Source organism: Maylandia zebra, linkage group LG7 (assembly GCF_041146795.1).
Source record: "Maylandia zebra isolate NMK-2024a linkage group LG7, Mzebra_GT3a, whole genome shotgun sequence".
NCBI classification, from domain to species: domain Eukaryota; kingdom Metazoa; phylum Chordata; class Actinopteri; order Cichliformes; family Cichlidae; genus Maylandia; species Maylandia zebra.
In genome coordinates, this window is record NC_135173.1 from 10060643 (window position 1) to 10201898 (window position 141256).

General features: G+C 39.6%; 12 protein-coding genes, 1 long non-coding RNA gene and 2 pseudogenes across 20 annotated transcripts in view; 5 read left to right on the top strand and 10 right to left on the bottom strand.

Annotated features, from left to right (window-relative positions):
• Positions 1 to 762: 762 nt before the first annotated feature.
• On the bottom strand, positions 763 to 7196 carry prpf18 (PRP18 pre-mRNA processing factor 18 homolog (yeast)). 2 transcript variants are annotated; one of them, XM_004553342.4, is made up of 11 exons: positions 7044 to 7196; positions 6621 to 6698; positions 6368 to 6394; positions 4695 to 4796; positions 4461 to 4574; positions 4129 to 4275; positions 3905 to 3973; positions 3223 to 3363; positions 3067 to 3138; positions 2841 to 2996; positions 763 to 1329 (listed from the first exon to the last, which is right to left on the bottom strand). In XM_004553342.4, the coding sequence occupies exons 1-11, from the start codon at positions 7107 to 7109 to the stop codon at positions 1249 to 1251; spliced, it is 1053 nt and encodes a 350-aa protein (XP_004553399.1). In that variant the 5' UTR covers positions 7110 to 7196; the 3' UTR covers positions 763 to 1248. The 2 variants fall into 2 exon arrangements, with proteins under 2 accessions (XP_004553399.1, XP_004553400.1); XM_004553343.4 differs by lacking the exon at positions 6368 to 6394.
• Positions 7197 to 8160: 964 nt separating this feature from the next.
• bend7 (BEN domain containing 7) lies at positions 8161 to 12818 on the top strand. The gene is made up of 10 exons (XM_004553341.2): positions 8161 to 8470; positions 9065 to 9142; positions 9228 to 9581; positions 9785 to 9901; positions 9977 to 10323; positions 10735 to 10842; positions 10961 to 11078; positions 11155 to 11268; positions 11421 to 11462; positions 12001 to 12818. Exons 1-10 carry the CDS (start codon positions 8407 to 8409, stop codon positions 12057 to 12059), a joined length of 1401 nt encoding a protein of 466 aa, XP_004553398.1. The 5' UTR covers positions 8161 to 8406; the 3' UTR covers positions 12060 to 12818.
• A 276-nt stretch (positions 12819 to 13094) lies between these two features.
• Positions 13095 to 19691, top strand: sephs1 (selenophosphate synthetase 1). Of its 3 annotated transcripts, none has more exons than XM_004553340.5 (11): positions 13095 to 13169; positions 13332 to 13420; positions 14678 to 14818; positions 14922 to 15018; positions 15174 to 15277; positions 15387 to 15494; positions 16428 to 16582; positions 16676 to 16766; positions 16872 to 16971; positions 17250 to 17462; positions 18579 to 19691. In XM_004553340.5, the coding sequence occupies exons 3-11, from the start codon at positions 14723 to 14725 to the stop codon at positions 18791 to 18793; spliced, it is 1179 nt and encodes a 392-aa protein (XP_004553397.1). In that variant the 5' UTR covers positions 13095 to 13169; positions 13332 to 13420; positions 14678 to 14722; the 3' UTR covers positions 18794 to 19691. The 3 variants fall into 3 exon arrangements, with proteins under 3 accessions (XP_004553397.1, XP_012775029.1, XP_004553396.1); XM_012919575.4 differs by having other exon boundaries at positions 13102 to 13212; positions 13332 to 13434; XM_004553339.5 differs by having other exon boundaries at positions 13102 to 13212.
• Positions 19692 to 21163: 1472 nt separating this feature from the next.
• Positions 21164 to 29355, bottom strand: cpt1b (carnitine palmitoyltransferase 1B (muscle)). 2 transcript variants are annotated; one of them, XM_004553336.4, is made up of 19 exons: positions 29212 to 29355; positions 27465 to 27614; positions 27236 to 27375; positions 26922 to 27093; positions 26695 to 26796; positions 25098 to 25235; positions 24936 to 25013; positions 24631 to 24738; positions 24457 to 24541; positions 24023 to 24218; positions 23739 to 23924; positions 23556 to 23661; positions 23355 to 23471; positions 23070 to 23234; positions 22848 to 22982; positions 22260 to 22412; positions 22051 to 22164; positions 21840 to 21932; positions 21164 to 21745 (listed from the first exon to the last, which is right to left on the bottom strand). In XM_004553336.4, exons 2-19 carry the CDS (start codon positions 27603 to 27605, stop codon positions 21614 to 21616), a joined length of 2361 nt encoding a protein of 786 aa, XP_004553393.3. In that variant the 5' UTR covers positions 27606 to 27614; positions 29212 to 29355; the 3' UTR covers positions 21164 to 21613. The 2 variants fall into 2 exon arrangements, with proteins under 2 accessions (XP_004553393.3, XP_004553394.3); XM_004553337.4 differs by having other exon boundaries at positions 27465 to 27617.
• A 460-nt stretch (positions 29356 to 29815) lies between these two features.
• Positions 29816 to 32778, bottom strand: LOC101481165 (kelch repeat and BTB domain-containing protein 11). The gene is made up of 8 exons (XM_004553335.4): positions 32221 to 32778; positions 31944 to 32132; positions 31667 to 31851; positions 31249 to 31600; positions 30962 to 31107; positions 30685 to 30839; positions 30333 to 30490; positions 29816 to 30203 (listed from the first exon to the last, which is right to left on the bottom strand). The coding sequence occupies exons 1-8, from the start codon at positions 32470 to 32472 to the stop codon at positions 30018 to 30020; spliced, it is 1623 nt and encodes a 540-aa protein (XP_004553392.2). The 5' UTR covers positions 32473 to 32778; the 3' UTR covers positions 29816 to 30017.
• A 207-nt stretch (positions 32779 to 32985) lies between these two features.
• chkb (choline kinase beta) lies at positions 32986 to 41189 on the bottom strand. The gene is made up of 11 exons (XM_004553334.4): positions 40595 to 41189; positions 39371 to 39479; positions 39087 to 39200; positions 38806 to 38939; positions 38617 to 38721; positions 36437 to 36495; positions 35676 to 35763; positions 35472 to 35580; positions 34726 to 34826; positions 34529 to 34610; positions 32986 to 34427 (listed from the first exon to the last, which is right to left on the bottom strand). Exons 1-11 carry the CDS (start codon positions 41098 to 41100, stop codon positions 34371 to 34373), a joined length of 1464 nt encoding a protein of 487 aa, XP_004553391.1. The 5' UTR covers positions 41101 to 41189; the 3' UTR covers positions 32986 to 34370.
• Positions 41190 to 43310: 2121 nt separating this feature from the next.
• Positions 43311 to 44875, bottom strand: LOC111500490 (uncharacterized; annotated as a pseudogene). The gene is made up of 3 exons (XR_013099652.1): positions 43908 to 44875; positions 43737 to 43806; positions 43311 to 43633 (listed from the first exon to the last, which is right to left on the bottom strand). The product of XR_013099652.1 is annotated as an uncharacterized LOC111500490 (transcript).
• A 3589-nt stretch (positions 44876 to 48464) lies between these two features.
• On the bottom strand, positions 48465 to 51360 carry LOC101478129 (zona pellucida sperm-binding protein 4-like; annotated as a pseudogene). The gene is made up of 8 exons (XR_013099759.1): positions 51024 to 51360; positions 50725 to 50909; positions 49872 to 49969; positions 49541 to 49698; positions 49260 to 49452; positions 48999 to 49176; positions 48817 to 48892; positions 48465 to 48604 (listed from the first exon to the last, which is right to left on the bottom strand). The product of XR_013099759.1 is annotated as a zona pellucida sperm-binding protein 4-like (transcript).
• A 4494-nt stretch (positions 51361 to 55854) lies between these two features.
• On the top strand, positions 55855 to 58309 carry LOC101480199 (zona pellucida sperm-binding protein 3-like). Its single transcript, XM_004553331.3, has 8 exons — positions 55855 to 56270; positions 56371 to 56489; positions 56687 to 56790; positions 56894 to 57068; positions 57182 to 57299; positions 57411 to 57493; positions 57574 to 57821; positions 57987 to 58309. Exons 1-8 carry the CDS (start codon positions 55869 to 55871, stop codon positions 58049 to 58051), a joined length of 1314 nt encoding a protein of 437 aa, XP_004553388.2. The 5' UTR covers positions 55855 to 55868; the 3' UTR covers positions 58052 to 58309.
• Positions 58310 to 59587: 1278 nt separating this feature from the next.
• mapk8ip2 (mitogen-activated protein kinase 8 interacting protein 2) lies at positions 59588 to 87368 on the top strand. 2 transcript variants are annotated; one of them, XM_004553329.3, is made up of 14 exons: positions 59588 to 60092; positions 70297 to 70402; positions 78054 to 78293; positions 78415 to 78493; positions 78790 to 78993; positions 79416 to 81612; positions 81793 to 82004; positions 82606 to 82681; positions 83305 to 83477; positions 83575 to 83684; positions 83767 to 83889; positions 84019 to 84089; positions 84181 to 84279; positions 84954 to 87368. In XM_004553329.3, the coding sequence occupies exons 1-14, from the start codon at positions 60028 to 60030 to the stop codon at positions 85024 to 85026; spliced, it is 3828 nt and encodes a 1275-aa protein (XP_004553386.1). In that variant the 5' UTR covers positions 59588 to 60027; the 3' UTR covers positions 85027 to 87368. The 2 variants fall into 2 exon arrangements, with proteins under 2 accessions (XP_004553386.1, XP_004553387.1); XM_004553330.3 differs by having other exon boundaries at positions 78790 to 78891.
• On the bottom strand, positions 66651 to 68486 carry LOC143419608 (gastricsin-like). Its single transcript, XM_076887018.1, is given in 9 exon segments — positions 66651 to 66818; positions 66940 to 67165; positions 67249 to 67305; positions 67506 to 67597; positions 67599 to 67700; positions 67803 to 67921; positions 68247 to 68331; positions 68333 to 68365; positions 68463 to 68486. Coding segments are annotated over 9 exon segments (906 nt in total).
• On the bottom strand, positions 87360 to 97073 carry LOC101479449 (arylsulfatase A-like). Its single transcript, XM_004553328.4, has 8 exons — positions 95083 to 97073; positions 90700 to 90940; positions 90350 to 90568; positions 89384 to 89553; positions 88857 to 88981; positions 88258 to 88385; positions 88070 to 88172; positions 87360 to 87990 (listed from the first exon to the last, which is right to left on the bottom strand). The coding sequence occupies exons 1-8, from the start codon at positions 95301 to 95303 to the stop codon at positions 87704 to 87706; spliced, it is 1494 nt and encodes a 497-aa protein (XP_004553385.2). The 5' UTR covers positions 95304 to 97073; the 3' UTR covers positions 87360 to 87703.
• Positions 97074 to 97220: 147 nt separating this feature from the next.
• arsa (arylsulfatase A) lies at positions 97221 to 108267 on the bottom strand. The gene is made up of 8 exons (XM_004553327.5): positions 107961 to 108267; positions 104535 to 104775; positions 104180 to 104398; positions 103668 to 103837; positions 103261 to 103385; positions 98120 to 98247; positions 97934 to 98036; positions 97221 to 97842 (listed from the first exon to the last, which is right to left on the bottom strand). Exons 1-8 carry the CDS (start codon positions 108179 to 108181, stop codon positions 97550 to 97552), a joined length of 1500 nt encoding a protein of 499 aa, XP_004553384.1. The 5' UTR covers positions 108182 to 108267; the 3' UTR covers positions 97221 to 97549.
• Positions 108268 to 116886: 8619 nt separating this feature from the next.
• shank3a (SH3 and multiple ankyrin repeat domains 3a) overlaps positions 116887 to 141256 on the top strand; it is a 245793-nt gene continuing 221423 nt past the window's right edge. The window contains exons 1-2 of the mRNA XM_024803193.2: positions 116887 to 117136; positions 122884 to 122958. The gene's annotated coding sequence lies outside the window, so the exon portion shown is untranslated. The remainder of the gene's footprint in view (positions 117137 to 122883; positions 122959 to 141256) is intronic.
• The window catches only part of LOC143419347 (uncharacterized), a 17398-nt gene continuing 4082 nt past the window's right edge, over positions 127941 to 141256 (bottom strand). Inside the window, exon 3 of the long non-coding RNA XR_013099302.1 lies at positions 127941 to 128101. This is a non-coding gene — a long non-coding RNA (uncharacterized LOC143419347). The remainder of the gene's footprint in view (positions 128102 to 141256) is intronic.

Genomic DNA, 141256 nt, shown 5'->3' on the forward strand with positions numbered 1-141256 from the left:
ACTAAAAGATAAAAGCCTCACAGGGTGGATTACTTCACATGATGTTATTTCTCGACTTCAAATGCTTCCCCACTGTAACTGCTGAAAGGAGACAGTCTTCTTTCCGCTGAATTAGACGTGGATCCTGGGAGAAAGTTCAGAGGAAAATCCAGCACTAGTTCACGGTATTTGCACTGCCAACTGTCAACCTGCCAGCTGGGTCTCCAGTGACGTGGTTGGATTTGACAGCCTGAAACTGTAGTGACGTGGGTTCAGGCAGCTGAGAACATGCTATCACAACAAGGAGCACATCATATCACCATGGTTACTCTGTTTAATAAGGTCAGAATTATGACGCTGGCTGTTAGCGTCTTAAAAAAAAAAAAAAAATAGCGGAGGGTTTTTAATCAGCAATCATTGTGCAAATCTAGTTTTCAACAAATGGATTGCAGTTTAGTCATTCACATAACAGGCCAATGATTTCTTAAATTATGTATTTATATCTTACAAGAATATTGCCAGTGAATTCTTAAAAACATGAGCAATAAAGAAGATACTGAAGCATGCTATGGTGAGAGTACTTCATTTGAGATCATCTTACTAATTTAAGAAATCATTGGCCTATTATGTGAATTTTGCAGCTAAGGTTATGAGAAAACAAATCTTGACTCATTTAATCTCATTTAAAAGGGGAAATTAATACTTAACACTTTATTTAAAAAACAGTTTCGATGTATGGTGTTCAAAAAAACAAAATACGAAAAAATATTTTAATGACAGTGATCACTTTTTTCTTTTTGTTTATTGTTTTCTTAAAGAAAGTGCACAGAAAACAGCATGAAAAGCATGAAACCTCAGGTGTAATTAAACTTACACTGTCATAGCATGAAAAGCATTTGTTGATGTTAAGAGTTAGAGTCTATATTAAAATTAAAAGCATCCAAATAAATTTATGCTCTCTGCCACAGTAACTTTCTAGATTTTCCCAGTATGTTTGCAACGAAGGACGTAAAGTCTACTGGGACAAAAGAGTTGAAATACAAAATGGTTTTTTTACTCTTACAAGTTGGCACAATATTGACTGTACATAAACAGGCTTACTGAACCCAGTCTTCTTTAATTTAGACATCTTTTCCAGAGTAATCCCTTACTAAAGAAGATTATGCCACAACCAAAATTCAAAAGGTACAAAAAAAAGAAAAAAGGAAGAAAAAAAAAAATCCAACGTTGAACTGCGATACAACGGATCAGGCAGGCTTAAATAACGAGTTAAAGAGCATTGTACTCCACGCACTTTGATGGATCAGTAGGGAAGTGTTTCTGGCAGATGGTCATTAGCCTCTTTAGTCCCTGTAGAGAAAGGGAAAAAAAATCAATCAAGAAAATTAAAGTTTGAGTGAAAAGCGTTTAAAAACGGAGACTTCAGGCTACAAGAAGACAAGAGTAAGGTTATATCATTATTACTGGGCATGCCAAGGAGCTCATTTCCTAAATTGCCTAGAAATATTGTTTTCCCTTTTAAACACTCAGGTGCCAAATAAACAATGTAAGCCTTAAAAAATATGAATATAACCTAGAATATTAAGTTTTTACAGAGTTTTTGGGGATGCACAACTATAACGAAAATGATAACATATTGTTAAAAATCTGTTTCTATTCAATTTTATTTACACAGTGCCAAATCACAACAACAGTTGCCTCAAGGAGCTTTATATTGTAAGGTAAGGACCCTACTTAAGGGTAAGTTTAAGTAGGGTCTTTACAATAATGTTACAATAATGTTTTCCTCATGGGGCAGAATTCTAATGCCAATTTGTTAATAACCACCAAATAATGTAAACACACTGCATAATTGCAAGGAGCATGTTCATAACGTCCACGAATACACACTGTCTTAAACATGCAGTGGTAATTCGATTGTATTAACTCTTATACACTTAAATGCGGGACGCTGTCCTGAAAACAAACGCCAACCTAATAATGATTTTAAAAGTCGCCTGAAGGACAGGAGTAAATTTTGTTTTCCATAGAAATATGTTTTGGTCACAGTTTTTTGGTTTACATAAAAACACCACCGAAATCAAGAGGACACACATGACTGCGTGTAAAACCATATGAACATTTTAAAAATCTTTTAAAACAATCTTTAAAAACTTTTAAAAATGTTTCAAGTTGTAATCTTTAAAGTCTAAGGTGTTTTCCCACCAGTACTATTTGGTTTGCTTGAATCAAATTATGATTCACTTTCTCACTGGGTGTGGTTCATTTGTGCAGATGTGAACACAACGATTGGACTCGGTTACAAAAAAAATATACCTGACCTAATTACAAGGCGTACAGTGCAAGTTTGAGCTAAATGCTTTTGCCGTAACCAGGTACGCTTTGTATTCTGGAATGTGGCATAGCACCATACATGGCCAGAGTGCATTAACTATAGCAACTAGCTGTAAAATCAACCACAGGCCAACTACTCCAGAACACAGCACCTTCTTCCTGTACTTTTGTTGCCCATGCCCCAGACGCAGCTAAAATCAAACCGTATGAAAAAATTCATCAACTGAATCAGATCAGACAAAACAAATTATAGATGTGAAAACACTCTGAAGCCTTGATTATATTTCCATATCTTTGAGCCTGCATGGGTCAGGGTAATGTCAATTTCCAAAGCGCTGACTCGTCAGTGAGGAATTTACATTTACAATATACTGCACCAATTACACACGCTGCACATGCACCCCAGGTGGAGGACTTCAAAAAGTAAAATAGGAATAACTACTCAGCCGTGATATCTAAAGCTGTTCGTGTCTGTCTCAGCAACAGGTTAGCATAAAAACACAAGTGTGTATAACTCTGGGTCTAACCTGAATGTATTTTCTCTGCGTCTCGTCATTAAGAACGTGGGCCACGTGCTTGGAGAAGATCTTTTCTCGTCCTGTACGGGCGTGGATTCCCACCATAGTCACACCAATTGGCCAAGGGGCATTACCAATGGCCATCTGTAGATATGCATCATTTGCCTAAAAGACATTTAGGAAAGTTTATAATGGATGCAAAAATAACAACAGGGGCTACATGATATTATCATACCTTGACGTATTCTCTCTCCAACATGAACTTTATGATGTCTGTGATTGACTCTTTGATGTCAGCTTGTAAATTCTGTAAAAGATAATGATGAAAAGTAAATCCACACATGAAAGAACCATGCACCATAGTTTGTTTTGCTCCAGCCACAAAAATTACCTTCTTCCTGAGCTTCCTGAAGAGAGGCTTGAGGTAAGACTCGGTCTGCGAGTGTGTCGCACTGGCCAGCTTGCCCTGAACGCTGCGCTTCACGTGGTCCTCTCGGCTGTTCAGATCTTTGGCCCAAACGCCAAGAAGAAACTAGAGTCCAACAACAGGAAAACATTTCCAAGAAATGCAGTGGTAACTAACACTAGACAAATGTCCATTATTTGACCCATTTGAAAAAGAACAAATAAAAGAAATAAATATAATAAAAATAACTCATAATGAATTCTCCTTTTGATAATGGTGCAAAAGGTTAAACTTTTTAAACTATGTAAACATATGAACAGCAGCAGGTATAGTAGTATATAATTTTTTAATTACTATTAATATTTACCCAAGAGCTCCCTGTAAACTAGGGGTGTCAAAAGTAAGGCCCAGGGGCCAGAATTGGCCCCAAAGAAGACACCAATTAGCCCCACTGGAAAGCTTCGGAAATTGCGGAGGGTGTAGATTTATGGAATTTTAACTTTAGTTTTACAACTTTTCCTATTTATATAGACCTCCCCTAGAGTTAAGTAATAGATACATAGTGAAATGAGAGAAAAGCTCCTGTTTTTCACCATCTAAAAAACCAAAACATTTTGTGTAAATTAATAAAAACTTTAGATCAAAAGGTCAAGCATGAAATTCTTACCCTCAAAAATTTAGCAATAACATCCTGGTCTCCATCATCGTCACCTGTTCCAAGAGTTTTTCCAAGAGCCTAGGGGGATATTTTCATTATTAACACAAAAACACCACCCACAAACATAAAATGATTGAAAACAAAACAAACTGTGTCCGAAAATTTATCTGACAAAAAGAGAAGCTATTTAATAACTGGAGATTCATTCTTTTTTCTTGGACATTGCACTGTACCTCAAGTTCTTCTATTGTGGTGTTTTCTTCGTGCACTTTTAGGTCATGCTGTGTGTCCAATTCTCCTGACTCTGTTCCTCCAACAATCTCATTCAGGTACTGCTGGTCAATCTTGTCCATGGCGGCTTTCAGATCATTCCTCAAGCCCTTGGCACAGTTAAAACAGCAAATATTATGAGTGTCAATCAGCATTCTGACACTAAAATAAATTCAATCTCTCCTAAATACAATCAAGAACATTTAAAGTGGCATGCAATTTTCCAGAGTAGATGGAATGAATGTGAATTTCAACTGCATGTTTTTTCCAAAATCCAGTTAACACTCAATCCTACCTTGTTTACTTCTGGGGCCAGAATCTCAATTTTCCGGAGCCTCTGGAAGGCATCATAATCGGACTCGCCAAACAATCGGATCGGTTCCCCTCGTTCTCTAAGTCGTCGAATAACCTACACAAAAACAGTGATGCAAATGAAACATTTATTCACTTGGTGGTAAGAAAATGAAATGTTATGATATTTAAAGGAAAATGAATGAAAAGAAAGTGTTGATGTTTTATACTGACTCACCTCCTGTCGTGAAAGTGTCATTGGGAGCTTCTCTTCTGTGAGCTCCAGTTCCAAGACTGGATTAGTTGAAGTGGATGGCTCATCTTCCTCTTTCTTCTCAATCTTATGGACAATATTGAGGGAACAGAAATACACCAGCATTACTGGAAGAACATGAAGGCAATTTGGAGGATCTCAATTTAATCTAATGTTTCTTGGCAAAATGACAAATAAAACTACTACAAAAGAAATGAGGGGGGAAAAGCATCTGCAATGTCTTCATGAGCTGAGACCTCATGACCAAAGAGACAAAAAGGCATCAACAAAATAAACAGAACTGCAAACATTCACACCACTCCCTTACCGGCAACTCTTCAAGAAAGACAAGTAACACAATAAGTTACCAAAAAAGAAAGCATATAACAAACACTACACCAACATGATAACTTTAGCGGCTGTAACATCTTATGTGTGATTTAGGCTTCTGCGGGAAATTTAAATCCTAACTTACAACGCAACCGAAAACCCTTGTTAACCCTAGCCGTTGTGGGCTGTGTTGACCTGCTGTGTAGTTACATCAGATTACATGCAAGGTTACAGCATAGGGTTAAAAAGTGTTTTTGGTTACAACGTAAGTAACAAGGTAGATTTCCCACAGAAGTCTAAATCACCCATCAGGCCTAAACACAGGAAAAAGATACTCTGTATTCTTTGCACAACAAAACTCAAAATATACCCAAATCATGCTTTAAAAGGCACATGCATGCCAGCACTCTTAGATTGTGGTTTAAAAAGCACAATCTAAAAGAACCAGCAAATGGTGACAAAAAGCCTTCTCAGTAAACAACAGCTCTTTCGCTTTAAATAAAACATAGTACGCTGCCCGTGTACAAAGAGAATGGCTTAATGAGCCAGGTTTTTAAGCTTTGCACAAAGTATAACATAAATACAATCTGCCACTGAGCAGCTGTTAAAATGTCACGGTAAACATGTTGCACACCATAATTTGCTTAAATATTAAAAGCTTATGTCACAAATTAACTGCAAAAATAAGAAGCAGAGCTTGATAACAAAAACACTTTTTCATTTCAGTACATTATCCCATGCTGAAATCAACACCGTGGCAGTGTCCCACTTTTGCTTTGAAGCTTCCTTTCCGTGTTCCTTTGCTTTCTGACAAGTGGCTGTAATACATAACTAGCCTGGCATAAGGCAAAGCTGTGATAATGACTGTGGCACATATAAATATTTCATTTATATGACATTTAAACTATGTTGATAATTTGGAAATGACACAGTTTAGCATCCACAGAATGCAGGTGAGTTTAAATCAAGCTTTCAAATGCTTTCATCTTATTGATAAAATTTTAAAATCACCTTGAAAAGTCTAAATCTATCCAGCAGAAGTGAGCTGGTGAATATTTCCATTTGTGTAAAGCTGATATCCAGTTATTATACAATAAGTTACTACTAGGTGAGTCCAGGCATCCTGTACCAAAATATCCAGTGCTCGTGTGGTTATTTGTAACAACCAGAAAATGTGCCCTCCGCTATATCTTTTAGGTTTTCATCCCAACAGATTTCAGTAAGAACTTCCAGAAAGGATGCCTAGGAAGCATGAGCGTTTAGGACACAGTGTGTTTTATCCTTTTATCATGCATCCTGTTGGCTACTTTCACTGTGCAATGCCATACCTGGCTCTCAGGAGTCTCTCTCTGAACCTACAGATGCAGGCAGCAGAGGCAAATTGGGGGAAAACACCACAGTAAACACAAATACAGACACTGTTGTACACCTGAGTATCAACACCTGTCCTTATCTTTTTGCTGGCAGAAGGTTTACTCGTTATTTTTGTGTCACACTAACCAAGCCAGACAGTGAATTAAATAAGTCTGAGTGTCTCAGGAAAATCGAGAGAGTGAGAAGCAGAGTGATGTTGACATGAACCTTGTATCCGCATCTTCTGAAGTAATCGTCTCTTTCCTTCTGTGAGAGCTCAGCTCTTTTAAAGAATTTTTTTGAGTCCTGGAAAGAAAAAGAAGCAGGTACTTATGTTTGCATTAAAAAAATTTAATGTTAGGATAAGTTTAAACGGTATAAATACCAGAATTTCTGCTTAAATCGTGATACTATAAAGTTAATGTTCTGTTACGTAGCAGCAATTACAATTCGTAAACTACAGCTCTGTGTTTAGCTTAATCCTAAAGTTAGCTTTATATTCTACTGCAGATGGAGTTCAGTACTTTATAGATAAAGCTATCGATATGGATGAAAAACGATCATTCTAAAAATACTTAACTAGCCTGGTTAAACGACGTGTTAGCAACGTAGCCAAGCTAACAATAACAAGCAACTTCGTCGGATACTTACGTCAACAAGATTCTTTTCTTCAAGGAGTTTCCTCTTTCTTTCGATCTCAGCTTTAAGTATATCCATCTGAAAGGTTTATTTTAACAAAAAAACAGCACATTAAGGTTAGTCTGCGTTAGTCTGAAACGCGCTTGCCTAAACCGGAAGGTAACATGGAGCTTTTTAGAATTTTCAAAATAGTTGTTTCAAAATAAAAGCATTAGAACACAATGTAATCTGTGTCAAATGAATCTGTTTTTCAGTGAATTTAAGAGGACACCAAAATAATAAGGTCAAATAGACAGTAAAAAAGAGATACTCCTTTATGTATTCTTTTCTGGATATGTATGCACAGTATTTAGCCAAATATTGGGATAACCCAACAATTAAACCACAACTATGAACACCATGTTCTGCTGTGAGGACAATGACGGGGCCCAGTGCATTGCTCCAAGCCTGCAAACCTCTAAACTCACCACTATGATCCCATTGTGTCAAGCATCAAAATGGACCGAAACAGGTTCAATCCAAACAGGGAAATTTAGAAAATGGGTCGACACTTGTTTGTTTTACGTATCTGACAATAATGCGCTATACTCCAAGAAGGGAAGATGAAAAATCCTGACTTAACTTTTTGAAATCCTCCAAAATCTTTTGTATTTTGGTGATAAAGGAAATTATAGCGAAAGAGACTAAATGGCCTTCACTTGTGATAAGTGACTCAATATTACTTCCTATATTTTCTGCTGATGACTTTAGAATTATACAGTTGTTATGAGTGGAGGAGGAAGCATGATCCCTTTAATGAACAAAAATAGATTTACAAAGATATCGACCACAGTAAACACCAAACATCTGGTAACTGAGTTGTTTCTCCTTTCAGTCAAACGACGTTTGGCTTTTGGCTCCTTTTTTCATCTACAGTAGCCTGTAAAATAAGTCCTTTTAAAAAAAAATCTCTAAAGTTTGTTTTTCTGTTTCAGTGCTGTTTGTGTTAATACCGGTCCACAGTTTGGACACCACTAGCAAATGTCTGACTCGACCTTTCAGTTGAGAACATACCATCAGGTGGCGCAAAGGGATATGTGACGATTTTTTAATATTAAAGTCATTAATTTATTTACATGACGGAAGCCAAGAAGCTGCATCATGCTGGCAAAGGGAATGGACTGTAGAATACAACTGAACGGGCCACTTTGAGCTTAACACTGCGAATATTTGCGAAGAGATAGGAGAATCTGTAGCGCAAGCAGGAAATAAATTTAACTGATTAATAAGGCAGACGGACAGTGATTCCGCTGAGTGTAACCTAGTCAGTGATTTCGTCCTCCCGAAGAGCGAATATTTTTTCCACTGCACGACTTACTGGATATTCCACCTGAAGATGGAGTTTGGAGAAAGGAAGAGGAGAAGGAAGTCGCAGAGCTTTAAACTGGTCACGGATGGAGGTAAGCTGCTGAATGAATGCAAGACCTTGCAAGACGCGCGTCTGTGTCTGGGTGTTTGTCTGGCGCTGTGCGCCAGCAGAGACGACTCTGTAAACAAAAGCGATAGCCACGACAATGCCCAGTCTGTGCCTCGGTTTTAACCAGCAGCTAACTATAGGGATTCACATCTTGCATGTAAAAGAAAATAAAAGAAACATCCTAGACATCAGTCTTAACGCGGCTCATTCCGGTTAGATTTTTAAGACTGAATTAAGTAAGCAAATTGAATAAAATGTGAAAATATGTTGCGCACTCTGAGCTCGTAACAAGGAGCTTCAACTGTGCACTTTTTGCTTAAGCTGTAAGGAACACACCACCTCTCTTGACTACACTACTTCATATCACCTACAGGTGGTGGTTTTTGCATGGGATGGGGTGGGGGTGAGGTGGAGGGTTCTGCTTTGGTAGGCATCACAGCTCATTAGCCCGCACAAGCTTCAACCTTACAAGGCAAAAGGCCGCAATATCATCCTGTGACATCTGTCACCAAGGTTTTGTTGCGTTTCTTTACAGCTGTGCTTCATAACGAAACTATTCAGTTTTTTTTCTTTGCAGATTTAGAGCCTTCATATGTGATTAACTCCAGCTCCAAAGATGCCAATGGGGAGCCAAAGGATGGTGCTATGCCTGATGGTATGTGCCATTCAGAGAATGAATTTTGATTATATATCATACAAAATATCAGTAATTACATGAGCACCATTCTCTCTTAATGTAGCTTGGCTGGAGGATGAGGGCATGGAGATCAAAAGGCAAATCACAGGAATGATGAGGCTTCTGAGCGATAAGACCAGCAGAGTATACCAGCGTGCTGGTACAGAGCAGGATAGCTTAACAAAGGAGCCCCAGGAAAAGCCTCTGAACTGGATAAATCAGCCTGAACTTTTATCTCTGGTGTCAGAGGACCACCAGAGCAACAGCTGGAACTCTGCAGAGGATCCAGGGCCTTCACCTTCATCCATATCCATCCCAGTCCCAAACAGCCCAGGCTGCGGCCAGTACAGCACACGCTCCAGAGCCCTCAGGATTCTCAACAGCACAAAGGGTTTAATCAAAGTGAATGAAACTAATGGTAGGATATCGGTGCATGTTTGAAAGGAGAAAACTACTAAACAAATTTTAAGTTATTTGAAGAATAGTGAATTTCATTAAATATTGAGTGATGAACACCAGCAATGGCTTACACCTTTGTTGTTACATTAAAGCATGTTTGCACTTGTGTGCATATGTTAGAGTGAACAAGCGCTAACAAATGCATCCCTCATTTCCCCGCAGATGTAGTTCCTCCTACTGTGCCAGAAACCCCCTGCTGTATGTGTAACTGTAAGGGCACCTTGCAGGCTATTCTGCAGGAACTACGTGGCATGAGGAGGTTGATGCAGAATCAAAAAGGTTAGTAAAGAACACCAATACACACTCTAAAATAAAGAGATAAACACAATATAATGTTTTTCTGCCTTTTAATAGCATCTTTAGAAAAGCAGGAAAGGGCAGCATCGCCGTCTCAACCTCGCCTAGGTGCAGGACCCAGTCCTCGCCACAGGCCTCGAAAGAGGAGACCAATCTATAGGATGGCTCCGCTATCTGTGTTTAGCACCAGAAGAGCTGGTCTTGCTCCTCTGGATGCATCACTGCTAAAAGCTGCACCTGTGGAATCTGTAAAGAAGCGAGAATGTGAGAAACAAGACTCATCTACAACCAACAATCATCCCATCTCCTCTGACATTCCTGTGCCACCACCTCAGACCAACCCAGTGACGGTCAACAACACATCTCCTCTCCTGAACCAACTACGGGAATCACAAGCATTAGAGGTAATCTTTACCTTAGTGTGGATGTACGTATGCAGCAACGTGTGCTTACCAAGCCTCATTTGCACGCTCAATTTGATTCAGGTGCACTGCACCTGTCTTATGAATTTGAACGTGTATGTGTATTTGCATGTAAAAATAATTTGCAGCCTAAACGTTGCTTCTTTTGTGAAGCTCCATATCTAAAAAAAAAGTTTAAGTACCTTGATTTTTCCTTGTTTTTTGCCTAATGAGACATAAACCTTTGTGCAAACATCCTTGCGGTTTATTTTACAGCACATCTATGATTTGAGCTAATGCTAGAAATGAAGATAACGTCTTCTCGCTTTTTCTTTCTAAAAACTCATATTTCAACTGGTGACATTTATTTAATGCTTTACAATTAACACTCTGTGTTGCTTGACTCCTTCACAGTCTGAGGTGCGTCTTGCAGAGGATTATGACGTGTTTATTTCTAAGGCCCAGCTAGACTCCATTCTGGTCAACTATACACGCTCAGGCAGCCTGCTGTTCCGGAAACTGGTGCACGTCTATGATTTTTAAAAGCGTTTTCTCTGTCGTTCTGATTATATTATAATCGTGTGAAATGTGAACAAAGAACAAAAATGCTGCTTGGTCAAGAGCTCTGCTGTGTGTTTAGGTGTGTGCCTTCTTTGATGACGCCACGCTGGCTAACTCCTTGCCAAATGGCAAAAGGAAGAGAGGGCTAAATGATAACCGTAAGGGCTTGGACCAGAACATTGTGGGTGCCATTAAAGGTAAGGCAGAGAAAGAAAAACTAAAGTGTAACTACATTTCTGAACAAATGTTAATGTAACTATGGTGTGTGTCCAGTTTTTACAGAGAAATACTGCACTGAACACAAAATAGAGAAGTTGCCTGGGCCACGAGACTGGGTTCAGATCCTTCAAGATCAGATCAAACTTGCAAGGAGGAGGCTGAAAAGAGGTTCTGCTGCTAAATCATTTAAACCATTTTAATATTTTTCCTTGATTAAGGTGGTAGAGGAAGCCCATTCCTTTTACAATACTTGTAAGGCAGCTCGTTTCAAGGCTAAAGAAAAGGCCGTCTGTCAATCTATGTTGTCTTTGGCTCTTCAGATGCCGTAGAAGCAGAAGACATCTCAAATGGACCATCCACAAGTATTAAACTCGTTATTATGATTTTTACACTTATGGGTGTCTGCCACACGTGGGCACACACACAGACCCATACATTAATTCAGTTGTCTGTTTTGACCATTTTCTGGTTACTGGTTCCCTTCATGTCAGCCCTCCATCTTACAAAATCTTTCCATCAGCCCCCCTCTGAGTACACAATGGCTTTACCTCTCCCCACATCATTGTCACAGCACACACACACACACACACACACACACACACACACACACACACACACACACACACACACACACACACACACAAGCTGGTGTTGCCAGCTCTCTCATTGGCTCATCGGTCTTTGTCATGCTGTCACAGTGACTTTTGACATTTTCATGCAGCTTTCCAAAATGTCAGCTAATTATCCTCACACCATGCCGCATATCCACTCTTTCACCTCTATATTTCACCCTCATTGTCACAATAGCATTTTATTTTGTTGCCATGTTCATTCATTAAGATATCTTTTTGGTGATAATATATATATCATTTTGACAATATTTTCTTCCTTCTTTTAAAGGCTGTGATAATAAACAGGCTGCAAGTGAAGAGAGGATAGCAGCGAACACAACTGGTTAATCCAATGGCTGCCACGATGGCCTTACAGTAGAGTCTTGTCTTCATTATTTCTCTGAATTGGTGCATTTTGCCACTATTTGCAGCTGTTAACTGCTATGTGCTATGAATGTAAAGAGACATAAAATAGGACCAAACAAGAATCCCAATGTAGCATTTGTGTTCCAAAAGGCTTTTCATTGGGGCCCCATTTAAATGCTGAGATTTGGAATTTTGTGAAAATAAACACTGAACTATATAGCGGTTAGGTAATAAAATCGGTCACTTACTGTTTACATAAAAGACAACAGCCTTAAAAGCTAACTTGTTTTATTTCCATGCAATGAAATAAAGATCAAACATCTCAAATGAGACTAAGTACTATAACACTATTGCGTTCATTTATTTAGCAAAAACTAAACTTCACGGGAAGCTGTTCATTGTGAATTGTGCCTTTCAAGTAACTTTAGTGGGTTTAATGTGCAGTGCAGCATCCACCTTATATCCAGACATTACATCCAAATGCAAACATCTTGTAAACATGGTCCGATGTATTTCTTTTTGGGGCAAATTTTAATTCATTAAAAAAATTTGCAAATTAACAATAGGTTTGCAGTCTACATTTGGTGAAAATATAAAAATATATCGCACACTATAAATGTTTTTTTTTTTCTTTATTAGATTTTTAGGCTATGCATACCACTGCAGTTGGTGTCAATATTGTGATGACATTATGTATTTTCCTTTCATTTTTGCTAACTGTACATATATTTAAAAAATAAGGTTGATCCCACCATTAAATCTACTTTATTCAAAGTTGCCGTTCGTGTGTTTTTTTTATATTGTGTAAAGTATAATTAACAAAACAAAGCACTCAAATATGTTAAAAGAAAAGTTTCAAATTTAGGCTAATTGTTATCAAAACACAAGCTAAAAATGATAAAATAAAAGTTATTTTATCTTTTATTAGGGTAACTTCGAGCCAGGCAATGTTGTGTTGCTGTAGTCGCACTTGGAGGGAAACAGTAAATTAAAGGTACACTCCATTGTTGAGATTTTGTTGCCAGACTTCACAGCTCATTAAAGGGGATGTTGAAGCCGCCAGTGTGCAGAAGGAGGACCCTTTGAGATCTGGTTAGTTTCCTTCTTGCATTCTAATTCACGCATTTTTATAAAGGTGAGCAGAGGTTGGATACATTTTTTTAAAACACAATATGCTTAATTACTCACGATACTTCTACAGTTTTATTCGCTTAGACCAATGTTAGAAGTCAAATATGTGTCACTTTTCGTCAGGCTTTCTCGCAGGACAGCCGTTTGTAGCCCCGGTGCATGCTGGTGCCTTCCCCGCTCTTCTGTCGGGATCCGCCGCTAACGTGAAGCTGGTAAGGATAAAATGGTCAGAGCAATTAAAGGGGAAATGTTGCAAGAATATACCTCCGCTTTGGTCCTAAAATCACATCTAGAGCAGTTGTAAACACTTCTATTGCACCGCAGCGTTACAAAGTTTGCACACGTAGCAGGTGCAGCGCGGTTTTATTCGTGTTGACGCTAATGTTGCACACATCGCATGGCGAGGGACAGGAAAGGGTTAATTTTTTCCGCCGCCGACATTTTTGTTCGGCGCTCTACGGCAACTTTTTAACGTACATGTGCTACGAGCTGACACTGCGACTCAACGCTACGCGTCACGTTTAGGTCGCAGTGTGCGTCTTATCTGTTTTTAGATGTGCAGCAGCTCTTGAAGTGGGTTGCTCATCGGCTCTTTGTTACACGGGGCTGTTCAACGGCTGCTGCATGGAGCAGCGTTTGCTAGCAAGAGCTAGCAGCAGTAGCCAAAACTGCATTTTCAGCAAAACAAACAGACGTAGAGGGTGTAGCTGTCATTATCAACGCACGTGTCTTAAAGCTGAGCTGCCGACAGCGTGTTATGCCGCTCACATCACACGGAATCACTCACACATCATTACTTTTATTGTTAGCCTGTGCCCAAGGGTTGAATGAACTTGGGATCATTGCTTGTCTTGAACACTACCCCACTATACCAGTAACGGCCCCTTCATCAGCTCACGGCGGTTTATGTTAAAATCCGAGATTATAAGGAACAACCAACTTGCACGGCGTTTCAGTTTTATCAACTTTGTGGAGCTTATTTTTGGGAACACAAAAGTTTATTATATTTTCAGTGATTGGAGAGTATGGGGGGGAGGGGGGGGCTTTTAGGTGATGCCACATTCATTATTGTGCATTTCAATTTAAAGGTATCCGACACCCCGTTGCCTTAAAAAAAGAATACAATAATTATCAAAACTAGTATTTAACAAATTAAAAACATTTAATAACAACTGTGCATTAAAATCGCCATGCAGTTTTTTATTATTTATTTGTAAACTTGTTTCAATCACAAAATACAACACGCCTGCATTAATAATATCACACTGATCTTTGAGTCGTGTTTATAGTAGTAACTTCTAATGTACTTAGGTGTTCCTAATATTTTGTCAACAGAGCTCTGGGACAAGATTTCTATCATTGCAGCAAAAGAGATGCCAACCAGCATCTCTTTTGCTCAACATTTGCATTTATTTTCTTGAGACACCCAGACACTGTCTCTAATCACCAGTTTTATTTATTTTTCATAGTCATTGATGTGGTTCTAGTGGTGCGGACCCAGAGCTTCTTCAGACATGTCTGTGAGGGAGTCTTTTAACCCTGAAAGCTATGAGCTGGACAAGAACTTCAGGCTCACACGGTTTGCTGAGCTCAAAGGCACAGGCTGCAAGGTTAGCTGTCTACAAAAAAATCTGCCTTGAATGTGTTATTTTCTTTGCACAGATTAGTGAGGAAATAATACATCAAAATTGTGGTCATTTTCTCTAATCACAGGTCCCCCAAGATGTGTTACAGAAGCTGCTAGAAACCCTGCAAGAGAACCACTATCAAGAGGATGAACAGTTCCTGGGGGCGGTTATGCCTCGATTAGGTAATTCTTAAAATCATATAGCACATTAATAGCAATGCTATCTCTCCCCCACCCCTTCTTTTTTTAAGCATAGCAGCAAATACATGGTCACAGTTCACAGGTCACAAGTGCAGACACTCTAAAATATTACATTAAGAGAGATATTCTTTATGAAGGCATTGGCATGGACACGTGTGTGATCCCCCTCCGGCATGGTGGCCTTTCTCTTGTCCAGACAACAGACTACATCTATCCCATTGTGGATGACCCTTACATGATGGTAAGGACCTTCCCTTCTTCATTAGCATTACTTTTCTGGTTTTCTTTCATTAAATTACTTTGCATACCAAACCTGTATGTGATGAATTTTCATGGTCTCTTTTCTATAGGGAAGAATTGCTTGTGCCAATGTTCTAAGTGACCTGTACGCCATGGGAGTTACTGAGTGTGACAACATGTTGATGCTTCTGGGAGTCAGCAACAAAATGTCAGAGAAAGTAAGACACATCTTGCTTAAGTAAAGGTACACTTGCTGGACACTTTACTAGTACCGGGTTAGACATCCTTTTGGCTTCGCAAATGTTTTAATTCTTTGAGATTCACCAAAGTGCTGAAATAATTTCTTTGGAGATTTTGGTCTATATTGACATGATGGCTTCACACAGTTGCTGCAGATTTGTTGGATGCACGTCCAAAAATCCATCCAAATTTTGACCTTTATCATCCAAGTGTGGCACCACAAATTGAGACTCATCAGACAAGGCAACATTTTTCCAGCCTTCTATTGCCCTGTTTTGGTGAATTTGTGTAACTGTAGCCTCAATTTCCTGTTCTTAGCTGACAGGAGTGGCATCCTGTGTGGTCTTCAGGTGCTCTGGTGTGTAGATGCCTTCAGGTTTGATGTGCTGTGTCTTCAGGGATGTGTCTGCAGACCTTGGTAGTAACAAGTGGTTATTAGAGTTACTGTTGTCTTCCTATCGGCTTGTAATGGTCTGGTGTTTCTTCTCCCATGTCTGACATCCAGTATTTGCTGGATAGTTTCTCTTTTTTGGACCATTTTCTGTACACCCTAGAGATGGTTACAAAGGAAAATCCCAGTAGATCAGTGGCTTCTGAAACGCTCAGACCACTAGCAGCCATGTTATGTTCAAAGTTACTTAAATCAGCTTTTATCTTAAATCAGCCCATTCTGATGTTCAGTTTGAACTTCAGCAGGTTGTCTTGACTGTGCCTCCATGCTTAAATGCATTGAGTTGCAATCATGCGATTTGCATCAATGAGCAGTGGAACAGGTGTACGTAATAAAGTGACGGGTAATTTCATGCAATAGCCCTAGTACTGGAATCATATTAGTTTGGGACATCTCTTATTATCATCAGTGCATTTAAAATGTCCCGAGCCTCGACTCTGACATTCTTCTGTGTTTACAGGAGAGAGACAAAGTCATGCCACTGATCATCCAGGGATTCAAAGATGCATCAGAGGAGGCAGGGACGTCTGTAACAGGAGGTCAGACGGTGCTCAACCCCTGGGTAGTGATGGGAGGAGTTGCAACAACAGTTTGCCAGCCCAATGAGTTTATCATGTAGGAATGAGTTCCTGCTGCATATTTTGCTGTTTTTTGCTTCCTTGGGTGCCTTAAAACAAGCTTGACGATGCTGTGTCTGACGTTTTTCAGGCCAGACAATGCAGTGCCAGGAGATGTGTTGGTGTTGACCAAACCACTTGGAACACAAGTGGCAGTTGCAGTGCATCAGTGGCTAGATATTGTAAGTCTGCCAACTCGTTTCTGAATAATTTTGTTAAAAACCTGTTGTTTAATAATAACCAGTAACATCACTGCCTATTTATGCTTTCTTTGTGTCTCTGAAAAGCCTGAAAAATGGAACAAGATCAAGCTGGTGGTGACGCAGGAGGACGTAGAGCTGGCCTACCATGAAGCCATGATGAATATGGCTCGGCTCAACAGGACAGGCAAGACCATTAAGAGCATGTGACCTTTTCTGCCTGCCTAAACTTTTGATTATTCTCGGTTACATTTTAACAATAGCATTACCGAGTATGTGGTTCTAATGACTTTGTTTTCTCTAGTAATTATTTGTTAGTAAGAATGTAATGAGTATTATTACCCATTAGATTCTATTATATTACTAGTTGACATTATTGCATTCAGATTACTTGAGTGTTTGCAGATTTTTGGCAATAAACAAATTGATCATCATGATGCCTTTCTTACTGTCTTTTGCTTGCAGCTGCGGGTCTCATGCACACGTTCAATGCTCACGCAGCGACCGATATCACAGGGTTTGGCATCCTCGGCCACGCTCAGACGTTGGCACGACAACAGCGAAGTGAGGTGTCTTTTGTCATCCACAACCTCCCGGTGCTCGCCAAGATGGCCGCCGTGTCTAAAGCCTGTGGGAACATGTTCGGGCTCATGCATGGCACCTGTCCTGAAACATCAGGTGTGTGCGTGTGTATTTTAATGTTTTCAAGACATTGAGATTTTACCAAGGAATGCATTGAGGAATGCAGTAAGTTCTGGAAAAAGATCTTAGAAAATGAAAAAGTGTAACTAGAGGCAGCTCAACTGAATTTTATGTGCCATCAGTAAGGTAAAGCCACTTCTCACTGTAACTGATTTTACAAAAGACTGTGGTTCTGTTATTATTAATCAGCTTCTTTCTCTTTCGGGAAAATTTGTTTGGGGATGTGAATTGAGAGTTTAATCTCCTAACAATTAGGTAGCTAAATAAGTAAAGCAGCAATAATAACAGACCATAATTGGTTGATGTTCGGGGAGAGAAGCAAGACATGTTATAAAAATTTTACATTTTGATGTTTTGTCTGATTGAAAGTCCTGAGATTGTAACTATTAAAGGTTGAAATTTGGCTGAGGTTCAGCTGTCCTTCTGATTTATCTTTTAAGCATATCAGACTTTATAGGCCATTAATTTCTTCAAGACAGTGTTGGAAGATGGCAAGCGTGTGTAATTGAGGCAGTTTGATGAAGGCGCGCATCTACAGTCACATAAGTGTCTTTGCTTAACTATGTGGAGATGTTACAGAAGCCGAAGAAGTTGTTAAATAATCTACAGGAACTTGAGCGCATCAGTTAAAAGATCTATCTTTGTGATTAGTTTATCTGCTTAATGTTTCATGCTGTGATCAACAATCTGCAGCAGAATTGATATCAAATCTGTTTTCACACATGCACTTTATGCATTAGAGCTGTGTTTTTTTGTTTTTTAAAAAAAGTCTGTTATATCCAGTTGGGCCCATGTGAGAGTGGTGCACATCATGGAGAATTTGCAGAAAGCCAGTGGATGTCATACTACCTGCAGGCAGTATTTCCAATAGTGAGAACACCTCAGGCACCGATAATCTCCAGCTGTGTGCTACATGCAAGAAATGGCAAATTTGGACCTTGTGAATTTGTTCATGTATAAAAATGCCTTTAGAGTTATCTGTAAGAAGGCCGAGTACTCCCTAACAGTGTCATATTCTAAAAATGAGTGATTTAATTAGACTTAAATCTTCATTTAAGTCACTTGTCTGACAACATCTCCTTTCATTTCTAGGAGGCCTGCTTATTTGTTTACCTCGAGAACAAGCTGCCCGCTTCTGTGCCGAGATCAAATCCCCAAAATACGGAGAAGGTCATCAAGCATGGATCATCGGGATTGTAGAGAAAGGAAACCGCACTGCTCGCATCATTGACAAACCACGAATCATAGAGGTGGCACCACAGGCGGCCACACAGAATGTCAATCCAACACCTGGTGCAACTTCTTAAACATCCTCTGTTGCATCACAGACCGGACCCCAAAAGCTCTGAGTGATTTTAGACACATAAACTACAGAACCATCCTAGAGTGTTGAAATATATACACAAATAGTATGTACACAGAAAAGACTGGGTTGGCGTGCCATCAACATGAAAACAGCTCCACACAGTGGCCCCGTGGGGGCACATCACTACCCAGTGGACTCCACCTGCAGTATCCCCGCGATAAAAATTGGTAAGAAATAGAGCATTCTTAAAATCCACTTGCTTTTGTTGTCTATTGTACTCTGTTATGTTCAGTGTGCTTGACTGGCAGGCAGCTTCTGATAGGAGATAATCTGATACTGCTGATTCATTTTGAATCATTAGGAAGTCTGGAGTCGGTTGCCTCTTTGGCTCTCTTAAAACTGCTCTCATCAAACCATGGTGGCGTTTTTGTTTATTGTTCATTTACTTTGTTGTACAGTTATACAGCTGAGTTTTAGTTCATTGTTGTAACTGATGCCTTGAAAGAAAATAAGTGCGACCAGAATGGCTTGTTTTTTATTACTTTGACTTTTTGTATTGTCCCTGCATAAACTAATAAACCTTGATCTATTTGAAATTTGGTCTCACTTGTGTGGATAAACTAAATCAAATTGGCCATGTAGTTACAGTGTAGTTACAATTTTGAACTAAAGTTTTATAAAAAACAGATACTTCTCTAAAGTGGTTTCTTATTGTTATACATCATCGTGTGGTCATAGATACATTAATATCTGCAGAACTCTCAGAAGATGAACTGTAAACCATCTGCATTTTCATTATGTCATGTTTAACATAATACAAAATCGGAATGTTATATGAAAAACTGCCTAAAACTTCTTTGTTAGTCCACAAGTACAGGATCTTTTTTTTTTTTTTTTTTTCCCTCATCATTGCCAGAGTATGTACGGCAAGAACGCTGATTTAAAGTGAAGCTTCCAGCTGGTCAAAGGTCAGATAGCAGGGATAAATCGGGAAGCTCTCTGTAAAACTTCAGGAACATGTCAAAATCCCCTTTGCCACCTCTTAAAATAAACTTCTCTAATAAAAAAAAAGTTTTTCTGTGTCTGTCGTCAATGTATTTAAAAGCACAAGTACTCATTTTATTCTGTAATGAATAGGAATACAAAACTGTGCAAAAATCTTGAGTCACTATTCATTTCTTCATATTTTGCAAAGAAATTGTGAAATGGCTGCAGCGAGTTATTGAAACGTTCAAGAATTAATCTGAATACAGTAAACGAGACAGAAATAGAGTTTATACAAATGTAACAAGTTTGAAAGTCAACATTTGGTATGATCACTTTTATTCTTCAACACAGCATGAACTCTCTTAAAGTTTGTTGTAATTCCTTTAAGTAGTCTTCAGGAATACTTTTCCAAGCTTCTTAAAGGACATTCAAATCTCTTCTTTAGATGTTGACTGCATTCTGTTCCTACACTGCTTCAATAATGCTGAGATCTGGACACTGGGGAGACCAATTCATGAGTGGTAGTGCCTGCCCACCAATTCTTTTATACAATAAAGACATGAATTTCAGATAAGCTTTATCTGCTTTGGATAGTTTTTATACTTTATTTCTGTCAAACTGTGTTTTCTTGGGCAATTTTTGTAGATTTACATACAGTAATGGGAAAAAATTGCATGTTTTTGCAACAAAATGTTAGTAACAAAATGCTTTAATATGATTTAATATTAGTTCTTTGCTAACTTTTCTGTTGTATGTTTACACAACACTGGTTCACGGCTCGACTTAGGCGTCTTCTTATGCTTGAATGAATCATACGTCAGTTTTATGTCGCTTAACACCCCCCCCCCCCCCAAAAAAAAACCAACAAAAAAACCCAAAACAAAGACTAGTCTGTACAGAAACAGTGAAAAAGCAGCCAGTGTCCACAGAAAAACTTTGAATGATCTTCAGAAATCTTTCGGAGCTCAAGACTACTTAAAGTAATTACAAATACACCTGGGTCCTTGGAAGCCAAATATAAAGAAATTAGGGCTGGTTTAAGACTTTTGCACAATACTGTACGTCATCCACAAATTTACCAGTATGATGAACTATTTTCTATTGATTTGTATTCATGGAGCAATGCTTGCACAAGAGTTTAAGGAGACAATTCACTCTCCTGAACACAATCTCCTAATTTTGATAGCAAATTTCCCACAGCTCTCACTAAGACCTGTCAGTGCATTGCTGCTCTGTCATGCCTCTTTCAGTCCCTACACTATGTCATATATCTGTCTATCTATACACACACACAGCTGATGTAATCATTTCAAACTGAATTTTCCAATCTTCCACAGCAGTGCCACAGAAATCACTGATGATGACTGCACTAGTTATGCATTAGTTGCATTTAGTGTGTTATATTTTTAATCACTAATGACAGCCGCCTTAAAATCAACAGCAAATTCTTAAATACAGGCACATAACAAATAATTTAGATCTGCAAATACAAGAACACATTGGCAGATATATTTACAGCTTTCATAAGATCATGAATAAATACATATTGTAGCTTTATTTACATTACATTGGATTTATATACAGTGAGGGTGGTATGTGTATGTGAGGAACTATTGTGTAAAAAGAAATACATTTCTTTATCCCCGAATATAAACAGGAAAAACATAGATGTGTAATAAATATTGTTTTTGTCTGAGAGGAATGCCAAGCTCCTGTGCTGTGACTCACCACAGCAGCCCAACCTGTCACCAGAGCCTTGTTTTATTTTTATGAATGAAGACTGAGTCACAGGTTGTATGTGCTCCAAATCCAACATACCCTGCCACACTCTCTGTTATATGTGCTTTTTCCCATTTTCCAGATGGACATACTTTGCATTCTGTACTGTCTTATCATTTTCAGGCTTGAAGAGAGCTTGGATGTCAAGCATGGCCTTTTGAATATGCTGACCAAACCGATATGAGTCCTGTAGGTCAGACAGAGAAGGAGCAATCAGAGCAAGAGATAAAAACAGGAAGAGTTGGATCTATAGTATGCAGTGCTCTTTTTTTCTGTCTTACTGTGTCAGGACTGGAGAACTTGCTGGAGATGTGGAATGTGATGAGGTTTTCCCCAACAATGATATAAGACACACCGTAACCATCGTCAGCTACCTAAGATAACAAAGAGATGCTGTTACATTTCACATAGCCCTCCTTGATCAGGCCAGCAGGTAAGAAAGCTATGACTGTAACTTTTTGCACATGTTCATATTGCATCAAATTAACTCACAGGGCCAAATCCACCCCCACCACACACATATTTCGGGAACTTGTTGATGTCAACTAAATTGAGCTGCTGCTGTGGAGTCTGACTGGTGGACAACTTCCAGGGCTCCGAAAGCACCTTTAAGCATTACGCAAAGACAGTGAATTTAGTTTGGAAAAGAGCATTATACAACAAAAACACATTAAAAACACATGATAGATAATAGTGCTAACCTTAGTAAGAAATGGTGAGTCAACACCAAGGTATTTAGATACTATATAGAGACAGAAAAGGTGACGATCGATCCCAGAACCAGTCATGGCCAGACGATACATGTTTTGGTGCTTTTCTGCTGCTTTCCGAAACAGGGCAAGTCTCTGGGCATTCTGACAACATAAACAACAGGCAATGTAGTTTCTAATATTTCTAAATAAATAAATAAAAACTGCATTAAAATAATTTTTAGATTTCTTTATCAATGAAGGAAAGTACCAGCTTGACCCTGTCAGAACATCCAAGAGCTTAAAGTCCAGGGCACTGACACACATTACCTCTAGGTCTTGGTCACCATGGTCTTAGTAGAACAACATGTTCTTTAACAATGTGACCCATCGGAAAATCTAAAACTGAGTACATGAACGTCCCGTGACTACAAGATAAACATTATAAACCACATTAAGTCCAAAGTTGTTGTCTATTTTTATTAAAAACTTCTCCATTAAAATGCCTTTGACCTGTGATTCTCTTTATACACACCTGTCGAGCAGCTGAATGATATGACCTTTTTATTTGTTGTGGACATGGTTATTTGTTTTGCCTACCGTCGCACCAGCGTCCTCCATGGCTCTGACGAATGCAACCGCCTCAGAAGTGCAGGAGCGCACTGTCTCTGTCCGCCCATCTCTGAACATACGTGTCATCGATGATTCGTACGTCAGACAGAACACACGCTGGTCCTATAAAGCAAAGAGTTATCTATTAGTTGATGGTTGTAGATACATTTAAAGAAATGTCAGTGATTCTATGAACTATGGCAGGCCTACCCTAAACTGGGCCAGCTGCAAGGCCAGCTGAATAAAGGCATCAGGGCTTGTTCTGCACTTCTTGATCAGGCCTTTTCCAAACTCAGCAAACAGATAGCCATGGAAGTCCACATCATCAGCTATCTGCTTGGCTGAGAGGTATGACGTTTCAATGACATTTTGGCACTTAGAGAGGGTAAAAGAATATCCTAATTAGTTTGTGTACAGATCTAAAACACCATTAAATTAAAAGAAAAAACTAAAAACAATACCGGATATAAGAAATAAATACAAATTTTTCTATACCTCATTTGGAATCTGCCATTGTAGTCGAGTGGGATGAGGCAGGTTTTTGTTCACATCCCCTTTACAATGTCCCTCCTCAGTGTATCCAAGATGGAAGCAGTCTGTTGATAGAATATACTAAAAAGAAAAAAAAATGCAGCTGAAGAAAATTTGCATTCTTTGAATCATTATTTTAGGATATTTTCAGAACACTTTTCCTACCTCCCACATGTGTCCTACAATTGGTGCATCAGCCCAAGAATGTTCAACATTTACACCCATTTTTCCATTTGGATAAGAGATCAATGTAAAAGATTTGTCAAACCACCTGCAAGAAAAACCCCAACTTCTTTTAGGGAATCAGTTTGGTCAAAGTCAATAAAAGGCTTGGTCTTCTTTGCCTACCTGTCATAACATTTTCCATGCAGCAGGGACTTGGCGTAGCTATCAAGTGAGTTGGTCTTTGCAGGATCGTAACCCTGCGGCTCATCATCCAATGTCAGGAAGAAGGCAGCTGACTCGATTGCATCCAGGGATACTTTGTTTATGCCCTGGCTAAAATATTTTATCCGAGCCTGAGCCCATGGAACCCTAAGGGTGAGAGTGAGACTGTTTCCCTTTTCTGCTGAAAGTGTTTGAACATTTAACCTGCTTACCTGCTTTTTTAAGGTGTTTTTGTTTGTATATACCTGTATCCTGCTGTCAGGGCAGCTAGTTTGAGCTCTCCTGGTTGAGGTTCTGATGTATCATTGAGAATCCTTTGAAACTGTGTTTCAAGTTCACTGGGCAAAAGGTGACGGCCTCCAGTGTAAAGCCACACCTGGAAGAACCGACCCTTGTGGAAGACAACCAGGTGTTTCCGATCAGTCAGGTGCTGCACAAAATCTGTAAAGATTGTTAAGCCAGTAAAAAATTCGATTTAATTTAAGTTACACACAGTGACTTACTGAAAGCACAGCATCAAAGATATGTCCCAGTAGCTTTACAGAGCGATGGAACCTATTTGCTGTGAAATCATTAATAGAGATGTACCCACTAGTGCTGCATACTGGACAATGGGAAGTATCTTATCTGTGACTGATGATTGAGCACTCATACAGTACAGATCTAAACATTTGCTCACCTGTTTCAATGCCAGGAATGCGAGTGGTGTTAAACATCCTCTCCATCTGAGTAGAACACATAGGAACAGTCCCCAAAGCCCTCAGCTGAGCAGAAAAAGTTAACTAGAAGTCAACACAGAGTTTAACCTTGCAATAAAACGAGAGAAAAGAGTAATTGTAATGGCAAGCTATACCGGTGCAAGTTCACCACGTTCCAGTTTGCGTCTGTATTGCAACATGGCATGTACCACATTTCCTGCTCTTGCAGCCTGACGGTGTGTTGGGGTCACGTACAAGAGGTCCTTCACACAATAAATGGAATGACCAAACACAACAAAGTGACAACACAAAACAGAGAACAAACACAGATAACAGACACATTTATTTGAAAAGTTAAAGATGACGTGTTTAAATTATTTAAAATAAATTATTACCTCATTCCCATTACTAACAGAAAAATGAAAAAACGCTCAACTGATGTACTGACAGTTTTACATACCATTATATAGAAGTTACTGTTGACCATGATAGGACTCCTGCCCCTGAGGTAAATGTACTCCTCCCACCAGTCACTTACCTGGAGAAAATTACAGGTTTTTATTGTCTATCATTACAATTCAAGACAATTTCAGTAGCATGTTAGACAGAAAACACTACTCACATAATTTGTTGCCCACCATGATTTTAAGATTAGGCATCTCTGCAGTTGAGCTGCTTTGTTTTCTTTAAAATCACTGGCCAAAAGCTCCATTTTATTGTACTGCTCATTGTCCAGCAGAGGTCGAACTGACTCAAGGTACTGTGAAAAGAATATCATACGCAGGGAGTAGTGTTACATAGAAGCAGACGTCACGTAATAAAATGACTTCTATTTGCCCAACATCTCTAAAATTAGAAATATCCTGTCTCAGAGTGATGCAGAAAAACTAGTACATGCATTTATTACTCCTAGGCTGGACTACTTTTTACTATCAGGAAGTCCTAAAAACTCCCTGAAAAGCCTTCAATTAATCCAAAATGCTGCAGCAAGACTGACAGGGACTAGAAAGAGAGAGCATATTTCTCCTGTTTTGGCTTCCCTTCATTGGCTTCCTGTTAAATCCAGAATTGAATTCAAAATCCTGCTCCTCACATAAAGGTCTTAAATAATCAGGCCCCATCTTATCTTAATGACCTTGTAGTACCATATCAACCCATTAGAGCACTTTGCTATCGGACTACTTGTTGTTCCTAAAGTGTTTAAAAGTAGAATGGGGGCCTTCAGTTTTCAGGCCCCTCCCTCTGTTGAACCAGCTTTCAGTTTGGATTCGGGAGACAGACACTACCTTTACTTTTAAGATTAAGCTTAAAACTTTCCTTTTTGCTAAAGCATATAGTTAGGGCTGGGTCGGGTGGTCCTGAATCCTCTCTTAGTTATGCTGCAATAGGTGTAGGCTGCTGGGGGATTCCCATGATGCACTGAGTATTTCTTCTTCAGTTACATTTGTCACTCACTATGTGTTAATAGACTTCTCTACATTGAATCATTAATTGTTATTAATCTCTATCTCTCTTCCACAGCATGTCTTTTATCCTGTCTTCCTTCTCTCTCCCCAACTGGTCGCAGCAGATGGCCGCCCCTCTATGGTTCTGCCGGAGGTTTCTTCCTGTTAAAACAGAGTTTTTCCTTCCCAATGTTGCCAAAGTGCTTGCTCAGGGGGTCATTTGATTGTTGGGGTTCTCTCTGTACGTATTATTGTAGGGCCCCACCTTATAATATAAAGTGCCTTGAGGCAACTGTTGGTGTGATTTGGTGCTGTATAAATAAAATTTAATTTAATTTAATTAACAAAACATTGACATATCAGTTGAAAGGTATAACCAGAAATTCTGGAAGACATCCAAGACAGCTTTTCTGCAAGAGGACGTGCCAAGTTCTTCCCAAAAACCTACTGAAAAACTGTACACAATTTGAGCAGGGTGCAGGAAGGCTGCTGGAGCAGCATAGGTAGTATTTTTATACCTGTGCTTGGTTAGTCTAATAGGTTTTTGTATATCAACTGAATTATTGACAAGAACTTCAGCTGGTATAGATTGAGTTCAGTGTGAGTTTAGATTCAGGAACTGATGGAACAACAATAACTAAAAGCTTCTATGCATAAAAATCTCAACTACTTGTAATGATGTCCAGACCACGTTTCTATGTTTTTAGAAAACTATGGGAGCACAAATAAGATATGTGTTTCTGATCATGCAAATCCATTACTGTAACTACATACCCTGTGAATTGTATCATCCACACTGGGCACAGGAAGCCTGGGTAAGGAGGCCTGGAAACTGTAGAGCAAGGGTCTGCGTCCAGAAAACATCTTTACCAGGCACTGGTAACAAAAAAACAAACAGAAAAAGAAAAAAATCAGTGAAGATCCCTTCTCTTTAATGACAGAACCAAAAAGTCCCAAATGAAATAAGAGTCATGCCATGAATGAAAGTGAGACGAACATACCAGCCACACTTTAGTTGATGTACTCATTTTTCCATGGGACTCAAAAATCCATCCATGATAGGACAGAAGAGCTTTAAGAGTGTATCTCAGGAGGTAGATGAGGAACAGCCACAGTCCTGTGGCAAACAGGATGGCACTCAGCACTGCTCGTGTCTGTACTGACATACAGTCTCTGCTCAGAAAATGCAAAACACCGCCTTTGTCAATAACGACATAAAAACAGATAAATGACTCAAAATAACCGCATCGCTTGTCCAGTAAAGTCTAAAGGTCAAGTGAAATACTTCAAAACTGGGCTTTGTGGGATTACTGACCGATATGGTAGGTTTTCCTTGATGGTATCCATCATTCCCATAGACAGGTCTATGTGGATATATAAAGAGCTCATCATGGCAATTACAACTATTAGCCAACTGGAGGGACTGGCAGGGTAGACTCCTGCCAATACACCATTCTGTGGATATAAAATACCACTATTGGTTAGTAACAAAAGGTCTCTCCTTTCAGTTTGGATATTACCATATTAAGTGCCAGTTTTTGTACCTTGAATTGAATGGCTTTCTTCTTCCATGCTGTCACTCCTGATAGGTAGATATTTTTGATGACTTCTTGGCTCAGTTTAAAGTCCACACCATCTGGGCGCACAGTGAACTGGAAGCCTACCGCCTGATGTGCCTCAGCCATCTCTGTATTCTGCTAACATGAACAGCATTGAGAACTTATTACATTTAAAAAAAAATAAAAAATACAGTGGTCTATAATATTTTATAATATCTCCTAATAAAAAATACACATAATAAATTAATGTTAATTCATTCAGGATTACAGAGACCAAAGTGGTGCCCAGAAAACAAATTTATTTACAATAAAATGTATCCATCCATTCATCCATCCATCCATTAAGTTTCTTACCCAGTATAACTGAAAATGAATATAAAAATTACTGTACTTAGAACTACGACCCTCAACTGTTTTGCTGGCCAGCTGTCCCTGTTTTTAAAAGGGGCTATTGGGGAGACGTTGGTAGGAAGTAAAACACTCCCAAACAATTAAAAAATAAAAATAAAAGAAGAAAAATAAAGAAGGAAAATTTAAAAAATAAATAAATAAATCAGCAAAAACCACACCATAAAATTATTTAAAAAATGTAAAATACTCCTACTGGTGATGTAATGCCTTAACTAATAGTTTATCCACTAAAATGTTTTTGTTTTTTTGGGTTTTTTTTTTTTAATGACAGCTACAAATGTTTGTCCTACCAAGATCTTAATGTCCAAAATGCATACCTTTTGTTGTTTAAAGTCCCACACAGGCCTAGAGGGTGTCGGCACCTGTCTTAACCACTGGATGCCAGGTAAAAAATGAAAATCTGAATAGTGGTTGTTAAAGGTTTCAGAGATTTACGACTTCATGGTGATAACACACTCTAAATTATTTTCCACAGAAAAAAGAAGCTATATCTGTAAAGATCCCAATTTTGAATCATGCCTACTTATTACTAGTCCATTGAAAGGTCGTCACTGAGAGACTTACAGACTGATTTTCAGCACTTGCCACTGAACTCCCTCATCATTTCCCTCATTTCTTTCCCCATTGGGCCATGCCCAGGTTTGACTAAACATTGGGTATTTCATTAACTGTTGTCATACCACAGTTAACCTCAAGAAAAAAAAAACAATCTTTCACAGATGTGACTGACGGCAGTTTTAAAGAAAGCGGCTCTATTTGTCCTGTTTGCTCATAATGTGATAAGGTGGGTCACTGGCAGAAGTTTAACAGGTGTCTAAATGCAAAATAAATACACTGAAGGTTGAAAGGGTTCAGTCTTTGTCTGAGAAATACGATGACCTTCCTTAATTCTTAACAAAAATATCAGGACTTCCCATAGCAGTCCATATAATGGTTGGGGGCAGCAGGTCTAGTATTTCTTTTTCCATGTCATATGACTGAACAGTCACCAAGTGGGACAAAGTTCAGTGGCCAGATATAGTGGTACACCGGCTGAGCATGTGTGCAATCCGCAGACGGGCATGGAAATATAAACACAGAATACAACACGCAAATGTGTGCAAACCTACTGGTATAATTTAAGATTTAGAAAAGCTCTGCAGCTTTGTTAATATAGAAAAATTTCAAAATCTCGCAGATATCTAAAGATTTTTGTCTGTTATTGAAAACCCTCTTATAATATTCCAATTTTAATGCCCAAGCAAAATTTTAGCATTACACTTAGAAGCAATCAGAAGAAAAAAAAAAGCAAACATGCAGAAATGAGCAAAAATAACTTTACCTTTTTAGGGCAGTGTGAGCCTAAACCAATGGAGCAAAGGAAAGCTATGACTTTGGTTTGTGTCAGTGAGGCAATGAATTTCTTCTGAGCTCAGGCTTATGTGCTCTGTGCCCTTGGAGTGGCTTTCGTCAGGTTGTGGTCAAGTTTGTCCTTTCCTGTGCTTTACACACCTCCCCACCACCATCCTCGGTTTCTCTCTCTCTCTCTCTCTCTCTCTCTCCCATGTCATTGTAACAAGACACCAAACAGAGACAGAGCCTAACTGGCTACGTAACTGAATCCGCTGTAGCGCTGTGTTGAGAAGTAACAGAGAGCCATGTGACATTTCACCTACTTAGAAGTACATCTCTGCTATGGCACCAATAAAAAAATAAATAAAACACTGTAATACCAGTTTTATATTTGACACCGATGAGAATGGTTAAAATGGTAAATGGTAAATGGCCTGTATTTATGTAGCGCCTTACTAGTCCCTAAGGACCCCAAAGCGCTTTACATATCCAGTCATCCACCCATTCACACACACATTCACACACTGGTGATGGCAAGGTGGTGATGGTTAGTAGGACTTGAAGGTGTTAATCAAGGCAAGAAAGGTATTGCATTGTATATACTGCATTATTTTAATGTAAACAAATCAAACATTCAACATAGCGGGGTAAACTGGTCTTACATTTTAGGAAATATGAACACTGGACAACATAAGGACTGGGAAGTGATCTAGAAGTACTTGGGCTATTGCAAACTACATTCAGCCCAAAAGAACCTGCACACAACATATGTGTGCAAAGATGCTAACCATAGCATTAGAAATGAAGATAAAAGGTAGCTTCATAGCGAGTGAAGATGGGTAGAGGAGGGAAAGCTTTGAGGGAGAGTGTTTGGAGGTCCATGCTAACAACAGTGTTGTGCTCAACACTTGGCATCATCAGGATCTGATCACCAGCCACTGTCCCCTGACCTGCAAATGCCACTTTCTCAGCGCTGTAAACCTGGGGGGAAAAAAGAGCATTATCAACAATTTAAATGGAGTGAAAAATTACTTTGAATGAATATGTTATTTAGGCATCCAGATAATCCAGTGCTCTTCTAATATGAGTGTGGGTTTGTTGATTGTTTACCGGCCCCCATTTCTGTGACTCCGCACAGAACGAGGTTACCACATTCTCTGAGTTGTTGCCACCAATCACAAGCAGCCTGTCCGTGGCCCCCAGGAAGTAAAGTGTAGGGAGATCTACGCTGGCTCTGGTAAGGGTGGGAAGCAGTTCAGCCCATACATCTAATAGAGAAAGAAAGAATTCAAAAGAACCATTTATGAATCAGTGTACAGCTTGTAAATGTAAATCTAGAGCCGGTGAACTATACCGAAGGCATTTTCCAGACAGCAGCACACATAAGAGTGAGCTTTCTGTGCTGGAAATAAAACCAGGTTTCTTTTGCTGAGCTTGGTTGCTTTTTTCCAGATGTATGCACCTTTCTTTGTGTTGTACTGCAGTAACAACTTCTCTCCAGTCCTCTGGATGCTCCCCAGCACATAGATACACTGTCCAAGGGTCGTAGCAAGAGGAACATCATGGGACAAAGACATGGTGAACTGGAAGTCAGTGAGTGGCAATGAGGACACAAACCTGAGGCAGAGATTATACCAATAACTAAAGGAAGCTTTTTTTTTTGGAAGAGAAAGAATTAGAAAGCATCAAGTGCTGCAGAAAGCTGTTAGCTGTTTTGAACTAACAAAGAGGAAACAAACCTCCACTTATCTTTCCATGGGTCATAGCACTCTACAGCTGTGTAGAGAGCTGTGCTGGAGTCTGGAGTTACTAGAGAGTCCAAGTACCAGCCTCCCACTGCGTAAATACAGCCTTCACAGGCCACTGCACTGAAGTGCCTTCTGTGCTGTGGATATGACAGATGGCGACACTTTTCATTAGTGTTATATAAACGATGGAAAAAGACAAGGCAAGAGGAATTCGCTGGGGCTAAGACAAACAGGCAGACTGGCCACCTGCTTGAGACTCAAACTGGGAGACTGCTTACTTTTATCAGAGGAGATGTGGTGACCCACGTATGAGTAAAGGGATTGTATCGAAAGGAAGCCATGCTAAACTCCCAGCCTCTCTTCATACGCTCCCTGTAACCACCTATGACATACAAGTAGTTGTAAAGCACCACTGTTGTAATACACCACTTATCAGCCCGAAAGGGAAGCTCTGTAAGTGGACACCAATCTCCACTGTCCTCTGATCCTTGCAGGGTGAATATGTGTCGTGCATGTTCTGTTTCTGGATCCTTCCAAGAACTCAGGTTCTCTTTCCGTAGGGTGCAGAGGTGTCGGTCTCCTCGAGTCCTCAAGTGGACAGCTTCTTCCCTCTCCTCTTCATTCAGGCACCTGAGGTATAAATCGATTTTAGTGAAAGACAAACATTTAAAATTGGGGAATTGAAACTTTGCTTACCTGATGATGTCTGGGAGCTCCAGCAGGTTTCTACTCAAGTAAGTCAGTACTGTCATCTTCAGTTCCACACAAAAGATCTCATGAGCAAGACTCAGGTATGACAAACAGTTAGATGGGCTGAGCTCATCTGTCAGGACTGACAGGCACTTTGAGAGGAAGGCATCTGCTAGAAGATAGTTGCTTACCTCCAGAGACAGAAAGAGAAATATAAGAAATCATGATGTCACTCCTAGGAATTTGAATTACTAGCCAAGGAGGTTTATATATGAAGCTGTACCTTTATATGTGCTCCCAACTCATTTTGGGGAACTTTGAAATTATTATTGAAGGAAAACTCAAGCAGATTGCGGAAGATGGAAGAGGACACGTGATCCATGTGGATGAGGCTCTCAGAGGTCTCTCTCATGCTGGACTGGGACAAAGCTCGGAAGTACTCACTGCACTCTGAAAGTCTTTGTAGGTTCACCTTTGAAATAAATTATTAAACCAAGTTTTTTAAACGGCCTTTTGTTAACCAGTATGACTGGAAATCTCACACGTTGCTTAATACTCACAAGAAATGCATGTGGGCTGGTTTGGACTGTAACCTTGGTTTCATCACCATCTCCAAGGAGATATGTGCGGAGCGCTTCATTAGTCTTCCATTCCTCTGAGTCTGTTTGGCATAATGCTCTGTCTGTGACAGCTGAGGACGCTATCCAGTTGTTGACTATTGGAAAAGCATCCAAAATCCTTCTAAGAATGCATTTCAGCCAAAAGCTTACCCACTCAAAAAGTATCATAACGTATTGCCTGAGATTATTCATCTGAATGACAGAGCGCTGTCTGGATCAAAGTTGCACCTCACTGTAATTCAGAAATGAAATGCAGGTCCTCCATATAAGGTAAGCCAGGCCCGCTGAAGAATTCCAACAACCTCTGCACAATGGAAAAATAGAAGCATTTTAGTCCATGTGCTGTCAGCTGCTCTCCATTTCCCTGCCGCAGCTCTCACAGTCACGTGACCTTTAACGACGTAAACGCCAAAACGTCAGGGTCCGATTTCGTACTGCTTGGCGCTCTAATAAGCACGGCGAATAAAATGCTAGAAAACGTTTCTTGCCCTGCAGCAGACCAGGTGGACTCAGAAGGGTCTCTTAATCTTAGAGCAGTGCAAGTCTTTCTGCCTGATCTATTCTTGGATCACAGAGGTGGGATAGTGTTCAGTCTGAACATCATCGGTCACTCAAATTACTTTGTAGTTAGCTTACCTTCACATCTCTGTAAAACTTATCTAGACATGAAATAAAGCTTTAGCAGCTGAAAGATGTAAGACGAGCTTTTAAGCACATGTGTTTATTCGCATTTAAACTGAATTTGTTTAACAGAATAAAATTACAGAAAAGATGTTCCTTAAAAACAAAAACAGTCACAGGTAGTTAATGAGTAAACTTTCAAGTTTCGTCTTTGTGTAAAACATTGTTTTGGAAACTTTGATGTCAAATTGATGTACATTTATTCAAATATAGAACAAAGTCAAAATAAATAAAAGCATGTCAAAAAAAGCACTTCACATTCAAATGGGCTACAGTAATTGACTGTAACACGTTTTTATTATTGGTGAAACGTGCACAAATATTCCAATTTTTTTAATATTTTCTAAAAGATTGGTATATTTGGTAAGAATGTCACATATTTGAAGCAGCAGGTATAGAAGCAATTTTAAAGAAGTGGAAACAAAACAGAGTCAAATGGGCAGGTAGTTAGTGCAGCAGAAATGCACTGTAATAACAGTTATCTTAATTAGTGACAAGGACAAAAAAAAAGAAAAAAAAAGACTGACATAAATGCTGTAAGCCATTTTTCATACATGAACTCTGCATGTTGCTTTAAGTTGCAAAATGCTGATGCGGTACATAAGAGAGCCTGTTTCAGATGTGTTCTCATTATGGGAAAAGCTTTGTGCAAGTAAGGAGAGGGTGCTGTCTGGATAAAGCATGCAGGAGTTGCTATACACCACTACCACTTGCGCAATTCTCACATCAGTGCGATAGGACACAAAGTAAACTTTCTGCTTTGAATGTCCAAAACAGATCAGCGCTCCAGTTCATGTGTAAAAACAGCTTTACACTTTCTAATAGTTAAACTGACAGTATTTTTTTTCTACAGTGATGAAAATTTATGCAAACTGTATATTTTTAAAAAAGTCCTTACATAATAATTTGCTAAATGTAGGCAAGTTTGTAATGTAACAGTTAAAGAATAACTGGTGTGGAATATTTTTAAATTGTTTAAGGAAAAGGTTATGAAGCATGGAGTGATTAGGTAATAAGGGTCTCAGTTATTCCCTCACTGAATAGTCAGAATCAGCCCTTTACGATGAAAACTATGCACCCTATGAACATCACAAGGGTGAGGTAGATCTTTTACACAAATACATCCCATGATAAAAGTGTCTAATAATGGTCCAAGGAAGTGAAGTGCATCTAACAAGTGTTTATATGAAAGAAAACCAGTTGTGAATCAACTGTGGCCCCCAAAATGATGACAACATTTCACAATAAGGGTATTCATGAGTAAAATAGAATGCCTGAGGTGCAGAGGCTCTTTTTTGTCATTTCAGCTTAAGCAGACAGGCATAGTTCCAACACAATGTAGGGGGCAAGCTTGAAGAATGATAACGACAAACAAATGAGACAGTACATTTTGATTAACAAGCTGGATCTCAGCTGAAGAGCTTCTTTTGCTTGAAGTAGGCATCAAAACGACACTGGGCGTAGTCCTGCAAGACAATGTGGTTTATTACAAAAAATATAAATGTGTGACTTGCGCTACACTAAAAGAGAATAATAACAACAGTAATAAGAATCAAACACTCCTTACCATGTATCCAAACTCAATCTTGGATATCTTAGCTTGTATGATGGACCAGACCCCCCAGAGGAAGTGTGATGCTAATGCATATCTACAATTAAAAAAAACAAACAAACAAACAGAAAATCCAGTGATCTGTTGATCTGCTGTAACTTGTTCTAATTGATCGTCAGCACTGCTGTAAAATCTATTTAAGGCTGTTTTACCTGTTTGCTTCAATTATTAAATCTTCTTCAATTTGTGTCTGGTCCACAGCAACGTTAGTGTCTTTGTGCTGTTCTGCCAAATAACTTCTAATAAAAAGAAGCTGAAATTTAAAAAAAAGTTACAAGTTAGTGAGTGTGGCTAAACTTCCAGCTGTTTCTGATTTAACTGATTTGATTTGACTGCATGTGCAGCATTTGATCTCGCTATTAAACATAAAAATGTATGAAGTTTCACCATTAGATGGCACTGCATAACCAGTCTATCCCATCAAGGGAGATGACTTCAAAGTTTTGGTTTGAACATCAGCCCAGTTTTATTTTTCCAAGGAAAGATTAGTAGAAAGTTTTCTAACTAGCTTTATATCAAAACAATAAATAAGGAATCAGATCCTAAATGTACTGAAGAGAAAGAAAAACAAATATAGTGAAGCTGTGCGAGTATTAAATCAAGACAAAACACAGCACAATATTTGTGTCATTAATTGAATGCATCTATTAAAAGTGAATCCAGGAGTTACTGCCAAAAATCAACCAGTGTGCGTATACATATCTCCAAGTAAATGTTTCAAATCCAAGTTTTCTGCACGGTTTTCCTTGACAGTACATCAACTTACCTTCTATATTATTACAACTTCTATATTCATAATTACAATGCAGCATGTCAGGAGTAACTAATTTAAGCAGTGTTAAAAATGCAGCTCAATTTGAATACTCTTTATTTGGCGCTAGTGTTTTTTCGGACTGACCTGCTGCTCTCTGGTTGGATAGTTCTCTGGTGTGGCTTTGTAGAAAGGCCACTCATTGTAGGTGTAGTCGTACATCCACTCACAGAAATGGTTGCCAAAGTCAAAACCCCTACAAAAAGGAACACATTGTGTTATTTACCTTCACGTACAGGTGGCACAATTATTTGATTGCTAAATCAAGACAACATTCCCCTTACACATTACCTGTAGTTGTAACTGCTGTATTCAAAGTCTATGAGCATGAGTTTTTCCGCTGAGGAATGCTTTCCGTCTTCCAGCATGAGGATGTTGCCTGCAGCAACAAAACAAGAAGTGAGGCTTTAGCTTAACAAAATGAAGTAGTAGCATTTACTACCAGACTGGTCTTCCAATATTACATTTCTTTTGACATTATAAAAAACTTTAATGTGAAATAACTTATAGTTTGAATCATAATTAAATGATAAATCTTCATTGTATAATGCAAAAAAAAAAAAAAAGAATCCAAATGTCCTTTTTGCCCTTAATTCTAATACTGAAAACATTAAAGCATACATTGATAATTTACAGTAAATTGTGCCTTTAGCATCTTGGCACAAGCTTTTTTTGTTGGCTTTGCAAAGACTGTCCTAAAGAGATGAACTGAAATTTTCACAGTTTGGTGTAGAAGAACTCAACTGGTCTGCACAGAGTGCCGATGTCACACCTTTAAGATGACATGGAACAGTTTTTCTGAAGCAAGTTTATCAGCTGTCAGCTTATGTGTATCAAACCCTGAAAATGCTTTTATAGCTGCAGAGCTATGACTATAGCTGAACATGAGCTGTCCCTATTAAAAACTACAACCCAGCTTGCTCTTGACTTATATAATGCACAGCTTTCGTAAGAATTGTGACAGTGAAACCAGAGGGTGGGATCTATCGGACCACACCAGAGGCGTAATGATAGGCGGAGCTATGACTGGATGGATGGATGGAAGATTTTACCTTCTTGGACGTCATTGTGGCAAAACACCACTGGTGAGGGAGTTGCTGCGAGCAAAGCACTGTTGTGGAGACATGGGGCAAGAAAAACCAAGTAGGTGATGAAAGAAAAAGAGAGAAACTTGAACACACAAATCTTAGTGATGGATATGCAGCTAGTGCATTTTATGCAATATAACACTACAATTTAGAACTTCCATGAGAAAAGTGTAGACATCCTAATCTACCAGAATTAAACTTAAGCAATAGCACACAATAAGTGAATAAACTGTGTCAATATTGCACTGTAAGATAAACTGAACTAATCAACAGTTATTACAGGTCCACTCTTATTTGTTGACAGCATGGATAGAGCACTGTACAAAAGTCAGGGGTTACTAATACTACGATTTAGCACAATTATTTCTGCTATTCAGCCAGGATATGTAAAGATATTAAATGTGATAAACACTAAGCCATTCAAACCAAGTAAAAATTTACAAATCAATACTCTTGTACAAAAGCGAAAACTCCAAAATAACGTCAGTGACAACAGCAGTCGATTATATAACTGACACTTTGATCACTAGTAATTCCTGACCATAGAGAGAAGGCCAAACTGCCTAGAACAAGCTAAGATAACAGTACCCTGTAGTCACATACGCAACATGCTGTGACAGATACGCTTTCAACTCAGATAAATCTGAAGGCTCAAGTTCCTTGCAGCAGACAGCAACTACATATGTGAAACCAGTACATATAAACAAGACAATAAACACTGGTCTGATTCTCTAGCTGTTCTAAGGTCAGACTACCCAGACAACTCAGCAAGTGAACTTGTGGAAGCACTGGGACAAAGGTCACCTATCAGATGGAAGAATGAATTCCAAAGATTACATTTATATAAGTAACATAAGCAGAGCTACAATCCTTCCAGCTTTGAATAATGCAGCAAACCTTTTCACATAAAGACTCATTTTAGTGTAGGGCTGTGCGATATGACCAAAATCTCATATCCCGATATAAGAATTCTATCGTTCCGATAACGATATAAATCACAAAAATGTAACATTTTCTGTAAATTCTGTGAATCTCGGGCAGCTCGACTTGCAGGAAGTGTTTCCAGCTGCGCATGTAGCTGGAGTCGAGTGTTTTAACCGATGCATGAAACTATACATTTTTAGACATAAGTTGTAACGGCCGCCGTTTTCTTTGTGAGTATTTATTACACGGCGTGCTGCGGGGAAAAGCCTGTTCTAACGTTTGAGTCTAAGGTTTATTTTTTCGCACCTGACGGCTCTTTTTTACTTCTCATCTGTAAACACTCTGCATCTTTCACGTGATTCAGGTTTTTTTTGAAAAGTCTCAACAGGATCTTGAGCTTTATTGTGAAAGGTTTATGTGGAAAATAAACAAGTGGACACACGATGCTGTTACCTTCGTTGTTGCTAACGACAACGCATGAAAACAGGCGCTTGTCTGTCCGTAGTGTGGTTATATTAAATATAAGAGAAAGAGAGAACTTTAACAAATTAATATAGCCACTACAGTGACCGTCAAAACGATGAAAAAATATTGCCGTAAAGAGTTTATTTTGCGACACCACGAAACAAACAATAGCGTAAAATGAAACGATAGACGTTTTTATATCATCATCTGATATATATCGTTATATCGAACAGCCCTATTTTAGTGGTAACCTTACTTGTCTGGTGGTGAGGATACATGACAGTTTTCTAAATGTCTCTAACAACACTGGCAATCATTGATTTATACAATGACCTAAAACTTTATTGATTTAACAAAACTCATTTTCAAAGTCTTGATGTTGGCATGGTTACCTTATGGCCTCACCAGCAAACAGAAAGTCAGCACAAACTGTTTAGCTGCTAAATCTCTCTCCAATGCGTGACTCATACCCACTTTGTGAAGTTTTTGTTTGCGTTCCTGTATGAAAATTCGAGCATGTAATATGAGACGGCTCTGATAAGAGATCTAGCAGTTGGCTAGAGCAATGCAAATTACATCATTGTTCACATAAACATATTAAAGCAGGAGCTTTGTACTGTTTGTACTCTCTTCCTGACACTAGTGTGAGAGTCAGGAGGGGACTCACTGATTTGTCTTCTTCTCAATCTAAAGCTTTGTTTAAACTGTGTCCAAAAAGACAGTATACAGAATCTAGAGCCTGCGTTCCAACTCACCGGAGGCTTCTCAGTTCAGCAGGAAGGTCCAGTTTCATCAGCTTGTTGTACTTCTTCACATGTGCCTCACGAACAAAACTAATATTCATCACTTGTTCCATGTATCTAAAAACACCACAGACAGAGTATCTTTAACTGTGACTAAGTTACAGTTTGAGCAGTAGAGAGATAACATTCACATGTACTTACTTATCGATGGTCCCAAACAGCCACTTAGGCTTTTTGTTAAAGGGCATAACCATGTTATGGAAACGGGCCAGCTTCGTGGCAATCTCAGCGGAGATGGCTGGGTCCGAAAGCTGACTGGTGCGCATGCGAGTATTCTTGGAAAACAGAAACACAGCAAAATCTCTTATCACATGGTTTAAAAGACAAACAAAACAAACTGATGGGAATGACTCCAGCAGAAAGCAGCATAAACTCACTGTGTGTATGAATATACTGTGTGTAAACACTGGGGTACATCATACCGGAAGGTACTGTTCCAAGCGTCCCTGGGGGAAGATGCCATAAAGTTTTGGGCCTAAAGCTCGTTCAGCCAGGATGGCAAACATCACACTCTCTAGCACCAAAGAGTCCACTCCCTATACCACAGAGACACATGTGATGGAAGACACACTTACATGAGAATTAATGGCATTTATAGCATATACTGACATCAATAAAGGGGTGCAATCTTCTCTTTAAAATACCCGAATGATACTCTCAGCCACAGACATTAGATGCAACTTCTTGACATACGCGACAGACTAACCTGTAAGATGGCACCATAAACCCTGAGGAGCACCTGGCGAGGTTCGTCTTCCACACATTGCACGTGGTCGGGCAAACTACACAGGTACAGCAGATTACTCAGTCCACCGCTGCAAACAAAAACAACAGTGTTATAACAGCTAGGCCAAGCTAGAAATATCTCTCTCTAATCGAGATTGGAAACCATAAAAAATGTAAGCCAAAAGACAAGGCCACTCAAAGATACTCTTAAGGGTAAATCGATGATTGTTGGGTGCAAATTTACGATGAAATCACTGTATGACTCGTTTTAAGTAGGCGTCTTTTTATTATATCTTAAGCCTTAAAAACAGTAAACAGCACAAGCTTCTTTAGATCAGCCGGAGAGACTCCCTACTGTAGTTGGTTGGTGTTTACATAATCTTCATCGGCCATCTTTTAACGCACATGACCCTTCAAATTTGGACTGTTTCAGTCAGTGTAAACCTCTCACACTGAGAATAGTCTTAATTTTTAAATAAAATCACATGAAAAGATGACCCAGGTTCATTTTCCTTTTGTTTCTTCTTCACTCACGATGAGCTTACACACCACTCCACATAGTTAAGTTACTGTGTCTAAAGTCCCATCTTTACCACCAACGGGTCGCAGCAAATGGCTGCTGGAGGTTTCTTCCTCTTAAAAGGGAGGTTTTCCTTCCCACTGTTGCCAAGTGCTTGCTCAAAGGGGATCGTTCTGATTATTGGGGTTTCTTCAGTATTATTGTAGTGTCTTGACCTTACAATATAAAGCACCTTGAGCCTGTATAAAAAAAAACTGAAGTGAATTACAGTAATGTTGATAATTTGGAGGTCAAGACTGTTGGATGAACGTAGAAAACACTGGGTATGCTATCATTTTGAACCTGCAAACCAGTGTGGGAGGAAAACAAACAAACAAATGTCAGCTCAGAATAAGCCCACAGCTGACCTGCCACTTTTCCAACACTCACAGCGTCATAAGTTGTCTGACAGCGAGATAAGTAAACACTAAGGAGAGGTGGGTGTCCCTGCAGCTGACCCAACGTAGCAGAAACCATCAAGGATCTTGGATCTTATCGTCGCTTTACTTGAAACCATGAACACAAACTGGTTCCTACAGATTAGTATGTTTTAAAAAACGACTAATAATAATACCCTATCATTTAAATGAAGACATTATTGTGTTTTATTATCCACCGTACTGCTATAACTTTTAAGAATTTTACCTGACAATGCTGATTTGAAAATCAGCATCTTCAATGGTCTTCCACGACCCCGACAGAAAGTCTCGGCACCAATTTATGGCCTTATCCCTGGTGTCCCGGTCGACCTCTTCGCTTCTCCCATCCCGGAAGGACTCTGCCTCCGAGTCGTCATCACAGTTGGCCCCTAATAGCGGACTATGAGTCCTTAGGTGTCTCTGGTTTAGAACAAGCGTGCTCTCCACTTGCTTCTTCACAACCGGAGTATCTGTTTCTTCTGTAGTGACTGTGGCAATGCTGGTGCTGTAATTCTCCGGCCCTGAACTATTTTCTTTGCCTAAACCCGCTTCGCCGCAACTGCTTGCTACACTTCGGCTGGGCTGCATGTTGAATTTCCGGGCGGACAGTGAAGGAATAGCAGGGTGAAATGTCGGTCTGAGGCGACAGGAGGGGCTCGCTGACACACGCAGTCCGCCTGTAAAGCTGCTTAACCGGAAGAGCCGACCATAACTGGATATTATGAACCGCATGGGAGGCGGCTGACAGCGTAACCGTAATATATTCAGATTGCTGTAAACTCATTACGCAGACAACGTACCAGTGGATTGATGAGCCGAGATGAAGAATTCGACGTCCAATCAAAATTCGAGAGCGAGTTCACACACAAATCTCATTGGTCGTTGCTGGCAGTAGCTTCCTACGTCACGTTCGCTGAAGGTTTCTGGGAAATGAAGTTTTTATTTGTAATTGACTGTGGCGCATATCTTTGAATTCATTGAGTGCAATGAATAATATGATTTCAGAGTGTATTCGCTGATATTATTTGGCAGGAATGTGGGAGAAAAAGGTCTAGTTACTCTTTGCTTGCGTCTTATTCAACATAAAACTGAGTTTTAAAACTTTTTCAAGTGTGGGTTGTTTTCAATTGCCCACAGTAGTACGATGAAGCTTATTCTTTCTTGCAATCCCTTAAAATGAATATACTCTGTCTATTGTGAGCAGGTAAGTTAAAGAGCCGGTATCTAACTTTTCATTTAGTTGAAAGCAAAATTTTTATTTGCAGACGCCCAAACAGAAAGGGCTATGCATTATTACTCTTACCTTATAATTAAAGTAGGAACATTTATGTTTACACTTTCTTAATTTTACTTGAAGTACTTTATATTGATTACACTAAAATGAGGAGGCTATTCTAACTAACTGACTATGCCACTGTTTATTTGTTTGTTGGATTTGAGAAAAACAAATTTTAACAGAGGTGCAGTGGGAGTTTGTGTTTTCTCTTTGCCAGTGAATTAGCCAAGTGCATAGAAATGAACACTTTCAGTGTCACTGAAAATCATTCATAGAAGCCATGTAATCGTACAGCAAGCATTAGGACATCTACTAAACTGAACAACTTTTTGTTGTTCCTTTATATCCTTCACTGTTAGACTTTTCATCGCCACTTTACGGTAACATACTGGCGTCACTGTTGCCAGCGTCATACCGTGACGCCGTGTTACGGTAGCTTACTGTTCTGCAGGATGATACCGTTTTTTGCTGGTGTGGTATAATACTCTTGGACAAATTATGGTAACGCACCGTAGCCTTTTTTACGGTATCTCACTGGCGCCAGTGAGATACCGTTATGTCGTTATGTCGTAAATTACGTCAACAAAGTAACATCATACTGTGATTAAAAAATTGGTATACTACCGTTTATTCCCGGTATGTCACTGTAAGCCCACTGCAAGGTAATAAACTGCAATATATTAACCAGTAACTTACCGTCATCACGCATCATCAGTACCAAAAATATTCATCTTTGCTAGAGGATACTGTGTCCCAACAGGTGGTCATACTGTTTAACAGGTCGTAATTTTACCGTAATTTCAGTTAACAGTAACATACTGTAAGAGACTGGAGGGTTCCAAAAAAATTGGATAGATAGATAGATAGATAGATACACACACACAAAATATAATTTATGTGCTTTACACCACTTTATTTATTATCACTGATTTTTCCCTGCTGAAATACACATTTCCAAAATCAAAAACTGAAAAGAACTGGAAACATTTTCATTGAGGAAGCACTTGTTTTTACTAAACCATGTAATACATTATTTTCTCAGATGGTTGTACAAACAATAACGATATTATGTCATATCCATATCATGGCAGACAACATATGCTCAAGTGATGAGTTTTCTTAGTTATATTTTGTAGGGTCTTAAACCTACAGTGTGAAGTGCCTTGGCAATCATTTTGTTGCCACCATACAAATAAACTGAATTGTAATGAATATAATATCAAGCCCCACACTTCTGCCTTTGTCCAAAATACTGGCTCACACCACCAAATCAATGTACAAAGCCAGGTCCACAAGGACATGGATGATCGTGTGTGGTGTGAATGAACTTGACTGACCTGCACTGAACCCTGATCTTGCTTTGTGGACTGAGTTCATTGATTTGTAGGGTGAGCCAATACGTGTGACAATAAAAGTGTAAGTAGCTGAAATAATTTTTAACAAACGGGTAAAAGAAGGAAAAAATATCAAAACTGTTGCACTCAAAAAACCTATTGGACAGAGACAGCGTCTTGCAAGATGGCAAGAGAGCTTGTCTTCATTGTTGTTCGTCTTGTGTAAATGTCCAGAAAGCATGGGCCATGGATCATCTGTGGAGACACGGGTAACAACACATTGGTCACTTAAATTATACAAGAAATTCACTAAAAATGGCAAAAACAGTTACCTAATTTGAAGTTCTCCACTCAAATTCCGTAAGCCGCTGGAGGAAAGTTCTGACATGAGGGTTAATGTGAACAACCTTTCGCTTCACAGTTGTCCCAGTCTTTCTGCTTGTCCCAACCTTGGAGGTACATTTTGTTCCCTCTTCAGGGTTTATCCTTACAAAAAACCTTGCACACGCTGACTCCTGGTATTCCAGGTTCAATACATAGAATGAACCAAAGAAGACTGACATTGCATCAGCAAAGGTGTTCTCTTTGTCCAGCTCAACAATTACACGCCCCTCTGCACTCACCATCCAGCAGGTGGCAATTACAGAAATTTGAGCTAGCAAAACAGAGACTGGATACCTGTGTCCACGAAAAGCTCCTGTGCCAAACAGAAATTGTAATATGGTCTAATCAGCTCTATTTCATAAATGACTTCTTACCAAGCATAATCAGCCTTGGAGTGCCTGGCAGGTTGCTCTCTGCTTCAAGGGACATCCTGGTAGATGTTTCCTGCCAGAAAAAGGACCAAGACATTTTATGTAACAAATAAAAAAATATAACAGGACAGCAAGCAACAGCATTAAACCTAGAGCTGTATGAAAAAAGCTTACATCTGCTAAGACAAAGAGGGAGTCTTCATCTTCCTTGTAATACTTCATCATGAGAAGTATGGCTGCTGTGCCAACCTTGTTGTTGGTCAAAACTCCCTCACTTTCTATCTGCTGGATGAGTGTCCTTATACCAAGGTTCAATCTGAGCTTCTGGGTGGAGAAATAGTTAACAATCCTTCTGCCTTTGGTTATGAGGGCCTGACCTAAGCGCTCACTGATATCGATGCCTGTGAGTTTGTGAAAGTGGTTTGAAAGACCTTTCTGAGTAAACAAGAATGGCCACTGCTCCTGAATTTCAGCTACTGAAAGTGAGGGACAACTGTTGATAAGCTGCCGCTGAGAAATATATGTGAGGCACATGAAGTCATCCACATCAGGTCTCTCCAAAGCTCCAGGTCCTTCTGAATTAAAAATTGTTAACAAGATGTCTTTCTTTTCCTCTAAAGAAGCTGACGTTTCCCCCTCAGGAAGTTCAACTGGCTGCCAATTTATACAGCCATAGCTATCCACAAGGCATCTAACTTTTTTTTGTGAGGTTGCATTACTGTTGGGACTGCAGTCTTCCTCATTCCTGGTTCTCTTTGTTTGACGAAGCCTATGTGTTGTATTATCTCGATTAACATGTTCAACTCTAGATTTGATGCTTCTTAGTAGTGAATAATGTCCACAACCCAGTCTTTCTCCCTTTTCAGTAAAATCTGCAAATGTTTGAGGGTATCTGTTTACAATGATCTTAGCAACCTCTTCACAAGATGCACGTTTAGGTGTTTCTGCAGTTAACTTGCATGGCCTCCACAACAATTCTAACCATACTTCTGTCCTCTGGATGACCTCTGTCTCCTCTTGTCATTGCATTCGACAGTTGGAGTGGAAATCATTCCCAAGCTCCAGAGTAATGGTGTCATTCAAATTCTTTGGTCTGCCATCTAAAAAAAAGAGAGATGGTGTTAGATTCAGTGTCTACTTTTGTTACAGCTGCAAAGATGCTGAAATTCCTCTATGATGCTCTGTATAGTGCTGGTTGGCAAGAGCATTTTAGCCTGCATTTTTAAATGACATAAAGTCAACTGTCTTCTAATAGATTAACTATGTCCTGTCCTTGCATTATGGCAAATCCCCCAATTTCTTGTTGCCTTGACTGCTGAAGTGTCTACTTATGTTTTTGAGAAATATGGCTGGAAAATGATGTTCGGACACTGAAGTATTTAGAGCAACCTTCAAATGGACATAATACTTCCCCCCCATCTTTGATATGAAATCTGAGAGAGGCACAAAGAGCTGTGAAGTTTTGTGCAGCATACCCACATCCAGGAACATGAACACAACAGTGAACTTATAAAACTCCTCCTTAGTCGTCTCCCTTCTTGTTCTGTGATTCCTAGGCATATGTGAATGAAGGCAGAAAATGTTCTGAAAGTGGCAGGACAGTTCTCAGCTCCACAAGAAAACCTATAGTTACCTACATGTTTGTGGCTTTTAACATGCAAACTGAACAATATATATTTGCGTGCACTGAAGCCACAAAATTTAGAAATACACATAGTTGCAAAAAGTTCAGTGACCAATTACCTTTCCTAAATGACATATGCAATGCAAATAGTAAGAGTATTGTCAATAGGGACCAATTCCCAGTTTTTACATGATCAAAATTATTCACAAAAGGCTTCAATAAACAGAAAATGTGTGCCGACAAGAGAGCAGTGCACAAAAATGAAAAGATATTTGAGCTCGACTCTTTAATGGGTTTAACATGACTTAGTCAGCACCCCGCACCGTACAGGTAGTACAAGCACACCTGAAAACACTGACCATCTAACAGCTTTAAACATTTGGGCGCAACCTCGGTAGTTCACCGATTCACCTGTTGCAAACATCCAAGTTTTTATCAAGTCTCATAAATCCATTGGCAACTATTACCTAACTAGTCTTTTGAGTCTCCACATTCATAGATATAGACATTTTGTCTTAGCATTTGAATGAAAATATCCTGGTAGGGTAGCTTGAAAGTCAAAACAAACAGTACTAAGAACGCATTTCTGACTTCTCTCGAATAAGTGAAAAAAAATCCAACTTTAATGTGTCCCATGTCAGTCCGTTTTAGGGAAAAAGTGTTAAGTGGTTTCATTTAATTTTGAGATACTCCCGCATGGACGAGCAATTTGGAGTCTAGCAGAGTTATCACTAATTGCATATGATCTTCAGATATAATCCAATCAACCTTGCATTTAACCCGATTGAACATCCAGTAACCTCTGACTACTTCTAAGTTGCACATGTTAACGGTCTATTCATCAATAGTTGATGGTCATGTTGTTCTCCTGCTTTGCAGCTTTGTTTGAGTCTGAATTGCGGCTTAAACGTGCAAAACTTGAGAAGCAGATCAATATTTTCTTCTTGTTGTTATTTAATGGTGGTTGGCAACCAGCGAAAGGAGCATTAACCACCTCGAGCAATATTTTCTATCCTCATTGTTGTTCTGAAAGTGAATACCCGACGTGTGTGTCATACATCACGTTGTGCGTCAGGTGAAGGTGTGGTGTCGGCTATCGCACCTGTCGCATTACAAAGCTTTAAAAACGTAACAATCGCTTTAAAAACACAACCCAACGCGCTAAACATGAACAAACATAAACACCCGTGTTACATTATCACGTATATCCAGGACATCTCTTCTGAACCAAGATGAAGTGGTGCTACAAAGGAATTATTTCTTTAGGAGAGTGCATTTAATAGCAGTCTGGCCTGCCACAAAAGGCACCGCTAAAAATACAGTTTCTGCTTGTCCCAGAATTGATCAATTTTGAGAGTGAAGTTGTAGGACTGATGCTGGTTAGTGGATGTGACACCTGAACTTGAGTAAAATGACGACCAGAGCATATTATTAGGTTAGTTCACTGTAGTTAGGCAGAGGTGTCTTAAAAAGTACCACCTTATACAAACCAAATGAAGGTCCAGTATAAGAAAGAATAAGAAGAGAAAAAAGGAACACCCTGCTAAATGAAGTCATTTTTAAACATTACTCTAAATGTAGCCATTAGTTTTTGTTGCTGGCCATACAAAAAATAAGTATACTTCAAGTATATTTCCCAAGTATACCTTACCTAGTACGTGTACTAATAATGCTTCTTGGCATATATTGGCCCCCGTTTTAGTACATAACAGTATTCTTGAAATGAACTTTTAGATGTACTTTTTGTTCACCATAATTGTACTAGCATAATGTCATAATGTCTACAAGAGTATAATTAAATATACTCGACTCTATCACAATACTAACCTTACAGTATTAATAATGTTTCACATTGTTTGAATAAACAAATACATTTATTAATATATGAGGTTCCATTCAGTTCAAGGAATTAAATTTTAGTGTGGCTGCAACTTACTCCTTAATTTAAAAATTATGCTGTATATTGTAGTTTATATTTTATACTACTTTCACAGTGAATCGCATTTTATAGTAATGACTCTGAATGAGGATTTAAGTAATTACTCTTAGATCTACAGTAGAAAACAACAGAAATCCAGATGGTGTAATAGTATAATCTCAGTAACATCACCAATTGTTACATTTGCTGTATTTTACAGCTGTTTCCATGAGTACGGTGAGTTATCGTAAAAATAATGTAATCTCATGGAATTTTCCCACAATTACATGCAAATTACAGTACTAAACTGCTAACATCCTTTAGAGTTTTTTACTGTTGATTTTGCAGTACTAAGCTATGGAAATTACTGCAAAGGCTAACAGTGTTGTGATAAAACTTTGCAGTGCCTGATTTTATGCACTGAAAGTCAATTGACTTCATACTAAAGCGTATTTGTATTTTGCCTTTTATTCTGACATTTTATCTCCAGACAGGACCATTATAAGAGTGTTGCCTCCCAAATTTGCTGTTTTGAGGTGTACTGCTCAACTGATTAACTTTCTCTAACCCTCCTCAGTAATGCTTTACTTTTCATATCATTTTAACAGGTTTTTTTTTACAGCAATCTTTACATCAAATAGAGACATTGTTGGTGGTTGCAACAAGAGCAATAACAATATAAAACATACAAACAAAAACTTTTCATATCATTACTGTAAATGGTCAATGAATTTGTAGTGAATAGTGAACAGCCATACAGGATATGAAAAGTTTTGGAGTTATCAGATAATTTAAAAAAAAGTGAAAGTTTGCCTTTGCTGTGAAAGTATGCATGAAACTTAATGATCCACTTCCATGCACTGAAGGAGTAGTTTCAAATAAGATGTGTTTAGATGTGTTTTTGATGCTGTTATTTTAAAGAAAGTTTTCTTCACAAGACTTTATTTGACTAAGTTTGTCTTTGTTCTGAGTTACTAACATACCTTTTGTTTACAATCGATACAAGCAATATTAAAATATGAGAACTGACATACAATATGTATAATAACTTAAAACTAAGCTAAATCCCACTGAAATGTCATATGGAAAATAATTTGAGGGCTGCATAAATAATAAACCTGAGTAATGCTTTGTGAGGGAATGAAAGGATCAGGCAATGCTTTTATAACACTGAATATTTATTTGAAACACAGTCAATTCAAAGATTTCATCATTACTATGATCTGTTAGGATATTCTGTACTTCTTTGCACAAAGATAAGCTCTGGGCTGCTAACCACAGTGGTTTCTTCTCTTGTGACTTTCTTGACAGAACCAGCAATTTCTCTCCCTGTGGACATGGCAAGTGTCAGTTTCTATCAGACTTGCACTAAGTAGATCATAAAATGATGGGAAATGTACTATTTCTTTTTCAGATGAACCTTTTCAGCGGAGACCTTTTATGGTATGGCCACTGTTTAGCTTCGTTAATCATCTTACTCAAAAACAAGGGGGATCAAACTCCAGGAAACACTGTACTGATGGTGTCAGTGTACAACTTACTTTTTCTGAAGCACCTGGGTTCACAGTTATTTCCAAGAGTAGGTTGGCAAATAGCTACATCACAGTGGATGTACAGCTGGTCAAAAACAGAAAAAAAGCACATCTTTGAAAATATGTTACAACAAAAAGTAAGCATGAAATGAAAATAAAGATATTTTTCGCTTAGTATTGGGATGCTATACCTTTTTCTGTAAAGGAGGCATAATGTTTGGCTTTGTAGCTGCTGACTGGGTTGAACTACCATCGCCTACAAAATGGAACATTTTGAAAACAAAGCGGTTGTGGTGGCTTGGAAACTTGAATCCAAATGAGGGTCTGGGAAGCAGGGTTGTTAGGTAGCGGTCATCACGATAGGGGCAGCTATGTTAAAAGCAAAGTGTGTACAGTAAACATCAAAAATATAATACAAATGCCTCCAAATTAAGAGCACCACCTACTCTTACCCATCAATCAGCAAGTCCCACTGAGGAAGACTATGAAGATAGGAATCAGAGGTTGCCCAACATCTTTCAAGAGTTAAGACAAAGTTGGGATCGGTCCTCTCCATCAGGTAGACCTCAACGTAAACAGGATCCCTCAAAACCTTTCTGACAGGGTATTCGACAGCGGTGTAAAAAGAGGTGTAGACTTCCTCTTCTGTCCAAAAAATGAGAATAGTTGTAGTTGTTGACACATTCCCTACTAAAAGAGACTATCTTTGCAGATTTAGCTCTCCAAGACTAACCTTCAACACAACCCTTGGCAACACATTGTCCATTGGCCAGCTTGAGTTCCACACGCACAGGTCCAGCAGCTGCAACTGAGTTTGGCGGAGGAACCGGACCAACATCAATAACCAAAGCCTCAACTGTGGTGCCAACATATCTGCACTGGAACAACAACCTGGCACAAGAAATACAGTTTATCTTAGTCACTCATGAAGTAATTTAGCTATAAACTTTGAATAACAATTTCTTTCTCACTGAACGTTTTCGATCTTCTAGTTTCTGCCCATGCGTGGTAACATTTTTGCCTATGCTGTATCTACTTTCTGATAAAGATATTAAAATATTTACTCATTGTAGGTGTCCCTGGTAATGGATCCATGGGGTCCAGTAATCACTTGGTATACGGAAGACATCCTGTTCTCGTAAATTAGAACACCAGGCTCCTCCTACAGTATAATGACAGGATTTCAGTCTTTAACATTGCCTGTAAAAACTTAAACTTAAAACTTAAATAACTTCAAATCATCTGCTAAAAACCTTGGTATTACTTGTGATCAGCACCTGAATTTTGAAACTCAAATCTCAAAGGTTACCCAATATTGTTTCCTTCATCTCAGAAATGTTGCGAAAATCAAACCTTAAATGTCAGTGAATCCTCTTGAACTTTTAGTACACACTTTAAGTTTCTGTCAGTCCTCAGATCGTCTCCAATTAGTTCCGAATGCAGCAGCAAGGCGGCTAATGAAAATTACAGTGGTCACATATTACACCTGTCCTTGCATCCCTTCACTGGCTTTCAGTGAAATTCAGAATCCACTTTAAAATTCTGTTATTGACATATAAGGCTCTACATGTACAGGCCCCTGGTTATTTAGCTGAGTTTCTAACACCTCAATGCAGCTGGCCTCTCCGATTGTCTGACCAGGGTCTTCTAACTGTCCCTAGCTCTGATTTTAAAACCAGAGGTGTTGTAGCACCCAAACTGTGGAACAGCTTTGCTCAGTCAATGAGGTTGGCTCACTCTTTTATTTGTTTTAAGCAACTACTGAAAATAAAATAACAGTTTGCGGCTTTTATGTGAACTGTGCAGTAAACTCTGTTTTGAAAAGTGCTATATAAATAAGTTTTTCATGATTACTATTAGTAGTAGGAGGAGGAGTATTAAAAGTATCATTATTATTAATTCAGTTACAACACTTACTTTTACAACTGTACCACAGGCAGTGACAGGGAACTCATAGATGGCAAAAGCTGAAGTGCTGCCAACTGGATTGCAGCTGTGACCATTCTCATAGAAAGAAATTGTCTCCAAGTCAGTGTTGGGCAGAGTTGCATCTCTGGCCACCACCACGATGAACAGGCCTTCCTTGGTGCACTGAAGTGTCACTGAGGCAACAATAATAATAAAGTACAACAAAAAGAAAGACAAATGCAAATGCTTTTACCCTTTCACCATAATGTATCAGTGGTGTAGTTTATCTATAAAGCAGAACTTCTTACCAGATTTGCCATATTAGCACATGAGTCCATCAAAACAACAGTTTATAGCGTCACATTCAGAAGCAGAGATTTCATTAGTGCCACACGGTATCCTGTAGTTTTCCGCAACTTCACAAGTGTGAAATGACTCTAAAGGCTTTTGAGGGTTCAGAGGTCTTTTGGGCTGCTGAGGCTGCTGAGGGTATTCAGGGTTATTGATTTGCTTCTGCCCCTGTGGAGATGGTGGGTATCTAGGATTCTGAGGGTTCTGAGACCCTTGCCCATAATTTTGGGCATTCGATCTATAGCCCAGCAGGGCAAATAATAAAAGACGACAACAAGTCAGCTTTAGTACCATTACGTCACATAAAAGAGCAGCAAATTCTGTGAAATGTATCCTGCAAATATGTTGACTTTTATAAGGTATGGTTAATGATGGCCTGTTAGGATCTCACATCTGAACAGTTTCATAACAAGAACCTTCACAGGGTCTGTCTGACCAACACTGTGCCTTCACAGTGTAAACAAAAACTTTTATTTATCTTTCATTTTGACATCGTTGCAAATCGTTGCAACAGGATGAAGTGTTCTTTGTCTGTGATTTAAAAAAAAAAAGAAGGTATAATTAGACGTAAGCAGGTCATCTGTGGACAGAAGGCAAGAGCTTTCAGTATTATGTATTTTGGCTGCATGAGCTATTCAGTCATTTTATTTGTGACAGGTTAAAATGTTAGTTTTAAAACTCCTGAGAGTCATTTTGTAAATCTATACTGTGCATGCATCTCAAACAAAATATACAGTTTCCTCCTCTTCGGTAACCTCTTCGGAGTCAAAGTCTTGTTTAGGATGAATTTTTATTTATTTAAGTCACTCCTCATAAAAATAAACGGTTTATTTTACGTGATAACCCAATAAAATCATGAATTTGTAATAATGTAATAGCATCTAGAGAGGTAATTCTGAGTAAATTAAAAAGTGATATAAACAAATTAAACCAGAGAAGAAGTATTGTGCAAATTGTACAGCTACTATTGTTTATCTGATGCACAAAAAAAACTTGTGTCTCCACAATTAAACTTTTTGTCACTGTTGTCTATATACCTGCACCCATTACTCACATGAAAACAGACTTTTTTTTTTTTAAATGTTCTTTTATATAATTTTTTCTTCTCTTGCAAAACTGTGTACTGCAAAGCTCTGAGTGAATGTCTTTATAGTTTTGGCCAAAGTGATAGCAAAAGTCTATGAATCTCTCTGGTGGGTGTGTCACTCCTATCACTATGGCTGTTTAGCAGCTGGTGGTGGACTTCAGAAGGGGTCAGCACAGAGACTACAAGCCCATTATCATCAATGGAGCTCCAGTGGAGAGGGTGCAGTCCTTCAAGTATCTTGGTGTTCACATCTCCTCAGACCCGACATGGGCTGCCCACATTCAGGTCCAGACCAAAAAGGCTAGGCAGCGCCTGTATCACCTACGACAACTGAGGAAGTTCAGGGTCTCTCCAAAGATCCTCAGGATTTTCTATACAGGCGCTGTGGAGAGCATCCTCACACAGAACATGACATCGTGGTTTGGGAACAGCTGTGTGAAGGACCAAAAAGATCTCCAGAGAGTGATCCGTACAGCAAAACGCTGCTGCAGGATTGCTCTCCCCCCGCTTCAGGACACCTACACCAGGAGATGCCGGACTACAGCAGCGCAGATACTGAAGGACCCGTCCCATCCTGGCAACAAACTGTTCCAACTTCTGCAATCTGGTAGAAGGTTCCGCATCTTCCGGGCAAGGATAGAGAGACTCAAGAGGAGCTTCTATCCCCAAGCCATCCGTGCCCTAAACACACACACCCGCCCTCTCACATCATCTATAATTGACTGAGACAGGACTCTCTTCCAGACACTCTAAACCAAGGCACAATGTACATTTCAATTCCTTTAATTTTAAATATGTTTATATTGTCTATCCTGTAAAAATAGTCAGATGTCTATTCATATTAATGTACAAAATTCACCTGCTTGCTGCTACTACTGCACATTCACCCAATGTATATATATATTTATATATATATATATATATATATATATATATATATATATATATATATATATATACTGCAAGACTGCAAGACCAGACTGACTAACCTGTGCACTGCCTGGATTGATTACAAGAAGGCCTATGACTCAATGCCCCACAGCTGGATACTGGAATGCCTAGAATTGTACAAGATCAATGGGACCCTAAGAGCCTTCATCAGGAACTCAATGGGGATGTGGCGTACAACACTAGAGGCCAACTCCAAGCCCATAGCACAAGTCACCATCAAGTGCGGGATCTACCAAGGAGATGCTCTGTCCCCACTGCTGTTCTGCATAGGCCTGAACCCCCTCAGTGAGATCATTAACAAGACTGGCTACGGATACCGACTACGGAACGGAGCAGTTGTCAGCCACCTCCTGTACATGGATGACATCAAGCTGTATGCCAAGAATGAACGAGACATCGATTCACTGATCCACACTACCAGGCTATACAGCAATGACATTGGAATGTCGTTCGGACTGGAGAAGTGTAGTCGGATGGTAACAAAGAGAGGGAAGGTAGTCAGAACTGAGGGGATTGAACTACCAGAAGGCAACATTGCAGACATAGAGGACAGTTACAAGTACTTGGGGATCCCGCAGGCGAATGGGAACCATGAAGAGGCCGCTAGAAAAGCTGCAACCACCAAGTACCTGCAGAGGGTCAGGCAAGTCCTGAGGAGTCAGCTGAATGGTAAGAACAAGATCCGGGCCATCAACACGTACGCCCTGCCCGTGATCAGGTACCCTGCTGGGGTAATAGGCTGGCCAAAGGAGGAGATAGAAGCCACTGACATAAAGACAAGAAAGCTCCTTACCATGCATGGAGGGTTTCACCCCAAGTCCAGCACCCTGAGGCTGTACGCTAAGCGGAAGGAAGGGGGCCGGGGACTGGTGAGTGTCAGCACCACAGTCCAGGATGAGACAACGAACATCCAAGAATACATTGGGAAGATGGCCCCAACTGACCGAGTGCTCAGTGAATACCTCAGGCAGCAGAAACCCAAGAAAGAGGAGGGAGACGAGGAACCATCATGGAAGGACAGGCCCCTGCACGGTATGTACCACCGGCAGATAGAGGAGGTGGCTGATATCCAGAAATCCTACCAGTGGCTGGACAAAGCTGGACTGAAAGACAGCACAGAGGCACTAATCATGGCAGCACAAGAACAAGCTCTGAGCACAAGATCCATAGAGGCTGGGGTCTATCACACCAGGCAAGACCCCAGGTGCAGGCTGTGTAAAGATGCCCCAGAGACAATCCAGCACATAACAGCAGGGTGCAAGATGCTAGCAGGCAAGGCATACATGGAACGCCATAACCAAGTGGCCGGCATAGTGTACAGGAACATCTGTGCCGAGTATAACCTGGAAGTCCCGAGGTCAAAATGGGAGATGCCCCCAAGGGTGGTGGAGAATGACCGAGCTAAGATCCTGTGGGACTTCCAGATACAGACGGACAAAATGGTGGTGGCTAACCAACCGGACATAGTGGTGGTAGACAAACAGAAGAAGATGGCCGTAGTGATCGATGTAGCGGTTCCGAATGACAGCAATATCAGGAAGAAGGAACACGAGAAGCTGGAGAAATACCAAGGGCTCAGAGAAGAGCTCGAGAGGATGTGGAGGGTGAAGGTAACGGTGGTCCCCGTGGTAATCGGAGCACTAGGTGCGGTGACTCCCAAGATAGGCGAGTGGCTCCAGCAGATCCCGGGAACAACATCGGAGATCTCTGTCCAGAAGAGCGCAGTCCTGGGAACAGCTAAGATACTGCGCAGGACCCTCAAGCTCCCAGGCCTCTGGTAGAGGACCCGAGCTTGAAGGATAAACCGCCCGCAGGGGCGTGCTGGGTGTTTTTTATATATATATATATATATATATATATATATATATATATATATATATATATATATATATATATATATAATGTTCCTCCTCTACCCCCCCCTCCCCCCCACAATTTTTGCACATGTCGAGGAGCGTGTCAGGCTACATTTCACTGTGTGTTATACTTGTATAACTATGCATGTGACAAATAAAGAACCTTGAACCTTGAACCTTGAACCAGATCTCAGTACTGACTTGAAAGTGCATGGACTGCATGGCAAAAATCCTTCTTCAATTTTTTTTCTCCAATGTCCCTTACTGGGATCCATACTTTCACATGTTCTTTAAAGGAAACTGGATTTAAATACAATAACAACAACAACTCCCACCCACCTGCCCACTGTTATTAAAAAATATATAAAGGCCTTTTGATTTTAGACTTCCCTTGTGTTAGAATGGCTCAATAACATTTTCTTTCTCATATCTCATATATCTTCTTTTATTTTGTGGTTGGTGGTTAATCTGTTATGAATTAGAGCCATATTGATCTGCAGACCTTTACATAAGGTGCTTTGGCAAAATATTGATTTTGATCTACTATGTTAAGGGCACCTAAACCAGGGTCAACATAACCTTTTGTGTCCTGTTTTTCTGCTGCATCTTTGTCACCTGTTTGAATATCTTTTCTCACTTGTTTGAAGAAACCATGATTGAAGAAGATTTGCCTGTGTGCTCCACAGTCACATTTTATGACTAAGAAACTGAAGAATCTGAATCCAGATGTATAAAAAAGTTGCTAGTTAGCAAGTGCAGTCATTTCAGTAGCTAAAATTGATGTTCATCAACCCTGAGGCCAGCTGAAGGGGAGGGAATGTAGTGGAAGTAAACAAGTTCACTGTGTTATAAAAGCAGATGGGCATTTCCAGCTCCCTTACAGCACCCAGTGAACTACCGTGGGCACCATGCTACTGAAGTGTGCCACTGTTTGCCTTGTGGCACTGGCCTTGCTTGGACTCTGTGATGCTCAGGGTGGTTTTGTGCCTGGGGTGTGGGCTCCAGACCACCAACAACAAAAACAAATATTTGAAAAACCACTCACATGGAAATACCCTGAAGATCCTAAGCCCAAGCCTAAGCCTGATGTGCCGTTCCAGCTGAGATATCCTGTTTCTGCTGCATCTGTTGCTGTTGAATGCAGGGAGGACATTGTTCGTGTGGAAGTCAAAAAGGATTTCTTTGGAGTTGGCCAGCTGATAAATTCGGCTGACCTTACCCTGGGTTCATGCGCTGTTGTCGGAGAGGATACGCCAGCTCAAGTGCTGATTTATCAAGCTCAGCTGCAGAATTGTGGGAGCACATTAAAAGTATGAAGAATAAATATTACATTATTTTGAAATTTAATTCAAGAGCTGGAAAACAGGTTTATGTATAATTTGACTTGTTTTGTATATATATTTTTGCTAGATGACTGGAGATTCCTTCATCTACACCTTCACACTGAACTACAACCCCCAGCCTGTGGGTGATTCTCCTGTGATTAGGACCGACAAAGCAGCTGTAATTGTTGAATGTCACTACCAAAGGTACGTAAACATTGGGAAGATTTGTTAAGATAAAGACATCAAAACAATAGAATTATATTAGTATTTAATGTGCTCTATAGTACGACCTAAATATTTTTAGTAATCTAGAATTTACCAAATGTAATCTGGATATTTCAGTGATATATTATTCTTGCTTTAGTTTTTTGCATTCTCGTAAAACATGTCCTGTCACTTAGAAAGCACAATGTAAGCAGTCTCGCTCTTGAACCCCTCTGGGTCCCATTATCTGTGGCTAAGATGGCACAAGAGTTTCTGTACTTCACCCTGACACTCATGACTGGTGCGTTTAAGATCAGTTTCTCAGTGTGTTTTATATTGTATGCGACCTTGATTCAAAATACATACTTGTTTGAATTATAGAATTGTCATGTCTTGTTTCACAGATGACTGGAAAAATGAGAGGCCAAGCAACCAGTATTTCCTGGGTGACGAGATTAATTTTGAGGTCTCTGTCATGCAGTACCACCATGTGCAGCTCCGTGTTTATGTGGACAAATGTGTAGCTACCCTTTCAGCTGATGCATCTTCTAGCCCCAGATATGCATTCATAGAGCAAGGGTAATGTAGTTTGATGAGATTGTTGAAGTTGTTTTGTATATTAAGACCTGATTATCACAGATGCCTATGCTACTGGTTACTATGGTCATTTCACATTGTTTTCTTGTGTGCAGGTGTATGATTGATGGTAGGCTCACTGGATCTGTTTCGAGGTTCCTGGATCGCACTGCAGAGAACAAGCTTCAGTTCCAGCTTGAATCCTTCAAGTTCCAGAATGCTAACAGTGGAAAAGTATGCAATTCCAAATTTGAGTTACTAAGTGCATTGTGTTATATTTTCAACAACATTACTAATGTAGAACTATTACATAGAATAATAACATAAATTCTCTCCTGTTCTTAGCTGTACATTACCTGCAACTTGAGAGCAACATCTGTTGCCCAAGTCATTGACAGTAACCACAGAGCTTGTTCCTACATCCGTGGGTGAGTCTACCTTTGTACACATGTATCAATTAGACCAGAACTGATGTGGCGATACTGCTTACATTTCCATTTCTCCCAAGGTGGAAAGAAGCTGCTGGATATGATGGTGCTTGTGGCTCCTGTGAGTCTTTAACAGGTGGGCAAACTAGTATTGGAATTATTAGTGGCACTACTGGAGGTGGACTTGGTAATACAGGCATGGGAAATACAGGAACAGGGACTACAGGCACTGGAACTGGAAATATTGGTGGCGGAACCACGGGTTCTACAAGCCCAATTAAACAGGTCCCTTGGTTTAGGGGGAGACGGGACGTGTCTCAGCAGGAAGGTATGTGTTTTAAAAAAATATAAGTATTGCAACATTTTAGTAGAGGGAAAGTTTCATTTCAGTTGGTCCTACAAAAAGATAATTGTTTTATGCTTTCTATTTTTTAAGTAAAAAAAAAAAAACCACAATGATGCATACTGCAACAATTCTTCTTTCTTTTCTCAGTTTTGGAATGGGAAGGAGAAGTCACCTTGGGTCCCATCTCCATTGAAGAGAAGAAGATAGCTTAAAACAATTTCCTGCTATAAACACGGCCATTAAAATGAACTTCATCTGTGGTTCATGCCTGAACATATGTTAATTTCATTCTTCTTATTCATAGCTCACAACAATATAATAAGACATTGAGGAATGAAAAGGTCCTTCACTGAAACGTAACTCCTTTTACATGCCCCCTCTCTGTAATTACAAATGTTTTATATAGAGCTTGTGTATCCATGAATTGGAACTATTCACATGTAATGAAAATAAAAACGCAACTGTTTGAATTTATTGTGTAATTCACTCAGAACTTTCTTAAGCTTTGCATTGGATCTATTGTAAATTGAAACAAAAAAATAAAATCTAGAAATTAAGAAATATTGAATAGATATAATAACAAATATAATGAGTTAAAAGAGCAATCAGGGGTTGAGCAAAAATGACTCAATAGCACATGTTAGACAATATAGTCAACTGTCTTGTTGTATTTCTGTCAATATGCATGCTTTTAGGGTAAAACAAACAAACAAAAAGGTAAAACAAATCAATATCAATATCATATCACTCAGAAATCATAAGTGGATGAAGGACGAAGCCATTCACAATCAGCCCCAGGCCATATCCTCATAGTGCCTCCTGATTGGTGCCCTCAGCCTGTCATCACAGACAGCACCCAGAACTCAAACACAACCAGCAAAAACATACAAGTAGCACAGAGTAATAGAAACATGTTTGCTAAATATGAGAAATATACACCTAACAGTGAAAGAAGAAGAAGCCACTTAAAGAGGCCTAACTCTCATCTTCTCAGATGCCCTCTCAGTCAGTCAGCATCTACACCTCAAAGAGCAAAAACACAGGAAATCCGGGCTCTAATCATGGCTCTTATTGTGCTTCCAGGTAATCCCTGTTTTCATTCAGCAATGAGCTTTTGCTGTCACCGTGTGGTATAAATGCTAAACTTCAGTTTACCGAGAGAGAGTTTCAGCACCACATGCAGTGAACAGCTACGCGGGAGGTCTGATCATAAAGCAGTATAGCCAAACACTTCAAAGTGTGGTTTTATGGAAGTTCACTGAAACACAAACCTATGTTCTCTGTTTTATTAAACTCATTTTTATTTGGGTCACGATGGAAATCCGGTAAGTTATGGACCCGAAATTAAAATTCATATAATTACATTTAATGTGTTCACCCACACTGCAGAGGCACCAAATGACTATTTCTGGGAGACGTTACAGTATATAGGCCTTGTAAACCTTGCAATTAAAAAGCGTCCTCCAGTCCATTCTAAGGCACGGTTACAAAACGAGGACTTAGAATTGAAGTCCCTGCCTTTTCCCGGGGAATCCTCGGATCTCCCCAAGGCTGGTCCACACGGATGTTGGCACGAAAAGCACGTTTGCTTTGCCTGCAAATTTTACTCACTGTAATTTCATCTTAACAACTTTATGGCCGCTGTTTTATCTGTTTTGCTCCGTGTGACCCTCTAGGCTCTGACTACATCCACTCAGCACAGCCTGCTCATATGGTATCAGCACTGACGTTATACCGTCTCCGCTTTACACCCCCTCCTCCTCCGTCTCTGCCTGTCTCCGCACTGCTGGCCCGTATCTGTTGTGTGTCACGGGCAGCATCACAGCGGCAGACATTTGGAGAGAAAAACACCGACTGCGGATACAAATTGCCCGCTTCATGTTTCGCAAGGACCTAACCGGGGAACACAGAGATTTCCGCGTTATTGCGCGCTGCCGCTGAAGCTCTTTTTTTTTTTGTCTTATTTGCCTTGACACCCCTCCTTATCCTGCCTGTGTGGATGGTTGACTGCAGATTTCATGGTGCTGAGCAGGCTTGTCTGATTGAAGGCTTGCGGCCAGGGGGGCATCTGTGGGGCCGCAGATAGAGAAACCTCTGTCCACTGTCCCGTCCCGTGCACTGTAATTGTGAATGGACTGCGCTCCCTCCGTGATTTTCTGCAATCGCTCTGAGTCATTTGTGGAAGAAGATGGCGGACAGGGCTGAGATGTTTTCCCTATCCACCTTCCATTCTCTCTCGCCTCCTGGATGCAGGTAAGAGCTCGTATGTAAAGTGACAGTGAGGGGTCGATGGAGGATGCGCTGGGCTGATATGAAAAGGCGCCGTGCATGTCGGTCTGTGCTGCTTTGATGACTGCAGTAAAAACGCACATCCCCAGCCTAGGTTGTAATAGATACTGTGAATAACCTGCTCGGCCTTCTGCTGCCTCACTGCGCGCATGTAGGTGCTGCAGCTGAACATTGCTGGTTGTTTATGTTTTTGGGAGAGACGACTTGGTGAAGAGGGAATAAAAGACTCGCGTTTTAGAAATTTCTGAAAATTGCAAAGAATGGCAAATTGTAAAACATATTGCATATGACTGATCTCTAGCTGTGGCGACAGTCACCCGCTTTGCGCAATCTCTGTGTGAGGCCCACGCCCTGTTGAGTCCAACCCAGGCAAGGGCACGTTGCTGAACAATGATTTACGGAAGTCCTACTGATATTGATGTTGTGTCAAACGCCTCTAATGTGACCTCTGCGACAATCAGTATGACAAATCAGCCCCGGTTTCTTCTTGTAGAAGCATATTTGTGGGTGGGTTACTCTTGCAGAGGCAACTTATTTCACACGTAGCGTTAAATCAGTGCTCTCTACAAGGGTGTTGTTGTTTAAAATATACAGTTTAGCTTGTTATAGTGTAATTGGCGGTAAGATGAGAAACACAGAGACATCTTGTAGTAAATTTAATGAACTGTGTGAAGAGAGTGCAGTAAACCTACTTTTGATGCTGGATGTGTATTGGTAACAATGTAACATAACAAATAATAATAATGTGTTTTAACAATGTGATCAGCATAAACAGACTTGTAAGACATCACTAACAAAGGCCAGAGTTAAGTAAACCAATTGGTACCTTTTCCGAGCTTTAGACAAGAAATTTCTATATATGAAATTTATATATATATATATATTTTAAAAAAATTAAGCTTCTTACTAAATGTAAACATTCTTAAATCATAAAATGTACAATAGATAAAAAATTCATTTTGATTTTCTCCTAATTTACATAATTTGTACAGCCTGTCATGGTCCTGGATGTATTTCTTTAGTGCTATCATCAAAGAAGTTTGCAGGAATGAAAGTGTCCGGTTCACAGTCCTTTGACTTCTTGATAAGTTGCAATAATGGGGGCGTCAAGGTTGTAGTTTTTCTTAGAGTGGAGACATATTTGCAATTTCAGCTATTGCAAAAAGTGCACAGCTCTAATCTGTATAGTCAATCATTTTACATCTTTAAATTCCTGTATTCCTGCAGCATAATTTAACACAAGACTTTGGATTTGTTGATAATAGACCCCACTGGCTCTTACAGCTGATTATTTGAATTCTAACCTCATAGTTCATAAATTCATCAACAGTAAATCCTATATATTGATGTATGTACACTTCCAAAGGCCAAAGTTCTTATACTACTTGGATTATCTTTTTCCTGGAATGGTTACAAATACAAATCTGGGTGTATTTCTACTTTTCATATGATTTTCATATGTTATGATATATAACCTTCAGTGGCTGCTGTAAGGCTTTACTCTGTGTCACCAAACATAGCAGGAATAATAAAGAAAACACTGTTATTTCTAACTGGGTTGCACGACTACAACATACAGCTACTATAAAATACTAGCCCAGAGTAGCAGAGAGAAACTGGATAAACTACAACACTAAAAAGACTTTATCTGGCGTGTTTATCAGGATAACATAAGCCCTGTGCTCTAATGTGCATGAAGTAAACACATTTCATTTCAACGTGCCTGCTTCTGCCTCCAACATGGCTCATATCCTACAGAGGCAATCAGATTAACAAACCAGTCCTGGTAGATTTTTTATCCACAGCATGTAGTCATGTGGGATTTCAACTGCACTGCTGGATCATGTCAAATCAATAGACCAGATCGTTTGCATGACTACCGGTGACCTGTTCAGCTCACTCAGCCAAGCTCTGACCATGGTATTAATGTTTTAAATTCACAGCACTACAGCCAAATCTAACGAATCTTAATTATATTAGAGGAATCATGTGAGGAGTAGTTTATTGCATTACTCCTTTGTGGAGGCTAATTGGTTTGTTTCTGTTGTTTTCAGGTAGTTTTTTTATACATTCGAGAGGGAACAAGTGGTTTGTGTTTATTTTTGGTTGGCTCTTCACTTTTTGATTATGAAATATCAGTAAGTAGGGATGTAGAAAGAGTCTTTCTGTAAATGTCTGTGCGTTTGATTGTGTCACAGCTTTTGTGTATGTGTGTGTGTGTGTTGTCTCTTTCTCTGTGCATCTGTGTGTGACAGATTCATGAGTGAAGCCACCAGTTGTGTGATGGTGTGGTCTGGTAATCTGCCTTACATAACCCTAACACTGTTTCCAGTAGGCAACAAAATCCACGAGAGGCAGCACCTCTCTCCCTGGAGCACCAGAAAATTTTTACAGGTTACAATTTCCCCTTTGCGGATGGAAAACGTCCTCAGCTGGAAATCTAAACTTTAAAAGAAGCATATGAATATGGTTCAGTGAGCAATTGATGGGAGATTTTAATTAATTTCTGCTAATAAGAGAAAACATGGTAGCACTTTCTTCCAGGCACAGAGAGCTTTATACCTTATATATACCTTATATAAAAGTATAAAGCTCATATATAGGAGTAGAACTTCATGGTGATTAAACTTATCCAAAGCATCATCTTACAGTAATGTACATAGAAGCTGTTCCACTGAGCTGTGCTTTGTTTCTTCATCATAAATATTCCCTGCAGTGGATGAAGGCTGTTTTGGATTATTACAATGCAAAGCCTTGTCCAATGCCGGGAACCCACACCTTGAAGTTCATTGATCACATTTTGCCCAAGGGTTTGGTCGGTCTTTCTTAGACTTGCTGAGGCAGCAGTCGTACTGTGCGCAGTCATTTGTTTGTTTTTAGTTCATGAGCGTGAACTGCTCTGTTTCCAGTTGTGCTACCTTTTTAAGGATGCCATTTTTAGGCTCCAAATTTATCAAAGGTCCTATTGACTCATTATCTTTTTTGACCTTATTCACATAATACACAAGTAAATCTACACAAAGCGGAGCCTTGGTTATTTGAATGCCATTCTTATTTTTGTTCTTATTTCATCCCTGTATATAACACATTTGCGAATCACAAGTTTGGGAAAATTAATTACATTTGTTTGTCTCTAAATAAAACCTAAAACAACTGTTATTTTTTCATTGCTAATTTTGGGAACAAAGATACAAACAGTGTATTTTTCACGGCCTAGAATTTAACCAGTAATAGAAATAGTGATTTGCTTCAACCTCTAGTTTAATATATAGAAGTTTTATGAACATTTCGTGAACATGATTATTTTATGAAGTATGCAACCCCACCTCTCCACCCCCATGAATCCCATGTTTTCCTGTTAATGTTCTACTTTTGCCTTCCAACTCTTTGAAGTCATTTGGAGAAAAACAGAGGGGGAGGGGGTAATGGTGGGTATGGTTACCATGGCGTAAGAGGCTTAAATCAAATACAAATGCATTTTAGCTTAAGCGTTCCATCCTCACTCTTTTTGCAGATTTTAGCTTCAGTCTCTTTCCCACTGTCTTACATTTTCTGTGCAACTATCACTTGCCATGCCTTCACCTGTCAGTCTTTGCAGCTTGCTATTTTTTTTCATTTAACAGCAACAAAATAATGAGTCATATTTACACATTTTCCTCGCGTCTAATGGCTTCATTAATCCAAATCCAGACCAATCTGCATGAGATCATGTGCTCACAGCAAGATGATGTATCATCAGTGCCTTTGACTCAAACATGGCATGATCTTTGCATTTGGAGCTGAGGAAGACATCACAGAGTCCTTCGTTAGGATAAATGTGTGACTCGTGCGCGTGTGTGCGTGCAAGCTTGAGTATTTGTGTGTGGGGGGGAGGGGCATGCATACATGTGTTTGTCTCTCTAATGGTGGCTGAAAAACCTGGAAAATTATCTTGCTAATGAGTCACTACCAACTACAGCATGTCCTTGGCTTTTAAAGATGATGTCACTGTGAAGCAGGTGTTCATGGTTAAAAGGCAGCTTAATCACGCCACCACTTCAACCCCCGCCACCATTACCACTGCCACCACACCCACATCTGTATCTACTCTAATATTGTTATCAGAGTGTCATCAGACTTCCTCTCAAGCTTCTATTTTTGTCCAATTTCATTCTTGGATTGTGAGCGTATACTGATATATATTTGCATATTTCCTGGCATGTAGCCTACTAAATATTCATTCAGTGTGATTAGGGTTATTTAAAAATAACTAAATACCATCTGATAGTAAAGGGTAAGTGAATTGTCAAAACACTACCACCCCATTTCATCCATTAACGAAGATATTCATGCAGCAGATATATTGATGGGCGTATCCGGAAGATTTGGGGGTTCAGTGTTTTGGCCAAGGAGACACGGCCTCCCCGTAATCTAAATTAGGACTGCCCCCAAACATTTACATCCGTAATACATTTTCAGAAAAGCTTTATTGCATGTTTGAAAGAGTGTGGAGGCTAATTCTAAAATAAATTACAGAAGTATTAAAAGTCGAAGTCAGTCTGATAACCATGCAATCTTTCATTTTTCACAAGACAAAGGAAGCTTTGAATGTGTGGATGTGGAGACATTAAATACAAAGATGACAGTTCGCAGCTTTGAGAAATTCTGTTCTGGACATGACGGTGTCAGAGATGATGGAAAATAACTGTTAGAACAAATGCGGGCTGGAGCAATTAACTGAACTGAAGCTAAATCTCACGACACAGAGACGAGATGGGAGGAAAACCTTTATGTGGCAGTCAATCTGGGTGTGCCATTGCAGCAGCATGACCAGCGTCGGCAATGGTAATTTTTTGCTGACTTGAGTTTTGGGAGGTAGGATTCTCATCTTGCTCTGAATGTCACAATGTTGAATATCTGGGGATGGATCAGATGTTGGAGACTGGTATTGTATATAGATGATTCTTGCTATGTAGCCCTGAAGCCTCAGCTTGAAGTCCTAACTATTAAGACAAACAACCGACATCAAGCGTAGTAATCGATAAACCACGCAATGTGACAGACACTGCCCGCTCGCTAAGACACTGTAAGCAGTAGTGTCAGCACTGCAGTGGTATGGCTCAGCTTACAATCTCATATGTATCCTCAAAATATAAAGCTATTTAATACAAAATGCTTTAGAAAAAGACAAAATTGTGTCTGTGTTTGGTCTTTTCTTCATCTGAGTGGAGGAGACATGAGGTCACATTTTACTGTGCAAACTGATAAGCACACCAAGAAAATGGCACCGGGTAACATAGTGGATTAGGTAGCAGCAGAGGAGACAAGGAATAAGAGACTGTGAAATCTATTACAGAGATGTGTCCTGAGACAATGGAAGAAAATGAACATTTGTGGTGCTTGGCATTAAAATGTTTTTAAAATCTGTATTTATATATGCTTGTGAAAGCAAAGCAAAGATTTTAATTTCTCTTCGTCTTTTTCTTCCTTTGTATTCACCGTTTCTTCGTTGATACAGCGTTTTCATCTTACTCCTTGTCTGCCTTAGCATCTTATATCATTGGTTCATCTGTTGTGTCCATCAGTTTCACTAAAATGTCACCTAAAAATCAAACATGGGACTTTCTCCTTGTATGCTGGTGGTGACTTGCTTGCATACAGCTTCACAGATGCTGTGTGTTTCTTTTCCCATTGTGAATTCCACACCCACAAACACCTACGCTTGCAAACACAGGTTCCCTGGAGAGCTCATTAATGAGCTCCTTTCTGACGTTTGGTTGCTTATAGTACTTATTGTACATATAGTACTTATTTTTCTATTTTTGTTTAACCTTTATTTATACAGGTAATCCCACTGAGACTCAGTGTCTCTCTAACCCTAACCCTACCTGTTTCAGACAAGTAGAATTAATAGATTTTGTAATAGAATTACAAAATCAAAAGAATAAAATAGCAAAAACTGTCTAATGTTGAAACAATAGACACTTTTATTTGATGAGGACAGATGATGACAGTCATGTCACAACAACAGATCAGTCTGACTGATACTGTGATGAAAATGTATAATTTTGTGCAAAATGAGCTTTTGCCTCACAAGTTCAGTCCAGTTGTTACATTTCAGTTTCACAAATTTTAGCCTAAATAAAAGTAGTTTTTCCCACACAGACACGTGTGTTCTGTAAATGACAGCATTATCACGATACTAATTCATTTCACTCAAAAATGAAAAGTGATGATAGATACACTGTGCAGCATGACAAGTGGCAACACTGTTGATTTATTAATTGCTCTTTTACGTTTTGTGGAAGATGAGTGTGTTCCCTAGCCTACAGATAAATGCCCACCCCCAATCAAAGTCTCATCCTTGCACAAAATCTAAGTCTGACTTGTATAGCAACATTTTTTCTGACAATTTTATCAAACAATAGTCCAATATGCTTGCTTGCAATAGTTCTAGAGAAAATGTAAGATGTAAACAAGGTTTTTGAGCAGATACAAAGTTAACATCAGATTTATGTTCAGCTCAGATCTCACTATTGACATTTAGACAACTATAGCAAAACCAACTCGGCTGTTGGTCCAGCCATACTAGATTGAATATTACTCTCTGAGGAGCACGTCTCCGAAGGTCCGCAGGGGTTGGCCATTAGGAGAGGGCTGGTAAGTGGGGGTCATACTGACAGAGCAGTACTGGCATCCATTTTGGTTCTGCTGGAGGTGCAGACAGGAGATTCGATTGCTCATATTAGCAGTAAAAAGTTGAAAAATAAACAAAAACATTGGACATTCTTACAGGCATGAGTGGGCATGCTTTCATTTGCTTTTCATTTACTTGAATTACGTAAGCAGGAGGAGGCAGCACTAATAAAAAAGCGCAGGGTTGGCAAATTGTTGCACTCTGAAGAGAGAGTGTTTGTCTGTTCAAGTTTCCTGCCTATCCATACTAATTTTATTGGGCTCCATGACACTGCATGATGTAATTCACACCTGGTTTGGGGTTTGAGGTTTCTAAACTGGCCTGGCAGCTCTGTGAGCACCAGCCAGTGTTTATCAGGAATCTGCATGCAAAAAGATGGTTTTTGTGTCCCTAATTTATTTTAGAGAAAAACAAAGTCTGAACAAAATGTTGAAAAGCGCAGACCCTTGGACACCAATCTGCCAGTAGGTCTCAGAGGTGGCAGGAGTCCAGCAGATGATGCTGACTACTGGTACAAGCTACTGTCTATTCTCTGAAAGAGAGCACACTACTCAGCTGTTCTCATCTGAACCACAAATCAAACCGCTGCTTAGCTGTCTGTATAACAAAATTAGTTCAGTGCCGCTAAAGCGCAGTAGCAATGTAAAGTAATGTAGCTGAGGCGGGATATAGCACAAATGTTTATGTTATCAAAGTTGTACCTAGACAAGAAGAAACAAAAGATTTTGCTACTCAGCAGGTTTTGAGTAATCATGTTGTCCATGAGAGGGGTCCGTCTTCCAGCTGAGATGGAAAGATTGGGATAGTCCGAGAATGCGGTCAAAAAAAATCTCATTCGATTAATCTCTGCTCAAACAAGATCAGATCACCTGGTTAGTGATTACGATACCACCAACCTCCAGAATTCAAAATTACCTTCTACAATGAACAAATTATAGAACAGCCTCACACATGTTTGTACTGTTAAAATATAATATTGTGGTTTGGGTTTGACCCACGTTAACAGTGTCACATCTGAAGACTCCACTGAGGCTTCGGGTTTCATAGGGTAGGTAGAAATACAGACATTTTGCAGTGGCGGTTGAGGACTGCTGGGGATCAAATTTTCTACCTGTCTCTAATTGACATACATCTGGAATACATCTGGAGTTTATGTCTCTATGCATTGGAGAGTTTTTTGGGTTTCACTTGATTTTTAGAAGGTGAATTTTAATCAACTCCAACACTGATGCTTTGCAAAGAACATAAATGCCTGGAATTGCACTGAAAATCTAAATCCCACGTATGGACCATATGTAATCAATGGAAACCAGATGACCAACTGCCACCTTTGCTCTCGTAGGCTATATCAGCTTTAAGTCTTCCATAGGAGATTTTTACAACTAAATGTGTTCTGACAAAGTGACTGATGAAGGATGTGGCAGTGTAAAGCGTGTACTCACTGCAAGCCTGAGTGTTACAGCAGACTAAGTCCACCCACAGGTTGGCAGAGCTGGTGTCAAACAGCACCTCAAAGGACTTTGGGGGGTGTGCCAATGTTGATGTCTCCATAGTAGGTAGTCTAGGCAACATAATAATTGACAGTAGAACAGAATATAGCAAGTTAGCTAGTTACTGCTCGACGGTTGTGTGTCGTGCATAAGAATTGATTTCCTTACATCAGCGTAGTTATTGATGCACATATCTTGGTAAGGCAGCTCATCCCCCCCCCCCCCTCGAGAGGAGCCCTAAGTTGATAGAAGGCAAAAGCAACATCTTCTATCACTGGCGTTGAAGCTCTTTGAGTTACAGCTATGGGTTCTTTTTTTCCAGATAAAATGATAGCAGTTTCCTTACTTAACCGTTCCTTCGGCAAGCACCACCCACCCCACTACAACAACAAGACACTTGTGATCCCTCCGTGGTACACAACGTTTCTTAATGGCTACAACTCACTTTGGAGCTGTACTGGTGCATTACCACACCAGTGTAATTGTCAAAAATTAAGCCATGTCAGTTCAGATAGGGTCACCTACTTAAAACAAACTTTATGCATAACTTCAGCATGTAATAGGTCTTCAGTACACACCACTTTTTGTAATAACATTTTAGAAACAAAGTCAAAAGCTTTATTATGAAGCACATTATAAATTTGTTTGGGATATCTTACTGGACACATGGAATTTCTGCACTTTCAGCAAAATGCTTTCTCTAATTGTTTTCAGATTATGCTTTTGCTTGTTCAGCATCATATCAAGTGAAAAAAATATGCTCTTGCTCATGTCGCGTCTCTAAAAAACAAAACGACAGAATGAAACCTATGATTATTAATTTATTTCAAGCATTTTGCTAATAGGAGCTCTCTGTACTGTTGGGACTCTTCAAGGACCACTTTAGTACCATTTTATCTGATTAAATTTACATATCAGCACCATGGTTACACTATTTGTGAAGCTGTAGTTTTCCAATAATGAAAAATAAATATATTATGTCTGAACCTCTGTATCAACAGTACTTTAAACAGCTTTACCAAAAGCTTTTGTCATTCACCTTATCCTAATTATGATAGTAATATTTGTCTACCATAATAAAAATATGTTAAGAAAACTCATTTAGGATAATCGTATTTCACTACAAACTGATTTTTCTAACATTTAGCCCATCGTTCAAATTCCTCTCCTGTTAAAAAACCCAATAACCCTTTTTAAGTCATTACACATTCAAGCTGGCAAGCAGTAAGGGGAAGCCCTGATTGCATTAACTTTTTCATGACCCCTTTTGTATTACTGTGCATCAGCCTGTCCTCTTTCAGAACCACAGACCCAATGACATTGTGTACTTTGGACCCCTATATGATTATATGATGTAAGCTCGCATTCATACGTAATATGTAGAGCGTCCTTATCTTTGCAGGAAAGCTGCAATGCAGCATTTCCTTCAACACACTGCAAGCCAGCTGCTGTAGAACTGGAAACCTGCTGTAACTAATAGAGTAAAGACGGCATAGGGTCTGCTCAAGAAAACTTGGAAAGCCATGACTCATTACAGAGATACACTTCCCTGCTGTAAATGAAAGTTTAGAAATCTTGGTGTAAGAGATAGCAGCGAGTAACGCTTCTGAGTCTTTCTGAGGCATTCAAAGCTCACATTTTTTACAATCATTCCCAGCTAACAGAATTTAAAATATTGACACTGAATTTGGGTGTTTTAGGTGCTGCCACTGTCACTCACTTGATTCAGTGAATGCGCCAGACCTTGTTAGTATGAGATATTATATAATTAGAGATGATAGCGGGTGTTTGTGTGGTTGCTTTTGTTCAGCATATGAGCTTGAGATGCAGACAGAGCCTGACAGCCTATGAGTTAGAGCAGGTTTCCCCTTGATCAGTGTGTGAGCATGAATCAAAAAGAAATTCCCTTTTGGACCGTTCACTGATGGAAAAGACATATTGCAGGTATCAGTATTCTTTTTCAGAATTTGCAGTGAATATACCCTCTCTTGTGTATTCCCAGGCCAGCCCACGACATCAGCCTGGAGGAGTTTGATGATGAAGATCTCTCTGAAATCACAGATGACTGTGGGATTGGACTCAACTATGATTCTGACCCATATGAGAAGGTGAGATTCTTTTGTTTTCTCTTTTTTAATAGTGTGTTCTATTTTCTCTGAAGACATTTAAGGATATGTTTCATTTGCTGTGCTTCGTGACACAGAAATAATTCTTTAGATTGCCACATGTGGCTAGAATAAACATGTTTACAGTCTGTTAAAAAAGACGTTTTTGGTCATCAGTGTTAGTGGTGTTGATGCCTTTTGGAGCATTTTTACATTTATTTTTATTATCTGCTAAATAAAATGTTTGTAGTGTCATAAAGGACATCAAACAGGTATTTTACTAGTCACTTGGAAATAATTAACTGTTATTTCCATGCGTGTCAATGACTGGTTCACGGTCAATGAATCATGCTAACAAAACAGCATTAACTGATAACTTCACCCTATTCTCTAAATATGGTCATGTTAGCTTACAAAGCCAATAAACAGTGAGCGATATCACTGTTGATATATCCACTTTTGCATATACAAGTTAAGCAGAGCAAGTCTTATCCCTTTTTTCAAATGGCCATTTTAGGACATTCAAGGAAAGTTATGTGCATGTACATATGTGCTAGATCTGCAAAATAATTAATGTAATAAATATTACATGAAGAGACAATTAGAGACTGTTTATCCTAGTTGATTAATGCTAACATGAAGCTGAGAGCAGCAGAAAAATGACATGACAAAAATATAATTTTATGAGAATCAAGGGTGGAAACTTCGTTTGTATAGGGATTAAATGTTCAGAACAGCTTATTTGGATCTGTTATTTAAGCATCTCTATACCTTCAGAATTGTATGTAAAGGAAGCCTTCCTCACCAGAATTGCAGTCATTACAGTAATGCCCATATGCCTTAGATAGCTATATTACACAAGGAAGAAAATGATAGCTCCAACAGCTTTGTTTCACTAGAAGAGTGAGTCACTCTCTACATTCTGCACTTATCGTCAAACAAATTGCATACATACTCGTTCTGAACTACTTTCATCATATAATAGAAATTCAAAGCAGGGGTTCCCATAAGGATCACATTCAAGCGACTGTGCTGAAGTATAAGCAAATAATTGAGTCATTAGCTGTATCATCCGACATGTCAGAACGGCTTAGGCTTTAATTACACCATTTCTAAGAACTAATCTTATACCACCAGCCTCTATATTTTCCTCTGTCCATCCTGTGGGATATAAATGTTTTATGCTGGTGGCGTTGAGCCATGGCTGCAGCAGAGGGTGGGTGACCCAGTGCAGTTTGCTGCTATGCAGAGACAACCTCCTTTCCTCTGTCTTTTCCTCCCTCCCAAGTGTCTTTCCCTCCCTCCCTACGCAGTGTTGCTTAGAGACGGAGCTCACATTCTCTCCTCATTCTCTGCCCCTTTTCCCCTTAAAGCCTCCCTCTCTGTATTTTCTTTCTTCCCTGCCGAGGTGCCTGGGAATGAGGATTTAGCTCCGGGATGGTTGGTTTTGAGGGTTAAGCTCCTGGCATAAATCTGTGCTAGATTTTGCTCTTTCTACTTTAATCCACCAACAAAACACATTATGTGAAGAGTTGGCAAAGCTGTTCTGTAAGAGAGGTGTCTTTGCATAACATCTAAGAAGACCTCCAGAGAAGGAGACTTCAGAGAGTGGATTTTACTCAAAGATGTCATAGATACACACACGCACGCGCATTCACACATGCACACACAAAGGTTTGTTTACTTGGTGCCACTCACTTCCAGGTCTTTACCTGGCAGTCTTTACTGTAAGGTAAAGACCCTACAGTATTCGGGAGAAAACCTCAACAGCCAAGCAATCCCATATGAAAAAGCACTTTGCAACATGACAAAAAACCCCTTAATTTTAACAGGAGGAAACCTCTATCAGAATTCTTTAACAGGGAGCCAATGAAGATAAGCCAGTATGGGAAAAATGTGATGTTGCTTTCTTGTCCCTGCTGCTGCTCTCACTGCAGCATTTTAAATTAACTGGAAGCTCTTTAGGTTAACTTTTAGGACAATCCAATAATGATCAATTTAGTAGTCCAGCATAAAAGGGATGAAATCCATAAACTAGTTTTGAATTTCAATTTTAGAAATGTTGGAAATTATAAAGAGAAAGCAGTCCTACATAACGTTTTATATGGGCATTGAAGGACATATCCTGGTTAAAAATGACTCCCAAGTTCCTCACAATGTTACTTTAGGCCAAGGTAATGCCATCCAGAGTAAGTATCTGGTTAGACACAATGCTGATTGTCCTGATTTTTAGGGCCAAATATAATAAGTTCAGTTTTATTTAAATTTAGGAGAAGAAAATTACAGGACATCCAGGCCTTTATTTCTTTTCTATAGTTTAAGCAACTAATTTATGTCATCTGGCTCTCATTGTTAAATATAACTGGGTAACATCTGTATGCAGTATTTTCTAGTAATATTAGATAATAAAGCAAGCATAATGAAAAAGGTATTGATCCCAGTACAGAACCCTGTGGAACCCCATGGCTAACTTTCATGTGTGAAGAACACTCCCCATTTCCATGAACAAATTGGAATCTATGAGATAGATGCAATCCAAACCATTGCAGTGCATTTCCTTTAATACCAACAGTGTGTTCTAGTCCCTGTATTAAAATATTAGATATGACCACAAGTACTGAATCCTACACTGAGGTCTAACAGGACATGTATGGAGATGTGTTCACTGTCAGAAGCCATGAGAAGATCATTTATAACCTTCTCTAGTGCTGCTTCTGTGCTATGGTGAGCCCTAAATCCAAGGTGAAACTCTTCATTCTTCTGTAGATGATCACGACTTAGTAGTTTTGAAGCTACTGTACTTACTGATATGTCATTCATGAAGTCATTACTAGATAAACCCAAAGAAGTTGATTCTATTCATCTGGACGTAGCGTTTTTAGTGGGAAAAACATTTCGTCTGCTACACGTCAGGACAATATGCAATAATGATTAAAACTGCTCATTTACAGTTTAAGAAAAGACAATTGAGTATAATAATAAACAAATAAATAAAATAGAGGTGGTTATTTTATCTACATTAATGTTAAAATCTCCTATATTAACAATTTTTTTTGATCTGTGCACTAAATCAGATAAAAAGTCTGAGAAATCTGATACAGACTCTGAATAAGGGCCAGGTGGATGATAGATAACAGCTAAAATTGATCTTTTTTTGCGTGTTTTCCAAAGCAGTGCTAATAGTTTTCAAATGAATAATAAGTGTCTGGGTCTTTGGTTTATTGTTAGGCTACAACAAAGTCTGCTGCCATTCCTCCACCTCGGCCTGTGCTTTGAGGATTCTGACAGTATGACTTTTGGTTGTGCTGACTCATTTAAATTAACGTATTCATCCTGGTGTAATCAGGTTTTCGGAAGGTGGTGTAGGTATTTAATAATTTACTACCATGAACTTAGAAGAGAGAGAGACCTAATGTTTAACAGTTCACACATTTTACATTTGGTACAGTTGAAACAATATTTTGTTTTCTTTGTAATTTTTTCAGCATTAAAATATTTTCAGCTGGTATTTTGTTTATTGAGGTCATGATGAGGTCATGACATTCTGTTGGAATAATAATTATAGTCTCTGTTAAGTTAAGCTGCTGAGTGTGTGGGTCGATTGTAAGTACGTGATAATTACATTTGGGAGTATACCTAAAAATGGTTTGGATCTTGAGGACATCAGATGCAAAACAGCAGAAGCCCTGACTGCTCAGTTCACAAACAAGAAAGCACAGGCCAGAGACAGTGTCGGTCCTCGTTATGTTACATCACTGCCCAAAGGAAGTAATCTTGCTGACATAGGATAGATTGGACACACACCCAGTTGCCCTTTGAGTGTTTGTGTATGTGTAGATAACAAAGAAAGAAGGGCAAGAGAGAGAATTTCATGCACATCGTGCTTCACATGGTGTTTGATTCTGCCTGCATCAGTAGGGTGTATGACAGTTTGGCAGCTCCTCATCAGCAGAAACATCAGTCTCTTCCTCATGCACCACACTGTGCTGATGAAGAAAGAAGCTTTTGGTTTTGATGTCAGCACGATTTGCTCATATTGGGCAGCACGTCTTTGATGTTTAGGACGAACAGCCAATCTGAACAGTGAGATTATCCTGCGGCCCCAATCCCCCACTCTGATTAATTCTAATTTGCTATGGTGTTCAAGTCTTAATCTGCAGAACACTTTGAGTTTGTGGTAGGCACACACACACACGTGACCAAATCAACGAGACACATGTGATTTCTGATCGAGGAAGCAGTTATTCGCAACCAGATGTCAAAATTCTACAGCGCTTTTGGCCCTAGTTGTCTGTTTCCACAATCTTTAATGTCACTATTGGTTCACTTTGATGGTATTCTTTCAAGCTTTCAAACAAGAGCGACCACAATCCCAAGCCTTTTATTTGTGTATCACCCAAACAAACACACAACTCTTTTCTGCCTCGCGTTGTTCCTGACTCTTGACTTTCTGTCCTTCTAATAGCATCTCTGCCTCTCCAGAGCCCCTGATTGAATGGCATGAGCACATGCATAATTCAGTATGTGACAGAGCAGGGGTGCCTGTGTCTCAGCTGTGATGCAACTCTGATTTTAAAATGTGGAAATATAAATGATACACTGAAAGATGGAGTCCATCATGTGTCATACACTTTTACATGCACCCACATACAGACAGATAAAATTAGATAGACAGACAGACAGCCTGTACATACTTATAGTTATAGCATATTCATTGCATACCTTCATACCGTGTACATTGTAACATACCCATAATAGACCCATATTTTGTACCCTTATACCTATAACAGATCCATTTCTGTAATATATCTATATTATGGCTAAAGCACTTTCTGGATGGATGCAAACTGTATTTCGTTGCCTTGTACTTGTGACATGTGCAATGACAATAAAGTTGAATTCTATTCTATTCTATTCTAGATAGGAGAAATGGCTTTTTCTATACTTTTACAGTTGTGCCTGTGGAAAAGAAATGTCTTTTTATACTTTAAAGGAATGTATAGATGAAAAGAGACACTTCTAAATACATAATTCATCCCAAAACCAAATGAAAATTTATTCTGGGCAAAGAATAAAGGTTCAGCATGCCCTAAACATTTAGGGAGCTAGTGTTAATTATCTTAGATTTGTATCAGATACATGCCTTCTATAGGTTGCTGATGACCTCTTAATTTTCCACACCTCTATAATGGCGACTCTATAATGATAACTTACTCTTATAGTTTCTGCTGTCATTAGTCATGATAGTGCACAGCTCCATGAAACCCAAAGCTTCCTTTCACTCCACTGGGGAATTAGTTTAAAATGGAGCTGCCATCTTACTGATCTTCTGATATGCAGCACCAGCAGAATCAGTAGATAGAGTTAGCCATGCTGAACAAGGCTCTCGTCTCTTAATTAGAGATCAAAAAGCTTATTTTCTCCAACTATTTTTTTTGTAACCGCTATGTTTCTTTGGTAACTGCTATGTAAGAACAGAGCTGTTTAACATGACTATGAATGAGGGCATGCTTGCTCAAGTCTGCTGAGTGACAGGGGAGGGACAGTCAAAGGGTGAGTGGGGATGGCCTTGGGAGCTGAAGACCATGGAGATTGAATGCCGCCAACGTACAACTCTTATTTATAGTTTTTCTTTTTTTCTCTACCTGCCTGTCTGTCAGGTGGCCTTGTCTCCTGACAGCAGGAAGTATTTTCCCTGGCAGATGTGACATTTTCACAGCTCACTGATGAATCTGTAGATTTTTACACACTCATGGAGTTATAGGTCACATATCCTCAGTGATGGATAGTAATGGTTCAGTGTTTGCTGCAAACATTTGATTGCATCTTAATAGATCATTCATGCAAAAATGGATATGTTAATTAGATGTTGATATGCAATATCACGTGTACTTGATGGGTATAGACTGAGTGTGCGTTTCAGTCGCTGTGGCACAAAGTGGCTGCATCCAGCATCAGCAGAACTGTAAGCGGTAGATGGATGAGAGAGTGAGCTTTGATTCCTCCATTAAACAGACTGCACTGAGAGGTGGAGAAACTGCTGTGCTGTCCAAAATAAACAAGCAGGCAAATCAATCCTTGGAACTCCATTATAAAATTCAAAGCAGGGGAGAGAAGATTAAAACAAAACAAAACCCCCCCCAAAAAAACACCCACAAATATTTGGTGGAGTGATCATGCTCTTTTTTAAAAACTTGCATGAGTGTTGGTTTTTTTACTCAGTTGTTCTAGTTCCTTAGGGAAATATTTTGTAGAGATGATTGTAGTTGAGCAGCCTCGAGTCCTACTTAAGGCATTTATATTATTTAAAAAATACTTAAAATATGTTAAAATGTACGTTCATACGACAGCCCTTCGAGAATTAGTCTCATAGTTTAGTAGTTAAGCCTGTATTATTACCTTTGCTCCATCAGTACATATTGGAACGTATAGCAAAACACACAAGCAGGCCAATGAATGTGTAGCCTATGAAACCTGAAAGTCATTTACTACATTGGTTTCCGGTAAACTAGCTGAAACCTGAGACGCGTCTGATTGATCCACTTTCATGTCAGCGGCCCCCACCCCTCCTTATCCTTAATCATTGCATTACGTCTCCGCTTTGTTCTTTGAGCAGTTCATCGACTTTACTGGTCTGCTGTTTGACTTTCTGAAAATGTTTTGCATTGTGACTTTGTACAGTTGTGGTCAAATGTTTATCATGTGCCTTAATGTCATTAATTTTAGGCTTTTAGTGATTTATTTGAGCTGTTCCTTTTCCAGGGTGGAATAACTGTGCAGAATATGTCTTTAATGACTTAGAAAAAAGAACTGTGTGAAAAAATTTGAATTTATTTTGGAAAAAAGTATAAAAAGTGTACATACACACCCACTATATGGTTAAATATCTCAGTAGCCATCAATAATCTTCTGGAATGCTGTAGAATCATCTGTTCACACAGGAAAAAGAAATCAAAGAAAATCATTAAAAGCATTTATGCAAAAACTGGTCTGAAGACTCAAAAATAAGATTGAAACATACTGTAAAGCTTATCTGTTGTGCTCCTTTACAGCTCTAGCACATTTATATTCTCTTTGTTTCAAATCACCCCATTAGACAAACCCTTAATCCAGGTCTAAAATAATTATTTTGAGTTCTCATCATTAAAAAAAACAAACTTATATTCTAAAAGGTAAGCCCAACAATGTCAGCTGACATTTCAACTTTGGATTATGAGTGAAGATTTAGCCTTAATTATGGACTTTTTTTTTTTTGCATGCTTTGCAAGCTATAGTTTTTATGTATACAAAACTGTAATAATTCCTTATAAAATGATTTTTCTTTGTTGTATTATTATATTTAAAAAAAATCATAAAATACTCTATAATGTTTTAAAAAAATGCTGTACAAAACATTGTTGAGGGCCACACTTAACTTCTTTGGTTTATGTACAAACACACATTCATGTATTCATGAGTGTGCATGGGAGCTGATCACTGCTGGTGTTGGTATATGTTTAGTTCTCTTTCCTTGATATTGCTCCTCTAATTTTACTGATTTCTCAGACAGGCCTGTTCTCCTCCTTGTTTCTTTTCTGTTGTCAGAACAGCTGATGCTTTAATAATATCGCTGATAATAAAGATGTGGATCACTCTCTCTCTGTGTGTGTCTCAGGACTCCCTTATTCTGGAGAAGAATGACATACACCACCCAGTCTGCTCCTTTCAGGACGACTTTCAAGAGTTTGAGATGATTGATGATGAAGATGAAGATGAAGAGGAGGAAGAGGAAGAGGATGAAGAGGTTGATCCTGATGCACCTCCCTCCCCCTCAGCCTCCCCTCCTCCTTCTCCTACTCTTGGCACCATAAAGAGCAGACCCACCACACTGAACCTAACCACTGCTGTGTCGCAGGTAAGCATACTGAGGCTCTGATTCCAAACACATTACATCAACAAACTGTTTGACATGTGTTTTGAAATAGTTGTTTGCAATTTATCACTAACAATAGTGTTTGTCTCTCTGCCATCTTTAGGATTCACTGAACAACAATAGCAGTCTATCCCCAAAGAAAGGAAGCTGGCAGGACTCTTTGCGCAACCCAGCCTCACAGGGTTAGAACATCATTAGTTATTTATTTGAAAAAAAAAATGCTGTGACTTTATACTGTATGTTTTCTTCTATATTTTTATTTGGCTTTCTATTTCACAAAACAAATATATTCTTTGTATAAGCTTTAAAATGTATAACTAATATTAAATAATAGGCTAATCTATTAATCCTATAGAAAGACCGTCCTACTGGATTTTAATGCTATTTTTGTTTAGTAATTGTTCCACATGATAATTCTATTCAGATACTATTATGAACTGTATAACACACAGGGGATAAAAATCTATTGTACCTCCAGGTCGTCTGTCTCCAACCCACTCATGTCTGGAGGATGGTAGCCATGTGACAGGCCAGTGCCCAGCCTCTCCAATATCCCAGGTCCCAGGATCCCAGAGCAAAGGTACTCCACTAAATCAGACAGGGGAGGGCGGAAACCCCCAGTCTCCTCATAGGCCCCTCCTCTGCGACATGGAGGGCAACAGGCGAGAGAGGCCCGAATACGGTAACAAGAAGGCCAGCTCAGCAAGCTTAGATCATCTCATTGATCACTGCTATTTAGTGCTGTATTGTGATGTGAATTTGACTTCAGTGATGCACAAGAGCAGCAAAAATCTCGTATGCTGATTCTCATGAACCAAATCATATTTTTTTAATACTTAATATATATATATATATATATATATTTATGGTTTTGACAATGAAACTTTTGCTGGACTTGTTCATGCTGCTTTCCATTTTCAGCTCATTGTGGATTTCTTTACATTGACAATCATTGTTTTTTTTTGCTTTATTCTCATCTGCTCTCATTAATTGTAAACTCTTCTCACATGTCAGCTTATTTCATTATGCAGTCTCACCATAATTAACTTCAAAATCACGTACCAGCCTCTAATCTCTGTTTTTTTTTTTCACCTGTCATCATAGGCTCGTTTGGTCAACATAAGTCTCACCCATGTTCTCGTGATGCTACTGATCCAAAGGCTGATCCCTCAGTACAGACAACCAGAGCACCCTCCCTAGATGAGCATTCCCAGTGTTCGGACACAGAGGTGGACCACGATCTCAACAGCGACCACAACCACAAGCACTCAAACCGGCGTGCTACTGATACCTACACCATCACCAGTGAGTCAGGTATGGAGCCAGAGAATGACCTAGATCCAGATGGAACCAGCCGCTGCTTGTCATCCACCGCACCCATTGGAGCTAACGATGGTGCAGATACACCCCTGTCTGACGAGGAGCTGGAGAAGGACTTTGACGTAGAGTTTATGTGTAAGGAGGCCTACGATATGGTTTGTAAGGAGAATCACTCATCATATGTGGAGTTCCCCTCCATTGAACCCTCTGAGCTAGCTTCCTTCTCTAGTTATGTTTCATCTAGCCGCTCAGAAAATATCGACCAGTCCAACAGTTCAGATGCTCAAGAAGCGTCTAATGTGGAGGCAGCAGCTAACGACTCCACCTCTCCATCCTCAGACCCAGGAATAGCAGATATGAACCAACGGGGTTATGTGACTTCAGACCAGGACAAAGACCTCAGCTCTCCAGGCTCTGATTCTGACATTGAAGGGGAGCTGGAAGCAGCATTTGCTTGTGGTGGTCCCGTTGTCTCCAACATGATCTCATCAATCTCAGAGACAGAGCTGGACTTGACCAGTGATGAAAGTAGTAGTGGACGCTCATCTCACCTTACCAACTCCATCGAGGAGGCCAGTTCACCTACGTCAGATCAGGAACTGGATCCAGACACAGAGTTGGAGCAGGACAGTGGAATTGTTGGTCTGAAAACATCTCTACTTCTAGGTCAGCCAGATCCAATCAAAGAAGGCTCTCCTCTACCCTCTCCATCCCCACTACCCTCACCCACAATTGCTACACCATCTCCCATTGATTCACCCATCTTACCCCATGAGGCCTACGATGATGGTCAAGCTCTTACAGGGCTGCAGAATGTGTATGAAGACCTGCCCTGTGAGCACCAAGCTGACCCAGATGAGACTCTTCCTCCAGCTCAATGCAGTGAGGATAGTCTCTCCAGACAGATGGTGCTGCAGATAGAACCAGATCACAGCCTAGAGAGCTTCAAACGCTCCTTCTACCTGCCAGTGGGGCCCAGGCTAATGCCAAGCTCAGATGATTATGATGGAAGTGAAGGAGAGTCTGAATCTGAAAGCGAAGATGACCTGAGTGAGAACTCGGACTCTCCATGGCTGCTTAGCAATTTGGTCAACAGGATGATTTCAGAGGGCTCCTACCCAATCAGCTGTCCTGAGGAGTGTTTCAAGAGGAAAGTGTCTGTGTCTGATACCATCTCACCATCCTCCGACATTGGAGATGGAGATGGCTTCAATGATGAGGACCAAGCTAAGAAAGTTGGAATGAATGGATCACAGGAAAGAGACAAAGAAAGTGAAGAATCAAGAAGTATTGACATGCAGTCTTCAAAAGGAGCAACAGTGATAAATTCTCATCTCTATATGAGCAATCCAACCGCTGATACCATAACCCCACTGATTTTAGAGCGTTGTGCAAACAGCTCTTTGCATACTACTAAAGACTGTGACAAGAACTTTGTAGATAAACCATCTAAGAATGCGATGAGACAAGAAGATGATCCTGAGCCCAATAACGACTTGATGATGTTGGAGGGGAGGAAAGATCTCGACTCACCCAGCCTTAGTGAGAGTGTGATCAGCGACAAAGATGAAGGACGAGAAACGGAGCCCAAGCCAACGAGCCGTTCCTCAGCCTCCCTCGAGCGTATCACAGAAGTCAAACACAGCCTGACACTCGACATACCCAGTGCTCAGACTAACCGATGCTTCAGCCTCACTTATTCCACAGACAATGATGAAGAAGAGGACGATGCAGACTCTTATCCATTCCTAGGTGGCTTAAGGAAGCAGTCCCGTAGAGGTAGCGACTTAGAGCTGGACAGTTCACCACCCATTGATTCCAGCGTGCAGAATCATCCCTTACCTGATCATGACCTCCCACTGTGTGAGAAAGACCTGGCTCTGAGGCAGTCAAATGAAGACGATGGACTGGCCTATGACTCCATGAAGTACACACTAGTGGTGGATGAGAATACTACACTGGAATTGGTCAGCCTTAAAAGGTATGATCTGATAATATGTTTGAAAGCCAGTAAATTGAGTGTTTACTGAGTCTGACACAAAAATCTGTCCTTTAGTTATGAAATTGGAACAATTTTCCTTATTGTGCACCTTATATTAACATGAACTTGCATTACAAATGTTTATTACGCCTTAAATTGGGATTCAACTTGCCTTCTCAGGTGCACGTCTGTTCTGAGTGATGACAGTGAGCTTTCAACTCTTTGCGATGAGGAGCCTTTGGGGACTGCTAACGTGGACTATGGTCATGATGAGGAGGAGGAAGTGAGGCCAGAGCTTCTGAGCTCTTCTGAAGACTCTTCTCCCGAAGCTGACCTCCCTTTCTCCAAGAAATTTCTCAATGTGTTTGTCAACAGCACCTCCCGCTCGTCCAGTAAGTCATAAGCAATTCTGTTCTCTTATTTTAAGAAAGTGTTCATTCTTATCTCTTCCCGAGAGGTAAAAGAGAAGATCGAGACTGCTTTAAAATATTACCCCTAAAAATGAGATGATGCTCCGGTGGGTGTCATCTTACATTAAGGATAAGAAAAGGGGGGAGGTTGGGGGGACAGTTGGCCTGGCTCTGTCCAAAAATCCTGACTCCTTCAGCATTATTTCTAAAATTATCCACTCACAGCCTGCCCTTAGAATGAATAATGTATTAGAGTTCAACTCATCACTGTCAAAATGATATACTAAGATGTGATCTAAATATGGCAGGGTGCCCACACACGACTGATGGGAGGGCTCTACCAGAACATCATCAGGCAGACCTCTTGTCTCAAGATTTATATCTCTAATAAAGGGTGATTTGCATAATAAAAAAGCTCATTAAAACAGCCCCATTTTCATTGCATTTTTGATATAATCCATTACCCTTCATTTAGAGCTCACCTTACAGATTTGCATAATAAATGTTCCTCAACAAACAACAGGTTACAGAAAAAACAACATTTTTTTTTAAATAATCTCAGTCATATCTGTTTCCCATGCAGGCACAGAATCCTTTGGACTTTTCTCTTGTACCATCAATGGAGAAGAGAGGGACCAGACACACAGAGCAGTCTACAGGTAAAACAAACTCAAGCCTGAAATTAGCACCACTGAAGGAACAATGGGCTGGGAGGTCAACCTCCCAATGGGCTGACCTCCCAGCCCATTGTTCCTTCAGTGGTGATAGTTTGAATCATTATGCAAATGTACTGTTTATAAGATTGGGGAAACCAAGCAGTCAGCTGAGACTGAAGAAATCACGTGAGTGACGAAACGTTTCTCCCACTGAAAACGTGTCCAGATGAACAGAAACAACTTTTGGGCAACACTAATTATTTTGGGGAGGAAGACAAAGACATCACATGCGTCTCTTTGCCAACCATAAAGACAACGACAAGAAGAGAAAAGGCAAACAGTGCCTCGGTATTACACAGTACATGTTGTGTACAAATAATTTCACTTTTTTTAACCATAGGTCTCATTCAAAATACCCCATATTTACAACTCTTTGCCTTCCTCTACCCACCCTATTATTTTTCTTTCCCAGCTTTTTCATCAAAGCCTCCCACAGGGAGTCACCTAAAACCCATAAAAGATCAAAATAACTCAGGTTTATAGGAGCAGGAACATCATGTAAGGAAACATCTTTTTACAAAGGCAGTTTCCTTTTTTTTCCTTGACTTCTCTGCTGCCCTCTGCAGGTTCATTCCTAGGCATGCAGATGAGCTGGAGCTGGATGTGGATGATCCCTTATACGTGGAGGAAGAAGAGGACGACTACTGGTACAGAGGCTATAACATGCGGACAGGGGAGAGGGGCATCTTCCCTGCCTTCTATGCTCATGAGGTCATAGGTCAATCCAAAGAGCTGCTGGGTGAGTGCAAGAATACAGCAGCTTATTTCTTTTTTTTTGCTTTTTTATTCGAAACACACAGAACGATCACATTTTCTATGCATATTACACTCCTTAGGAATGAAAAGGAATCCAGCGTGGATTGAAACTTTCAGCGTGCAGTTTTTGGGGTCTGTTGAGGTACCTTATCACCAAGGCAACGGCATTCTCTGTGCTGCTATGCAGAAGGTAAGAAAAGCACATTTACACTTTTACTATTATGGATTGTTTACTATGGGCAGGATACAAATGTGGTTTCTCTCTGTGTTAGATTGCAATATCGAGAAAACGGACGGTACATGTGCGACCTCCCTCTCTATGTGAGCTGGAGATTAGCTTGCAAGGAGTCAAACTGATTATGAGCCTGGAGGATGAATATGAATCCCTTGATGAGGTATAAGACAAATAAACATAAATGACATGATTACTCAGGTAATCGATTGTCCCTCTGCTTTGGGATTATGTTGCACTGCTTCATCAGTGACTGAACTCTACTTTTTTTTCTGTCTCTGTCTATATTTAGTATGACAGATGTAGTCACTTCTTCCAGATGAAGAACATCTCATTCTGTGGATGCCATCCGAGGAACAATTGGTAATCAAACATCCATCTTCTGCCCATCCTGCTACCACCGTACAGTGTAACATCCGACTGATTGCATCACACTGTTTTGTTCTCTCTGCAGCTACTTTGGCTTCATCACTAAGCACCCAATGCTGAACAGATTTGCTTGCCATGTGTTTGTGTCCCAGGAGTCAATGCGACCTGTAGCAGAATGTGTCGGGTATGTCCATTTCCACACCCGCTGAGGGCCGTAGCTACAAAAATAAAAAAAAAGAAAGAAAGGAAAAAAAGAACTCAAAAAGTAAAAAAAAAATAAATCTATTTGTTATGTATTTTAACTAAAAAAACAAATACATTAAAAAAATAAAATTTTATATTACAGTAGAAGCCACGGTGCTTAATTTGACATATTTAAGTAATAAAAATGACTATTCAGCTACTACTTGCACATATCTTTGCTGGAATCTGATCTCAAAGTCTGGATTAAAGTGCATTTTATTACAAATTTCTTTTGCAGAATGCTTGACAGCAATCCAGTTTGGGGTTTTTTTGTTATTTGCACACTAGCCATATGTGTGTGTACCTGTATAAGGTTAAATGGCAGCAGAATTACTCATGTATTATTCAGCCACAATGTGTTTGAATAATTAAAGATGCGCATTAGCCCACTCTCTGAGGCTGGATTAAGAGGAGGCGGCAGAAATCTTTCATCCATCAGATTCTCGCCATTAAGTCAGCCAGAACTTGTGAAAAACAACTTCTGTTTCTGTGTTTTTCACACAAACATTGTGAAACATCAGAAACACTAAACAGCCGTACAAAACTGAATCTAAAAATATCTAATACTATCTCACAGGTAAATCTTTAGTCCTCATATGTCTGTATTTTCTGCAGACGAGCCTTCCAGGAGTACTACCAAGAGCATCTGGAATACGCCTGCCCCACTGAGGACATCTACCTGGAGTGAGAAATGTTGCCATGACAACCTTCTTCCTCCACAGCTTGTGTATGTTCATCAATTTTGCCACCAGAGGGCATTGTCAGTGGGGATTTTCTTTTTTCGCTCCATTGTAAAATACTCTTCTGTCCCTCTAAACCTGGGATCTTCATTTCTACAGTATGCTAGACATCTGACTGATTTCATTCATCCCTTTCTCTTTGTTTATTTCCATGATCTCAATGGATTGATTGCCTGTTTAGTTAATCTTTTTCTATGATATAAAAATTAAGATGCTGAGCACCTGTTTATTTCAAGATTCTTCTTTTGAGATGAAAACAATGTACCTACTACTGCTGTATCACTTTTCAATGCATGGCTAGTAGGATTACTGCACACAGACACACCAAGAAATACACATATCCAAGTGAATGGCAAGCAGCTCAACAATCAGTAAAGGAATGGTGTCTAATCAAGACGTCGGCGTTTGAGTTAACTGTATATATGTTTTTGTTCAATACTGAAAAACAGGTCATTTAATTTATACTTATAGTGACATTGGAGCAAAGTAGAGAGAGACAGAGAGTACAGCGAGCGGTCCTTGGTCCAAGCTTACCCCTGTGTTGTGTACAAATCGTAGTGTGTTGTAAATACATGTATAGAGAGTAGACATTCAGGCGCCTCATTCAGACTAATTAAGAAATGCTCACAGTTGAGACTGAAGGTGGGAAATTTTGTTCTTGCTTTTGATGTATCGCTCTGACAGGATTAACTGCAGTTTTCAGAGCGGTTCGATGAGTTGACTTCAGATGAACTTTGAATGTCATTTGCTCTGCAGATATATTCATTTTGGATTTAGGGACAGTAACTCTCAGCAAATCTGAATGACAGAGCAAATTTACTTCCCTCCTGTTCTCAAAGTTGCACTGCTCTTAGAGCTTCAATAGCAAGTCATCCAGCTGGTACAGTTGCAAAATATTAGATCAGTGTGTGCTTTATATGGCTGATGCCACTTTTAGATGAAAGAAAGCTAAGGCCCTCTGAAAAGCCATATTCTCACATCTCTGACTGTTTAACTCTGCCTTTCAGTGCTTTCCTGATCTCCATTTCAGTTTCAATGAGGTAAAAGGAATGACTAGATCGATTGATAGGGGAGTGTCCTGCTGATACGTGGTATTCCAGTGGAGTCAAACCTTTAAAATGTCAGATTTACACTTTTGTTAATGGTTGGGCATTTATCTAATGTTTAAGCATGGTGAACAAGGAGAGGGATGCGTTTCCACGTTTAATTATACCTTCATTCACCTGTCACACAATAGGTGAATGAAGGAGGTTGGAGCGTCAAACCATGGCTTGCAGTCAAGCACCTTATATGGAGGTGGGAGTAGCTGAAGCCCACCTCCCCAATCACCCCCATTGTTCTCTCTGACACTGTTTAGCATCTTTTTATGCTGCTTTCAGTCAGTCCAGCAGAAAAAACACATCCTATTTGCAGGATTTCAGTGTTAAAGATTCACTGAAAGTTGACATGGCAGGAGAGAGGGTATTATCTACATATGTATTGCTGTCAGTTAGATCGTGTATATACAATAGCAAATCTATGATAGTGCTGTGTCCTTTATGTTGAGTATGTTATGAAAATGAATATGTACATGAATTAAAAAGAAGTTTAAAAAAGATCACGAGCAGATGAAAACCCCTGAACGAAAAACACACAAATATCTGTGATCTGCAATAATTTTATTTCAGTGTCTTTTCATGTTTTAACACACGGTGTAATCTCAGTCTGTCACACAGCTGGCATTCAGGTTCCTGAAGACTCCATAACTCTCTACAAACAGGCTTCAGCAGCAGCACGTTTAGGGCACATTTGTGAAATGTGACATCACTAGTGTGTGACACACAACCAAACTACTGACCAATCTGCTGTTAGAGCTGAATAGTGACTCAGTCAGCTGCCACTGGAAAACTATTATTGTGTCTTGCCGATTATAGTAATCGCATTTGAGCTCCAACAGTGTGACCCATCTCTGATCTGTATCTACTTGCCTCTGATTCTGTTTTTCTATCTTGTTACAGCCTAGTTAAAATACTTCTTTTCACACAGCTACACAAGAGCAACCACTGAAGATCTAGTCCAATATAGCCGCTCAGAAGTACTTCAACAGTTAAATCAACTTTTGACTTTATTACTTTAACAGGATTCTTCACTGTATACCTAGAGCAAAAGAGTATGTGACAGAACAAACATATCTTATCTTGTATCTTTAAAAACAAGGACTTGTAAAGTTCAAGGGAAAACAAAGAAAAAAAAATCATTCGCCTTGTCATGGGTTTGGTCTTATGAATAAAATATATGCTTGATGTCTGAACCTTTATTGTTGTCCTCATTGTTTGGTTAAATCCTAATTGTGTGAGTGAAAAGGGCTGACAAAGAATTCCCGAAGTGGAAATAAATTTAAAAAAAAATCAAAGAATAAAATACTCAAAGCATAGAAGAAAGAAAATACAGTACACTGTTAAACATTATTTCTGAATTGAGACAGTATTAAATCTTGGAAAATCATCTCCTCACTAAGGAAGCACATTGCCTTTACACTGCTTCTTAATTTCTAGCAATTAAAACTCCACTCTCTACAAGAGAGCAGCACTGCAGTTCAACTTTCCCTTTCTTTATTGTCATTAGGAGCTGCAGCAATGTTTCTCATCAACACTGACAGCAGCTAGGTTTGGGGCTACACTCAGGGTTGCAGCAAGGCTCGAGGCTGGGGTCTTTTCCTTTTGCCATTTGGCTCTCTCCAAACACCATGGAGGATTCAAATTGCTCCTTAACTGTCTTGACCTGTTGCAGCACAGATTGGATGTCAGGTGTATCTACTGATAGAGGATAGAGCTCACATGGGTCAGCCTCCAGATCAAATATCAGAGGAGGGTCGTGAGTCTTGCGCAATGCTGAGCAGTCTTTGTCTGGTGTAGTACTGCTATGGAAAGCACCTGATGTACAAAAGTGAACAAGCAGGAGTCAAGACCAGCTAAAGTTTGACAGTGTGAGCATGTAATAATTAATAAGTACCTTGTGTATAGAAGTGGGCCTTGTACTTCCCCAGCCTTACAGCAAAAAGGCCATAGTCTTCACTGGGATTTACAGGATAGAACATCACGGTCTCCCTTTTACTCTGTAAAACACAGAGAAAATACACACATGAGCTTGGTTTTTTCATTATTTGAGTGTTTGCACAACTTTAAATACAATGCTCCTACCTTTCCTTGTTTAACGAGGATATCCGTCATATCGACCCCATCCAGCATCACCTGTGGTAGTTCAGCTCCTGCCAGGTGCGCCAATGTGGGGAGGATATCTAGAGTGCTGGCCATCTCATGAGTAACACCTTCAAACAATTTGTTCAAAAAAAGAATCACTAAAGGCTACATTTTTGTTTTCATTATAGTATACTTTGATGCTGGAAAAAGGGAGAGGCAATGCTCATGGAATAAACAAACAACACCTTCAGAACTACAGTCATACATTAGATTACACAGGGTGCTGCAAACAGTCTTCAGAGGTTCTGATCGCAGAAAGGCTTTGACATATGCTCAATTAGTACTAAGGTGCCAAACGTATTTCTCACACCACTGCACCACAACCAACAGCCTGAAATGCTGTATTGGCTGTAAATGGTATTTATAGCAATTTCTGATCCTACCATCTGAATGGTGATCAAGTTGTCTGGCACCAAAAACCATGCAGGTAAAACTAAATGTAACCAAACTGTGTGGCAAGATCAAGGATGGGTCAGGATTTTTTGTGTTTGAAGGATAATGTAGTCTAGACTTTTTGCAGACCACTAAAATGTCCTGACCTGGTTTGATGATTCCCGGCCAGTAGGCGATGGCAGGTTCTCTCATGCCTCCCTCATATGTGGTACTTTTGCCACATTTCAGAGGACCAGCAATGCCTCCACGGGACCTGCGCATCAGTTCAGGCCTACATGCAGAGAAAGAAAACAGATACCATTTAATAAAACATGATAAATGCAATATTATCACAAGAGTGCAAAGACTGTTAGAAACTTGACTACTGAACAGAGGAAAAATATTTTTTCTGGAGGGTGGTTAAATGTCAGCATGAGGAATTAAACTCCAAAACTCTAGTGCATTTCTCTTCATTGTTGTCTTTAAGTCACTGAATGAAATATGTCTCAGTCATACACGTCACAGTAGTCTTAAGAGTTTAAAAAAGATTGGAATTAGTGTTCTTTGATCTTTAAAGATTTAAACATAAAGTCCAGTCACCTTTTTAAGCTCATTAAATGAGATACCAAAATGGAATAACAATAAATACAGTTCATAGATTAGCAACAAATATGATAATAAACTGAAAACCAACCCATTGTCTGATGTAAAGAAGACCAATGTGTTGTTGATCACTCCTGTCCTCTCCAGAGTTTCCACCAGGTGGCCTACAGTGTTGTCAAACTCCAACAGGGAATCCCCGTACGGACCCCTTAAAGATCGGCCAGCTGCCCCAATACCTGCATACTGGGGGTAGTGGGTGTGCTGAAGCAAGAAAACAAGTGGTTATTAGTGTTGTTAAGATTGATACTAAAATATTGATTCTTCCGATACCAGATATTTATGTTCTAGAATCAATTCCCCTATTAGAATATTGGTATTTTAGTAATTTGGGGTAAAAAAAAATTTAGTTTATGATGGAATCCTTTCCAGACACTTAGAATCAAAAATAGTCATTGTAGGCTTTAAGAAATAAAAAAAAAACAACTCAAAATATTTGATATTTATATTGTTTATTTCAAAACATAGATAATGACATATATATAAAAAAATGTTTTTAAACTTTATTATTATTTTCTATCAGTCACATTTGTTTTTAATTGTTTACTGAATGTTTTAAAATGCAGGAGTTGACTTTTCAGGTTTGTTTGTTTCTTGTGTGATAATTCTTCACAATTACAATAAGAAGAAGAAGTCTGATTTCTGGTACTCATTATGAACATATAGTTTGAAATACAGAACTTTCGGTTTTCCAAACACATTAAGTTTTTGTTCAAAGCTTAGGTATTGGACGAGTATCACTGATACCAGCTCTGATTTTACTTGATATGGGATAAGAAAGGAAATCAGTGGTATTGCACATCACATTGATTATTGAGGGACCAGAATCTATCCCCCAGAGGACTAGAAAATTTTGAATTATCCTGATATTTACCATTTTGAAAACACATTTTTAGGCATTCAAAGAGCTGATGAACCAAAGCTTTGATTGCATTCAATAGAAGGTTGATTTTGCACACTTTAATTCATGCATTTTCTTCAGATTGCTCTTGTTGCTCACATGTGATGGATAGTAGAGGAAGAATGGTTGTTTTTTCTCAACCGATGTGGTTATGAAGTTGGCTGCAAAGTCACTGTAACTCCTCTCCAGATCCAGGAAGTTGACTGGTTGTTGCTTGATGACCTCATTCTCCATTAGTGGGACGACTACGTTGCTAATATCACACAATCCATAGCACTTTATATCTGGAGGGAAACAAGTCAGATTCTTACAGGGGCCCTGGGGAAGAAAAGACAAGATTGAAAAATTAACAGACAGCAGTACAGAGTGAAGAATAGTAAAGTGAATATAGCAAAGAAAAGAAATTTCATGAAGCAATTTTAAGTAGCACAGACTGGAAACACACTGACCATGTCATGGGAGTATGGGATCCCCAGGAAATGGTCAAAGCCCTGCTTGGTTGGAAGAAACATGCCATTATGCCCAACACCTAGATGCCACTTTCCTATGATCGCTGTGGTGTAGCCCAGGGGCTTTAACACTTCAGCGATGGTGGTCTCATTGAGAGGAAGACCACCTATAGATCCTGGGTAAAACACGCCTGGGTAGATTCCTGACCGGGTCTGATAGCGACCTGTCAACAATGATGCCCTTGGAAAAAAACAACAAACAAGGCAGTTAATTAACAGTGGAAAAGATAGTGGGGTAATTTTGAATACTCTTACTTCACTTAGGAAAACGGCCTAAAGAAACTCACTGCATCAATTCATCCAACAATGGAAGATGAAAAACTACAGGACATGTAGGGAAGATTTCATCACTTTGGTTGCATGTCAAAGTAAAAGTTTAGAGGCAGCAACAAAAATTTCATGTACTTAATGAAATTTGAAAATAGTTACTCTATATTCAAATATTAATTCCGTCATCTAAGCTTTTCTTCCATCGAAGAATCACAGCAATCTTTTCTTCTTTCCCTTCAGCGGTCACCACAACAGATCGCTTTCCTCCATCTCACCTACCACCCCCCGTCTTTAAATCTGAGCTGAAAAATCATTTTACATTCTCTCTATGCTGGTCACTCCCAATGAAAGTCTTGTTCAACGCTGCCACCTTTAGCACCACCTAATATCTTTTTGTTAGTGTCATTGATCTCAAACCACACCTCATAGGAGATAATGTGTGGTTTGTGCTATCACAAATATCACAAATAAACCCTGATACTAATCTCCACCTACTCCACCCAGCCTGCTCTTTCTTCTTCACCACTTTTGTGCAAAGTCTGTTGCTTTGTACGGTTAACCACAGGTATTTAAACTGATCCATGTTCATTACCTCAGATCTATCAATTCAAGCTGCAGCGAATCATTAAGAAAACCTAATTAAAAAATCATTTTTGTTTAAATGCTTCATTTTTTAAATGTATTTTATGTGAGCTTTATTTATACAGGTAGACTCAGTGTCTTATGTAGAAAAGAGATGTGTTTCGGACAAACATATTAAAACTATAACAATAAAATAAACAATAAAAAAGCACAAATGGCTAATGTTTATGCAGTCATATCAAAAAACAGGTTCTCAGCAATGATTTCACGAAGTAATTTCTATGTCTTTTAAAGTCTGCAAGTGAAATCAATTGAGAGAGCTTCTGTAATGTTTTCCATGACGACAGAGCAGAAAAGGAGAATACCTTCTTTCTGAGCTCTGTATGAACTGATGCATGGTGAATGTAATAAAGTCCAGACCACAGGCTATGACTAAACTATTTATGTGACGTGTAATCTAATAAATAACAGGGAAGCAAACCACAAACTTATAGATAAGATGATACCAATGAACCATCCTGGGTAAGGCCAATAAGGACCAGTAAACCAAAGAATATAAAGTACAATGGTGTGTTAAAGGTTTACAGCCAATTATAAATCTTAATGCCCCGTGATAAAACAGAGTACACAGATGGGCAGAATGTGCAGAGACATGTAAATTGTATCATCATAATCTAGGAGGGGTAAAAAAAGGCGATATCAACAAGAGAAGCAGATAATATTGTATTGTGATTGATAATAATATAAGTATTTGTATGAGGCCACAGTTTCAATAGAAATGCCTTTAGCAGATACAAGAGAGGGAAGTACTGCAAGCATGCTTTTTGTATTTGAGAAAAATACAACCTTGTTTTTTACTGCATTTAAAACCAAAGCTGACACTATGAATGTATAAAATCAAAAGATAGCTGTAATTTTTCAAAAACCACATCGACAGTATGAGCACAACAGTAAATAATTGTATCAGCTGTGTAAAAATTGACAGATGCATTTAGATTTTGTCCCAAGTCATTAACAAATATTGACGCGATGCTCAAAGTCAATATGTGGCTTAAAGGAAAGATTTTTATCAATCACAAAACCCAAGTATTTGTATGAGGCCACAGTTTCAATAATAATGCCTTGAGCAGATACAAGAGAGGGGAGTACTGCAAGCATGCTCTTTCTGCAGGCACTTTTGTGTTTCAGCATTTACAACCAGTCTGAGCTGACTCTGTGACTGTATTCAACCAAAAGGTAACTGTCATTTTCGAAAACCACGTTGACAATATGAGCACAACAGCAAAATAATTGTATCATCTGCGTAAAAATGGACAGACGCATTTAGATTTTGTCCCAAGTGATTAACATAAAAAGTAAATAACCCTGCCGCACTCTGTTGGTGACATTTAAAAAACTGGAAGAGAGACCATTGAGCTGCACATACTGCCACGGTGGGAAAGGTAATTTGAAATCCAGCCAAATGTTTGGTCTGAAAGTCATATTTCTAATGGCCCCTGAGATAAAATGCCATGGTCAACAGTGTCAAAGGCTTTTGATAGATCAATAAAAAGGGCAGAGTGTCGGGGCTCTTCAAAGCTTTGCATACCTCTTCTATCACAACTCTTAACACATTTACTACTAAATACAGACCTGCAATAGAAATATATCTAAGAGCATGCCTGTGGATGACAAGCATTACATTAAGCCCATGTAGGCCCTGGTTTTTCTATAAAAAGATTGATTACAAGATTGATTTTGTATACACACATGTTGAGGAGCAAAGAGGTGGAGTCACTGCCAAGAGGTGACCTCAAGTGTAGTGGGTAATTTTTTTTTCTAGGGTCCCCAAAAGCAGTGCTTGTTACTGTAACCACCATTAAACATTTATAGTGAAAAAGCTGGCAGGAGTCCTACATCAAACCACCTTATCATCAATCAAATCTAAGTAAATCTGTAGAAGTTACAATAATATATGCAGATGAAATGTTAACTTAGTCTTAGTCTACAATGTTTAAATTACAGGCTGTCAGCAGCTGTCCTATCTTATATGGCAGCAATAGCTGCAACAAGCATTGGGTGGGGGTACATGGAGTGTACGAGACCATACTTATTTGAAGGCTTAAGTAACATTATTTTGGATTTTTAGATGATAGAAAATATAAATATAATATGAATTAAGTTATATTAATACTTACAAATATAGAAATTAAAAGGTTTCTTTGTCTCATCCTGCAGCACAATACAATTATACATGGGCGACTAAAACTCTGAGCCACAAACCTGGGGCTGTTAGACTGAACACTGGAATATTATTGATATTGATTATTAATACATTATTAATACACTATTTTTTTCTGCAGCGGGAAACATTGCATCAAAGCACAGGACTACAGCATTATTTGTAGTTGAATGAAGTTGCCAGGTGAAACTATAAACTCTGATGTTCTCTTCCTAGTGTCCAATCATTCTCTCCCCAATGCCACCGTTATCTCACCCGTCATAAACATTTCCTGTTTTTGACACGTCTCAGTATTTTTTAGCCCCCCATTCTCAGTTTCTCCCAAGTCTTCCCTCTTTTCTGTTGATTTTTTCTTAATTAAATAAAAAAAAATGTATTTTTATTTTTATTTTTTTATTAATTTACTGGAAAATGTTTTCAATCTTCCATTTCTCAAACCAAGAATACTCAGTTTTAGAAGAAAGTTACTCCTCTCCCATTTTAATAATACTTTATATTACTATAGGACCTCAATAGCTATGTCAGAATCAGAAGACTTTATTTATCCCCAAGTGGCAATTAACATACAACAGAGCAGCATGAAGTTGAAGATAAGGACAATAAGAACAGGCAATAAGAGTGAGATGAAGTTAAGGACAAATTGGAAGAGAGCAATGTTGGCTGGAACTGCTAGAATAAACTCTTAGAAATGACTGGTTGGCCTATAACCTTTGAAACATATGTTAAACGTATCTCGTCAATGATATTAAGCAATTTTAAGCCAGGAGGAACATTTGTGTCATGAGGTTCAGAATCAGTTTTTTTGCAAAGAGGCATTTATATATGTTTTAGTTATGAATGTAAAATGCTCATTGGCATTAAAAAATCTATTTTTCAAGAATGTAGACCAAGAGGACAGCAGAAACCGCAATAAATATAACATAACAGTTCTACAAAGATATTAAGTGGATTAATGCAGAACTATTTAATGCACAATATATACAATAACGCAGTCTACCATTAAAATGACTTATTTATTAATGAGCCCATTAATAATTTGTCAGTTACAACTTCATAGAATAATTTAGGATCAAATCGACTTGAAAAACAAAACAAAACAAAAAACAAAAAATAAATGAATAACAGAACCTTAACATACTTCACGGCCACTTTCATTACTTTAAAGTTTTTAAAAAACTGTTGAGCTAAGTCTCGGATTGATTTCTGTTTTATTCACAAACGCCAACAGTCAGTACTGATTACACCGGTACCTGGACGGGGTGCACACGGGGCAGGTGCTGTAAAAATCTGTGAATCGGAGCCCTTCAGCTGCCAGGCGGTCCAGGTTGGGAGTGAGTGAACTAGGATGTCCATAACAGCCCAAGTCCCCGAAACCTAAATCGTCAGCGAAGAGGAGGACGAAATTCGGCGGTGAAGCAGAGCAGGTGCACAAAAGTAAAATACCGAAAAAGGCGAAGCAGCTGGATCCCATGCTTTTCCGTCTTTAAGTCTGACTGATAGTAAGGAAGCGTCAGATCCCTATAAACAGTGATGTGCGGATCGATACTGGAATATCGATTCTTCCGATAGCAAATATTTGTGATCTAGACTCAGTTCTTATTTCAAAATATCGATATTTAGGAAATTTGTGGTAAATTTGTAATTTGTGATTAATAGGAACACAGTGGAAAGTAACTATATTATTGGCACTGTCTAAATGATTGGCAGGAACTACTTCTTCTTCCGCCTGTCATAGTGATGTGCGAAATACGGCTGTATAAATGCATCACGGCTCTTCACTCAGTTGATAACCACAAGAGTCGCCGCGTGTGGGCCAGTCGCAGCTCTACAAACAACCAAGACGCGGTTTTTGAAACATTTTGCAAGGCCACAAATTGTACAACTGTATAGTGACAATAAAGGCATTCTATTCTATTCTAAAGTAAATTATAATATCAGAAAATGATGATGAGGCAAACTGAGGGAGGAGGAGAGGGACAGGAGCTGCTAGTCCTTTTGCACCATCCAGCTATAGAGAGAGAAAATGTGAAGCTGCTGGTGACATGTAGCCCTCTTGCTGAATTTTTTTAAAGTATAGAGGTGGGTAGATTGATCCAAATATCGATAGTATTGATACCAACACTTGTATCAGTATCAGATCTATACTAACGCTGTTCGATACTTTGTTTCTATCCTCAAAGTCCAGTATGTATCCCCCTGTCCATCCAAATGAATGTGGCAGCTGATTTTCTGATGATGATAGAGAGTACCAGGAGCTATTTTTTTATGTATTCTCACATACATGTTTCTGTGAGGTGGACAGGAAAACAAAAGTGCGACTCTACCTGCATGTAATCAAGCTGGCATCATGTGAAAAGAAGAAACACATGGCATGGGAGCATTTAATATGTGCTGTACGTTCTGCATACAGACAACTGTGCGTGTGAGTCTGTGTGTGAGGAGGAAGGTAATGTTTTTGATAGTGATGGAGGCAAGTCGGAATGGAGGTTAGAAAGCTAGTCCCAGTCACATAAAATTATTACATTTTACACAATGGAGTTTAGGAAAGTCTAGGGTTATGCAAGCATTGTTTGACCAAGTCATTATGAACTTCTCAGAAGTCCTCATACACAATGGTGTGTGTGATATGTCTATCAGTTAGCTTGCGTGCTGTCTTGCACCATTGTTGCCATCTTAGGGAACTAGATACTTTGCTTTATCATTCACTTTCACATCTCTGTACAGTGCTAACCTAAGGGAGAAACAAGCTGTTGGATGATGGAAAAACAAAGAAAACAACAGTCAGTGAGAGATTTTGAAAAAGTACCTTGCTGCAGCAGCTCTCTTCATCTAATCTTCTCCAACACAGAGCACTCTAACAATCTCTGCAGGGAACAACAACCCTGGAAGGAGGCAGCGATGCCCCTGCTTTTCCATCAAATGTGTTCATGTTATATTTAAGACAAAAAGAAAAATCTAGCCAAGCTGTCATGCTCAGCTCAGGTAAACAATGAGTCAGTCATTAGTCTGGTAGAGCTAATGGAGCACCTATAGCATCATTAAAAATCATTAGAAACAAATATTCAGTAATGACTGGTATATGTTTGCCACAAATAATAATAAATTTGAGGGTGTTTTCCAGACCCATCTAATTGTTCTCCATGAGTTACAGAGAAGAAGCAGGAGAGCCACTATGGATAAATGACAGTCTATGCACTACACAGGCTGCCTGCATTGTGTTTTAGTAAAAGACAACTGCTCCGACCTTTTATTGCGAGTAAATGAAAAAGAGTATGTGACAGAACAACATATCTGATCTTGTATCTTTCAAAACAAAGACTTGTGAGTTTCAACGGAAACAAAAAAATCATTTGCCTTTTCATGGGTTTGAAAATACATCTTGAAAATATATGATTGATGTCTGAAACTTTATTGTTGTCTTCATTGTTTAATTAACTCATGATGTTATGAGTGAAAAGGGCTTACCAAGAATTCCTTGAGTGGAAATTAGAAATCAAATAAAACAATACTCACAGCACAGAAGAAAGATGATACAGTACACTGTTAAACATTAGTTATAATTTTAACAGTATCAAATTTGAGAAAATCATCTCCTCACTAAGGGAGCACATTTACTTTACATTCATTTTCCATTTCCAGTAATTAAAACTCTCCACAGGAGAGCAGCACTTTAGTCCAACTTTCCCTTCCTTCCTTAAGCTGTAACAGTTTTTCTCATCAACACTGACAGCAGCTAGGTTTGGGGCTACACTCAGGGTTGCAGCAAGGCTCGAGGTTGGGGTCTGTTCCTTTTGCCACTTGGCTCTCTCCAAACACCATGGAGGATTCAAATTGCTCCTTAACTGTCTTGACCTGTTGCAGCACAGATTGGATGTCAGGTGTATCTACTGGCAGAGCATAATGCTCACATGGGTCAGCCTCCAGATCAAATATCAGAGGAGGGTCATGAGCCTTGAAGACTGCTGTTTCTGGACAGTCTTTGTCTGGTGTAGTACTGCTGTGGAAAGCACCTGATGTACAAACATGAACAGGCAGGAATTAAGACCAACTAAAACTTGTGACAGTGTGAACTTGCAATATTCAAAATATGACACGTAGTACCTTGTGTATAGAAGTGAGCCTTGTATTTTCCCAGCCTTACAGCAAAGAGGCCATATTTTTCACTGGGATCTACAGGGTAGAAGATCATGGCTTCCCTTTTACTCTGTAAAACACAGAGAAAATACACACGAGCTTGGTTTTTCCATTATTTGAGTGTTTGCACAACTTTAAATACAATGCTCCTACCTTTCCTTGTTTAACAAGGATATCCGTCATATCGACCCCATCCAGCATCACCTGTGGTAGTTCAGCTCCTGCCAGGCGCGCCAATGTGGGGAGGATATCTAGAGTGCTGGCCATCTCATGAGTAACACCTTCAATAGATTTGTTCATAAGAAAACAAAAAACAAAAACAGCAATCACTAAAAGGCTACATGTACATAAATTATTTTTAATCAGTGTTGGGGAGTAACGGAATACATGTACCACCATTACGTATTTAAAATACTGTATTCCGTTACAGTTACCGTTTAAAAAGGTAGTCTTCAGAATACAGTTACTTTGTTGAAATAGAGATTACACTGCGGTCTTTTCCTGTTTCATATGTTAGGCTGTCCCCTCTCTATTTTTGGTAATTCGACGCCGGTGAAAACCCAAACAAAACACGCAATAAGATGCTCAAATGCCTGTGTCTCAATCTCGTGGCCCCTGTCACCTCTACTTGCGGCCCGCATAATGACGTGATATAATATTTTTTAAAATTATTGTTCAAAAAAATAATTTAATGTGAAGGCAATAGGCAGAGTGTTACAGGCATAGCCCTAAAGAATGTAGCCGCATGGGCAGTGTAGCCCAGTTGTAAGTAAGCTATTAAGACTTGACTGTACACTGTGTTCGTGTTTTTCTCCTAAACAGTAAGTTCCATTGGAGCAGCCTTTCAATGCCTCTCTCTGTCTCACGCTGGCAAAGTTGACCCAAAAAACAAAGTAAGGAGGAGGAGTTGGCCGTCCGACTGCGGTCTGGAGTGTGGGGCCTCCCTGCTGCTGCGGAGTCGGGGCGGTCTGCCTCTCCCCACCGCAGGGAAAAGGGTAACACCACCTGGGTCTGGGTGCAGTTCCCCCCTCCAGGGGCAAGGGTACCTAGACCCGGTTCGTAGAGTACGCTTGGGGAGTGTGATCATGTGTACAGCGTCTCTTTATGTCTGTCTCCACGTTGGTTGAGTGTGGAGTAAGTGCATATGAGAGCATGAGGGTGGGAATGGATGTTTGTATCTGTGTGTGCCTGTATGTCTGTGTCTATATGTCAGGTTGGGTATCAGACGCCACCTCTCTGGAGACATCTCAGGCCCTCTAAGGTTTGGAGGCCTATCTCCCCCCACCACCACTTCCCCTGCCAGTGGCGGACTCCCTCAGACATCGGTGCGTTGGTGGTTCTTTGTGTCTGGGGATGGGCGTCCAGGTACACACCGGCTCACTCCTTGGCGACCGCTTATCGGGGCCTGGAGCCTGGGGCTCGCTCGGGCCACTTCGGAGGTGGGGTGGCCCCGGCCTCTCGGCCTGGGGCTCGGTCACTCAGGCACAGCTGGCTGCCGACGGAGCTCACGGGCGCGTCACTGCAACTCCCCCTGGCTTCTGCTCCGCGGCTGCTGAGTGAGCCCTCATCTGGGACTCTCCTCAGCTCTTTCTGGGACAGTGGCGCAGCTGCCCCTCTGTTGGTCTTCCTTGGTCTCTTGTGTTCTGGGGGCCTCTGGATGTCTGGAGTTTTGATCTCCTCCACACCTGCTTCATGCCCTGGAGGACGGGGCTGTGGCCCCCCCACACCCTCTAGCAGATCATTACATGAAGGAACCTTTTAAAAAAAACAAGCGCGTCCATGCTCACAGGTGTACACACGGGTGATCACACCCACAAACTACACCCTTTTGGCTCCTACCTCAAAGCACACTGTGTTCTGTTGATCTTATGTGCTGCACAATAATGTTTAATATTTAGTATTTACTGTCATATTCCCATATATCATTGTGATGTTGTTTATTCTATTACTCTTGTTCTCTTCTGCTTGTTTTCTTTTTTCTTTCTCAACAGGTGATCGATATATGCATTTTTTTTCTTTTTTTTTCTGCTCATTCTGTTGGTTTTTGTTTTTTGCCCTTCTCCCCCGTCCCTCTTCTCAGCTGTTTTTCTTTCCCTCTTTCTTTCTCCCTTTCTTTCCCCCAGTCAAGTCTGTCCCGTATTCAGCAAGTGAAAATAAAATAAACAATAAAAGGTGAATCAAATGGACCATTATGGCAAGGCTGGGATGGTCAATTTGGTAAAGTAAATCTGTTGGGCATCTTTCTTTGCCTTTAGGCAATAATTCTGATGGCAAAAGAGCCAAACGGGACAGGCAAAAAAAAACAAACAAAAAAACAAAGTAAAGCTAGTTTTTGGTTACGGGCCTGACACGGAACCAACATATTAGCCAGAGGTCCCTTTACTATGGTTCGGAGCCGTGGAACTGTTTTATATACGCGCTGAATAGTTTTCTACACGAGATCGCTGCAAAAAGTGCAGCCTTACCTAATATCCACCCTACTGTCACTCATTTTATATTAAGATTTAAAAATCTAGTTGGTATTGATGTGGCGAGTATCCTTCAGTAATAGTAATAATTCACACAGCAATAGTACATTCAAGTAGTTGTAAAAAGCTTGATAATATATTCAGTAACCAAAGTATTCAGAATATGTTACTCTCATTGAGTAATTTAACGGAAGACGTTACAAAATACATTTTGCAGCATGTATTCTGTAAACTGTAGTGGAATGTCACCTTCCCAAGACTGTTTTTAATTAATGGTAATATACTTTGATACTGAAAAAAAGAGATGCAATCTTATTATTGAAATAGGGTTAGGTGAGCTGCAGAAAGGTGCCTAAGAAGTACGTCAAGCTGTCCATACCTGGGGTCTTGGAAACTGCCAAGCAAAGAGTCACAGCCTTGCCCAGCCACTTGAAGAGGTATACCAAAGAAATAGAAGGCAGGAGAATAAACCAGCTGTTCTCCACAGAACCATCCAAGGTGTACTCTCATTGGCAGGGGAATAATATGAGAACAGTTCCACCAAGGCTGGAGACAGACCAATACTGGAAGAGCATGTGGGAAAAGGACGCAACCCATAATGGAAATGCCCACTGGCTAGAGGATCCAAGAGCAGATCACAGCAACCTCCCTGAACAGGGACCAGTAACCATCACAGTGGCAAACATCCAAGATTGGGTCTCCAGTACGAACAGCACCAGGCTATGACATAGTTCATGCCTATTGGCTGAAAAAGCTGACTGTACTACATGAGCATCTGGCAATACAAATGAACCAGCTACTAGTTAATGAGACATACCCAGAATGGCTAACTCATGGCTGGACAGTCCTGATCCCCAAGGACATCCAGAAGAAATGAGTCCCATCCAACTCCCAGCGAACAACCAATGACGAGACTGGCTATGGATACCAACTATGGAATGGAGCATCGTCAGCCACCTCCTCTACATGGATGATATCAAGCTGTATGCCAAGAGGGAATGAGATATCGATTCACTGATCAACACCACCAGGAACTACAGCAAGGACATCGGAATGTCGTCCAGATTGGGGAAGTGTGGTCAGATGGTAACAAAGGCTACCTTCACACTGCAGGTCTTAATGCTCAATTCCGATTTTTTTGTCTGCTTGTTCACACTACAAATAAAATGCGACAGCAAACACGCTCTAGTGTGAACCCTCAAAGCGGCCCGCATGCGCAAAAGAAGACGTCACACACAACGCGCTCTGTTTAGACCAAGATGGCCCTTAATATAAAGACTTCGGACTTTACGTTTCCCAATTTTTGCTTTAAGTTATTTTGTTATTTACATTATTATGTAAATAGCCTAATAATGATCCTTATTGCTGTTTTAGAGAGGAGCGGTGCTTCAAAGGATAGTTGCAGATTTCTGTCAGAATCTGCAGATTATACAGTACAAATAAAATGTTCACGTTTCTCCAACGTTGTCTTCCCAACAGTTTCACTGACATCTACGCTGGATGGCCAGGAAGCGTTCGTGATGTCTTCTCCGGCGCTGATAATTGGCGTCTGTCTTGTGTCAGTGTCGTAAAAGACGGATTTAATGCGACTTGACCATTCAAACAGCAGTCGCTTTCTAAAACATCAGATATGTATCGGATTTAGTACCACATACGAAAGTGACCCAGATCGGATTTGAAAATATCGGATTTGTGCCGTTCACACTGTCATACCATGATCGGATATGGGTCTCATAGGGTCAAAAAAAAAAAAAAAAAAAAAAAAAAAAAATCGGATTTGATGCGCTTTCACCTGCAGTGTGAACGTAGCCAAAGACAGGGAAGCTTGTTAGAAGTGAGGGGATCAAACTACCAGAAGGCAACGTTGCAGAGATCGAGGATACCTACAGATAGCTAGGAATCCCACAGGCAAATGGGAATCACAGAGAAGCCACTAGAAAATCTGCAACCACCAAGTACCTGCAGAGGGTCAGGCAAGTCCTGAGGAGCTAGCTGAACGGTAAGAACAAGAACGGGCTACCAACACCAATTCCCTGCCTGTGATCAGGTACCCTGCTGGGATTATAAACTTGCCAAAAGAGGAGATAAAAGCCACTGACATCAAGACGAGGAAGCTCCTGACCATGCATGGAGGGTTTCATCCCAAGTCCAGCACCCTGAAACTGTACACCAAGCAGAAGGAAGGAGGGCGGGGATTAGTGAGTGTCAGTACCACAATCCAGGATGAGACAATGAAGAGGAGGAACCATCATGGAATGACAGGCCCTTGCACAGTATGTACCACAGGCAAATAGAGGAAGTGGCTGACATACAGAAATCCTATCAGTACCCAAATCCTACTCTCAGCACAAGATCCATAGAAGCATAGCGGCTTGGCTCTACCACACCAGGCAAGACCCCAGGTGCAGGCTGTGTAAAGATGCCCCTGAGACAATCCAGCAAATAACAGCAGAGTGCAAGATGCTAGCAGGCAGAGCACAGTCCTAGGAACAGCAAAGTCAAGTCAAGTAATTTTTTCCCAGAGAACTGATCCTCATTTGATATTTTCTTTTTTAAACGATTCTTTATAAATCTACAGATGACTATGTAGGAAAATCCCTGCAGATCAGTAGTTCATGAAATACTCAGAGCAAGCTGTCTGACACCAACAACCACACCATCTTTCTGCTTTAGAATATGGTCAGCAGTAACAGGTAAAAATAAATGTACTCAAACTGAGGTCTGTGTGGCAAGATCAAGGATGGGTCAGGATTTTATTTATTTATTTATTTTAGTTTGAAGCAGGATGTAGTCTGGACTTTTTGCAGACCACTAAAATGTCCTCACCTGGCTTGATGATTCCCGGCCAGTAGGCGATGGCAGGTTCTCTCATGCCTCCCTCATATGTGGTACCTTTGCCACATTTCAGAGGACCAGCGTTGCCTCCACGGGACATACGCATCAGTTCAGGCCTACATGTAGAGAAAGAAAGCAGACACCATTAAGAAAAAAGATAAATGTAATATCGCAATAGTGCAAAGATTTCTAGGAACTTGACTACTGAACAGAGGAAAAAAATTTTCTGGAGGGTGGTTAAATGTCAGCATGAGGAATTAAACTCCAAAACTCTAGCGCATTTCAGTCATCATTGTTGTCTCTAAGTTATGTGTGGTAGTTTTAAGAGTTTGACAAGAAGGCAACTGGACTTCTTTAATCTTTTAATTTCTAAATGTTAACAAGTCCTGAAAACCAACCCATTGTCTGATGTAAAGAAGACCAATGTGTTGTTGATCACTCCTGTCCTCTCCAGAGTTGCCATCAGGTGGCCTACAGTGTTGTCAAACTCCAACAGAGAATCCCCAAACGGACCCCTTAAAGATTGTCCAGCTGCCCCTATACCTGCATACTGGGGGTAGTGGGTGTGCTGAAGCAAGAAAACAAGTGGTTATTAGTGTTGTTTGAAATATTGACTCTTTCAATGCCGCATATTTATATTCTAGAAGTGACTGATCATATTAAAATACTGAAATTTGAATAATTGGGGATGTCTTTTAAATGACAAATTCGAACACATTGGAAAGTAACTACTATCTATCTACAGAGGACTAGGAAATGTTTAAATTATCCCAATTTAAAAACTCTCAGACATGCACAGTAGTTGATATTTACCATTATGAAAACACATTTTTAGGCATTGATTGCACTCAAAGGTTGATTTTGCACACTTTAATTCATGCATTTTCTTCAGATTGCTCTTGTTGCTCACATGTGTTGGATAGTAGAGGAAGAATGGTTGTTTTTTCTCAACCGATGTGGTTATGAAGTTTGTTGCAAAGTCACTGTAACTCCTCTCCAGATCCAGGAAGTTGACGGGTTGTTGTTTGATGACCTCATTCTGCATTAGCGGGACGGTTACAGTGTTAATATCACACACTCCATAGCACTTTATATCTGGAGGGAAACAAGTCAGATTCTTACAGGGGCCCTGGGGAAGAAAAGACAAGATTGAAAAATTAACAGACAGCAGTACAGAGTGAAGAATAGTAAAGTGAATATAGTTTAAAAAAAAAAGAAAGAAAAAAAAGACAATTTTAAGTAGCACAGACTGGAAACACACTGACCATGTCATGGGAGTATGGGATCCCCAGGAAATGGTCAAAGCCCTGCTTGGTTGGAAGAAACATGCCATTGTGTCCAAGCCCTAAGTGCCACTTTCCTATGACTGCTGTAGCATAACCCAGGGGCCTTAACACTTCGGCGATGGTGGTCTCATTGAGAGGAAGACCACCTATAGATCCTGGGTACAACACACCTGGGTAGATTCCTGACCGGGTCTGATAGCGACCTGTCAACAATGATGCCCTTAGAAAAAAACAACAAACAAGGCAGTTAATTAACAGAGCAGTGGAAACATTTAAAGGCAACTAGGCAGCTATCGATTATTTTAGTAACTGAGTAATCTATTTATTATTCTATTGATTAATCGAGTAGTTGGATAAGAAATACCTTTGTCTTATTAATGAGCAATAACAAATATTCAAAAGGGACAGAGCACAGGTCTTTCAAAATGAACTGCTCATTGGTTTCCATTTTAGAAATTGCAATGTCTTAAAGTTTTACTGCATACAACATTTGCGCCATAACAGATGTATGATGGTGTAGATCAGAGGTCCCCAATCTCAGTCCACGAGGGTCAGTGTCCCTGCAGGTAAATTACCTTCTCAACATGCCTTGAAGTTCTCCAGAGGCCTGGTAATGAGCTAATCATGTGATTCAGGTGTGTTGACCCACGGTGAGATCTAAAACCTGCAGGGACACCGGCCCTCGTGGACTGAGAATGGGGACCCCTGGTGTAGATGTTAATAATTAAGATTAATAATAGTTCAGTGTTCAGCCTAACAACCTTCAGGTCAGTGGCTAAGAGTTTTACTGCCCAAGTACATTTATATTAGCCTGTGAGAAAAGCTTTTATTTTTATATTTTAACATTTTAATGAAATGAAACGAACACAATATTTTATATAATTTCACTTTCAATCTGAAAAATGTTACGAAAGCTTGAAATTATTATGGTCTTGTATACCCCATGCCCCCCTTTAGACTCCCCCCTGTCTCTTGCAGGTATGCTTCCATGTAAAACCACCGACAGCCTTCAGCACGCCGTATAATTTAACCAGTCAGGTATCAGACTAAGTTAACAGTTCATTTGCATATTTTAATACAACTTCTGCAGGCTACAAAGTTCACTTTTTATTCACGTCGGCGTTGATCAGATGCTTTGGTGAAGGACTCCCGCTAGTTTTTTCCAGGAAAAGGTTTTAATGGTTTTAATGGTGAGTACAGGAACAGTGCTGCTGTTTTGGACACTAGAAACATGTTTTCTGTGTTTTTGTGTAAAATTGGAGGCTGTGTGGTTAATATTTGTCACAATGTTTATTTACACACTGCTCCTAAATACGTTTGTATTGTAGGTCTGTCTTCAGTCGCGAATGTGGGTGAAACGCTCGTGTTTATATCGTTTTATACATCGCCGCCCTACAGAGCTGTTCCATTAAAAGAAGTATCAAAACAATGAATTTGTGTTGAGAATTTTAAAAAATTGAATTATTTGAATTACTCGATCAATCGTTTCAGCCCAAGAAAAATTTCATGTACTTGATGAAAACAATAGCAATCTCTTCTTCTTTTGGCTGTTCCCTTTAGGGGTTGTCACAGCAGATCGCTTTCCTCCATCTCACCCTATCCCTTCTGTCACACCAACCCAATGCATGTTCCTCTTTTCTCCTGCCTGGCATCTCCAGCTCCATCTTTAACATCCTTTATTGAAATGGTCCTCTACCCCTCACTATTCCTCATGTGAATATGTCCAAACCAACTGTCTCCAAATCTGAGTTAAAAATGATGATGATTTGTAATCCTGTCTGTGCTGGTCATTCCCAATGAAATCATAAGATATCTAACTGCCACTCACTCTTTTTGGTGTCACAAATATCACAAATCACCCCTGATATTCATCTCCACCCACTCCACCCTGCCTGCACTTTCTTCTTTAACACTCTTGTGTACGGTCAGTTGCTTTGGATGGTTGACCCCAGGTATTCTCCATCTTTATTACCTCTACTCCTTGTTTTCCATGTTCACGTTTCCGCCTGTCTTCCGCTCATTTGTTTCTTCTGTTTTGCTTCTACTGATCACAATTCCATCTGTTACTATCATAGTCCAAGAAGACTCCTGCCTGACCTCATCTGTCAATCTATCCATCAAGGCTTCAACGATTCAAGTAACTCAAAGAACTCAATTATTAAAAAAAGAAAATCTAATGCAATCATTTTTTTCATTTGGGTGCTTCATTATAATTTTATTGAACCAATCTATGATGTTTAAATTACAGGCTCTCCGCAGCTGTCCTACCTTATATGGCAGCAATACCTGCAAGAAGCAGGAGCATGGGGTATACTAGACCATACTTATTTGAAGTAACATTATTTTGGATAATTTCTATATTTTATAGAAAATAAATATATAAATTAAATTATATCAATACTTAAAAAATAAAAGGTTTATTTTTCTCACACTGCAGCCCAATAAAAATATACATGGGAGAGTAAAACTGAGCCACTGACCTAGGGCTGTTAGATTGGACACTGAATTATTATTCATATTCATTATTAATACATCATTTGAAAATTTGCTTTCTGCAGCAGGAAACGTTGCATCAAAGTAAAGGGCAAACATCAGTTTGTGAGAATGCTGATATGCTCGCTTTTCTTCATTGCAGTCACGCATAGCTCATTAGCTTGCACGCTAACCCACAGATACACATACACATGAACATAAATCAAATCCATACCATCCAGGAAATACAAAAATGTCAAGATTTTTTTTTCTTCCTCTTACTATAAGAAAGCTGTCATATGAACCCAATACGCAGGACCTGGGAGAAAAAACCTGAACTCAAAAACAGCTTTAATGCTGAAGAAGGCAAAACACACACACACACACACACACACACACACACACACACACACACACACACACACACACACACACAGAGAGAGAGAGAGAGAGAGAGAGAGAAAAAAATCCTATGTAGTTTAATGAAGTTGCCAACTGAAACTATAAACTAGTTTCCATTCTCTATCCAATGTCACTGTTATTTTGCCCATCATAAACATTTCCTGTTTTTGACATGCCCTCCCAGGTCTTCCCACTTCTGTTAAGGTTTTTCTTTGTAATCTAATTTAATCAAATTGAATTTTTTTGTTTGACTATCTATCTATCTATCTATCTATCTATCTATCTATCTATCTATCTATCTATCTATCTATCTATCTATGAATGAATGTAAAATCCTCATAGAGATTCAACATTTATTTTCCAGGAATTAGGCCAAAGGGACAGCAGAAATTGCAACAATTATGCCATAACAGTTCTATAAAGTGATTAAGTGCCCAAAAAGGGCTGGATTGATTGTAATCTAGAACACAAAGTATACACAATAACGCACGTTTTATTCACACACGCAGTCAGTACTGATTACACTGGTACCTGGACGGGCTGCACACGGGGCAGGTGCTGTAAAAATCTGTGAATCGGAGCCCTTCAGCTGCCAGGCGGTCCAGGTTGGGAGTGAGTGAACTAGGATGTCCATAACAGCCCAAGTCCCCGAAACCTAAATCGTCAGCGAAGAGGAGGACGAAATTCGGCGGTGAAGCCGAGCAGGTGCACAAAAGTAAAATACCGAAAAAGGCGAAGCAGCTGGATCCCATGCTTTTCCGTCTTTAAGTCTGACTGATAATAAGGAAGCGGCAGATCTCTTAAAAACAAAATAGAACGTCACGTGCCAGAGGCCGGAAACGGCTGCACGCCGGTTATGTCACGGAATGCTGGGAAATGTAGTCTTAAGCATCAGATTAGACTAAAGCGCACAACCGTTTTTGTGTTTTTGTTTTTTTAATTTCTGCTTTTTAACGTTTAAATTAATATATATTTTTACAACCTATTCTCCTTCTTACAGCTCAACACCCAATGTGAAGACTTTTAGTTTAAATCCCCAAGTTCTGCATAGTGAATTAGGTCCAGATTTAATAGGTTAACTGACTGCACACAATCACACCTTTCACAAAGGTTTTAAAATTGTTTGTCCTTTGTTCATGGCTTGAAATGATCATCTTTCGGATTTTGTTGTTCCATTTTATTTTCAATGGAACAACAAAAGCAACAAAAATAAAAATACTAAAATACATACATACACAATCATAATTATCATTAACCAAATGACACAAAACAGTTAACACACTGCATCATACAGACATGTCCTAAGAAAGGCAGTTGAGTAATTTACTGGTTAGAGGTGTTCCTCTGTCATGTTTTGTCTCCTCTTTAAAATTCTTAATCTGAGGTCTCGCGGTCGAGCTACCGTCCTCTGTGGGAAGGTTGGCTGCTGCCACTGATTCGACTTGACACCTGGTCAATTACACGAGCAAGAGGAGAAATAAATCACTGGTGCATCACTGCAGAAGCCAGCAGTATGAGTAGAAATTAATGTCACAGCTGATTTTCTGATGTAGAGACGGTACCAGGAGCTATTTGTTTATGTATTCTCATATACATGCTTCAGATAGGTGGACATGAAAACAAAAGTGTGGCTCTCCCTGCATGTAAATAAGGTGGCATTGTGTGAAAAGAATCCAAACATAGCACAGGCATGAGAACATTTAATATACGCTGTACATTCTCCAGTCAACAGTTGGTGTGAGTCTGTGTGTGGGGGGAGGATGGTGGCATTTCTGATGGTGATGGGGGGAAGTGGGAGGTTACAAGCTAGAGCCAAAAGCATAAATTAGTACATTTTACAGTGGGGTATGTATCATTTGATCAAGTCACTGTGAACTCCTCTGAAGTCCTGATGCACAATGGTGTTTGTGATATGTCTACCCGTTAGCTTGCATGCTGCCTTGCACTATTGTTTAGCCTTAGGGAAATAGATACTTTGATTTATCATTCACTTTCACATCTCTCCACAGTGCTGACCTACATTCAGCAGCAACTGTGGCTGTATATGTAAGAGAGAGGTAAGCAATGGGATAGAGGGGATGAAGATGCCTAATTAGAGATCCAGTTGTATCATCTGTTTCCTTGGTCTTTGCTCTGTGCTTTCTGTAACTACTATTTTCTTAATACAATCTCACACTCATCAAACAGTCCACAGTGATTAGTTCTGTGTGCAGACATATGTACGTGTGCGCATTCATGTCACTGTCTGCTTATGTGTGTAGCACATGACCCACTGAACTAAGCAAAAGTCAGCTAACACACACGCCTACACAAATGCACACATGGAAACTAAGGGAGAAACAAGCTGTTGCATGATGGAAAAACAAAGAAAACAACAGTCAGTTGGAGATTTTAAAACAGTACCTTGCTGCAGCAGCTCCCTTCATCTAATCTTCTCCAACACAGAGCACTCTAACGATCTCTGCAGGGAACAACCACCCTGGAAGGGAGGCAGTGATGCCCCTGCTCTTCCATCGAACATGTTCATTTTACATTTAAGACAAAAAGAAAAATCTAGTAAAGCTGTCATGCTCAGCTCAGGTAAACAATGAGTCAGTCATTAGTCTGGTAGAGCTAATGGAGCACCTACAGCCTACAGCAAAAATCATTAGAAGCAAATATTCAGTAATGACTGGTATACCTTTGCCACAACTAATAATAAATTTTTGAGGGTGTTTTCCAGACCCATCTAATGGTTTTCCATGAGTTACAGAGAAGAAGCAGGAGAGCCAAATGACAGTCTATGCACTACACAGGCTGCTTGCACTGTATTTTAGTAAAAGATGACTGCTCTGACCTTTTATTGCGAGTAAATGAAAACCATTGTCAGAAACAACACAGAACAAAACGAGCAGCTTGAATCAGCTGAGGCTGCAAAAAGTTTCTTACCCCCACTTCTTTCTGTGTGCTTCTCTCTCTCTCTCTCTCTCTGTGTGTGTGTGTGTGTGTGTGTGTGAATGTGTGTGTGTGTGTGTGTGTGTGTGTGTGTGTGTGTGTGTGTGTGTGTGTGTGTGTGTGTGTGTGTGTGTGTGTGTCTCCCTACATGAGCTAAGCATCAGTTGCCAAGCTGTCTGGGACTGTTTCCGAAGCAGTGTCCATTGTTTGGGATTCAAATTTGGGCATCTTCATATAAAATGGATTGTCCCGCAAGAAAAACTAATCAGAATTAATGTCCCATGACAGGGTGTGTGTGTGTGTGTGTGTGTGTGTGTGTGTGTGTGTGTGTGTGTGTGTGTGTGTGTGTGTGTGTGTCTGTGGCTTGAAAAATCTTTTACAGTCTGTGGAAACAAAGTGTGTGTTCTTGCACTTGCTCTTCGAAAAGGCATGCACGTGTATATGATGCAAGAGCTTCAGGCAGACAGAGGTGTTGTACAAAACAACCCTGCACAGCTCATGGAGACAATGAATCCCACCATGCGCTGTCATCCCACAGGACAAAAACAAGAGAGAGGAGCCAGCCTCATGCCTGCAAGGAGATCTAATCCCCATACCTTTTTATCCCCTCTCCCCACCTTGCGCGCTCTTTTCTTAAGAATCAGAAACTCTTACAATTTTCTGCATGTTATAAAATCTTACGGTTTATTTGAATCTTCAGGAAGCACAGCAGGTGGTGAGTGGGATAAAAGCCAACACTAAAATAATTTTTATGAAAAACTCATTTTCACCTTGTTCAAAGTCATTTCACACAATATTAATGGTCGGAGGCTGCAAGTTAAACTGTGAAGGACTGTGGAGCAGTGTTCCTGGGCACGCCGCCTGTGTAAATCTGCGATATAATGTGCAGATAAACTGTTTTAACACCAGTGGGCGCCATGGGATCACATTTTCCCTTATTTCCTCAACCACTGAAAAGTGATTTTGAGAGAGAAAAGATTATTTTCTCTATCAGTTGATGCATCCGATTTAATGAGGAATAACAGGAAGAAAAAAATCTATCATATTACACAATAGATAGTTTGATAGATCGATCAATATATATTTCAGAACCATGGAGAGCTCCCAATACTTTGATTTCACTCTGCTCTGACAGCAAAATTTCTATAAACGACCTTGCCTTCTATCGCCTCGTCATCTTGCAAATACATTTGCAGTTCACAAATTGCAATATCTTTGAAGTTGCTCGTGAGAGAAGATGTAGTGATTGTGATGAATAAGCGTTTGTGATAAATAACCCAGAATTGTTTCATGGTTTTCATCATGAAATTAAGGCACATGCAGTTTCTTATTGTGATAAATGATGACTATTACACATATTGTCAGAATAAAATTAGGAAACCACACTTTTGGTTAGCTTGAATAGCATGAGTACTACAAAGGCAGTTGTGTGAGCCTATTTTGTAACAATCTACCATGTGAGTGGGGATCTAACAGTACTTTCAATGATAAAAAAGTCATTGTTATTCTGGCTTGTTAGCTGAGGGAACAGTGATAGAAAGCATCCTGGCAAATAAACAGAGGTTCATTGGTACAATAGAGGTTGGAACAGTGCACAGAATTATGCAATGAAATCTAACAGGTCTCCATGGAGCAACATGAGCTGAAGAACTCATAAATGTTTGAGGACCTGCTGGGGAAATATGTGCACGCCTTTGTCAACGGTCTCAGCTCACATGCTGAAGCTCTCATTGTAATATATACAGCAAAATGTTTTCTTCCACTTAAATCTACTGGAATTACTTTACAATCAAAAAGAGTGTCTCAGTCGTTTTTCCTTACTTGCGCACAAAATGACAGTCAGATGTAAACAACACCTGCCTGTCTCTGTGTGGTCTCCGCTTACTAAAGAAACACGGCTGGTGGTAATCATGACCTGCCCTCAATTCCCTCTACAACTGCCTGGTAATATGATAAAGAAAGACAGCCTGATTGGCCCTTCATGCCTACTGCCTTCCTCAAACTGCCCTCCGGCTGTCATCTGCTGCCATACTGCAAAGCTGCCTCCATGAGTGATTTATTCTTTTCCAGGCTGACTCCTGCATCACCCCTGCACTCATCATGCAGGCAAACAGACTTGAGAGATACACAGAAATGGCTCAAGAGGACAGGGCCTTCACAGAGCGAGATAACATTGACTCAAAATGGAATTTCTGCTGCATTTATGGGGATATGACATAGTAAAGTTTAGCAGAAAACATCTGATTAATGTTGCATGAGATAAATAACCAAAATGTGTATGGTTCCAGCTTCCAGATCCTCCATCCACAGCTCCGCTCACCTTGAGATGTGCCTTTGCTCAGCTTGTCCTCAGGGACAGAAAACTCTGTGCTTTGATTGTAAACAACCCTGTCCGAATTTATTATCATCTGCCAAGAGTGTGTAATCCCAAAGACCACTCCCTCACGTCTGTATTTCCATATTCATGAAAAATGTCGCTATTGAAAGTGAATTGTAACTTCTCTCATTTTCCAAGTTGAATTTTGCATTGTCATCACTCGTAATTGGGACGTTGGGCCCTAAAAGATGCAGTATGCTCCCTTTCCAGCTTCTTGTGACTGAGTAACACAGAACACTGGATGTTTGATCACTTCTCTTGTGCACTTCCTTTTGCCTTAGATGTTACATCACGGAAATCCATTTTTAAACGTATTCACATTCGATTCATCAAACAGAAGAAAATGATGTCAAACACTGACAGATGTCAGCAGAATATATCTCTCAATGGAAGATGTAAACAAGATTGTTGGTCCTTCATTAGCAGCTTCAGTGCTTTGCTAGGTTACAATATGTGACCAGATCACTCCTAATGACTGTGGAGCCACAAACAGTAATGAATGCAAAACGCATGAGCTGACTTAATGATTATTCTCCCATTTGAGAGTTTATCTTGATCAGCTGTCGGCAGATGTGGCTTCCTCTACAGCCCATTCTAGGTACAGAGAGAATCTGATAAAGGTGGATAGATAATATGCAAATAAAAAAGTAAAGGACTTCAAACATGCCATTTTTTGCGGGAACTGCAGGATGGAGTGTTCTCTGTACAGTTAACTTAAATAATGCTTTAGCTGGCCACATTTTTAGCAAGAATATAAGCAGAATATAAAGAGAGTGTAGTGTTTTTGTAATCGGCATGAGGATATCTGAAGTGATTTAAATGCATTTCTCAACAACTATAACTTTTCCTCCTAAGTTTTCCCTTCTCTGGCATTTTAAACTCACAAAGAGCTTAAAGACTTAAAGGTTTTGCACCACATTAACATGTTTGGAGAACAGATTATAAATACTTTGAAATATAATACATTCCAGTGCATCACCTCTCTAAAGTATGACCTTTCTGACAGGGTCTACAGCAATGATGTTGTATTGTTTTGCATTTTACACTATCATTGCTGTTCCTCAGGCTGTGCTCTTTTGGGCAGAGATCTTGGTGATTTCTGGGATCCACTGGAGCCACTTGCCCAGTTTGGGGGTCACAGGACATGAATACTGTATGTAACTTTAATGTACTATATAGATATATGTTCACTGGCTACTTTGTTTGTTACACCAGTTGAACTGTCACTAAGACAAATATCTAATCAGCATGATGGCATGACATGACAGCGCATTACAAGATGGTTAAAACTACCATGTCGTATGGATGTTAGTACCATATTTGCTGGTCTGCTGAGGTCCTAGGATTTTCCCACATAACCTGTGCTAAGTTTACAGCGAATCATCTGAAAAATAGAAAATATTCAGTGAGTGAGTTCTGTGTGTGAAAATGACTTGATGATGTCAGACAATAGAGGAAAATGGCCAAACTGCTTTGAACTGACAGGATGGCAAAACCAACTCACATCATAACCACTAGTTACACCCAAAATCTGAATGCATGCACATCCTGTTCAACCTTGAAGTATTTGAGCTAGCACAGCAGAAGACCGCTCATGACAGCTAAGAACAGGAAACTGAGGCTAACACACCATGTCACAAAGCTTAGGCCATCTTAAACTGGTTCCTTGAACATGACAGCAAGTTCACTGTTCTCAAACGGCGTCCACAGTCAACAGATCTCAACCTAACCGAGCACCTTTGGGATCTGGTGGAATCCTTAATTTGCATCTAGGATGCGCAGCTGACAAATCTGCACCATCTCCCTAATAATCTCATGTCAGTATGGGCAAAAAACTCTGAGGAATGTTCTCAGCACCTTCCTGAATCTGTGCCATAAAGAATTACAATGTTCTGGGGGCTAAATGGGGTCTAACCCGATACTACCCAGGTGTACCTAAACATTATACACAGGTGTTAAAGCAGTACCATTTTGGTATCAGTACTTCTCAACTGCATAATGAAGTTCACTTTTTCTGGCTTTAACTACCGTGAAGTGCAGTACTGCTCATGAATGTTGCTTCCACTTCCAGTGCATTATTCACATGGAATTCATCTGATGGGGAAGCTGGAAAGGGAGATGTAAATGAATTTAACAAGTAAAGCAATATAAAGTGTCTAATTATAGTTTCGACTTTGAATTTGGATGTCAAGCTATTATCTGCATCATTTGAGGAGTGGCTCTTCAAGGAGATAAATCTCACTCTCTGTCAAATGGGAATTTAAGCTATCATGTTGCAGATCAGCTCCCACACCTGAGGTTGGTCCACAAGCAGATCTAGAGCTTTGAATCAATTACCACTTCAATGCCCACAAACCCAGATCCCATTTCTCTCTGTCACGCTCGATAAAAGCCATTCCCTGACTTTCAGCGTACATTCTCTGTCTCTCAGTGCTGGAGCTGCTTTTCATTTGTTTCACAGATCTTTAAAAGTGTTGCCCATTTCACATTTTGTGAACTGACTCAGATCTCTTTCTGGAGTAAAATAACCCCATGCAGGTGTTAATGTCAGAGTTTAAATTTTGACTTTATCCCACACTGACCTCACTCTTTTTTTTCCTTTTGTTTTTTGAAGAAAAATTCAACCGTCAAACTGAATTACGTTTCACTCACTCAGCACTATTTTGTTTGGGTTAAAGATAACTTCATTGGTACAGTAGCACAAATCTTTTTCTTTTCTACACTTTACATTCATCTTGACTTCTGTTTATCTACAAAACCAAAATCTGTTTTAACAAAGATATATGTTGCTGTATTTTCCAGGGAATACAGTGCACATATGCACAGATACACAAATAGTTTTCTTACTATAGGATATGGAAGCCAGTTCTATATTGTTTTGATGAAAATAACAGTTTCACACTGGTGAAACAGACAGACTTGCGATCTTCATAAAAAAAATCCACTGCCAAATAAAAGGCAATAAAAAAAATTATCAGAGTTCAAACACAGAGGAGGAAAATAGATTTAAAGACACCCATTGAATGCATGATGAGATCAGTTGTGTAGATTCCGCACATCACAGTAACGCTTGAATTAGTAACACATTGTCATACTTAATTCCCTGGACTTGAACCCAGTAATATAGACACACGTGGGTAAAAACATTTGTTTTATGCGGGCCTGATGTCTCATTACCCTCCGTCTATATGGACAGCATTTGACACTACTCAGCTGAAATCAGCAGCAGCTTTCCTTGAAGGTGACTCTCATCAGATTTAGTCAGCATTGTTCTGTTTCAACCATGAATATGTAAATTGTCCTTTTTGGCTCCATTTGAGATGAGATCAATTTGTGGCTGAAGTGGATTGACTCGTGGACTTTTAAATACCTAGAAATCTCATTGACATGAGTGACAGCCTCTGCCCTTCTCAGGTGGAGAAGTGAGAGGAATATTTGGACAGTTGAGTAAGCATACGTGAATGCGTGAGTGAGTGTGCAGGACTGTGTGGGCTGTGTGTGTGTAATGTATAATTGTACCAGCAAAGATCTAATGCTGCACCTTGGGAATGGTGATTATCTGGAGTAATTCCTAGTTCTTTTCATTTAAATCTGACAAATTGTCAGCCACAGTAATACAATTTTGCTACCTTTCAAAGAAAAGAAGAGATGGTACAGATCTTTATTGCACAGGGCAGGTAAACAATGGCTGGATCCCTTATAGGCACACACTCGCACAGAGCACTTCTCAATTATTAATGCAGGTGTGGATTACCTCTGCAGAGAGGGAGAGTTTACATACAGGTAAAGAGTGAACCATTTCACTCCATCTGCCCCATTTCCAATTCCACTTTCATCTCCATCAGACCCCCTCAGCCATATCAGTCAATCAGATTCTACAAGGGGACCTCTGAATCTGTCTCAGCATGCACAAACAAACACACAATGGTAGCTAATGACTGGCCAGTTGCTGAAAGGCTTGTCTCATTCCTCTTCTCACAGAGGAGGTATTCAGTCCCCCCCCTCCTGCTTGTGTTTGGTCTGCCCTAGACTGGCTCCTCGTGACTCAGTTAAGTCCATCTGCTTTTGAATGGTCAGGTATTGTTTCACTAACCAGGATCCTCTTACCTCACACAACAAAAGAGAGGCCATCATTCCATCCTTACACATACACATTCACACATGCATACATAGAGGAACAGACAGTGGAGAGCAGTCTGAGAGCAGCAGTCACATTTTTCCCAAGCGTCTGACTGGAAGCTGCAAGGAAATCACGTTGTATCCAGTATTTCAGAAGAGTACCGTGTCCTTTGTCTCAGTGGTCGGTGTTTCACGACTGCATCATTCTGCACTTTTATCCATTTTGTCCATGTGCACTTCTGAAGTAAAGTTGTTGGTGAGACTCTCTTCTCTTGAGGTAGGACAGAACAAATTAAAAAGCGCTGAAGTTGTATTTAATGTATATGTGATTATAACCAACTAATAATTATTAATCATCATTAAAAGCAGACTTGCATTCTTTACAGCAGCATAACACTACTGCCCTTAATTTGGCATATTTTTTTAAACTTAAATGCATGGCATTAGCATCGCCAGTTCACCATGACATTAGCCTCATTAATTTCACCTCTTTTTAAAAATTGCGCTCCAAAGGTTTTTTTTTTCCTCTTCTTAGAAACCTGAAAATGGACCAAAAAGCTGTTGCTGTTTCATAACAGGCTCAAAAAGCCTATTGACACACTGATATTCAGGAACAGCAATATGCCTAAATTATTATTCAGATTTAAAGTTTTTAATTTAAAATTTTAGGAAAGTAGTAATCTTATTCAACTATCTGAAGCAACAGGGATCAGCAAAATTATTAAGGACCGAATATCTCAGTACAAGATCCTTCATCACAAAAGTCTCAGATGTTCAATTAACAAATTTAATAAAGGAAGCTGTGTGGTAACAATAACAAAACCAGAAAAAAGTGACAGAGAAAAGAAGCAGCATGAGGATGTGGGTGAGAACCAGGATTTCTTTGAAAAACGAATAAAAAGAAAGCTTCCTAGTCTGTCCCAGGTCTTTTCTACATTATTTTAACCAAAATGTTCTTAAAAGTAAGGATTTAAATTTGTGATACTTAAAATACACCTTAGTTTAGTAAATGCAATGATCCTCTTGGATTCCTTTCATTGTTTGTGTCACATTTGATTATGAGTTTTAAAAAACTATAAAAATCTACAAACAGTATTTTAGCTCTCCTCCAGTGGATCATCATTACACTGCAGGAAATGGAGATAATCCCTTCCTCAGCAGGTCATACATTTCCCAATTTTTTGTAAATACTGGTAAATATTAACTATAATTGCACATGAATCAGCATATAACTGAATTAAAGAACACGGTGCTTTACTGAGATGTAATTTCATGCTGGATATGTGTGTGTGTATTAAATATAGCGCTGTAGAGGTATATCTATGTAAATCCCATTATTATTATTTAGCATTTTATGATGTTATTCCATTTTGCCAAAGGCAGGCATTGTTTTATTTATTGACTTAATCTATTTTATGTGGTTTATTTTAGGGCATTTTTTACTTTTATTTTGACAGGGACAGTAATAGAGAAAAGAGGAACAAACTGCAAGGAAACAATATGTTGCAGATGATCCTCAGCTCAAATCCATTGCTTGTTGGTTTAAGTGTCCAAGAAATCTAGACTTGAACACTTGAATGTACTCTTAGAAATCAGGTGTGGATTCTGGCATTTTGGGGGTTTTTTGCTTGGAGTTTACAACCTTTTCTGTGATAACTGACTGTGAACAGCAGAAGTGAGCTGCTGAAGTGAGAAGGTAGAAAATAAATATGAAATAAGAGTTGGGAAAAGTAGAATTTGCTTGTTTCATAGACTGGTAGGCTGAAGAATAAACAGCAGTTCAAATATCTCCAGAAGAGCTGTAAATCATTCACTTCAATTCAATTTAAATTTATTCATATAGCACCACTTCACAACAACAGTCACCTCGAGGTACTTTATATTGTAAGATAAAGACCCCACTGTAATCGAAAGAAACCCCAACAATCACACAGCCTTCAAGCATTGGCGACAGTGGGAAGAAAAAACTCCCTAATAACAGGAAGAAATCTCCACTTGTTGCAATAGGCTGGGCGATAGGACAAAGGGAAGGAAGCAGGGAGAGACAGGACAAAAGGCAAACTATAGGAGAGAGACACAGACTTAATAACTGCTAATGATTAAACTGAGTAGTGGTGTATAAACAAACAGAGAGTGATGTTTCTATATTTCCAAAACTAAACTGACACACAATAAAAAGAAGCGAAATTAAAATGTTTTATATGCTGTAGTAGCAAATGTGAGAGCTTGGTCAGCTGACTGACGCTGTACAAAGCCAGGAAGCCACAGGTGGTAAACAGACTTTGCTGACATACATTAAAAGAGTGAGTGGGCCCTCAGTGCATCCCTTCCTGATAGCCCTGATAAACATGCTCTCTGTACATCTTTTCTTCTTTCATCACTGCTGCCCTTAGGGCTCCTCCTCACCTTCGCAACCTCTCCATCTGTTTCAATTAGTAGGAGTGCAGGGTGGAGCGCAGAGGTCAATCACGCAGGCACAAGGCTGCAGGTGCACCTACAGTATAACACACAGATGTCACTCTGTGCCTATTAGTGGGGAACATTGTCACAGATGAGAGCATGAGGATGTTACTGCTATAACAGAGCTGGAAAATGTAGGTTTTGGGGATGCTGGGACCACTCAGGCACATGGAGACAGGCACTGAGTGACAAAGTAAAGCAGAACTAAATGCTATGGTGCAGAGATATACCCTTACCTTCTCTCATCTTCTTATCCCTTGCACCTACATCGAATTCCCTCATGCCTGCATTACACCATGTTTGTGGTTCTTTTTTTTAAAAATCAGACGGTAATGAAAACACCTCCCTGAATAAAGTGCAACAAGCTAAGAGTAATGGCTTAAAGCTGTTTATTTTATTCATTTTTTTTTCTTGTGAGTAAGTCAGTCTAGCCACTCTTAACAGCATGCACATCCTTTTAATGCAACCAGCATTAACTAACTACAATGTGCAAAGACATCAGGTATACTCAGATGTCCTTTTCAGTGGACACCATAAGAAAATAAGTGAAATATAGATATAAACGTTATACAACAGGATAAATGACGCTTGTTTGCTTTCTTGCCTTGAGTATGTATGAAGCTCAGGAGACAATTAGCTTTCCTTATGCTAAGCATACAGACTGGGAAACAGAAGGCTTCACTCTGTCTTAAAAAAAAAAAGTCTGCAGTAGAATATGTTCTCTTTTTTCCCCCCAATTATTTTTTCGTATATTTCTCTCCGGCAAGTGGAAATATTTAGAGAACTAAGATGCTGTTACCACAGGAAGGATTTGATTTCTCTCCAAATGCTCTCGCTGTCGGACAAAAGACCATCAGACAATCAAAGTTCTCCTGAGTTGTGTTTACTGTCAGTCGCCTAAAAAAAGTTTCTAGGGTAGTACTTTTAAATCCTAGAGTGTAATATCCATACTAACGCTGGACAATTAAAACTTAATCTAGCACCACTTTCAGAAATTTGTCAAACGTAGGGCCAAATTTGAAATCTGAAGAGTTTTATAATTATATTTTTACAGGTCCCAGATGCCTGCCAGTCTGTTTTCCTGCTCTTGCACAGAAACGAGTGACTGAGTCATATCATATTATATTCATCTCTCTGTATCTGCAAAAAAGCCTCTCAGGGTGCTGGTGCAGTCATGAAGGTGATCAAAACCCTTTAGATCTGTACATCTGCGTGCCCTGAAAATACCAGAAGTCTTACTGCTTCCTGAGTGTCAGCTTTGACCCAGCACTAAAATAAAGCCGAGGACCTCTGTGTTTGTGATGACCCTAATGAATGTCAGTCAGGTCAACCAATGGCAAAGTTATACTGAGGGCCTTCAGGGATGAGTGATAGAGGATGTGATACCAGCAGAAAAGAGTCAGATGCTCTTTTGACTCTCTCTCAGTCGCAGGGAGGAATGCTAATGACATTTTCCCTGAAGAACTGAAGAAATACAGGCAGAGAAAAACTAATGACTCTCTATCTCTGTGGTCATAGCAAGCCTGCGGACAGCTTGTTAAATCTCACAGCAGACCAACAAGATGTTACTCAGAATGCTTAAAGCCATCTGCACACAGAAAATGTCTGGCATTTAAAAACAAACGTAAAAGAAACAGGATCCATGATAACAATACCAAAGAATTTAGAGGGTCGTCCCCAGTGTGTTTGCCCAGAAATGTGGGCGTAATACACAAGGACAAGATATAAGATTGAGCCATAACTAAGTATATTTTCATTGTTGATATTTCTATTATTTCAACATATATATATTTCAGTTCCATTAACTTGTTTGGGTGTAAAAATTTCAGAGGAAAGCTTGTCTATCAAAACATTCTCCTAACAGAAACTCTAAAGGTCATTACTTAGTGTTCAGTGTTGTGCAGTTATGTATTCAATAACTTCATACACAGCATGTACACACAAAATGCCTTTTCAGCTTTTGTTGCCACCTAAACTAATATCTGCTATCATCAACGCCAGGAGGCTGAATAATTGGTTATATTAGAGTCTCTTCCTATGAGAATCCTGCCATGATTAAGAAAATTATCATACCCTAGTGTGTTATACAAATATGCATTCATGCACACACATGCAAATGCGCACGTACGCGAGCGCGCGTGCGCGCACACACACACACACACACACACACACACACACACACACACACAGACAACAGAATCAGAGTTCAGGAATTATGACTGAAATGACTCTTGTTGAATTGGGGTCATTCATTTATTGTACCAACATTCCTCTGACTGGAGCTCAACTTCCATCAGTACCCTTACAACTAGTAGTTTGCAGTACTTTATTGTATTTAGTTCAAACACGATTATATACTCAAAAAACAACCAACCAAAAAAACGCAAATACATGTTGGAGAAATATTGGATGGGCGAGCAATATAACAAAATTACTCTCCTCCGGAGAAGATTTTAGTGCCATGAATATAGCAGTTGTTGTTTCAGCTCAACAACAGGCAATTAGACTTTACAAAGAATAATTTCTCCCAATCTGACACCGAGTTTCTCTCTGTAGACAAAACAAATTCTGTAGATGCCTCTCCTTCATCCCTTCCTGCAGAACAATGCCTGTAGGAGGCTCGAAGAATGACTGATGGTTTGTCTTTAACAACAGTTGACTAGGATAAGGTCGGGACTTTGGGGCAAGACTTACAGTAATCTGACACTTTTAGGGACCGTGTATCTGCTGCATCTCTCCTATATCTCATTTAATTTTGCTACTGCATGAATAGAAGAAGTACAAAGAAAAGACAGAGGTCAATGAAATTGTGGTTCATTACTGTTCCCGTGTGTATCTGTGTTGACAGCAGATTATTCTTAAAGGCTTTGGGCAACAATGAAAGGGCAGCAACAAGCAACAACACAGTAGTTTATTAGGCTATCCACAGGTATACATAGATTCACAAATGAATTAGTTGGTTTTTTTTATAGAAATATGGTTTGCACTTAGATAGTATCCAACAGCTGTGTTTTGTGATTTCATTACCATTCAGATTGCAGATAAATAGCAGCACATTATGATATATTCATTGATACAATTTAAAGAGTTTACAGATCATTTACTGAAGTAAAAGGAAAAACTTAAAGAATCTAAAAATGCTTAATAAATTTTTTTTTTTAAAAATCTGCATTTAATCTCTTAATAAAAATAACTACTATAATACCACTGTTATACTCTTATCATTATACTTTACTTTAACTTGTCCTTAATGTAAATATGTAAGAAAAATTGTGTATGTTTCTGTTCTGTATCCTGTGTACTCTTTGTTTGTGTATGTGTCTTTTTGGCTGCTGTTACAACCAAATTTCCCCTTGTGGGACAATTAAAGGATTATTCTATTCTATTCTATTCTTTACCTACAATGCAGTGAAAAAACACTATTGACTTTCCCCAGCATGCTTGAAGCAATGCAGATAAAGTTATGTTTCACATTTTTATTCACATTTTAATTGAAAAATAAATACTCGTGTTGGATAAAATAAGTGCCACCACTAAATTTATCTCAAATTCACATCCATACAGGGCTTCTAGATGGTTTCCCAGGGATGAAAACCACATGAGGGAGTGACAACGCTCTGTTATTTAGACCTTTGACAGGTAGGATCTGCTGTTCTCTTGAAGACTGTAATTTCTGAACGGGTCTCTGAGTTCTTAAGAAAAAAAAACTTTGAGTCTATGAAGGGATTTCAATTTTAACTGTATAAAATTTCACTACAAGGAAAATCTGCAACAAAAAGGGCATCTCAGTCCAGTAAATTCAACAGAAGAGCAAGCAGTGTGGTACAAAACAAAGGTTTTTAGAAAGTCTGTGAAATGATCTACTTCTTGTCACAACGCTTGCAGTTGTGACAAAGTGCCTGTAGGCATGTTTAAAAGGAGATTTTTTTAAAATGACCGGGAGAAGAGAACGATCTGTCTAAAAAGAGCATTAGAATAAAACTACACTTTGCCAATAAACATTTGTTGAAACTGGGCCTTTTGGAATCGTGTGCTCTGTATAGATCGACGAAACTTTTATTTGGCGACAGTAACAGAAGGGATGTTTTTGCACACATGCAAGATGTTTTTCTGGAGAAGACTGTCATAGCCACTGTGAAGCATGTTGGAGGAGATGTGGAAGTTTGGTGTTATGTCAGTGCCTTAAGGAGTGGGCAGCTTGAAGTCACTGATCTCAACGTGAATTCTGCATCTTTATAAAAAGTGCTTGATGATAACATGAGAGCATTTATATAAAAGCTGGGTTGACATCTTGTCTAAAGGAAAAAACATAGTTAATACATTTGATCCCATTTTGAGGTTATTGCTCTTTTCTCTTTATTTATTGTGTAACACATATCACATAATGCAAAAATACTTGGATTCCCTTACGTCTCTTAGTCATCACAGTGACACTATTGGTTTATTGTCTTACTTGTGCAGGGTCATGTAAGTTGTGACTGGCTAATTCATAAAGGTCACATTAGATCCCCTCGGCTCTGTTCTGAGGTGTTTGGTGCCTGTGCTCCCTGGTTCACCACTCCTGCTGATGTGATCTTCACTCTAATGACAGTGGTGACTTTGCCACAGGCTTTCCTGTTTCTCTCATTTTCACTGTCATTTTGTCTCTTCATCTCTTTCACTTTTGTTTGCCCTCTGTCTCTCCTTCTTCTAGGACTGATTTAACATTTAACATCAGAATGACCCTAATGTGGACAAGTAAAACCAACTCTTCTGCATGTCTTATGTCTTTCTCAAAAATTTTTTCAAACAAGTTAGAAAAGGCACGGTGGCACGGTGGTTAGCACTGTTGCTGCACAGCAAGAAGGTCCTGAGTTCAATTCCACCATCAGGCTGGGGTCTTTCTGTGTGGAGTTTGCATGTTCTCCCCGTGTTTGCGTGGGTTCTCCCCGGGTACTCCGGCTTCCTCCCACAGTCCAAAAACATGCAGTAGTGGGGATAGGTTAATTGGTCAATCTAAATTGCCCATAGGTGTGAATTTGTGAGTGCAAATGGTTTTCTGTGTCTCTATGTGTTAGCCCTGCGACAGACTGGCGACCTGTCCAGGGTGTACCCTGCCTCTCGCCCTATGACAGCTGGGATAGGCTCCAGCGCCCCCTGCGACCCTGTAAACGATAAGTGGAAGCAAATGGAAGTACCAAACATAATAAAAAAGCACAATGCCCCGAGAACCCCAATAAAATATACAAAATTAAAACGTTGCTCTAATGTTAAAAAATAAAACATTTCCCAGGTTTGAGTGCAAATAAATATTATTGTGTTAAAGCTGAAAAAAATAAAAGGCACCACTTAATCAACATAAGAGACTGTAGAAGATCCAGAAGACTTGTACCCACTATACAGAGTCTTTTAAGTAACTTTAGAGAGGCCAGCGCTGGCGTCATGAGCCCCCCGGGCTTGGTCTTATAGTAAGAAGACAGACTGCAACAAGTTGGATGATCTTTATTGCTTCTTGATGAAACCAAGTGTCGCAAGAATTGCAGTAATTAAGTCATTGATTTAAAAAATCTAAAACAAATTCACATTTGAGTTAGATGGATGTTTAAACCAGTAGAGAGCACAGATAGATGAATGTTAATCATCGAGTCTACTTTTTAAAAGGTTGAGTCAAGAACCAAGATAATAAAAATGTCAATATCTGCCATCTGTTATGGCACAGAAATAATATTTAGTGCCCTTAAGAGAGATTCTTTGGTGAGGGGGGGAGGTAGATTTAGAACTACTCAAAAAATTAGAGCCAGGAAGTAACATTGAAATTGTTAATATACTACTGCTGATATGGATCCAGATCCAGTTTGTAGTACAGGCCCGAAAGTGTTAACAGTATTTCCAAAGGTGAGCGATTCACTGACAATAGCCAGCTAAGGCCAGGGTCTGACAGTAACCAGAACCTGTTTAACAAAGTAAATGAGACAGTGGTTATGACACGTTCCACTGAGGTGATCAGAGAGAGGAGTGTGAACTTGTTAAGCAGGATTAGCTCTATCGATACCCGCGCAGGGAATAATGACTGAAATATTGATGATATTTATCTTGTCAGCAACAAAATTTGAAAAACAGTTCTGAAACAGTATTAAAACAGGGATGTCCTACGGGGAGGCATTTAAGAGATGGCATCTGCAAAAAATAATAACTTGGAATAACTGAGACTTACAGAAAGCTTGCTGAAATAAGATCCCCTGAGCTTTTGCAGCTTTTTCACGTGGAGTTAATAAATCTACTGTTTGGAGTTTTTTCACATGTAAGATTCTCGAGCCAATAATTTTATCATTTAACCAGGGAAGCAGATAACTAATTGCTTTTTGTCTAGACCTTCAAGGGACAACCAAAAATTGAAGACCACCAGCAACACATATGCAAGTGCAAGCAGTGTAAGATTAACGTGAAACGTGAGTTGATTTTTTACCTCCATGAATTTTTTTACTTTTTCATTTAGCAGCCCTCTGTTACTGTTGCATGTAACAGCAGTGTTACTATTGATTGAATGTGGTAGACGTACTCATTCAATATTTCGCACACGTGATTGATGAATGCTACTGTTGGTAGATGAGAAGTTTGTTTACATCTATTAATCGTGCAAGTGATCAATAGAACAAGAGGCTTAATAAACCCATTGATTGTTTTCTAATGTAATTCTCTTGCAACGGCCACATCATTTAATTTCCCTCAGATCATCGCACTGGAATAGAGGCGTAAACGTTTTGCTTTTTCTCTGGTAACTCTTGCCTTCGTTAATTGAATGCAATGTTCTCAGTCATAGAACTCTTGCATGAACCGTGTTGTAGAACTGATATAAAGATACAAGGTTCATCGGAGCCTAAAAGAAGAAGGATAATAATTATAAATACAGTAAGTTGAGGATAGCTGTGTGAAAAAAACAGGTAGTTGGTCAACATGTCAGGCTCTTCTTTCTGCTACACTTCCACCACTGGGGCCTTTCTGTTAGTCTCCTGTGTGACATCCACCTATGGCAGGGGTCTCGAACTCCAGTCCTTAAGGGCTGGTGTCCTGAAACTTTTCCATGCGTCCCTGTTGCAACACACCTGAATAAAATTAGTATGTCATTAGCAAGAGTATAGAACTTGACTGCATTCTGAGGTGGCAACCACTAACCCTACTCAAGTAAATTTAACTAAATGTAAGTGTTTAGAAAAATGTACTTCTAAAAGTACTTTTATTGCACCATGTTCATTCTCTTATGAGCTGCTGTAACATGAATCAAATGGCTGAATTGCCACCTCAGCAGGCAGTCAAGTTCTACAGAGTCTTGCTAAGGACAGTGGCCCTCGAGGACTGGAGTTCGAGACCCCTGACCTATGGAAACACCTCTGTGGGGCACTGGTGCTTAACTCCAGTGTATCTCCTGACAACAGAGCAACAATTTTTGTGATGATTTCACTCTCCACTATGACACCAGCAGAACAGAAGTTACACCTTAGGCAAATAGACCGGCTGGCACTCTATCACCTTTGTGCAGTATGCAGCGGCATTTCACACATCGTTGTGCCACAGCAGTTGTTCAGTGAAATATCTGTGCAACCCAGTTGGCGGCCCTGCTATTTACCTAGTGTTTGCTTCTAGGTTGTTCTCAAGTTTCTCACAGTAATTAGCACTGAAACATCTGATCTGCAGGTTGCATACTGTGAGCAGTTGTTGGTCTGCCTTTTCGGGTGATAAGTGGCTATATGTCCCTGACTGGTTTGTCAAGTTAAAAGGAAATAACCCACACATCTGGAGTTCTTCAGTGCTAAACTTGACTGCTTGTTTAACCACAGGCATGAATGAAATTAATCTTACTTTGACAGCTCATGTTTTAATGTTTACAGGCTTGCTTTTTTTGTGTCACATATATCATCTTTGACTCTGTACACCATGGCCTAGTGTGTCTGTGTAGGGTTGAAGTCTCAGCAAAGCTTTATACACAGAATAACTGCTCTTGTTTTCAGATGGTCGAATTTTTCATCAACCTGATGCCCCCTTATTAAAAGCCCCACTAGTTAACATAATTAAATAGCTCAATTATAATCAGTGAGAGCTGGAACATTAGCCTGAGCTATCATGGAGCCGATGGAAGGCTCAGTAGCAGCTCCAACCTGCTGTTTACAGGCAGAAAGAAGTCACGGGCCTCAGTGTGGTTGGGCTCAGAAATGAAAAAAAAAAAAAAAGCACAGTTGGACATTGATTGAGAGGCTGCAATTTACATACTGCAGAGATTTTGGACAAGTTCTCTGAGAATCTCGCAGCTTCTGCTCCTGAGGTTTCCATACATAGAAACAGGATGTAGTGATAGACAGACAGACACCGAATATGCTGGAAGGAAAGGACACACAAAGCCAGGTACCCATAGAAACAGACAAAGGAATAGGCAGACAGACAACAGTCGTGCATGATTGTGCACACAAACAAACTGGGAATGAAGTAAATCCAATTACAGAGAACAACAGGGGGGCACATAAAACAATACGGTTGTTACACCTTCAATATCAACAGTATTAACAATGCCTAGCCATTACAAATGGAAGAAAATCAGTAATAGGAATTTGATGATTGCAGACTGTTTCTGACTGAATTATTGTGTTTTGTTCATATGAAATGATCTTACTTAATTAACAGTGTTGAAGCTGAGTCCTGGGTGTTTGCCTTTGAAGTCTTGCCCTCTGCATAGAGTTGGAAAATGTGTCTCATCTTTGCAGTTTTCTACAGTCTGTGCCTTGGTAGCACGCTCACTCTGATCACGATTCAGCTGTTGGCCAAAAACAAAGAAAACAGAGAAACTCATTACTGCTCTTCTGGCCTTCCAGTTGGATTTCTTTTCTCTTTTTTTAGGGTGGGGGCTGCACAAAGTTTTTTCTGCAAAAAGAAATAAAAACAACATATGACACTTAGTCATGTCTCATAGGGTGATATACATAAGTCTGACGTAGCTCTGGGAGTTGGCTGTTCATTAATATAGATTTGCCTTAATTCCTTTCACATCCTGTTTTTGAACAGTTTTTAATTTTTAGAACATTTTCTCCATGCATTTGTCTTTTCAGTGACCTTGAGATCAGTAAGTCCATTTTTACATTTATACACTGATAACAGGGTAATGCACAACTGACAGCTGCTTAGCTTTAGATTCTGAAATCTATATTTGGGCAGGGCAAACACAGCCCTACCTCCCTGATTAATCTGTCTCTGTCACATATCTCAGTTGTATTTCTCTTTATCAGATCTGGGCCCAAGTTGTGCCTTCATTGTCTGTCTCTGTTCTGCCAGAAGTGGCCACTGGACAGACATTGGTAGGCAGAGGTCTCATACTCTCTCATCTATAGCCAGGCAGAGGTCCAGATAATCCCTATAGAGGCAGCAGATCACTGTCTCTCAGTGGCTCAACAGCACCAAACTAGGAAGGCTGATAGGAGGAGTAATTAGTGCTTAACAGCACACTTGGTGTGTCTATGGGGGAGAGGGGGGAAAAGAAAAAATGAGACAGAATAGAAGCAGTGGAAAAGGACAGATGGAGAGAGAGGGCTTGTCCTTGTAAAGTCGCCATGCTCCCTTAGAAAACCTAGAAAAGTAATTGCATATAAGGTGGGTTTTTTTGCAGTTCTCATTAGCAAAATGGTCTCCCACAGGGTAAAGGTTATGAAACAGAATTCAGGTTATAAGGCAATATACTTATAGTGGCTCTGCTATTGTATATTAGCCTTATCCTTATGCTCACATGCATGCATCTATGCATTCAGTTAGTCTGTCAGCCTGTTGACCTCAGCACATAGTTGCAGAACAGCTGTTCCTTCAAAAGTTTTGGTGCATGTGTAGGTCAGCGCTTACTGTGTCTTTTATTAAGTGTGTCCCTCAGTCTGATTCTGTCCTCTGAATGTCCTGTGCTGCATTTGTTACTAAGTGACAGCCCTGGACATCGAGGTCAGAACACCAAGGCCACTGAAAACTTCCTGCTGTCAGAAGTTTTAGACTTAGGACAAATTATAATTGGTGATGTGATTTTTGAGAGACACAGAGATCTTTTGTTTTAAACCAAAGCAAATATGTAAATGTGCAACATTTGGTAATGGGTTGTGTGTTTGGTTTGTCTTTTATTTTGTACACTTCCTTGTAGTGTTTACCTCTTTGTCCAAATACATGATGAATTTGATAGTAATATTCATGGTTAAGCTGTTTTGAGAAATTTTTTGAGTGTATTTTGAGTTCGTAAAACATTTCTTCTTATTAAATTTTAAAGAAAAAACTCTCAAGGGCTTTACTTTTCAGAGCAGCAGCTTTACTAAAATAATTTCTCCCTCATGTATTAACAGTTTTTTTTCTATAGTATATCAACAACTGCAAAATGTAATAAATACAAAACACTCATCTCCTTTTCCACTTAAGGGTGGCTGTTGATCAGGAGGTAGTGTGGGGGTGGATCGATGTCCTGTCTGCATATCTAAGTGTCCGTGAGCAAAATACTTGTGAGTGTTTTTGCTACTTGGACTGTATAAAAAAACGATGTTTGCAACCACCATTTATTATGTGAAGGCTGTGTGAAGGCAGGAATGGTAGTAGGAGGACCCAATGTGCAGACACTCGGAGGCAGAACATGAACTCAAAAGGGTAGCAAAACTAAGACTCCAAGGTAAACTTTACACAAACAGACCACACAGCAAGATAAGGGTAGATCGCGACACCGACAAACTGAAACACAGGGAGGGAGCAATCAGGGAATGGGCAACAGGAGGGAAACACAGCTGGGGCAAATCAGGCCTAACAAGACAAAGGAAGCAAAACCAGATGCATTTACATGAGACATGGACTTTCAAAGTAAAACAGGAAACATAACACAGACTGAGCTTACAGACACAGACTCACAGGCAGGCACTACAACAGAGGGAACAGAGACGTGGGACCAGGGCAGACACAGACACTGACTGGACACGGGGATATAGCAACTAAGGATTACACAGAGACATAAACCATAAGACAGAACTCTAACAAAGAAACCAAAGACTAGAAATGATAAATAATATAATAAACTCAAAACCCTGGGTCAACAACCCAGGCATCCTAACACCATGATGTTTCAGATTGAGCATTTTTGCATTTTACTTCTCAAGTGAGAGGTAAAGTCTTTTTTTACTACCAGTCTTCCTCTGCTGCCCATGCATAAGAACTCAAGTTTAAGAGATTATTTTTTTAGACCTATAAACTATGCCCATCTTTTGGATAGTTTACGGTTTGTGTGACTAGGTGACTATAATAGTGTAAAGCAGTGGGTCACCCAAAATGCAAAAGATTCTCAGTTTGAGAGTGGGAGGAGACACACACCCGGAAAGCTTGTGTTGGAAATAGCATCCACCATAATAATATGTATCAGATCAAATATCTGGATCCATCCATTGTGGTGACCCCATGTGAATAAGGGAACAACTGAAAGATGATGAATAGTAGTATAAAGCACTTTAAGTGGTCAAAAATAGACAAGGAATCTATAATGCCAGACCTTTTATTTCAGTTTAAAAAGGCCAGTTTTCTGAGTTTCATGAACTGAAGTTGTGAAGCAACTAGAAGTTATTGTACTCTGTTGCAACACAGTCACTGACATTAAGGTCACTTGGTTTCGAGGGAAACAAGGGACAAGGAGTTTGATTTCCCTGTTGGAGTCAGGACCCTTGAGAAGTCTTTACCCTGGAAAACCAGTGAAGAGAAATGCTTTAATAATCACACTTTGATTAGACTTCTACTCCCAAAACATCTAACACAATTACACCGATTAACACAGGTAATTAAACTCCTAAAGGGATGCACACATCTGTTTGTTGTGGTTTTTATGAGTTGAGAAACAGAAGCGTACATGTTACTTTATCTGTAGATAAAGTCCATTAGTAGTTAGAATTTCTCACAAGTGAATACGGGTATGTGTTCAGGTACAAGATATTGCAGAATTGTCCACCAAAGGATTTTATTTAATCTATGTGGAGTTTATTAAACAGAATACACGCAACCAACTGATCCATTTTTGTGAGACAGGTGAGTGAAATGACTATTGAGGGATACCTGAGTTCAACTGATGTCAGCAGGAGTTTGAGGTGGATTACTTATACGACTGTCACTCTGCGACAACCAGGTGAATCATAGAGCGGTGAGAAGACGAAGAAAAGGCAGAGTGATGGACAGGGAGGGGGAAAAGAGGAAATGGAGAAAGGAGGAATGTCAGATCTGGTGCATTGGAAGTGATCTTGGCAGGAAACCCAAGTTACCATAGCGACCTGGTGAAAGCTCTGCAGCAAGAAGCAAAAGAAAGACAGAGAAAGAGAGGAAGAGAGACCTTGAGGTATTGTCTCTCCCGCTGCATTGGTCTTTTATAGTAATATTTTGAGCATGTGTGGCACTTAATTAATGTGTATGAATACACGTGTTTGCCACAAGTGCACGACTGACTGTCAATACTCAATGCTTATTGACATCATTTATGTATTATTTATCATGACGATAATGGAAAAGCTTTCAACTATTACTTCATCTGTTCCATTATTAAAGGCCAGTGAAGTAAATCAGGGTCCCGTTAGGCTCATCAGTGCCTAGCTCCACAGTCTGGCAATCCCTGGTTGAAAGGATATGAAGCAGAACTACATGTCCATTTTATATGAGTGCAGGCTTTGTATTGTGGATAGTAATTGGTAGTCTTTGATTAGCTGGACTGCTAGGAGTGATGACTTTAATGAGCTTATTCACCAGCGTGAAGATTCAGATAGGGATTCTGCCATAGACAACCGAGGGGATAAATGAACAAATACACCCACCCACACACACACGCACATATACACAGCATACAGTATATATCCGGATCACATCATATGAAGCTACATTAGGTATTTAGGTTGTTTTTCAACTTGTGGTAGTGTAGCTGTTGTTATGACCTTTAGTTAGTTTGTGTGTACATGTTTGTTCATCGTGGCAAAATGTGATACTGCAGCGAGAACTACTACTGACTTTGACAGGTGTTAAAACATCTGTTTTTGTTTGTTACCTGGCACATTTTGTCAACATGATTTCACCAGAATCGAGTAAGACGCAGTCGCTAAGGTTTACAGGTGTGTAGAAGCTCAAAGTAATAGCCTCTTTACTTTAACGCCCCTCCAGCATATTTTTTGTAGCTTAACACATTGAAACAGCACCTGTTCTGATTCCAACACAAAGCTGTTTTTGATTTACTCTTCTGCCACTATTTTCCAATGGTGAAAAAAGTATTCATATCAGTTACAAAGGTAGCAAAAATGCAAGTCTGCTAACTGTCACATAAATGCAGTCACCAAAAATGAAAAGCCTGGCACAATTAACCCCCAAAATTCTACCAAAGTACAGTATTTAGAGCGACGAAAAATAAAAATTTTAATCCAACTTAGCCACGTTCCTATAATTGGAGCTTAACACCTCTTCTTTTCAGGCTGAAAAACAAAAGCTTCTCTTGTCCAAGAGCACATTTTGGTTCAGAAATATTCCTTTGACAAATTTCCCTCTCTTTCTCCTTTATTCTCAAAGGACGTCTGGGTACAAAAAGCGTCCTTTGCCCTGTCTGTCACCCTACTTATCATCTAGGACTCTCGTGTCATTGCGCTTGCGTCTCTCTGTGATTGCGTGGCTGTTATTGAATGTGCTGGTCGACATTGCTGAAGGCTTGCTTTGTTTGTATGTTCTGGAGACGCTTAGGAAATGTCAATCAAATTTCAGTTGGCACTACATGACTTCATGTGAGCTTGTATTTGTTGAGTTACAAGAAGTCACCTTTTTACACAAGCAAGGATGGGTGGGTAATAAATCATTCCCTGTTCAATCACAACGATTTGAAACGATTTCCATTCGACTTCCTGTTCTCTTTGTGTGTCTGCATGGTCAAGGTGTTACTCATGTAGTACACGCCTTGTGTTACTCAAGGAATGTTTCTTTTTTTTAATGTGGACTAAAGTCCATAAAAATTAATCACGTTTTAAAAGGACTACCGCGTTTTCACAAAATTAAGATAAGTCAATGCAGTGTCCTCATAAGAATTGGATACACAGGTGCATACAAGTGTGTGTGTGTGTGTGTGTGTGTGTGTGTGTGTGTGTGTGTGTGTGTGTGTGTGTGTGTGTGTGTGTGTGTGTGTGTGTGTGTTTCTGTCAGTGTGTAGTGTAGTGACATCTGGCACCACATGTGAAAGAGATTAAACATTTCCCACAAAAATCTCATTTCTCTCCCGGGCTCTTTTCCAATGTATTTGTCACCATCGCAACAAATCAAACAATGCTGCTGAAGTTCCAATGAGAGTATTCAGTCCAGCCTTTGCCTATGTGTCTCTGTATGCTTGTGACTTTTCCAAGAAATCACTCAAAGTCCTCTTCAAACGTTTTTTGTTTTTTTTTGTTTTTTTTGGGAATATTAAATGGTTTAGACTGAGAAAGTGGGCATGGAAAAGAAACCCAAACAGAGCACTGGCAGAACAGAAGATCTATACAGAGAACCCCAAACTTGGTAAGCAGACAAGCAAATGTTACACTGATTAACTTATCACCACAGATATTACATTACTGTAATATATTAGTAATATATTGTATAGGTTACCCTTGTGGTGGCAAAACAGAGGTTTCATGTCTATGCTATGAGACCTATTATGGGTCCTGTTATGTCTGGTATGGGGTAGTTGGTAGCAGATTGTTTGGATCTTGTGTGGGAAATTATGGTTCACATGTGGTAGAACATGGGGAGTCTGTGACCAGCTTCAGATGCCCCAGTGTCCGATACAGTCCTGATCAAAAAGTTTAAGATTACTTGAAAATAAATAAAAAATTCACTGCGGCATGCTTGACACAAGCGTTTCCATGAGGTGAGTGGGAACATTTCTCCAAGTAGTGAAGACAGCCGCACCTACCTAGGGCATCTACTGTCTGGAACCATTGTCCATTTTTGTAAACTTCCTTTACAATCCATCCCCAAAGGTTCTCAATTGGATTTAGATCAGAGAAACATACAGGATGTCCAAAAGAGTCATCTTATTCTCCTGGCAGAAGTCCCTTGTCGTGCAGGCATTGTGTACTGTAGCATTGTCCTGTTAAAAAATCGAATCATTACCACAGAGACGAGGACCACCAGTCATGAGGGATGCTCTCTGCAACATCTGGACATAGCCAGTGGCTGTTTGACCCCCCTGCACCTCCTGAAGTTCCATCATTCCACTGAAGGAAAAAGCACCCCAGACCATTATGGCTCCCCCTCCACTGTGGCACGTAGAAAACATCTCAGGTGGAATCTGTTTGTCATGCCAGTAATGCTGGAAACCATTAGAAACATCAAGGTTACATTTTTTCTCATCAGAGAATAAAACTTTCTTCAGCCTTTCAATGTCCCATGTTTGGTGCACTCTTGAAAAGTCCAAAGTTCTGTGGCGGTCAAGGAAAGAAGGCTTTTGAAGACATTTTTTGTTTTTGAAGCCCTTCAGTCTCAGGTGCCGTCTGATGGTTATGGGGCTGCAGTCGACACCAGTAATGGCCTTAATTTGGGTGGATGATCGGGTGTCTTGACGGACAGCCAGTTGGATCCTCTGGCTCACTGCTGGTGAAATGTTTTTGGGTCTTCCACTTGACTTTTTGTTCCATAACCCTCGGGATCATTTAAGAAATTCCAAATGACTGTCTTACTGCTTCCCACCTCAGCAGCGATGCCGAGCTGTGAGAGATGCTACTTATGCAGTTCAACAATCTGACCACATTCAAAAAGGGAAAGTTTTTTTGCCTTCAGAACGTCATGACAGTGTGAATACCTGACACAAAAGACAATGAATCCACATTTTTGCACAGATTTTGCCTTTTAAAGGCACGTGGTCCTAAACTTTTGATTAGCTGTAAAACAGCCTGTTTCACTTTAAGTGTAGTTTTCAATAAACTGCGTGCTCAAAAAAAATATTTTGTCTCACTCCCATTTCTTCTTCTTGCATATTGAAGCTCTACTTGGAACCTTGTTAAGATCCAACAATACAAAATATGATTTTCTTTTTGCCATTTTTCAAGTGGTCTTAACTGTATATGTGGCACAAATGGTTTGCGAGCTACACTTGCTTGTGTTCTTGTTTGTCCATCTGCCACCTACAGAGAAGAGCAAAGTTTTAAGTTACGAAAAACTAAAAGAGAAGCTGAAAAGTAACCACTGCAGCCACTGTCTGCAGTATTCAGCGTTCCACTGACACAACATCATCCATGTCAAGCACCATGCACTTAGGATTTTGTAGGGCTAGGTGGAAGCACTATCTCCTGGGCAGATAATTCTACAAATGGATAGAACTGTGATTGGATAAATTAAGTATTATTGGCTGAAGGGCAGGGTGGTGGATCTGACTTGCTCCAGAACACCCTGTGGAGACTCAATTGGATTGGGATCTGGGGAGTTTTGAGGTCAAGTCAATGCCTTGGGCTCTTTGTTGTGTTCATTGAACCATTTTTCCACAGTTTTTGTGTAGCAGAGCCAAAGACTGTGTATAACCAGCCAATATGATGCCACACATTGCTTCTCAAACCCCCATTTTGAAGCCTCAAAATGTGAGTTCAGTCTGCCGCAATGTAGGGGTTTTTTTGTTGTTTGTTTTGTTTTTTGAAAGGGAGAAATGGGATATAGAAAAAGTAAAAAAGCTATTTAGAGACATTACTTGATTAGGGGCAGGAGTCATATCTAGAAATTCGCATCAGTGTCAATAACAAAAATGTGCAAATCTTCGTATAGAATATATGGCAGACAGTATAGGTGTTTCTGTATAGTGCTGAGAGGGTATTTATGTGGTGCAAGTGATCACTTATTTCCACTCAGCAATCATTACAACGCTCACTTTCATATTGCGCTGATAGTTAGTATTGATCGGGTCTTTCTGTGTGTGAGAGATATGAAACTAACAGAAAAGCTGCAGGGTCTCCATGGAAACTAGTAGCCATGCTTCTCCACCTTATGTTAAGGGGATTCTCATTCAAGAAAAAACACAATTTGACATATTGACCTGTGACTTCTAACTCTCAGCTTCACAGGAGCATAAATGCTTGTGTTTGTATTTTTGTCCCCCCGTAATACAATCACATAACCTGAAATTGAAATTGTTTCAACTGAAAGGTGGCTCAGCCAAGCTCTGAACGGTTACCTTAGAAAATAAGTCCAACTATCACACACATCCAGTAAGCTATTGCTTTTTGTATGAATGAAATTCAAGAAAAGAAATTTGGGATGAATGACAGATCTATACAAAGTATGAATCTTCAGTCTGTTGGCTCTCAGTTACAAAGCACACACACACACACACACACACACACACACACACACACACACACACACACACACACACACACACGCCAAAACAAAAACATGGGGTGGAGACAGAAGATTACTGGCAGCTCCTCTTTCATGAGCGAGTGTTTGTTTTTATGTCAATTAACAAAACAAGGGTTCAGCATAATGAGGCTAATGAGGAAGCACATCATTTGGCCCAGCTACTTTAACGATCTGTCAGTGGAGACGCAAAACACACACACATACACACATTTTCTACGCATTGCAAGTAAAGGTCAGTAGAAAAGCTGATTTGAGTTAAAGCTGAAACCATGTATTGAATTTGTTTGATTCGCTGAATAACACTCAAATCCCATTTTTCCACAGCCAATAGCAAACACTTGGACATGGTTTACAAAAGAAATGATTTCGAACCAATGACAATATATTGAGTAAAGATTGTAATCCACCAAGATCGAGCGACTTGATTATTTAAATTATTAATCAGTCTGAGTCATCATAACTAATAATGACTGTAATCAGTCTTTTTCATGGTTGGTGATAAGTACTCTCCATTTCCATTATCATCATCATGGGTATGGTTGTTCCCTGTAGTGATGCGTTGAAGTCTGATGCTGGTGATAAGCCTAATCAGGCAATTATTACTGGTGTAGCAAGAGACTGTGTGTGTGTGTGTGTTTGCATAAGTGCATGTAACTGAATTTGAATGTGTCATTAAGAGTTTGCACAGACTTGCGTAAAAGCCTTTAGTGACAACCATGTCAGAGTTGGTTCAGGTCAGCGCTTACAGTGACGGTGGGTTTGCTCAGGAAAAACGAGCATACATTCTTGAAGCTCTTGTAAGAACTAAGAACTAAGAGAACCTTTAAAATAGTTCATAGAGCATAATTATTATTAATTAGTTTAATCAGTTCTAATTCATCTCTAAATTCAGTTCAGGTGGCTCTCAGAGGGGTCCAGGCTCATCTGCAGGCACCCCTTTTATGCATTTTTCTGCAAACCACTGATTTGCTTTTATGTGAAATGCAACTGATCTGGAAAAGGTTCAACAAAATGCTTTGTTCACCACAAAGTGAAAAATAGACTTTATTCATGTAACTAAACAATAAAATAAACTTAAAAAGCAAGATGACCAACAGTCTGTATTGCTTGCTAAACTCACAACCCACATGAATAGGGTTCTTTCATAGCCAACCATACTGTCAGGTTGCTACATATATTTACATAGTACATCCTTGATGTGGGCCAGACACTGAAATCTAGTCAAATGTGTGACAGCAGGTGTATTCATGGTGGTTTGTTCCTACCTTTCTGTTTGATTGCTGTTTCTGTGTTCTGCATGACTGAACACTGAGCCAAACAGTAACACCACTTTTCTATCTTTGTGCACAATACACACACAGGCACAAACACACACAGAGGGGGGAAAAAAGTACAGTCCAATTTATTTACACCACCAGCTGTTCTCACCTCTCAAAACGGGCTATCAGAAACACTTCAGTGTGTCGGAGACAAGATGAACACAAAATTGAATCTCTTTTGCATTAATTAATCCAAGCTCCTTAATAAATATGAAAGGAAGTGACAACACAGATGGGAAAATGGCTGTTTAAACACAGTGACATACTATATCCAAATATTGCAAAGTGAGTAAATGGTTAACATGGGCCCCTTTGGCCACACAGCAACAGTTGTGAGCCTGGGCATTTTTTCTGGGTCTGACCTTCATTTATCAGGTTGTTTATTCACCGAGGACTACACAGATTCCAGCCTGGCAGCATGGATGTGAGAACAGTTGATGATGGATTAACAGAGGAAGACACTTGGATCGGTTTAAAGCCAGGAGATGAACTCTGTGATTTGGTTTGTCCCGCTTCCCTCTAAAAGCTGCCACTTTCATTTCTGCTCCGGTTCTCATTTTTTGACACTCTATCCGTCAGCCCTCTGTTATTTTAAAAAAATTTAAGCAACACATTTTCCATATTTATTAGCCCTTTATCTTCATCCTCAGCCACATATTCACAAGCAACCAGAGCCCCATCTCTCTTCTAATCCTGTTATCTGACTTTATATTACTTGGTTTCTTTTCCATTATTTGTTCAATTTTTTTCTCCACCTTCATAAACAATTAATTTCTTCCTGCCAGGTGCAAGTCATATATTTCCTTCCATTTCTCCGCCCTTGTGTTCCTCATCTGCATGCTGTTCGCTCTTTATGCTCCTTTTCTTTCTCCATTCATTAATTCTTTCTTTCTCCGCGTCTGTGTTTTGAGTGGTTGTGTGTGGAATATAAACCTCACAGAGGAAAGATGTCATCTGATACAGTGTTTCCCCAGTTAGCTGTGATCAATGTGTCTTGTTGTCATGCTTGCTTCTCTTGACATCACAACAACTGATCAATATCTTTAGTATAAACACTCCCTGCTAACACTAACCTTCTCAATGCGTGTGCTCACAGATCAGTCACAGTTGTCCCACTCCATTTACATCCAACCCATTGACAAAAGAACCAGTAAAGAGAAATAATGCAACACGCCAGCTATAATTGAAACTGTAATGAAGGAGTAGCCCATTCACTAAAATGTAAAGGACTGAGGCTGCTGTATTGTTTGGTCTTAAATTGGAAGAGCTTGTTGAAGGGATGTTCAGTTTGGAGTCAGTTTTAAACTGTGTGAAATGTTTATATGTAACTATACATTTACTATAGACTAGTGTGCAAATGTTTTGGGCCACCTTCAATTGATTTTTATTTGAATGGGAAAATAGAAAATAGGTGCAATAATTTATTGAGAAGTGCAAACATAAAAAAGTGATAGTGTACAGTTCTACCAAGCTTGAAAGTCAGTATTTGGTATGACCAACTCTCCCACACTGTTTCAATACTGTTTGGGAAGACCAATCCATGATCCTACTGATCGGAAGGTCGGTGGTTCGATCCTTAGCTTCCCCAGTCTGCATGTCAAGTATCCTTGGGCAAGATACTAACCCCAAACTCCGATGCGTTCATCGGAGTGTGAATGCGTGTGAATGCAGGTTAGTTTGCACTTGTGTATAGAAGTGCTTGTACAAGTGGTGAATGAGGGTTATATATATGTTATAGAGCGCTTTGAGTACTCTGGGAGAGTAGAAAAGCGCTATATAAGAATCAGTCCATTTACCATTGTGTGTTTCTGCATCCAGATGTACTTTTACTGTCCTGGTTGTGTATTTGAGATCATTGTCATTCTGAAACATGAAACTGCTGCCAATCAGACCCTTCCCAGATGGCATTGCATGGTGGATCAAAATTGACAAGATCCCCAACCCCACTGGCTGACATACAGCCCCAAAGCATGACAGAGCTCTTACCATGGTTTATGGATGGCTGAACAGTAGACACTTTTTTACCTTCCTGACTTCCTCCCTATATACATGGCTTCTTGACAGCCACACTTCTAGAGAGACCATTTTAGATGAGGCTTCAGCAAAAAGCAGATGGATCAGCTCGCCAGATCTCAGGTCCTGTGTTAGGACTTTACTGTATTTTCTCCTATTTCCGAAGAACATGGCCTTCAGATGAGTTATTTTCATTTAAGTGGCTTAACAAACAAGCAAACAAAACATTCCTTTGAAAATGATCAGGTACAAGGACTAGACTAAAAGTGAGTGAAAAGAAAGCCAATGTCCAAAGAAAACTTTGGAAGACCTTCAGAAAGCCTGGGGAACTATTACTTTGCTTGTAGTGTGTCTACATATTTTCTTATAGCCATACTACAAGATAGTATATCTCTTTGAAAGTAAAATATAAAGACATGAGGGTGACTCATGACTTCTCCGTGGTAATTACAATAACTCGATTATATTTTTAAGGATATTCATGAGATCCAAAACGATATCCTTAATCCATCCATTAACAGTCAGCAGTTTAGATTCAAGTATAACTTATAGGACTATGGTATAATATACAGAATCAGGCTGATACTTTGTTTTTCTCCCCTAAGTTCAGGGCATTGCTCCCAGTGATCTGAAAATAGACACGTCTGTGCAAACTCTGCTCCTCTCATGTAGCCACAGTTTGTTCTGACACTCATGTGATTGAGCGGCACTCAGCTTTGACATGTGAGGAAGCGTAGCATTGTTCAGAAGAAGTTTACAGCTGTAGATGAAAGCAAACAGTGAAGTGTGCTGGAAGAAAATTCTCTACTGTTGCAACACCATCAATGTGTATAAAGAAATGAAAGACCGTGAAACGAGAACAAGCAGCAAAACAAATGAAGAGAGGAGGAAGTAAATCCCTCGGATGGACCCAGACCCAGACCATCAGGTCAGAGACAAAGACAGACACATACAATCCAGGTCTCCAAAAAATACAAGCTAGCTAAAAGGTGTGTCTTATTGTGTTAACTAATTATTCTGGAAAGTGATTTAGTAGTCATTAAAATGTGTTCAGAGTTGGCAAATTGATGACGATTAATCTCATAAATCATGACACACCACTCTCTCCTAGATAAACTACCATCATAAGTTGAATTATCTGTATTGGTATCGGCAATACTGGTCCTGTGTTTACTTGGCATCTGATTGATACCAAAAATTGCAGTATCACACACCACTACCATCTCTGTAACTGTATAAGTTGTTTT

Bases quoted from the DNA above. Each gene is read 5' to 3' on its own strand.
- prpf18 (XM_004553342.4), bottom strand. From the start codon at position 7,109: ATGGATATACTTAAAGCTGAGATCGAAAGAAAGAGGAAACTCCTTGAA. The intron at 6,699-7,043 runs GTAAGTATCCGA...TTTTCTTTCCAG, and splicing joins AAGAAAAGAATCTTGTTGAC to GACTCAAAAAAATTCTTTAA. The intron at 1,330-2,840 runs GTTAGACCCAGA...CTTTCTCTACAG, and splicing joins CGCAGAGAAAATACATTCAG to GGACTAAAGAGGCTAATGAC.
- bend7 (XM_004553341.2), top strand. From the start codon at position 8,407: ATGGAGTTTGGAGAAAGGAAGAGGAGAAGGAAGTCGCAGAGCTTTAAA. The intron at 9,582-9,784 runs GTAGGATATCGG...ATTTCCCCGCAG, and splicing joins CAAAGTGAATGAAACTAATG to ATGTAGTTCCTCCTACTGTG. The intron at 11,463-12,000 runs GTATTAAACTCG...CTTCTTTTAAAG, and splicing joins CTCAAATGGACCATCCACAA to GCTGTGATAATAAACAGGCT.
- sephs1 (XM_004553340.5), top strand. From the start codon at position 14,723: ATGTCTGTGAGGGAGTCTTTTAACCCTGAAAGCTATGAGCTGGACAAG. The intron at 15,019-15,173 runs GTAATTCTTAAA...TTCTTTATGAAG, and splicing joins GGCGGTTATGCCTCGATTAG to GCATTGGCATGGACACGTGT. The intron at 15,495-16,427 runs GTAAGACACATC...CTGTGTTTACAG, and splicing joins GCAACAAAATGTCAGAGAAA to GAGAGAGACAAAGTCATGCC.
- cpt1b (XM_004553336.4), bottom strand. From the start codon at position 27,605: ATGGCTGAGGCACATCAGGCGGTAGGCTTCCAGTTCACTGTGCGCCCA. The intron at 25,014-25,097 runs GTGAGTAGTGTT...AATTTTCTCCAG, and splicing joins CATGGTGGGCAACAAATTAT to GTAAGTGACTGGTGGGAGGA. The intron at 22,983-23,069 runs GTAGGCCTGCCA...TTTGCTTTATAG, and splicing joins TGCAGCTGGCCCAGTTTAGG to GACCAGCGTGTGTTCTGTCT.
- LOC101481165 (XM_004553335.4), bottom strand. From the start codon at position 32,472: ATGAATAATCTCAGGCAATACGTTATGATACTTTTTGAGTGGGTAAGC. The intron at 31,108-31,248 runs GTAAGCAGTCTC...TCATATCCACAG, and splicing joins CCACATCTCCTCTGATAAAA to CACAGAAGGCACTTCAGTGC. The intron at 30,840-30,961 runs GTTTGTTTCCTC...TCTCTGCCTCAG, and splicing joins CCATGGAAAGATAAGTGGAG to GTTTGTGTCCTCATTGCCAC.
- chkb (XM_004553334.4), bottom strand. From the start codon at position 41,100: ATGCGGTTCATAATATCCAGTTATGGTCGGCTCTTCCGGTTAAGCAGC. The intron at 34,827-35,471 runs GTCAGTCCGAAA...TTTAAATTTCAG, and splicing joins ATCCAACCAGAGAGCAGCAG to CTTCTTTTTATTAGAAGTTA. The intron at 34,611-34,725 runs GTAAAACAGCCT...TTTTAATTGTAG, and splicing joins TTAATAATTGAAGCAAACAG to ATATGCATTAGCATCACACT.
- LOC101480199 (XM_004553331.3), top strand. From the start codon at position 55,869: ATGCTACTGAAGTGTGCCACTGTTTGCCTTGTGGCACTGGCCTTGCTT. The intron at 56,791-56,893 runs GTGCGTTTAAGA...CTTGTTTCACAG, and splicing joins CACCCTGACACTCATGACTG to ATGACTGGAAAAATGAGAGG. The intron at 57,069-57,181 runs GTAATGTAGTTT...TCTTGTGTGCAG, and splicing joins TATGCATTCATAGAGCAAGG to GTGTATGATTGATGGTAGGC.
- mapk8ip2 (XM_004553329.3), top strand. From the start codon at position 60,028: ATGGCGGACAGGGCTGAGATGTTTTCCCTATCCACCTTCCATTCTCTC. The intron at 60,093-70,296 runs GTAAGAGCTCGT...GTGTATTCCCAG, and splicing joins CTCTCGCCTCCTGGATGCAG to GCCAGCCCACGACATCAGCC. The intron at 78,494-78,789 runs GTTAGAACATCA...TTGTACCTCCAG, and splicing joins GCGCAACCCAGCCTCACAGG to GTCGTCTGTCTCCAACCCAC.
- LOC101479449 (XM_004553328.4), bottom strand. From the start codon at position 95,303: ATGGGATCCAGCTGCTTCGCCTTTTTCGGTATTTTACTTTTGTGCACC. The intron at 90,941-95,082 runs GTACCGGTGTAA...TTTTTTTCCAAG, and splicing joins CCCGTGTGCACCCCGTCCAG to GGCATCATTGTTGACAGGTC. The intron at 88,386-88,856 runs GTCAGGACATTT...AATTGTTTGAAG, and splicing joins GCCGGGAATCATCAAACCAG to GTGTTACTCATGAGATGGCC.
- arsa (XM_004553327.5), bottom strand. From the start codon at position 108,181: ATGGGATCCAGCTGCTTCGCCTTTTTCGGTATTTTACTTTTGTGCACC. The intron at 104,776-107,960 runs GTACCAGTGTAA...TTTTTTTCTAAG, and splicing joins CCCGTGTGCAGCCCGTCCAG to GGCATCATTGTTGACAGGTC. The intron at 103,386-103,667 runs GTTGGTTTTCAG...CTCTACATGTAG, and splicing joins TTCTTTACATCAGACAATGG to GCCTGAACTGATGCGTATGT.